The 144,179-nt window shown below is 42.9% G+C and overlaps 2 protein-coding genes and 1 long non-coding RNA gene across 3 annotated transcripts; 2 read left to right on the forward strand and 1 right to left on the reverse strand.

The window, feature by feature from the left end:
- Positions 1–3,069: 3,069 nt before the first annotated feature.
- LOC118563078 lies at positions 3,070–81,044 on the forward strand. The gene is made up of 12 exons (XM_036136707.1): positions 3,070–3,091; positions 28,950–29,042; positions 73,462–73,589; positions 73,828–73,964; positions 74,065–74,158; positions 74,364–74,699; positions 74,824–74,992; positions 76,012–76,133; positions 76,286–76,571; positions 78,006–78,561; positions 79,063–79,198; positions 79,291–81,044. The coding sequence occupies exons 2-10, from the start codon at positions 29,024–29,026 to the stop codon at positions 78,050–78,052; spliced, it is 1,338 nt and encodes a 445-aa protein (XP_035992600.1). The 5' UTR covers positions 3,070–3,091; positions 28,950–29,023; the 3' UTR covers positions 78,053–78,561; positions 79,063–79,198; positions 79,291–81,044.
- LOC118563079 lies at positions 13,596–21,689 on the forward strand. The gene is made up of 4 exons (XM_036136708.1): positions 13,596–13,787; positions 19,540–19,737; positions 20,170–20,266; positions 20,355–21,689. Exons 3-4 carry the CDS (start codon positions 20,197–20,199, stop codon positions 21,311–21,313), a joined length of 1,029 nt encoding a protein of 342 aa, XP_035992601.1. The 5' UTR covers positions 13,596–13,787; positions 19,540–19,737; positions 20,170–20,196; the 3' UTR covers positions 21,314–21,689.
- LOC110368049 lies at positions 24,417–26,758 on the reverse strand. The gene is made up of 3 exons (XR_002427884.2): positions 26,476–26,758; positions 24,649–24,939; positions 24,417–24,575 (listed from the first exon to the last, which is right to left on the reverse strand). It is a non-coding gene; the product is annotated as an uncharacterized LOC110368049 (long non-coding RNA).
- Positions 81,045–144,179: the final 63,135 nt, after the last annotated feature.

Raw genomic sequence — 144,179 nt, forward strand, 5'->3', positions numbered from 1 at the left:
ATTACCAAGCAAGCAAACTGATGGGGAAGGTGTATTTTTACAGCTCAAGCACTTTGATAAGTCCTTACATATCTGTGTCCAGAACCTCTGGACTGGTGTGCATAACCATAACGCATGAATATAATTATCAGGATGATTGCCTATGCAGTGTGGACAGATATTAGATTGTGCCAGACCCATCTTGAATAATCTTTGTCCTGTGTAGTGTACTCTGTGAAGGATTTTGTATTGTATTAGTTGTAAGTTGGTGTTTCTAGTCAATTTGAAAGTTCTTAGACATATCTGAGCCCAGAAGTTTTGTTCAAAGCTGACTGATAGATCCTCTTCCCATTTCATAATAGGAAAAGATATTGAATAATCTATTTTAGTCAGTGTCCTGTATGATTTAGACAGTAGTTTGGGGGGGGGGGGGGGGTGAAATCTAGGAACTCTAATATATTACTTGGAATTTGTAAACCACCTTTAATATGCTTAAATTTTTTTCTAATTATAGATTTAAGTTGTTCATATTCCAAAAATTTATTTTTACTAATGCCATATTGCATATTTAGTTTGGAAAAATTGATGAACTCGGTTCCATCAAGTAAATGTTCCAGATATTCAATACTTTATTCTTCCAGTATGTAAAGTTTATTCAATTCAATTTTATTTATATAGCGCCAAATCATGAAACATGTCATCTCAAGGCACTTTACAAAATCAAGTTCAATCATATTATACAGATTGGGTCAGATTATACAGATTGGTCAAAAATGTCCTATATAAGGAAACCAGTTGATTGCATCAAAGTCCCGACAAGCAGCATTCACTCCTGGGAGAGCCACAGGGAGAGTTGTCTGCATTGTACATGGCTTTGCTGCAATCCCTCATACTGAGCAAGCATGAAGCGACAGTGGGAAGAAAAACTCCCCATTAACGGGAAGGAAAACCTCCGGCAGAACCGGGCTCAGTATGAACGGTCATCTGCCTCGACCGACTGGGGTTACAGAAGACAGTGCAGAGACACAACAAGAGAGACAAAAAAGCACAGAAGCACACATTGATCTAGTAATCTGTTCTACATTAGATGGTAGTAGCGGGTGAGCCGTCTTCTCTGGATGATGTCACAGTTAACAGAACGCCAGACCAGGTGTACCTACTATGAAGATAAAAGAGAGAGAGCAAAAAGTTAAAAGCTGAAATGACGACAGTCATTTCAATGTAATACAATGCAAAACTGGAGAACAGTAGACTGAAGAACAGTAGAATTCAGTAGAGTGAGAAAATTAGACCCTGATGTCCTCCAGCAGCCTAGGCCTATCACAGCACAACTATAGAGATAGCTCAGGGTATGAGCCACTCTAACTATAAGCTTTGTCAAAAAGGAAAGTTTTAAGATTAGTCTTAAAAATAGATAGGGTGTCTGCCTCACGGACCAAAACTGGGAGTTGGTTCCACAGGAGAGGAGCCTGATAGCTAAAGGATCTGCCTCCCATTCTACTTTTAGAGACTCTAGGAACCACCAGCAGACCTGCAGTCTGAGAGAGAAGTGCTCTGTTAGGAACATACGGGGTAATCAGAGCTCTGATATATGATGGAGCTTGATTATTAAGGGCTTTATACGTTAGGAGAATTTTAAATTCTATTCTTGATTTAACAGGAAGCCAATGAAGCTAAAATTGGAGAAATATGATCCCTCTTGTTGATTTTCATCAGAACTCTTGCCGCAGCATTTTGAATCAGCTGAAGACTTCGAACTGCATTTTGTGGACTTCCTGATAGTAAAGAATTACAATAGTCCAGCCTTGAAGTAACAAATGCATGGACTAGTTTTTCAGCATCACTCCTGGACAGAATGTTTCTAATTTTGGCGATATTCCGGAGGTGCAAAAAGGAAACTCTGGAAATCTGTTTAATATGGGATTTAAATGACATGTCTTGGTCGAAAACAACACCAAGATTTTTAACTTTATTACCAGAGGCCAAGTTAATGCCATCCAGATTAAGTGATTGATTAAGAACTTTATTTTTTGAAGACTCTGGCCCAAAGATTACAACTTCTGTCTTGTCAGAATTTAAATGCAGGAAATTTAAAGTCATCCAGCTTTTGATGTCATCAAGACATGACTGCAGTCGAAGTAACTGATTGGATTCATCAGGATTTATGGATAAATATAGCTGAGTGTCATCAGCATAACAGAGGAAATTAATCCCATGCTGTCTGATAATTTTGCCAATCGGAAGCATATATATAGTAAATAGAATTGGTCCAAGAACTGAACCCTGTGGTACTCCACAAGTGACCCTAGAGTTTGAGGAAGATTTATTATTAACATGAACAAACTGGAATCTGTCCGACAGATAAGATTTAAACCAGCCTAATGCTTTTCCCTTAATCCCTACAGTATGCTCAAGTCTTTGTAGGAGAATATTGTGATCAACTGTATCAAATGCAACACTGAGATCTAACAGGACAAGTATAGACACAAGTCCATTATCTGAGGCCATGAGAATATCATCAGTGACCTTCACCAGAGCTGTTTCAGTGCTATGATGAGCTCTGAAGCCTGACTGAAACTCCTCAACTAGGTCATTACTTTGTAAATGTTCACATAGTTGATTAGCAACTACTTTCTCAAGAATTTTAGATAAGAAAAGAAGATTAGATATAGGTCTGTAATTTACTAACTCATCTTGATCAAGAGATGGTTTCTTAAGTAAAGTTTTAATAACAGCTACTTTAAAAGCCTGTGGTACATATCCATTTACCAAGGATAGATTAATCATGTCTAAAATAGGACCGCTGATCAGAGGGAATACTTCCTTAAACAACTTGGTTGGGATTGGGTCTAACATACAGGTAGAAGGTTTAGATGAAGCTAAAATTTTAGATAGCTCAGAAAGCTCTACTGCTTTTAAACAGTTCAGACACTGCGCAGGTTCTAAGGATTCCTCCAATGCTGCCTCACTTACTGAGGACGAGGTAATCATGTTTTGGAGGATGCCAATTATTTTATTTTTAATGGAATCAATTTTATTTATGAAGAATCCCATAAAATCATTACTGCTAAGAGCTAAGGGAATGGATGGATCAACAGAGCTGTGGCTCTGGGTAAGTTTGGCAACTGTACTGAAGAGAAATCTACAGTACAGTATCGACACATTTCCCCTTTTAAAACAACGCATGAACGCGCAGTTATCTCAGATTACTCAATCCAGCCATACTAATCGTAAACAACAGGTGTGTTCGAAGAACTCAATTAGCCGGATCATGATTAGCCGGACGAAATCATCTTGGATGTATCATTTGATCTTGGATGTTTTAAGCAACGTACGAAGAACGGGGCCCTGGTCTGGCGTTCTGTTAGCTCTGTGTGTGTGTGTGTGTGTGTGTGTGTGTGTGTGTGTGTGTGTGTGTGTGTGTGTGTGTGTGTGTGTGTGTGTGTGTGTGTGTGGGAGGGATCATCTGCCATTACCCTATAGCATAGAAAGGATTCCTGGATCAATGTGTGGTTCTGTGCATTTTTGAGTCTCTGCTCTCTTCTTTAACCCCCAATCGTTTGTGGCAAATTTCCGCACATGAGCCTGGTTCTGCTGGAGGTTTATCCTTCCCGTTTAAGGGGAGGTTTCCTCTCCACTGTAACTTCATGCATGTTCAGTATGAGGGATTGCTGCAAAGACATCAACAATGCAGACAACTGTCCACTGTGGCTCTCTGCTCTTTCAGGTGTGAATGCTGCTCGATGCAATCTGGTGGGTTTCCTTAGAAACATTTTGACCAATCTTACAGCCTGATTTGATTAAATTTCATTTTCTAAAGTGCCTTGAGATGACATGTGTTGTGCATTGGCACTATATGAACAAAATTTTATTTAATTGAACTCTCTGTGGCTAGCCTTCTACTATAACAGCTGTACCAACAGTGGGCATCTTAACATCAGTGGGAAGAGTGTGTTGTGTTATGGATGTAACTGGTAAGTGTCTAACCCTGTTTCAGTTAGTCCTCTTCAAATAACCCCCAGAAAGGCTGTTACAGTAGATTTCTGTCAGCCAATTTGTTTACTTTACTTAATTTCTTTCTACGTAATACCACTGACGCACCAAGTTTGTGTGTCTGTGTGTGTGCTAGAAAGAGACAGTATAGAGAGGCAGAGTTACAGCACCCCCTCCTCTGGTTATGAAAACATGCCAACTTCTAGCAATGGCATACACTTGGTATAGCTAATATAAAGCTCTTGAAAAACGCACATTATTCTGAATAAGGGCCGAACTTCCGACTCCTAAAACCTGAAATAGTTAAACACATGGGACACAAACTGCTTTATGAACACTAAATTTTATCATTTCAAGAATGTTTTCAGATGGGGCTGCTAGAGTTGATGGAATGTCCAAACCCAGCGAGGTTGTCGTATCACATTTGACATCCTAATTGTCACTTTCATTGATATGGGCTTTGTGGAGCGTTATAACTTTAAGTACAATCATGTCTTAAAGTTAAAAATTAACACAAATGCAGAACAATATGAAGACAATATTTGCAAATAATAAGATAACCTACTCAAGAAAGTAAAATACTTACTTTAATGAGACCAAAAGAAACATTCCAAAACAAAATACATACAAGTGAAAATACTAGACTTGCTTTGCTTTCAGCAAGGCTTTATCTCAAAGTCTTATTTCTAGACTGCCTAACCAGCCTAACCAGCTGTAATCAGGGTACACTATGCTAATGCCACAAAAAAAATCCTGATTTATAAAATTGTCATTTATCCTGAACACACACCCACATGCAGCATGTCTGTGCATGCAACATCTTTTGTCTGAAGACGTGTGACACAGACTTACAGCCATTGGGAATTGGTTAGCAGCTAGCATTAGCATTCTCAAATTTCCTTATTTATTATCGGTTTAACACTAGTGAAGCTAACATTTTTATTTGTTGTATATGACTTTGTGAAGCTAAACTTTTGTTTGGCTGGTGTTTAGTATATTCAAATTCAGACCAATTTAACACTAGAATTTATATTAATGAATGTTATATTTTCAAGTTAGACTGTTATAAAAAAGGATAATTTTATTTGGCATTATACATACAATGACATTTTGTAGATCAGATGGAGTGCGACTGAGTGCACTTCCCTAATGGCCGACCAGCATGTCTAGTAGGGAATACCAGACGACACCAACACAGACACAGGGAGAACATGCAAACTCTACACAGAAAGGCCCCGGTCAAGCCCAGTATCTTCTTGCTGTGTGGCAAGATTGCTAACCACTGTGGCACCGTAATGCCCTTTGCTTTATATCTGACAATGATATAGTGACATTCAACACAGTGGTTGAAAGTAAGGTCAATATTCATGTATTGTTTGTATGTCATAAATTGTTTTAGGATTGCTTCCGTAAAATATGTTCCACAATGTACAAAACATGAGTGTATCAATGTGTTAGCTAAAATGTGCAGAGAGTCTCACCTCACCATTACTTTCAATGAGATGTTTTGAGAAACTAGAAAGGTTTATAAAACCTTTATAACCCAGCGGAGAGGTCAGCAGGTTAATCTTAGTCGCCCTAGTGGAGCCCTTAGGAGGTCCTTGACATTTCCTGTAGGAACAATTGATAATGTGGTGGTTCCAGGTAACTGTAGACCCATCTACAAAGCAATGAAAGAGGTTTGAAAATCACATGATGGATTCAGATCCTAAAATGTCTCCAAACACCTCCATTGTCAAAACCTTTATTAATCTGGAATTAGTTTGACATGTTTTCATAATCTTTTTTTATGTTTTTATGAAGTGTTCAATAATCTGAATTTGAAGATAAACCACAACCTTGTAAGAATGATCATAGCATAAAGTTTTAGACTTTAAAAGTCACACATGTTAACATCTGCATGTGCACTTAAGTGTTGCATTGCTGTAATGTTATTCATATTTGGTATAACTAAATGGTTCCATCTTGTGGTCAAAGTCAAAAACTACAACACAGCTGGTTGAGAGGTTTGCTGTGATATTCTGTAGTTGGACCAAATGATTTGTGCATTTTTAATCACATGTTTTTTCCAACAATATTGATATATCAGTAACCCAATGACACAAACATCCTAATTTAAAATACCAACTTTTTCCAAGAGCCCCTAAACATCTTACCTTACCGTGTGCAAATAACAGTCTGTTTTAGCCAATAGTTTTTAAGGACTTAATGTTTAGGGCTGTGTTTTAACAGAGAGAGGGTTACTATGAACTAACTAAAAAGGGCTGGACACATTTTACTTGTTTTGCTTTCATTTATATATTCTACACGAGACATATTACGCAATTCTAATCACATCTGTGTCTACATTAGCCATGAAACATAAGCCAGTCTGAGGGCAATTTAAAAGTGATAGCAGGAACTTTTTTCTAATTAAAAATACAGTTAATACATCTACTCTCAAAGAAATAGACATTAAAAATACAGCCGTGGCTGTAAAAGCTTTGAAATAATAATTATAATCTTTATTTGTCCTTGCAACATACATTCCAATAATATACATCCTCTACAATTAACCTATCCCAGTGGGCTGCCACTGTGCAGTGCTCGAGGAGCATTCTGGGTCTAAGGGTCTTGCTCAGGGTCCCAGAGTTGGAGTCTCTGGGCTTCAAATCCAGAACCTTAAAGCCTCTCCAGGAGGCAAGCACCTTGCTCTCTAACCACTAGGCCACCCCTCTCCCTATTGTTTTAGATTTTTGGGAGGATTGTCATGGTATTAAAAAAAACTGTTAAAATTCATTGGCTTTGTTGTTATCAGCAAACATATCTAATTTATGCATAGATAAATTGTGCAGAGTGCTGACTCTGCCATGTCATAAATTCTGCAATTCTCAGGCCTGCTGTGTGCCAACCTCTGGCCCAAATCCTGACTTATGGCAAGCTAATCGTGCTTGAGTGCTTTGTAATAACAACAAACTATCAGCTCCCATTTGTCCAACTATGTTTTGAGACTTGAACACAAATACAGAACAAGGTTAAAGGTTTTTTACAACCTATTTTTACACCACAGCACGGCTACCGATACCGATACCCGATACCTGGCGGTGCAGTATTGGCCGATACTGATACAATACCGATACCATCTGTTTGAAATGTATGTGTGTGTGTATATGAAGAACTGCATACTACTTAGGGTAGTAGAACTTTTTATTGCCTACCTGGAATGGGTGACAATAGTTGAATAAACCTTTGGCTATGAAAGGCCAAAATAGTGCAACTTTCATGAACTTATATAACATGTATAATACTAGTCGGGAGAGAGAAGGCTGCGTTCAAGTGACATACAAACATCAAAATGGTATAGGTGCCCTATTTGTTGGTACTCGCTGATACCGATACCACCATTTTAGTGCTGGATCGGAGCCCCGTCCGATACTGGTATCAGTATCGGTGCAACACTAATATAAACCACAATAAAACAAATTCAATTAAATTTTATTTATATAGCGCCAATTCATGAAACATGTCATCTCAAGGCACTTTACAAAGTCAAATTTAATCATACAGATTGGGACAGATTATACAGATCAGTCAAAAATTTCCTATATAAGGGAACCCAGTTGATTGCACCAAAGTCCCGACAAGCAGCATTCGCTCCCGGAGAAGCGTAGAGCCACATGGAGAGTCGTCTGCATTGTCCATGGCTTTGCAGCAATCCCTCATACTGAGCAAGCATGAAGCGACAGTGGAAAGAAAAACTCCCCATTAACGGGAAGGAAAAACCTCCAGCAGAACCGGGCTCAGTATGAACGGTCATCTGCCTCGACCGACTGGGGGTTAGAAAAGACAGAGCAGAGACACAACAAGACAGAAAAAAAAGCACAGAAGTACACATTGATCCAGTAATCTGTCCTACATTAGATGGTAATAGCGGGTGATCTGTCTTCCCTGGATGATGTCACAGCTAACAGAATGCCAGACCAGGTATACCTACCATGAAGAAAAAAAAGAGAGAGAACAGAAAGTTAAAAGCTGAAATGACAACAGTCATTTCAAAGCAATGCAATGCAAAACAGTAGAACTCAGTAGAGTGAGAAAAAAAGGCCCTGATGTCCTCCAGTAGCCTAAGCCTATAGCAGCATAACTACAGAGGTAGCTCAGGGTAACATGAGCCACTCTAACTATAAGCTTTGTCAAAAAGGAACATTTTAAGATTAGTCTTAAAAGTAGACAGGGTGTCTGCCTCACAGACCAAAACTGGGAGTTGGTTCCACGGGAGAGGAGCCTGATAGCTAAAGGATCTGCCTCCCATTCTACTTTTAGAGACTCTAGGAACCACCAGCAGACCTGCAGTCTTAGAGCGAAGTGCTCTGTTAGGAACATACGGGGTAATCAGAGCTCTGATATATGATGGAGTTGGATTATTAAGGGCTTTATACGTTAGAAGAAGAATTTTAAATTCTATTCTTGATTTAACAGGAAGCCAATGAAGGGAAGCTAAAATTGGAGAAATATGATCCCTCTTGTTGATTTTCATCAGAACTCTTGCTGCAGCATTTTGGATCAGCTAAAGACTTTGAACTGCATTTTGTGGACTTCCTGACAGTAAAGAATTCCAATAGTCCAGCCTTGAAGTAACAAATGAATGGAGTAGTTTTTCAGCATCATCCCTGGACAGAATGTTTCTAATTTTGGCAATATTCCGGAGGTGAAAAAAGGAAACTCTGGAAACCTGTTTAATATGGGATTCAAATGACATGTCTTGGTCAAAAATAACACCAAGATTTTTTACTTTATTACCAGAGGCCAGGTTAATGCCATCCAGATTAAGTGATTGATTAAGAAGTTTATTTTTTGAGGACTCTGGCCCAAAGATGACAACTTCTGTCTTGTCAGAATTTAAATGCAGGAAATTTTAAGCCATCCAACTTATTATGTTATCAAGACATGCCTGTAGTCGAAGTAATTGAATGGATTCAACTGGATTTATGGATAAATATAGCTGAGTGTCATCAGCATAACAGTGGAAATTAATCCCATGCTGTTTGATAATTTTGCCAATCGGAAGCATATATATATATTAGGGCTGGGCAACGATTAAAATATTTAATCGCGATTAATCGCCCTGATTAATCGCATTGTATTTACAAACTCCAAGAATGAATTCAAAAGTAGTGTAAAGAGCACTTTTATTTTAATGTTCTGCTGCCATATGAACAAAAGTGTTGTAACATTTGTAGCACTTATTTTATACTGGATATTTTCAACCCATCTATTGAATTTAGTGCACTACTTGATCTTTTCTTCATAAGAGAACAGCAAGCACTGCAGCCAAAATATGGCCTTTTTTGACCTGCTGTATATTAGCCAGTCCCTAAGCTTGATGTATCATGAAATTGTTGACCTTTTGGGTTTTGTGGTTTTTATTTTATTATTACAATTAAATAATAATAATAATAATAATAATAATAATAATGTTATGTTCAGTGTTTTTTCGCTAATCCACCTCTTATATATTTCATTCCTTATGTAATTTTGTCTGTGTTGTGTGCACCTGCCTGTTGCTTTAATCCTATAAATTTCCCCGTCGTGGGATAAAAAAAGGATTAGCTAATGTTATCTTATCTTAAATAACACTTTTTAATATATGTACTGGGTTCTTTCAAGGTCTTAATTACATGTTATGTGTGGGCTCCAGTAACATCCATCCATCCATCCATCCATCCATCCATCCATCCATCCATCCATCCACTGATCTACCTGGATGTTCCCTGGAGGACTGAAACGCCTCAGTCAGAGACGTCTGTGGGTCTGTCGGGGCAATGAGAGAAGTTTCGTCTCCTCTCTCCGTTTCTGGGGCTCGACGTTTTCATGTTTTTTCACGTGCTTAGATAAATGTGTTGTGTTTCCACTGAAATGAACCGGCTTTTTACAAAACATACAGCTTGATTTCATTTACGGTATTAAAATAAAGCCAAACGGTGCTACTTCCTCTGTTCATGTATTTTCGCTGCTGCGGTCTCTCTCAGCTGTTTGTTTGTTAAGTTTGTGTGAGAGCTGAGTGGGCGGGCCAGGCTGAGCCTGCGTGCTGATTGGCTGGCGCCGCTGAGCCATGTACGAGAGGGGAGGGGGAGCGGGAGAGTGCTGCCGTGACAGCGCGCTGCAGTCAGCGCGCCTGCTGACTGACACTGACTGAAAGCATGTGAGCAACATGCGTTAATGCGTGATAAAATAAATATCGCCGTTAATAGTGTAATGAATTAACGCGAAATTAACGCGTTAACTTGCCCAGCCCTAATATATATATATATATATATATATATATATATATATATATATATATATATATATATATATATATATATATATATATATATATATATATATATATATATATATATATATATATATATATATATATATATAGTAAAGAGAACTGGTCCAAGGACTGAACCCTGTGCTACTCCACAAGTGACCCTAGAGTTTGAAGAAGATTTATTATTAACATGAACAAACTGGAATCTGTCTGATAGATGAGATTTAAACCAGCCTAATGCTTTCCCCCTTAATCCTACAGTATGTTCAAGTCTTTGGAGGAGAATATTGTGATCAACTGTATCAAATGCAGCACTGAGATCTAACAGGACAAGTACAGACACAAGTCCAGTATCTGAGGCCATGAGAATATCATTAGTGAAATTCACCAGAGCTGTTTCAGTGCTTTGATGAGCTCTGCAGCCTGGCTGAAACTCGTCAGGTTTTCTTTGTAAATGTTCACAAAGTTGGCTGGGATTGGGTCTAACATACAGGTAGAAGGTTTAGATGAAGCTGAAATTTTAGATAGCTCAGAAAGCTCTACTGCTTCTAAACAGTTCAAACACTGTGCAGGTTCTAAAGATTCCTCCAATGCTGCCTCACTTACTAAGGACAAGGTAATCATGTTTGGGAGGATGCCAATTAGTTTAATTTTAATGGAATAAATTTTATTTATGAAGAATCCCATAAAGTCATTACTGCTAAGAGCTAAGGGAATGGATGGATCAATGGAGCTGTGACTGAGTAAGTTGGGCAACTGTACTGAAAAGAAATCTAGGATTATTTTTATTCTCCTCAATTAATGATGAAAATATGCTGCTCTAACTCTGCGAAGGGTCTTTTTTATAAAACAATAGACTGTCTTTCCAGATTAGGTGGGATTCCTCTTGGTGTGTAGAGTGCCATTTTTTTCTCCAATTTCCTAACATTGTGCTTCAAGGAACACAGCTCTGAATTAAACCAGGGAGCCAGCTTCCTGTGAATAATCACCTTCTTTTTCAAGGGAGCTACATTGTGTAATGCAGAACGCAATGACGAAGTCACACCATTAACAAAGACATCTATTTATGAATGGGAAGAAACAACATTGCTGCTATCTGCAGGGTAATTCTGCAATACTGAAGATATTACAAGGGTGACAGACTATTTAAAGTTTGATGCAGCATTGTTCGATAAAGATCTACTATAATGGAACCCTCTTTTGGGGGCGGAGAACTCAGTTAGATTAAACTCAAATGTTATTAAAAAATTATCACATACGACAGGGTTGTAGGAAATACTGTTAATTCTTCACAATCAATGCCATATGTCAGCACAAGGTCTAAAGTATGGAGCCAAGAGTGCGTTGGTTTATGCACCTTTTGAGCACCTTTTTAAAGGCTACACTAAGGTTATCACATTCAGTGTCAACTTGAGCGTTGAATCCCCCACTATAATTACCTTGTCAGTGTTTATCACCAAATCAGTTAAGAAGTCTGACAACTGATCCAAAAATTCAGTGTAAGGGCCTGGTGGACGATACAAAACAACAAACAGAAGAGGTTTTATTGCTTTGCAATTTGGATGAGGGAAACTGAGAGTTAAATGTTCAAAAGAACTGTAGTCATTAATTGGCCTGGGACTAATTAATAAATCAGACTGAAAGATGGTTGCCACTCCTCCTCCTCTTCCCACAGATCTGGGAATGTGGAAATTTGAATAATTGGAGGGAGTTGACTCATTTATACTAACGTAGTCCTCTTGTAGCAAGGTTTCTGTGAGACAAAATGAATCAATCCGATTATCGGAAATCAATTCATTAACTAACAAAGTCTTTGGAGGGAGAAACCTTATAATTAATAGACCACGTTTAATTGTTTTGTTTTTTGGTTCAAGGTGAGCCGTATTGATTTTTATTAGATTTTTATGATTTATTCCTTTTAAATTAGTTTTTGATCTATTCAGTTTTGGCTGTGGGAAAGACACCGTCTTAATAGGGTAATGGGTGGGTAACAGTACAAAAGCTGCAGAGAGGTGTGTTAAACTACGGCTCGGCTTCCTGGTCTGGACCATGGGTTGTCAGTATTTAGGAGAACTAATAAATCTGTCCAGATTCCTAGAAAGAAGAGCTGCACCATCCAAAGTGGGATGGATGCCGTCTCTCCGGATCAGACCAGGTTTTCCCCAGAAAGTTCACCAGTTATCAATGTAGCCCATGTCGACCATAGTCAAATGCCTGCCAGGGGCCAGAACGGGCAACATCGAATCCTACCTGAAACTGCTGGCCTGGTTACCCGGCTGCTCGGATGCTGCTGCTGGAGGACCGCTACGTGAAGTTACTCTATGTGGCTCCTATGGGTCTCCAATTCTGACATCCTCGCCTCCAAAGCTACAAAAACACTACATTAATTACATGTACCATTATCACTAAAGGAGGCAGAGGAATAACTAAACATCTGACACAGAGAGCAGGAGATAGGGGGAGACATGGACAGAGACAGAGAAGCGGAGGACAGAGTAAGGGGGGAAGCCATTATGGAGCTAAAGCTAGGCTAGGCCAAAGCTAGGCTAGCGCCCTCTTACCACGCCAAAAAAGCAAACTGTGTGAAATAAGAGTTCCCAAGTACGATGTGCAGCAACAGGGAATGTTTTAAAAACAAGTGCTTATGTGTTAGAAACAGATTTTACAGCAAAGAGATTAAAGATAAAAGCGATGCACACCGTGGCAAACAGGAAGTGATGCCTCCACAATGAAATATACAGTATATCTAAAAAATTATTTGAACTAAGATATGTATTCTAAAAACACATTTTTTGCATTTTAACTGGGTAAGCAAAATTTGTATGCCTACAATATTTGGAAGGTTACTTAGCAAGTTGTAAATACCTTCTTTGCTAGTGCATAGCTACATTTTGGGGTATGTGATTTCTTTTTATCAGCATCCACCAAATATTGGTATTTTTTTCTTGCTTATTTGGAAATATGATAAAATGTTGCTGAGTTTTGAGATTTTGCCAATACACAAAAACCAAGCATTGTCAGTCACTTCTGATCCCAGAGCAGCACAACTCCACTTTCAGGACTGATCTGGGTGTACTTCAGAGGTGCCCCGCAAATCAATTTTACTCCGATAAACATGCTGCAGGCATACTTGCATCTGTCTGTTCTGTTCTCCTCCAACCAAACATTAAATTTGAAGGTAGCATGGAAAAGGTGAAACCAGCAGGAAAATGGGGTGATGTATGTGCTTTTAGCTGACCAAGCTAATGGCCATTTTATTTTGTAAATTTGTTTACAGTTGCTTACATTCAGCCTAATAGACCTTTTTCACGACAACCGGAAGCTGCGTCTGAAAGGGCTGGAGCACTTCCTGTTTTACTCTGAAAAATGTCTCTCCTCCAGTGCTTTTCGTCATCCTTACTTAGTTTGCCAACACTTTCTTTCGCGGATGCGCAGGAAATCGCTGCGGCGAATTCCCCCACCAACAAATCTGTGAAAGGATACAAGTTCTTCCACGAAGAATATATCCACAGCTATCAAGGTAAGAAAAGACGTAGCTTAGCGAGCTAACCGCTAGCTGCAAGATATGAGCTACACAAACATCGTAATGAAGCCTAACTTAGTATCTAAATTATGTGGAATATTGGAGACGGACATAGTTTAAACTTTTCAGTTATATTTTGACATTCTGAAATTTGTTTGCCACTACAGTTTGTGAAAAACAGCATGCTAGAATGTTATGTTAGTTCTGAGATTCTAGATGATGCTTGATGTTGAAACTATGCTTTACTTCTGCATGCCTGTAGTGTCAAATATTGTCGAGGGACAGGTAGTTGTCAGAGCTAGATGCTTCAGATCCATGAAGAAAAATGAGGAACCGCACAAGCTGCAGGTTTGAAACAGTCAGAAAGCCGGTTGGCTCTTGTTCGTTGGTTCGAGTTCCTGTTCATGTTTGACGGCTGAAGAACTTTCACGTACGACTACTGGACTACTTAGGGCTTATTCTAACATTTTCCTGTTCAGTTGTTACTATTTGTTTTATGTTTCTGTTGCGGTTGCAACATAATCTGTGTATTCTTTCTGCTGTTGTTGAACCTTACCTTCAAACTAGAATATATTACGTATTTAAAGCTGTCATGGTTGAGTTTGGGTTGGGCTTTGTTTTTCTGTTATTTTCATTTTTTCATCTTTTTTGAGTTAGGTTTAATTTTATTTGTTTTCAGTCATCAGTTATTTTCTGTCAATTTTTCACCTCACCTCCTCAGCAGTCAGTCACACCTGTTATCATTTGCTGGTTAATTAGTCAAACCCTGGTTTCACCTGTTAGTTCTCTATTTAAACCTCCCTCTGTCTTCAGTTCAGCACTGGGCCGTCATCATCCCACACCTCTCCATGCCAGTTCCCGGTTTGCCTTGGAAGCTTTGTTTTGCTCCTTTTGTTAAGGTTAGTCCTGTCAGTCACTCTAAAGACTGTTTGTTCACTGTTTGTTCCTGGAGAGGTTCTGCTCTGTGCCCTGGTGTCTCTCAAGTTCTGCTAACCTGACTAGCCGCCCTGGTGAAGCTCAGCTCTGTGCCCTGGTGTCTCTCAAGTTCTGCTAACCTGACTAGCCGCCCTGGTGAAGCTCAGCTCTTTGTCCTGGTGTCTCTCAAGTTCTGCTAACCTGACTAGCCGCCCTGGTGAAGCTCAGCTCTGTGCCCTGGTGTCTCCAAATGAACTGCTAACCTGAGTGCTATGAGGCCTGCTAGCCGAGCAGCACCTAGCAAGTGTGGACTCTCTGTCTCCGGGCCGTCAGCTCCTGCCATCACCTTCACTCAGTTTCGGTGCAACCAGCTCCTCATCAGACCTCCACCCATCAACCTTGCAATAAAGACTCTCAAACTTTTAGTCCCGTGTGTGTGTCCTGAAGTTCATCGGTAAACAAAATCCTGACAGTACGGCCCAGTCACAAGGTGAACTCAGGCGCCATGCGGGACTTACCTGCAGGAGTTGACGACCCGGAAATCATCGCATATTTAGAGATGTGCCAACGTCAGATGAGGGAAAGGTACGCCAGGATGGCTTCTGCCCGGAACCCTGCGCCACCGATCCGGGCCAACTCTACTCCCCTGGTGGTCCAAGTGGGTGTGGTAACGGCTACTTCAGAGCCCGGGAAAGGAAGCCGCTCAGCCTCTCGTCGTCTCGGTCATCATCTCCATGACTCACAGCTGGCCCCTCGAGTAAAGCACATCGTTCCACCTAGCAGACCCCCACGCATCAAGGAGAGCCAGCTGTGGGAGTTCTACTACGGAGACCGAGACGACCTTCTGCCCTGCTGGCCAGCTGCCACCCCCGAGATTGCCTCGGATTCCTCATCTGTCCCCTCCCGGCGAAGACAGCAGAACCACCGGCACGGAGGGTCCGTCAAGGTTCAAGAGGAGGATCCGCCTCCAACCTCGGCGCTCTCCGAAGCCTGTAGCCCGGCGCCGCTCTCCGAAGCCTGTAGCCCGGCGCCGCTCTCCGAAGCCTGTAGCCCGGCGCCGCTGCCCGCCGAAGCCTGTTGCCCGGCGCCGCTGCCCGCCAAAGCCTGTTGCCCGTCACAGCCCGAAGTAACCGAAGAGTTGGTTCAGTCTCCGCCCGAAAGCTCCGCTCTGCTTGCCGCCGAAAGCTCCGTGCCGCCTAAAACAGACCCGTCGGCCGACGAGGGAGTTGTTTTGCCTCAGCCCGAGGCCTCCGAGGGAGCCGCTTTGCCTCAGCCCGAGGCCTCCGAGGGAGCCGCTTTGCCTCAGCCCGAGGCCTCCGAGGGAGCCGCTTTGCCTCAGCCCGAGGCCTCCGAGGGAGCCGCTTTGCCTCAGCCCGAGGTCTCCGAGGGAGCCGCTTTGCCTCTGTCCAAGTCCCGTGAGGAGGTCCAGGAGGACCTGCCTCCGCCCAAGTCCCGTGAGGAGGTCCAGGAGGACCTGCCTCCGCCCAAGTCCCGTGAGGAGGTCCAGGAGGACCTGCCTCCGCCCAAGTCCCGTGAGGAGGTCCAGGAGGACCTGCCTCCACCCAAGCCTCGTGAGGAAGTCCAGGAGGACCCGCCTCTGGCCTCGGTTTCCACCGAGACCTGTAGCTTGGCACCGCCTCCAACTGATCTGTTCGGCCAGAGCCGCAGATTGCGGACTCCGAGCCGCTCGACTCTGCCTCGTCGGGGCCGTCCACCACGGCGCCCGCCTCTGACTTCTCTGTTTGGCCGGAGCCGCAGACTGCGGACTTCGAGCCATTTGACTTTGCCTCGTCGGGGCCGTCCACCACGGCGCCCACCTCTGATTTCTCTGTTTGGCCGGAGCCGCAGACTGCGGACTTCGAGCCGCTCGACCCTGCCTCGTCGGGGCCGTCCACCACGGCGCCCGTCTCTGACTTTCCTGTTCGGCCGGAGCCGCCGACTGCGGTCTCCGGGCCGCTTGACTTTGCCTCGTCGGGGCCGCCCTCCTCGAGGGTTTAGTCGGGCGATGCTGCTCCGCCGCCTGCCTCGTCCAGGACGACCTCCACGAAGACTTTTTCTTTTTTGCTTAGCAGCCGTTCTTGCCTGAGCCCTTAAGGCCAGTGCCTTCTGTTATTTTTTGGGCTCGATTTCAGTTTTTGATTTACTTAGGATTTTTGGGGTTTTAGAGTTATTTAGGGGTTCTTGTTTCCTCAGAATTCTTAGTCTCTGTTTTTGCTTTTGTTTGTCCTGCTCCGTTTAGGATTCTAGATTTTGCCTTAGTTTCCAAGCTTTGCTTTATTTCCTCACTTGCAGCCTTAGTTCTCTGGTTTTCTCGCTAGTTTACTTATTCATGTTCTAGTTTTCTTGTTTTGCCTTAATTTCTAGTTTAGCCTTAGTCTCCTAATTTTGCTTAAGTATTGTTTTTTTACCTTAGTTTTTCAGCTTCAGTTTTGTGTTACTTTAGCTATCTAGTTTTTACAGTAGTTTACCAGTTCGGGTCCTAGTTTCTCTGTTTAGTTTTAATTTTCTGGTATCGTTTTAGTTTTCTGCTTAGTGTTTTTTGTTTTGATTCAAGGGTTAGCTTTAGTTTTTTCTTTTGTGGTGCTATCCCTGTTCTAGTCTTGCCTTTATTTTTTAATTCTTAGTTTAAATTCTTTATTTTGTCCTGCGCTCTCCCAGTGCTCCTTAGTTCCTAGCGCTTGCTTAGGCTTCTGACCCCTGATATGAGCTGTTTCACGCTCCTTCGGTTTGGCTTAGTTAAGTTTTTGGCCTTCTTGTTCCTCGGCCTTCTCAAATTTAGACCCCTTGGATCCTCGGCGTGTTAGGACGCCCTTTGTTCTCGGTTCCCCGGCGTGTTTGGACGCCCTTTGTTCTCGGTTCCCCGGCGTATTTGGACGCCCTCTGACTCTTGGTTCCCCGGCGTGTTAGGACGCCCTCTGACTCTTGGTTCCCCGGTGTGTTAGGACGTCCTCTGACTCTTGGTTCCCCGGCGTGTTAGGACGTTCTCGGTTCCCCGGCGTGTAAGTACGTCCTCCGTTCTTGTTCCTAGGCGTTTTAGATGTTCCTGCTTCCCTCACATTCCGACGTTCTCTTCCCCAAGCCCCGGCGTTTACCTCACGCCCCGGCGGGTTTCTCTTTGGCGTTGTTGTGCGCCCGTTCCTTCCCTTTGGCGCTGTTGTGCGCCCGTTCCTTCCCTTTGGCGTTAAGTACGCCCGTTCCTTCCCTTTGGCGTTAAGTACGCCCGTTCCTTCCCTTTGGCGTTAAGTACGCCCGTTCCTTCCCTTTGGCGCTGTCGTGCGCCCGTTCCTTCCCTTTGGCGCTGTCGTGCGTCCGTTCCTTCCCTCTGGCGCTGTCGTGCGCCCGTTCTTCCCTCTGGCGCTGTCGTGCGCCCGTTCTTCCCTCTGGCGCTGTCGTGCGCCCGTTCTTCCCTCTGGCGCTGTCGTGCGCCCGTTCTTCCCTCTGGCGCTGTCGTACGCCCGTTCTTCCCTCTGGCGTTGTCGTACGCCCGTTCTTCCCTCTGGCGTTGTCGTACGCCTGTTCTTCCCTCTGGCGTTGTCGTACGCCTGTTCTTCCCTCTGGCGTTGTTCGCCTGTTCTGCCTTGTGGCGATGTTCGCCTGTTCTGCCCGTTTTTGCCTTGTGGCGATGTTCGCCTGTCAGCGTCGGTTAGATGCCCTTTGTTGGCCTACCAGGGGCTGTTAGTAACCCCTTTAGTCCGCTTTTGTTTTTCCTTGTTTCAGATCGCCCTGAGTGGGTAGTTTTTTGTTTTTGGCCCACCATCCGTACCACCCTCCACCCACCCTGCTTTGATCTGTTTGGTTTGACCCTAGCCCGCCATCCGTACCACCCTCCACCCACCCTGCTTTGATCTGTTTGGTCTGACCCTAGCCCGCCATCCGTACCACCCTCCTCCCACCCTGTTTCGGTCACCTTGTAGTTTGTTTTGTTTTTTGGTATGTTAGGCCGTCCGGAGACCGGCCTTGAGGGGGGGGTAGTGTCATGGTTGAGTTTGGGTTGGGCTTTGTTTTTCTGTTATTTTCATTTTTTCATCTTTTTTGAGTTAGGTTTAATTTTATTTGTTTTCAGTCATCAGTTATTTTCTGTCAATTTTTCACCTCACCTCCTCAGCAGTCAGTCACACCTGTTATCATTTGCTGGTTAATTAGTCAAACCCTGGTTTCACCTGTTAGTTCTCTATTTAAACCTCCCTCTGTCTTCAGTTCAGCACTGGGCCGTCATCATCCCACACCTCTCCATGCCAGTTCCCGGTTTGCCTTGGAAGCTTTGTTTTGCTCCTTTTGTTAAGGTTAGTCCTGTCAGTCACTCTAAAGACTGTTTGTTCACTGTTTGTTCCTGGAGAGGTTCTGCTCTGTGCCCTGGTGTCTCTCAAGTTCTGCTAACCTGACTAGCCGCCCTGGTGAAGCTCAGCTCTGTGCCCTGGTGTCTCTCAAGTTCTGCTAACCTGACTAGCCGCCCTGGTGAAGCTCAGCTCTTTGTCCTGGTGTCTCTCAAGTTCTGCTAACCTGACTAGCCGCCCTGGTGAAGCTCAGCTCTGTGCCCTGGTGTCTCCAAATGAACTGCTAACCTGAGTGCTATGAGGCCTGCTAGCCGAGCAGCACCTAGCAAGTGTGGACTCTCTGTCTCCGGGCCGTCAGCTCCTGCCATCACCTTCACTCAGTTTCGGTGCAACCAGCTCCTCATCAGACCTCCACCCATCAACCTTGCAATAAAGACTCTCAAACTTTTAGTCCCGTGTGTGTGTCCTGAAGTTCATCGGTAAACAAAATCCTGACAAAAGCTAAACATGCTAAATGTATTGATGTACAAATTTGTTGCTAAAACACTTCTCTGTTTTAGATATCACTGGGTGTTGGAAAAGAAAAGGCAGAATTGTTGGATTATTCCTGTAGCTGTGCAGCTGGTAAATGTTTTTGCAATCATGTAGTTGCACTTCTTTACCAGACTGCACACTACTCCCAACTCCAGCTGCCAAATGTTCCTGCTGCACTGGCCTGCACTAGTGAGTTACAAAGATGGCACAGACCAAGAACACAGGTAAAAGAAAAAAGAGTGGAACACATTGTCCTATGGTACGTCATATCCTACAATATGCTAAATATATTACATAAACTAAATTAAATATATTGATTTATTTATATATATATATATATATATATATATATATATATATATATATATATATATATATAGATATATATAGATATATATGTATATGTATTTTATAAGTACTATATAAAATTTGTTGTACTATTAATATTGTGTCAAATATAATTTATCATAATTTTTTGGAAATTTTTTTTTAGGTAGTGAAAAAAATACTGGCCCAACTGCAATCATTTAGTTTTATTTGCAAGTTGGGTAAAAGTCTAAACTGCCAAATCAGTCCCATTATGTCATAACAAATTGCTCACCCATCCCTTTATTTCTTCTTTAATTTGACATATCTTGTTCTCTATTTCTTGTAAGGGGATACATCCTGAACCTGTCAGCGACATGGTGGTGCGGAAGCCCAAAACTATGGGGAAAAGATATCTGCACTCCAGACTTTACAGAGCTTACACAGGTACAACTTTTGGTTTAGTTTTTTGTACCTATGTTTCCTTTGTCAAAAGTTAGTATGATTATTATTATTTTGTTTCTGATGTTTGCAGGACCGCTTCCAGATCCCGACATTCTGGCATCAGGAGAAATACTACGGCAGCTGGAGTCCCCACCACTTATCGCTGTTGTCCTAGATGGTCTTTCTAATTTGGAGCTGGTTCCATCCAAATTTGGGCCTGTGCCACAGGGCTCACCTATGTCTTATCAGTGCCCACCTGAGAAGTCCTCTGGTAGTATTATTCTGCACCACATGGCTCCAGACTTCCCTTCTCTTCCTTTGATGCTGCATAGATTTCCGAATATGTGTTTTGTGCCCACACTCGGTCAACTTATACATCTTCAGTCTCTGCAAGTGTCCCTGGAAATGTCTTATGAAATAGAGGCCAGAACAAGAGAGCAGTCCAAATGTCCTGCATGGGTACATCTTCGACAGCCAAGACTTACTGCTAGCCGTTTCCGTGATGCTTGCAGAGGAAGTGCAGAGGAGGAGTCTGCTGCCACGGCACTGGCATCTCGGATGATCAGGGGGTCAACTAGACAAACTGCAGCCATGAAGCGTGGTTTGCAGATGGAGTCTGAGGTGCTGGCAAACTATGCTGAGATGTTGAAGGTCAATGTGCTCCCTGTGGGATTCATTGTTCGCCCTGACACCTCATATATTGATGCAACTCCAGATGGCAAGGTGTATGATCCGTCAGAATCACCCCCGTTTGGACTGGTTGAGGTAAAAAGCAGCACAAAGAATGATGTGTGTCAGGTTGCTCACCTCAAGGTTCAAGATGGCCATGCTATCTTGAGGCGTTCACATGCATATTACTGGCAGGTACAGGGTCAGCTGGCAGTCACCGGATTAGAATGGTGCGACTTTGTCACGGACACGCTAACAACAATAACTGTTGAGCGGGTGTGGCGTGATGAGTCTTTCATTGATCAAATGAAATCTAAACTAGACTTATTTTACTTCAACACCTTCATTGATGTGTTCATGACAATGCAACAAGAATTATAAAATGTGTAATTGACCCTTTTGTTCCTTTGCATTTCAAATACTTAATCTCAGGGTGTGTGAATCACTGTAAATATATGGTATTAATGACACATCAACAGATGTGCAAATTCCTTTAAAAGGCAGTTGCATAATTAAAAAAAAATTGTTTTAACTGCAGTTGTCTTGTAACCTTTGTTTTAAAGTTGCTTCTTCTTAAGGTTGTCTTAAGTATTTGCAACTATTGTTTAGATTTGATAAATATTAATTTGCAGGATAATTTAAATCAGTATGGTGTACAATTATAAGATATGAAATAGTTAAGGGTTTTTTGTTTTTAGATATTGTAAATTGTACTTGATTTGTTTTCCTTGCAATTCCACTTAAACAAGAAAATACCAAAAAAAGTACAGTATGCTGCTCAAGTGTGTTTTATTGAATATCTTTTTTTAGTCTTGTCATTTAAATAACTTTTTACATAGCACTACAACAATTAACATACAGAAATAATTTAGTCAGCAACACAAAATGTGCCTTGATAATTACCCAAAACACAACAGTTGTGCCAGATTTGATTGACAGTTCCTATTAAAGTGAGAGGCACCGGAGAATTCCAGATGTGGTAGCACTTTACTCTAGCGATTGCTCGCTCTACAATGATCCGCAGGCGAGCAATGGTCTGGGTCTCCTCTGTCTCTTTCTTGCTGAACTGGCCAGGATGTCTGAATGGTGGAAGGATGAGTTTGGCTCCAACTTCTTGAAGGAGGTCTTCAATGAGGAATCCTTTATCTGCCATGACTTCATCTCCCAGCTCAAGCAGAGGAAGGATTCCACTGACCTTTGTTATTTCTTTGTCTGAGATGCAGCCTGTGTACAATGCTGAAATAAATGTCACCAACCCACAGGGAGCAACTCCAATCAGCCCTTTCGGTGTGGTTCTTGTAGGCTGAGAACGTTTCAGACTGTAAGGTGAGGGATGATGGTGTCTCCAGAGCAACTTCTGTGCAGTCCAAGATGACACGGACATTTGGAGAGAACTTCAGAAATCTGAGGCATACTGGCTTTTACCTTCTCACGACTAATCCACAGGTTGATGGAAGAGAACACAGTGAAGAGGTAGTTGGCCCAAGTGATGGTCACTCGGCTGACAGTAGCTATGCTGACTTGAAACATGTCAGCAATGAGCTGCTCCTTCATGCCCACTGCTACCCTGAATGAGTACATCAGGAACTCATCGATCAGAGGCATGCAGCGGGCAGGGCTGGCTTCAGCACAGGCTTCCTCTCCAAGCTTCTGTACTCTGGTCCAGTACACCAGGCGTGATGCAGAGGGTGCAATGGACTCCCAGAAGATCCGGAACACACAATCAGATGGAAATTTGGTGTAGAATCGGATATGGTCATCAGAGGCACAGTAGCGGCTAAAAAGTGTGGTAGACAAATCCACTTTTTGAAGTCTGGCCTCCAACTCCTTGATGTAATCCAGAGCTTCATCAAGTGCAGCTTTAAAACCATAAAATAAAATAAAAAAATGCGGTTGGCGAGAAGTTTTAATTATATAAATTTAACATTACTTATGTGAAGATCAATACATGTGAGTTGGAGCATGTATGTATACATAATCTACACAAAAAATGCTACATAACTACCACATTTTTGTGGTAGTTATTTAGCACAAAATACATAACTACCACATAATCAATTAGCAATTATTTCATTATGTAAACATAATAAAATTATAGCAATAGTTATATTTGACTGAAATTATCTTACATGCCAAATGTATACAACATAGTATCTTAATTTGATGTTTTCCTGCGGGTGGATGTGCCACATAATCATGGTCTACAGTAGCATTTTCAGCCTGGCTAGCTTTCTGAGAGAGGACAAACTGGCGTTTCTTAGCCCTCTCGAAAGCAGACTCTCTTGTTGCTGGTGCAGTAAAGTTATTCCAGGTGAAAAGGGAAGGAACAGCTCCACTTTTAAGGCGGCTGGTGGGGGATTCGCTAACAAAATCCTCCAGTGTGAAGTGTCGGCTACATACAAAAGTGCTCCCTGTCTTTATGCAAAAGTTGGGACCTTTATCTCTTCGGATCGCGTGGATCCACTCCCTCCGTTGGTCTGGGTCCGTCGGGAATGCATGATAGGACAGATATGGCTGTTTTCTTGCCCCACGTGAACAACCAGGTACAGAACAAAAACAACTGCGCCGAGACTGAGCCATTTTCTTAGACTTTTATGCTAACGCTATAGCCACCGGAAGTTGTCAAACCCCACATCTGCTTTAAAACCCGGAAGTGTGAAAAAGGTCTATTATAAGAAATAACTGAAGACAACAATCCTTTTTAGCCTAATGTTCTCCAATTTGGGATGACTAAGGACAGGGTTTCACACCATGCTGCATATACCACTGGTGATCTGTGATTCCCTATGCTGTCTGTTTACATGAGCATGTCTTAATAAAGAGTGATCAATTGCTAATAATGAAGTTCCAAAACTCCACACCACAAAAAATTGTCTGCTTTGCTAAGCAGAAAAACACCATGCTATCTGTGGATGGAATTCCAAACAATAATAACTGACTTCCCAGACTTACTGAATAAGGAGACAGTGGTAATGTAGTTCCAGCGCTTTTACTGAGAAACAGAGCAGAGATCACATAGATGGAAAGTAATCGCACTCCACAGTCCCGCTTGCAGTCTGTGTCTGCCTTGTCTCTGCCCCTCCTCACTTACGGCTCTCCCTAATACACAGTGTTCTTGGCATAAGACAAAACAAAGACAGTCTATCCTAGACTGTCATCATCCCAAACAGTAGCTACGCAGCATTTGGCCTTGGCAATCAGCAGGCCCGTGCTCACATGTTCGAGTGGCTTGAGGCCATAGTGACTTCAGAATAATACTCCTTTAACATTCCACCCTTTTGATCATCACAGATAACGTTTTATCTGTGTGATCACACACAAAACAAGATGACCCATCACATGAATATGTGAACAAAACACAAAGGAACCGTTTCAGTAAACTCGTAATGTGGGACCCCAAAAGGTTCCTGTGTTGGAACAGGGTAGTGCTGGAACTTTTAATAATGAAGCACCCTCCTGAGTGGGTCTGTGTGGCCAGAGTGTTCTTCTGTCATGGTTTTCAAATGTTTGACCCACATGCAGAGCACACACTCAGGAGAACGGTTTCAAGGGATTTATTCAGGTTTCTGAGTGGTATGACCGCAACAGGGCTGGAGTTAGAGCACAGGAGGCACCGGAGCCATGGAAGGCTGGGTCAGACGCACTATATGCGTAAGAAATTAAAGAGTTAGTGCGGGACAGAATAAAAACAGGTGATCGGCTGGTTGTGGTCTTACCATGTGCGTTGAGCGGACCCTGGCCTGGGGGAATGAGGAAAACAGGGGAACTGACAGGTGGAGGGTGGGTAGAGTCCAAACGGCATGACAGCGAGGAGCGACTGACAACTGGAGGAATCCAAGAGATACGGTGGGGTCCTCAGCTGGCTTGGTAACATCATGGAAGCCTCGGAGTGGAACTTTAGCACAAGGGAGCGCCTGGAATGGGATCCAGAGCGATGAAAGCCAGTAGGCATTGGGACGTCAGAGCACGAGAGAGCGCTTGGAGCGGGATCCAAAGTGTGAGGCAACCTGAGAGAGTCAGGAGACAAGGATTACGCAAGAATCGAGATAGCTGTCAGGACACAGTGGCCAACTGAGGTGTACCACACAAGGTTAATACTCTGCTGTTTTCCAGCTGTCAGCCCTCTGCTAAAGTACTTCTGTCATCACGCCGCTGAACGAGCCGCAGCTGTGCGCCACGCTCCCTGTTAAACTACAGCCACCTGTGGGAGAAAGGGAGAGGGGGAAAAAAAGGCAGCAGGCAGAGGCCTGACCAGCGCTGCCTGCTGTTATGCTATAATTACGCCATGATGAGTAATTGATCTCAGATCGAATTCTGAACATGTAGTATGGAAGGGGTCACAAAGGAATTCCACTCTGGCTGCAAAATGAGACCCTCACAGCTTGGACGGCCCTTCCTCTCAACAGGGGTCCTGCTACTATAAAACCTTCCTCCCACAGACACAGACTCTCTCTCTTCAGCTCTTCACTTCTACAGACCTCTTCAGCTCTACAGCAGCTCTCTCAGAGCAGACAAAGAAGGCATGGACGATGAGGGCCTGGTCGGCCCTGACCGACACACAAGCCAGCAGCTGAGGGAAGGTGCCTGGACCAGCCATGCTTGATCCAAGGTCTGCTAATGTCGTCTGCCGGCTTCAACAGAGGACCTGACTGAATCCGGATAAACAACACACGAAATACAAAGCTAAGTCTGCTGTTTAACATCGTCACCCTAGCAGGAGCAAAGATCCTTGGGTGTCACCCCTTTAAAAAGCCGACTTGTTCATTCAGAGGGGAGATAATGAGTTTGCGAGGATTGAATTGAATAAAAGTTGGAGTTGAGCATGTAGTATCACCTGCTGTTCTGTTCTGCTAATAGGTAACACCTTGATTGCTTAACCTCAATGCACTTTTTGACAGCACTTGCACTTGTGGGATTTTTGAGTTGTAAATAAGCGACACGGAATCATATGACCTCTAAGCTGCTTGACCTTTCGATTTGTTTGTACGTCTTTACCAACACTGTTTATTCCACCGCCAATGCCAGCCTGACCACCCTGAACCACAGCGTCGACAGGCTTATTACAAAAATTTGACTTCTTTTTAATCATCCTACTGTAATCAGACACAGATCCCACCTCACCTTCACACACACGCACGCAAACCCACCCACGGAAAAAAGAGTGCATTAGTTGCGCTGTCTCTCTGACAATTCGATCAATGCAAGAAAAAAAAAAAAATACCTTCACACAAAAAACACAACAGACAACATCATAAGCAGACATATTTCACGTTGGAGGTTTTCTGGGCGGGGCAGGGGCATCCAGGTCCAGTACTCCAAGTGAGCAGAGCTTACGCACACATCCAACCTAGGTTCCTGTCCCAGGGGGGAAAAACATCAGACACAGCTAATGCGGTGAGGCACAGGGGGGTGTATTTATCAACCCTAGCTGGCTTGTGATACTGTGCAAGTATGGCATCCAGCTTGCGGTGTTGTTCACTAAGCATCTGAGGCTGGGTGATTACGGCCCCGTTCAACCCCTCACAAACTCCCGGCGTCCTTACCATGACTGACATCGAGATCTTCCGCATTTCTTGATATATCAGGTAACCGCCAGCTCCAATAAGCAGAAATTCTGTTTTCATAAATCCAATTATGAAAGCATCTTCCACATCCTCTATGGACAAAATAGACAGACACATTTACTTCCAAGCTCCCCACGAATCCATGCTGTATCCGGCAGCATGTGTCCCCGCTGGGCAACTCAGCTCCCCCGCGCTGTCATGAATCAGAAACAGAGGACCCTGAATTCAGCCAGACAAGCAAAAGGTTGTAATAAAAAGGTGATTTATTAACAAAGCAAAAACCAAAAGAGGGCACCAAGCCAAAAAGCAAGGAGGCAGTGTCCAAAAAACTTAAACAGTCCACAGCCAACAACCTAAAATAAACTGGTCAGAAGTCAGGCTGGTCTATTAACAAAAACAGCAGAACAGGTCAAATAATCCAGGTAAAAACTAACAGAATCAGGTTGGGTACAGGCAAAACAGGATCAGACTTACCCCAGGCAGGAAAAAAACACAAACACAATGATCGGGCAGAGTGCAAGGAACAGAGGCAGGCATAAGTAGGGGAGTGAGCAGGTGAATGGAATCAAACTGATTAGACTAGGAGGAGCTGATCAGGGAAGTGGCTGAAGGTGGAACTGAACTACTGACATGTGAAAACAGGTTAAACTAAAAAACAGCTCAAGAACCAATCTAGAACACACAATAAATGACAAGGCCCAACCTAAGATGGAACCAAGACTAAAACAGGACACAAGCTAAAGTAGAAAAGAACCCAAAAACAGAAACTAAACTAAGGCAGGAACTCAAACTATGACACGCGCCTGATCTTCTCATTGACAAAACTTGATTAATTTCGTTGCGCAACCAGCTGATCAGATCCACAATTTTTGATTCGGATGATTTGCAGAAAAAGGCTAAGTGAGAGTTACACACCATGTAAACAGAGAGGCAAGCAAGAGAGGTCCAGGGAGGAGAGGTGCAAAAAAGTGTCCGCCTTCGCTCAGAGCAGGAAGAGAATATTGAGATTTATTTGGAATAATTCAAATCCAAGGATGGTGTTAGAAAATATAAATGTAATCATTTTATTTTTATTAAGTTACAAGCATTAATCTATTTAAGAGTTGTCTTGTAAGTGTGAATTCTTATGTACTTCTTGTGGGCAGTGGAAAACCACTGGGTGGGCTGCTTTGCTAGATAAAGAATATCTGACCCACTCAGCTGTATGGGTGCAGTAAAACTGAAAACCACAATGGTGTGTAATCTTGTACCCCTCCCTGTGTAAAGGCTGAAAGAAGGAAAATGCCGGTGAAGACAAGCACAGAAACTCACAGTGTTTAATTCGCTCAGTTTTGTCTCTATTCCCTTCTTTGCAAAAAAGTCTAACTGGTTTCTGTGTTGGTTCTTTTAGGTAATTAAGAGTGCTTAGCCGTAACAGATGGGAAAAAACATATCTGGAAGCATTAGGCTACATTGTTGTTACACTTGAAACGTATTTATAAAGAAATTGATGGTGAGATTTGGGCACGGATGGAGTTTCAGTCCAACTCAATGTCTCTGGTAACTACACCATTACCTTATGACCTTAAAAAGCAACAAAAAATATATCTAGTTGTCAAGAAAACTCTTTTGATATTGCTTATAATTCAGAAAACATTTCTCACTTCAGCAAAAGAGATGATTTTTCCCCTTATTTGATAATCAGTTGTTTTCCCGTCGATCTTAGCTAAAGAATTTCAGAAATGGCATAATGGAATGGAGGCCTGAATTATTTTCACAGGCTGTTCTCAAATTATGTTTTCAAAACTTTGATGTTTTGAAAACATCATTTGATCATATTGTTCATGTAAAGTTCATGTAAAGTTTCTTCTGTGATGCCTTTTCTCAGGCTTTTAATTGTTGCACTTCTGAAGCCACGCAGAGAAAAAACAATACTATTCCACCTCTTGTTACCATAATCCTGGAAACAATTTACCTTTCAGCACTTCTCTATTCTCCTCCAAGAGCTGTGCAGACAGAGACGCTGCTCCACTCAGTTTTTCCACTTTGATTCTCCATTTATTTTCCATGCTTTCCTTTCTGACATCTACCTATCTAAACCATTTATATTCTTTTTCCCAATTAACACTTGGCTTGAAACAAGTACAAGTTTGTTGGTCAGTGTTGCAGTTATTTTCTTTTCTCCAAACATCAAAATAATATTTCATGCCGGACTTTAACATGATTTTCTCTGCTGTTATGGTCTTTAGAGGATACTGGTCTCAAACGACTCCACATTTTTTATACGCTGAACTCTGCATTCCAAACAAGCCAGTAAACTACAATTCATTGAGAATATTCTCCTGACAATCGATATTTTAGAATATCATTAAATCTAACATTTTTGTGTTCATTCCACTGTCTACTCTGGTTTGTCAAACCTCTACCTTTTTGGGGTTTAATTTAATTTAAAATGTGATTATTGCTTTTTCAAGGTTGTTTTGCAATCTGGAAGACATCTTACATCAGTGTGCCGTCATGTTTTCCAAAGGCCTATCAGAGGGATGTGATGAAATCAGAAAAGGGAGGTAAGAAAGTGATGTGTGCTCCTGTCAAGAACTTCAAAGATTTACAAAATGAAAGAGAGACTGAGAAGGGTGGGGGAAAAGAGACAAGATTACTGAACTCCTCTCTGTGTGTTTGTCTGTGCAAAGAAGTGCATCTGTGGGTGGCTGGTAATGCGGGGCAACTAAATATTCTGCTGGGTATTCTCCCGTAGGGAAAAGATAAGTCTATGAATTGTGTAAGGTGTTCAGTGTGGGTTTCCATGTGAGCGTGGTGGTTGTGATTGACAGGCCATGACGAGGTGCTTCTCATTCATATCCGCACACTGAGCTTCCTCTATGACAGCCCTCCAGATCAATCAAAATCTTCCAGGATGGGAACGGTGAAGAAGCAAGAAAACATGACTTCTTTTCCTGGTTTTACACAAACCAAGACAGACGATTAGATCAATCCTTGGCCTCATCTTTACAGCCTAAAAAATGAATATCACCAGTCAATCGAACAATTCTCCAGGGCTGAATCTCAAACACTTTCTCAATCTCTTTGCACCATATATAGTTTAGTGCTCTGGTAACAGCATCTGATAAGGAGTGGCTGCTTTACTATTGTTTTCTCAGGTGCCAGTACAACAATCTTTTACAAAATAATATTTGTTTTAGAGCAGTTTCTACAATAAAAATAAGAGTGTTATTGTTATTGCATATTACTGCTCCACCAATCTGTTTAGTAACTGTATTTTTGCACTACAATTGACAAATCAAATTTTGCCATTGATAAAATGATTACTGGCAAACTCTTTCTTAGCAAAGAATCCTGAAATGCATTGGTTTGCACTACACTGGTTATTTGGGCTTTCGCTACAATTAGGCCTCTTCTCCTGCGGCTTTGTTGATGTATATTCACCACAGGTGTCTTGGTACTTCACTCTTTGACACCCTGAGGAAGGTTTCTATGAGGCTTGGAGGTTTTATTCATCTTTGTGACATTTTATCCAGTTATAAGAAAGAATCCTTTGGAGACTTTTGACATTCATGTAACCAAATTCTAAACATCCAAATAACCAAGAAGTTGGTTATTTTAAAGTGTCGCAGATATGATCAAAAGCATTACTTTATTTTTATAGTTTGCTCTACAGATGCTCTGTCTACAAGCCCTGGCGTAGGCAGCAGATTAGTGGTACACCAGCCCAGGACCCAGGCACTTTGGGGCCCCTGGAGCTTTGGCAGGCCAAGTAATATTTCATATATTCTTATAAATACATGGTGTGACAAAACCTTGATTTGATCTCCTACTGAAGGGAGTTAGACTGTGAGAATTGTTCTAATTTGTTGTAGCCAGTGTTAGTCATGATTGTATCCGGGATCTCGTTCTTTTGGTCACGACCCAAAGCTCGTGACCATAGATGAGGGTAGGAACGTAGATCGACCGGTAAATCGAGAGCTTCGCCTTTTGGCTCAGCTCTCTCTTCACCACAACGGATCGGTACAGCGCCGATCCGTTGTGCCAGAGAAGCTGGCTCTTGGGATCAATGGTGTCACTGCACAGAAATGAGTCGGGTCGCGGGGGTAGCAGCTTCAGTAGGGAGGCCTAGACTTCCCTTTACCCAGCCACTTGGGCCAACTCCTCTAGCCTGGGAACTCCAAGGCGTTCCCAGACTAGCCGAGAAACATAGTCCCTCCAGCGTGTCCTGGGTCTTCCCTTGGGTCTCCTCCCGGTGGAAGACCCAGGACACGCTGGATGAACTGTCCTGGGTCTTGATCCTTAAAAACACAAAGAATTGATCAGTTTTAGACTTTTGATAAGCTTATAATGGTTACAGTTTCCTTTTGTAACATATATTTGAAGAGATAATTTGCAAAAACATGTAACTCCATTTTTATAAATTTTCAAAAAAACATTAAGGTGATACCAGTCAAACTAAAGGTTGGTGAATTTGATCAACTAAGAGTGACATAACAAAATAAAGGACCCCCCCCTCACTTACATTTTAGTTTTTTTTTTGGCAAAACCAGATATCTCCAACATTTTTTTTCACAAAATCAGTTAACTCCAAAATTCATGTCTCACCACTGAATAAAGTTAAATAATGACTCAGTGCTTCTTCTCATGGCAACAGTCATTAATTAATCATAAAACAAGCGTGCCCAAAAGTGATAAAATAAACTTTAAGTTAAGTTTATCTGCAAGTAATCAGCAACCTCATGCACGTACGTACAAAGAACAGTATTCCACATTCAATAGTGAGTTCATAGTAAAACAAACAGTTCATCACAAAACAAACAGATGAGGTAATTTAAAACCATGAAATTAGTAAACTTTATAAAAAATCTCAAAACAAGTAACATTTGGATCGCACAAATCTGTTAAAACAGCCATTTTGCAGTATTTGATATTCATTGGTCAGTGCTAATAATCAGTATTTCAATCTGAAAAACTCACACAGAAAGAAAAGGCAATTAGAAGAATTTTATTGATATAATATTTTAAGAGTTTGCTCGCTGAGGAGAAGGTCGAGATGAGGATGTGGAGTTCTTTTTTTAAGATGAACCCAGGATGCTGATTGGCTTTGAGGAGGAGCAGTTCAAAGCTGATTGGCTTGCGTTGGAGGCGGATGAGTCCCTGATTGATGGAGGTAGGCAATAGAGTTTCTTCAGTCTGAATTTTCTCTTAAGCTGCATTTCAATCTGAAAAACTCACACAGAAAGAAAAGGCAATTAGAAGAATTTTATTGATACAAGGTCTGAGCTACTGACGTCACTTCCTGTTTGCGGTAAGGCGTATTGTATCACTTCCTGTTTTCACTGCGTGAGCAACGGTTTGTTGCTCCAGATTCTCTCGCTTTTATCTTTAATCTCTTTGCTGTAACATCTGTTTCTAACACATAAGCACTTTTAAAACATTTTCTGTTGCTGCACATCACGCTTGGGAACTCCTCGTGTTTCACGGTTTGCTCTCTTGGCGTGGTAGAAGGGCGCTAGCCTAGCTTTAGCCTAGCCTAGCTTTAGCTCCACAATGGCTTCCTCTCCTACTATTACTTCAGCTTCTCCGTCTCTGACTAAGTCTCCCCTTATCTCCTGCTCTCTGTGTCAGATGTTTAGCTATTCCTCTGCCTCCTTTAGTGATAATGGTACTTGTAATAAATGTAGTGTTTTTGTAGCTTTGGAGGCGAGGGTGTCAGAATTAGAGTCCCGGCTCCGTGCTTTGGAAAGACCAGCTGATAGCCGCCCCTCTGCTAGCGCGGAGCCACATAGACCTAGCGTTAGTTCACTTAGTGGTCCTCCAGAAGCACCCGAGCAGCCGGGTAAGCAGGCCGGCTGGGTGACAGTTCGTAGGAAGCATAGCTCTAGATTTCAGCCCCCAGTTCACCACCAACCCGTCTGCGTTTCAAACAAATTTTCCCCACTCAGCGACACACCCGCTGAGAAGCCGATCCTGGTTATTGGGAGCTCAATAGTCAGAAACGTGGCACTAGAGACACCAGGGACCATAGTTAAATGCCTGCCAGGGGCCAGAACGGGCGACATAGAATCTTACCTAAAACTGCTGGCTAAGGATAAGCGTAAATACAGTAAGATTGTTATTCACGCTGGCGGTAATGACACCCGATCACCCCGATCGGAGGTCACTAAAGTTGGTGTTGCTTCGGTGTGTGAGTTTGCTAAAGCAATGTCGGACTCCGTAATTTTCTCTGGTCCCCTGCCTGATTTGACCAGTGATGACATGTTTAGCCGCATGTCATCATTCAACCGCTGGTTGTCTAGGTGGTGTCCTGAAAACGACGTGGGCTACATTGATAACTGGAGAACTTTCTGGGGAAAACCTGGTCTGATCCGGAGAGACGGCATCCATCCTACTTTGGATGGTGCAGCTCTTCTTTCTAGAAATCTGGCCGGATTTATTAGTCCTCCTAAATGCTGACAACCCAGGGTCCAGACCAGGAAGCAGAGCCGTAGTTTAACACACCTCTCTGCAGCTTCTGTACTGTTACCCATCCATTATCCTATTGAGACGGTGTCTTTCCCACGGCCAAAACTTAACAGATCAAAAACTTATCTAAAAGGAACAAATCATAAAAACCTAATAAAAATCAATACGGTTCACCTTGAACCTAAAAATAAAACAATTAAATGTGGTCTATTAAATATAAGGTCTCTCCCTCCAAAGACTTTGTTAGTTAACGAATTGATTTCTGATAAACAGATTGATTTGTTTTGTCTCACAGAAACCTGGCTACAAGAGGACTACGTTAGTATAAATGAGTCAACTCCCTCCAATTATTCAAATTTCCACATTCCCAGATCTGTGGGAAGAGGAGGAGGAGTGGCAACTATCTTTCAGTCTGATTTATTAATTAGTCCCAGGCCAATTAATAACTACAGTTCTTTTGAACATTTAACCCTCAGTTTCCCTCATCCAAGCTGCAAAGCAATAAAACCTCTTCTGTTTGTTGTTTTGTATCGTCCACCAGGCCCTTACACTCAGTTTTTGGATGAGTTGTCAGATTTCTTATCTGATTTGGTGTTAAATACTGATAAGGCTATTATAGTGGGTGATTTTAACATCCATGTTGACACAGAATGTGATAACCTTAGTGTAGCCTTTAAAACTATCCTAGATTCAATTGGTTTTGCTCAAAATGTGCATGAACCGACGCAATCTCGGCTCCATACTTTAGACCTTGTTCTGACATATGGCATTGATTGTGAAGAATTAACAGTATTTCCTCACAACCCTGTCCTATCTGATCATTTTTTAATAACATTTGAGTTTAATCTAACTGAGTTCTCCACCCCCAAAAGAGGGTTCCATTATAGTAGATCTTTATCGGATAATGCTGTATCAAAACTTAAAGAGTCTGTCCCCTTTTTAATATCCTCCGTATTGCAGAAATGCCCTGTAGATGGCAGCAATGTTGTTTCTTCCAATTCACAAATAGATGTCTTTGTAAACAGTATGACTTCGTCATTGCGTTCTGCATTAGATAATGTAGCTCCCTTGAAAAAGAAGGTGATTATTCACAGGAAGCTGGCTCCTTGGTTTAATTCAGAGCTGCGTTCCTTGAAGCACAATGTTAGGAAATTGGAGAGAAAATGGCGCTCTACACACCAAGAGGAATCCTACTTAATCTGGAAGAACAGTCTATTGTTGTATAACAAGACCCTTCGCAGAGTTAGAGCAGCATATTTTTCATCATTAATTGAGGAGAATAAGAATAATCCTAGATTTCTCTTCAGTACAGTTGCCAAACTTACCCAGAGCCACAGCTCTGTTGATCCATCCATTCCCTTAGCTCTTAGCAGTAATGATTTTATGGGATTCTTCATAAATAAAATTGATTCCATTAAAAATAAAATAATTGGCATCCTCCCAAACATGATTACCTCATCCTCAGTAAGTGAGGCAGCATTGGAGGAATCCTTAGAACCTGCGCAGTGTCTGAACTGTTTAAAAGCAGTAGAGCTTTCTGAGCTATCTAAAATTTTAGCTTCATCTAAACCTTCTACCTGTATGTTAGACCCAATCCCAACCAAGTTGTTTAAGGAGGTATTCCCTCTGATCAGTGGTCCTATTTTGGACATGATTAATGTATCCTTGGTAAATGGATATGTACCACATGCTTTTAAAGTAGCTGTTATTAAACCTTTACTTAAGAAACCATCTCTTGATCAAGATGAGTTAGTAAATTACAGACCTATATCTAATCTTCTTTTCTTATCTAAAATTCTTGAGAAAGTAGTTGCTAATCAACTATGTGAACATTTACAAAGTAATGACCTACTTGAGGAGTTTCAGTCAGGCTTCAGAGCTCATCATAGCACTGAAACAGCTCTGGTGAAGGTCACTAATGATATTCTCATGGCCTCAGATAATGGACTTGTGTCTATACTTGTCCTGTTAGATCTCAGTGCTGCATTTGATACAGTTGATCACAATATTCTCCTACAAAGACTTGAGCATACTGTAGGGATTAAGGGAAAAGCATTAGGCTGGTTTAAATCTTATCTGTCGGACAGATTCCAGTTTGTTCATGTTAATAATAAATCTTCCTCAAACTCTAGGGTCACTTGTGGAGTACCACAGGGTTCAGTCCTTGGACCAATTCTATTTACTATATATATGCTTCAGATTGGCAAAATTATCAGACAGCATGGGATTAATTTCCACTGTTATGCTGATGACACTCAGCTATATTTATCCATAAATCCTGATGAATCCAATCAATTACTTCGACTGCAGTCATGTCTTGATGACATCAAAAGCTGGATGACTTTAAATTTCCTGCATTTAAATTCTGACAAGACAGAAGTTGTAATCTTTGGGCCAGAGTCTTCAAAAAATAAAGTTCTTAATCAATCCCTTAATCTGGATGGCATTAACTTGGCCTCTGGTAATAAAGTTAAAAATCTTGGTGTTGTTTTCGACCAAGACATGTCATTTAAATCCCATATTAAACAGGTTTCCAGAGTTTCCTTTTTTCACCTCCGGAATATCGCCAAAATTAGAAACATTCTGTCCAGGAGTGATGCTGAAAAACTAGTCCATGCATTTGTTACTTCAAGGCTGGACTATTGTAATTCTTTACTATCAGGAAGTCCACAAAATGCAGTTCGAAGTCTTCAGCTGATTCAAAATGCTGCGGCAAGAGTTCTGATGAAAATCAACAAGAGGGATCATATTTCTCCAATTTTAGCATCCCTTCATTGGCTTCCTGTTAAATCAAGAATAGAATTTAAAATTCTCCTTCTAACGTATAAAGCCCTTAATAATCAAGGTCCATCATATATCAGAGCTCTGATTACCCCGTATGTTCCTAACAGAGCACTTCGCTCTCAGACTGCAGGTCTGCTGGTGGTTCCTAGAGTCTCTAAAAGTAGAATGGGAGGCAGATCCTTTAGCTATCAGGCTCCTCTCCTGTGGAACCAACTCCCAGTTTTGGTCCGTGAGGCAGACACCCTATCTATTTTTAAGACTAATGTTAAAACTTTCCTTTTTGACAAAGCTTATAGTTAGAGTGGCTCATACCCTGAGCTATCTCTATAGTTGTGCTGTGATAGGCCTAGGCTGCTGGAGGACATCAGGGTCTAATTTTCTCACTCTACTGATTTCTACTGTTCTTCAGTCTACTGTTCTCCAGTTTTGCATTGTATTACATTGAAATGACTGTCGTCATTTCAGCTTTTAACTTTTTGCTCTCTCTCTTTTTCTTCATAGTAGGTACACCTGGTCTGGCGTTCTGTTAACTGTGACATCATCCAGAGAAGACGGCTCACCCGCTACTACCATCTAATGTAGAACAGATTACTAGATCAATGTGTGCTTCTGTGCTTGTTTGTCTGTCTTGTTGTGTCTCTGTTCTGTCTTCTGTAACCCCAGTCGGTCGAGGCAGATGACCGTTCATACTGAGCCCGGTTCTGCCGGAGGTTTTTCCTTCCCGTTAATGGGTGGTTTTTCTTCCCACTGTCGCTTCATGCTTGCTCAGTATGAGGGATTGCAGCAAAGCCATGTACAATGCAGATGACTCTCCCTGTGGCTCTACGGTTCCCCAGGAGTGACTGCTGCTTGTCGGGACTTTGATGCAATCAACTGGTTTCCTTATATAGGACATTTTTGACCAATCTGTATAATCTGACCCAATCTGTATAATATGATTGAACTTGACTTTGTAAAGTGCCTTGAGATGACATGTTTCATGATTTGGCGCTATATAAATAAAATTGAATTGAATTGAATTGACAATATTTTAAGAGTTTGGCGCTCAGACCTCGGCAGGAAAAATTCACGCTGAATTATACTTGAATATGCATAAGCAGGCGTATGAGAATAGGGATATTTCCCCCCAAAAATTGCCGAGGTCGAGGCCGGTGCGTCTGCATGGTTGAAAGACTATGAGACTTGGATTAAACTAAAAATAGAGACAAGTAGGATGAGCTATAGAGGAAAAGTGCTGCGAAGGCTTACCAAACAGGGCCGGTTGCTGCGAAGGCCTACCAAAGTTGAGTGAGATGAATGGGGAGATGAGGTGAGGTGTATGGTAAGGTGCATGAATAGAGATGGTCGGTCTCAGGATGATACTTGGAACTGAAAGGCTTGCAAAGGGGAATGTCTGAAGCGAAATACGACAGTGCAATGGTTCTTGCACTTGCCGAAAAGCAGGCTGAGAGATGATTTGGAGTTGCTGTTTAAGGTGAACACTGGAGAGGTGAAGGTGAACACTCGAGAGGTTTAAGGTGAACACTCGAGAACTTGTGATGATTGGGCTTCGAGGAGGTGTGGCTTGAAGCAAATGCTCCATCGGAGGCGGACAAGCCTCTGATTTAATGGAAGTAAGCAAGAGTTCTTCGGTTGTATTTCCGCTTTAGCATCATTTCAAACTAAAGACTCACAAAGAGAGAAAAGCGATAGGAATTTATTGATACAATAGTTTAAACTTTGGCGCTCGGACCTCGGCAGGAACATAAACGGTGATTTATACTTTAACATAGATAAGCAGATGTATGAGAATAGGGAAATTACCCCCCAAAAAATGCCGAGGTCCAGGCCAGAGCGTCAGCAAGTTCAGAAGAGAGAGAAGGATGAGTAATGAAGGAGAAAAGATGTGAAAGCTTAGCAAAGAGGGCCATTGCCGCAAAGGCTTACCAGAATTAAACAAGATGAATGGAAAGATGAGGTGAGGTTGATGGAGAGGTGGAAAGTGAGGTGAATGGTCAGTTTTGGGCTGATGCACGTGATGAATGAAGGCGGGCAGCATGCAAGGAAACACGGCAAGGAGCATAGAAGGAAACACGGCAAGGAGCATAGAAGGAAACATGGCAAAGAGTATGGCAGGGCAGGGAGCATGGCAGGGAACACACAGGGAGCACACTGGGAGCATGCAGGAAGCATGCAAGGAGTATGCAGGGAACGTAGTGGGGAACATGGCAGGGAACATGAATAAATGAATGACCATGAAAGAATGAACAGAATAACAGGACAACTGCATGGCGGGACGCCTGGATGACAGGATAAATAACAGAGGATGCTTAGGGATGATGCACATAAATGAATGAGTGACCAAGAGGGAATGAACAGGACAGGACGCGGGCTTAATGAGACTTGAATGAGATTTGAATCCACCACCAGTATTCGTAGTTAGATTACCTTTAAGATGAGCATTAGGCGGCTAAGATGAATGAAAAGTAAGAGCAGATATGTGAGGCATGCTGATGATAGCCATCACCTACGATTGGGCTCCACAAGCATCTGCTGTTGTGCAGCTCACATCCTGAATGCTGAAATAACTCTAGATGAAAGGCCACAAGATTAACGATTTCTTTGACAATTTCACGAATCTGCAAACCAACTGTTTTTAGAATCCTCCAAAACTTACGGATGCACATCCGTAAAATTTAACGCATCTACAGACAAAAGACATCATTATAGAAAGTATATTTCAAATCCGGACGAGAAGCAAGCCAGACCAGAAGGAAAGTTCAGAACGGCAACTCTTAACCAGAGTATCCTGTTCAAGGAGGGAAGGAAACGAAATTAGTGAGCTCAAGCTGCCTGGAAATAAAAACGTGACTCTTAAAATGATGCACCTGCGAGATTGAGGTGACCGAGCGAGGAGAGCAGCCGACGCTCAGAAATAACTGATATGAAACTGATATCTCGAGAATTCGAGAACTTGTCTGCAGGCAAAAGCCATCATGGAACTAGGCTAAGATCAATACGTAGAACTCAATGCAGGCTGACAGGTTTAGTTTGAGAAAACAACTGGGAATAGTGAAAAGAATATCTATAAGAAGAAAACATCCAGAAAATGAAGGACCATTAAACACGGGTAACACTTCTTAAGACATAATCAATAATGTTTGTTTAGCTCATAAATACGTAGAATGCCAAACGCATACCAAATGCTGTTATGAATCGATTAGCTTATTTAGCTTATTCCATGTCGTTTGGATGAATTTAATAATTTAATTCAGATTCTGCACTGCATCCTGCTAACTGATGATCTCGTTGCTTAGTAGCTTTAGTTAGCCTCACAGCTGCAGAGAGGATCCGTAATTGAAAATAGTATCAACCAGACAACAGCACCTTCAGTGATGCTCTCCGGTTATTCATCTTGAATGAATTCTTGAACCTAAAAGAAGAAATAGACAATCCCTAAATACATGAGCAAGTTGCTGTTAAAGATCGCCCAATACTCAAACCATCCCCACAGCCATCCGTACGTAGGGTCCCAGCTGACATTCAGATAATACCTACTAACAAAACCTTAAATAACTTTAACATGTATAATTTCACAACACCTGAAGAATTGATTGACAAAACATTGAAATGACAAGAGTGACAGAAGTGGCCTGGTCAGCATAAATGAGAAGTCTGAACCCAATACAGACCAGTCCAAGCGGATGCCAAATTGCACCAGAGTTGCAGTGGTTTAATAACGATTGGTATCAATTGCTGAATTTAAAATGCACTTCATACTCCAACCAGTAGGTGGCAGCAATGCCACCACAAGCCCGGTGGCTACCGGCAACACCAGAAGAAGAAGAAAACGAAAACAAACAGTAAAATGAAATACGTTCGCCTGAATAGAGGACGAACATGGGTGAATACATATTACCTGAGCTGGCTCCGAACGCATTAGCAAGTGAATGAGAGAGTAGATCCGTCTGAAAAGTTGCGGCCGGGACAAGCGGCAAGGTGGCGCCGCAAAGCCGATGAAAACCAGAGGACGTCCCGGATGAGTCGGCGGATCCGCGAACCAAGAGCCAGCCCCACGGGATCAGTTTGAGAAAGACCCCGGCGCGCTATGAAGCGAAGCTGACCGGAACTTAGGCAGAGTTGGGACGCGTCTGCGAGCAGATCAAAGCTGGTTGGCTTGCGTCAGAGGCGGATGAGTCCCTGATTGATGGAGGTAGGCAATAGAGTTTCTTCAGTCTGAATTTTCGCTTAAGCTGCATTACACAGGATCCTGTGTCACAAAACACAAAAACAAAATACAAGGTTTAAACTGCACAGCATTTTGCATCATATTCAAAATTCATTAGTTAAATTAACATTGCTTTTAAGTGGTACTCTATGTTTAGAGTTAAACATTTTACCTGTGATTTGCGTTTAACTGAATGTTGCCCAGTATTTAGTGCTTCATAATATTCAGTAAGGCTGCTCAATAACTTAGACATTAAGTAAATAATTCAAAATTCCACTATGTGGGGTAAGGCATTCAAGCTCTAGCTTATATTAGGTTAAAATCATCTTATTCTTCATCACTGCTTTCCTCCAAGTCCTGTCTGCTGACATCACGCCCTGCCTCAGCCAAGGCATCCTCATAAATTCTGCGCACTGTTTCACTAACGCCTAGCTCACACAGAAGTTTAAGGACATCATCCTTTTTTGCCTTCTTGACACAGCTTATGTGTGGAGCTAGTACTGGTTGAAAAGTTTCCCACTTCCTACCACGTTTCAACAGAGGATGATAACAGAAAACACCAGTGACGTGCAGTCAGGGGAGGCAAGTGAGGCCAGGCCTCACTTGTCATCATGGAAAGAAAGAAAATATATAATAATGATAACATAATATATATTGTGATTCAATCAGTCATTTGTCATATAAGCTCTTTTTTTATTTAATTTCCTTATTTTTTATCATATTCTCTTTAAAATCAAATACTTTTAGCTATTTTTCACGTAAATCCTTGGTGGCACTTCATAGCGAAGCCGGTGAGGCCGCAGCGAGCTTGGCCTCCCCTGGGATTGTGCAATCCCATTTTAAATGCGCTAGCTTCCATTCCGTGAATGCATCTTCCTGTCACTAGATCATAAATTCAATTGTTCAAACAGTTATGAACTGATTTTCCACAATTTAATATATGTTGATTACGAATTGTGTTTTGGTCATTAAACTGTGTGTTTTCGTGTGCTGCCGGGCGATCATAACCGGCAAAGAACTGGTTGTACGTGAGGCCGGCGGTTCCTTGGCCTCTAGGCAGGGGGCGCTCAAGGGGCACCGCTCATGATCCCTAAATAGTAGAGTCAAAGCAAGTTATGGCTGTATTATTAGCGAGTTTTGCTAAACAAGTAAAGCACTAAAAAGACTCAAAACACACAGCCGGAACGGGACTGGTCAAGAAAGTCTTTCCTCCATGGCAGTGATCTCCAGTTAGACTGAAAGACTTTTAAAACTGAAAAAGATAAAGAGAACTTTTACCGGAAAATGACGATATTTTTGTGCAGAAAGAGTGCAGCTGGACTTAATTTATAGGCCTAAGTAGAGGTAAGACAGCAATAATTATTCATGTTTTGTTTTTGTAATGAAATGTGCATAGTGTGGGTATATGGTTTTTGAATGTGTTACACATGCAGAAATCCATCATAACTCATAAATTGTTACCAATCAAATGACAAATAATTTAGTTTTATCTATTTTTTTTAAACAAAGAATCAATATTTTTTCCATGTCTCTTGGTGAATTGATTTGGCTCAATCAGTCTCCTTCAGCACTTTTCAATGAGTCTACTCTAGAGTATATATATTTGTAAATCTGACTCTGATGACGTCAGTGCCTCACCAGCTATGAACCCGTCACTGGAAAACACCACTGTAGAGCTGCTTGAAGCCAACTTTGTCCCCACTGTTTTTGAGTACCTTGGCCTCACTAATTTTAAATGACTAAGTAGAGGAACAGTGTTTAGCTGCAGCAGCTTTAAAGTCATAACATTGCCAGTGTTGCCCATAAATATAGATATTTCATAATGTCCACATATTCAGATGGTAGTAGTATAGTGTCTTTCTTTCTTATCTCCTGCTCTAAACAGCCAAAGATGCTGTCAGGGGGCATGAAACTATGGCCATGGACAGGAAAGATATATTCCATTCGTAGCTCTTTGAACTTGCACTTTATGAGGCCAAAAAGCATTGCTAACACATTAACATTTTTTTTGCCCATAGCAGGAATCTGAGAAAAGCCTTAGCTCTTTATACTCACATAGTTCATTGCTAGCAACACTACCTAAATAATGGTGTAAAGCAGATACCACCATGTTGCTGTCTTTCTTGTTCTGATTCTCTAACCATGTGTAAAGGTGAATGTCCTCTTTCCACGTCCACGATGACGAACAACAGCAAAAACGTATTGGTACTGTCTTGAATAGTAGGTCTGGCCAATTGGTGACTTTGGCAGCACCATATTTTGGATCATGTCATCATGAAAAATATTAACCCACAGCTTTTAGAAGATCGTAAAATCTGCGTCCCCTGCGTCTATGTAACATAAACAGGGCAGATTCTTTGGGCTTGTCTTCATCTGAGATTTCTGGATCTTTTAGTCTAAGTCTGAACTTAATACTTAATACAGGTGCTACACATCTTTAGATAGATGTCCAAAGCCAAGGTTTAAGTCATAAATAAATATACTATAATATAAAGCATAGGAAATCTGCTCCTCATTCTGTCTGCGGAATAGTTCATACATCTTTATATCATTCAAATGTACAAATGAGGAAGGTATTTTCTGCCAGGTGCACCACGATGAGCATAATGGCTGGCTTTGCAGGTGAATTTCTTTATGTGATCTCTCACGGCCGCACTCTTGGCTGCTCTTTCTTTTGATCACCGAGCATCACCACGACGCCCTGGCATTGGTGCCCCATTCTACATCCAGTACCTTGCAATGTTGCAGAGACGATCTTTCTTAATGCCTGCAATCACAGAGCAAATGAGGCTATATCAAACAAGGCAAACTGAAAAACAGAGACAGGAATCTAAACTATACAAAACATAGCTAAATGCTATACTGTTGAAAACTATTACATAATAAAATAAACAATAATAACAAAGTGGAAAATAATCAAAAATAGAATTGTAATCGCAATATTGCTTTGAAAAATCGCAATTAGATTTTTCCCAAAATCCCAAAAACACAATAACTCAAGTCTAGTATATCTATATAAAAATAAAATAAAATTGGCCTTTTATTGGGCAGTAACCAGATTGAAATTCACTACTTTCAATAAAAAATACAAAAACCTTAACAAAATAAAAAAGATACTATATTATTTATTTCAAAAAGTCACACTTACATTTCAGTGTGAAACATTAAAGCATTAGTAAAAAATAAGTAGCATACAACAGTACATATAGTAGTAGCATTCTAAAATTTTAGACTTACTGCTAAATACTACTACTCCTTTGACTCTATTGACGTACCTTTATCATAAAAATAAAAACTGGTATTAAATTAATTGAAAACTCATACAAAATACGCTCATAAACAAGGCTTTACAGACTGGAATTTTCTCCCACGTCTCGGTCAGGACTGTCAGGATTTGTTTACGGATGAACTCAAAACCACAGCACACAGGACTTAAAATGAAAAGTCTTTATTGAAGGGTTGATGGGAAGATGGATGGTTTGACTGGAGAGGCAGGACTGTACAGGAACAGGGGTGTAGGTGATGGCAGGAGCTGACGGCCCGGAGAGAGAGTTTTTGGAGCCAGAGACAGGCAGCAGAGTCCTTAGTTCGGCAGAGAGCTAGTCAGAGCACAGCAGCAGGCCCCTTCAGTATGGCAGAGAGCTAGTCAGAGCACAGCAGCAGGCCCCTTCAGTATGGAAGAGAGCTAGTCAGAGCACAGCAGCAGGCCCCTTCAGTATGGCAGAGAGTAACCAGAGCAAGGCAGCAGGACAAACCTTTAAGGAGAAGCAGAGGTAGCAGGGTTCCGAAGACTAGCAGGCAAACAAGCATGGAGAAGGTGTATGTTGATGACGGACTGGCAGGGAAATGAGAACAGAGGGAGACTTAAATAGGTAGACTGGCAGGTCAAATGACTCTAATTAACTACTAACAGGTGTGACTAGCTGCAAGGGGAGTGAAGTGAAGGCTGAGTGAGAAGGGGAGGAGGAAACTGAAAACTAACATAAATAAAGTAAAATCATAACTAAAACCCAAACAAGGTGGAAAAACTGAAAACTAATGGTAAACAAAAGCTAAGTCAAAACTAAACTATGACAAGGTCAAAGTACTTCACAGTGACCTCCTTTGACTTTTGTTGTGCTGGGTCGTCCACTTTTGGTCTTCTGCGTTTAACAGTCATTATGTCCATATAAGACAACAGCGTAGCATCTTGTTTCACCTTATTTGTAGTAGAATACAAAACCCGATTTATGAGGGAAATCTAATCTGAAGACAACACTGCTGCCCGACAGCTGTTGTGGGTACAGGCTACGCAGGGTGCTAGGTCTCCACCGCTGTGCCGCGCCGTTTTCGCCACGTTACTGGCATGCTTGTCAGCTTTTCTCTTCCTTTTTCGTCCGTGTGTGGATAACACAACAGCCTCCTCTGTTTCATCAAACGTCTCCATTGTGATCTGTCCAAAAGTCTGTGGTTTTAGCGGGAAACATCCCATTCTCCTCACTCGGTGCTGTAGACGCATCTTAGTCACTTGATGTAAAAGCGCTGCACTGATTGGCTCAATGGATTTATAGGCTTTTACTAAGAAACAGCAGGGCGTATTCTGGCTTCTGCCACAAAACAGGAACTTTGACTGATTTCCTAATAGGAGATATTGGGTGCTGCATTAAAATGGATTTAAGCTTTAAAATCAGTGCCATGCAAAGTAAATTACACGCCTCAGCTTATTTAAAAAAAAAATGGTGTTTATCTGTTTTTGCAAATTAACTCTTCATTTTTTCTCTGCATTGGGCCTGGCCTCAACAAACCCATGTAATTTTAGCAAATTAACTTACTATTATTCTAAAAATATGTTGTCTTCAAAAACTCATTAACTCATTAACCAGCCATGCACAGGGTCTCTGTGTGATGATCTCGGCACTGGCTCTTCTTCTTCTTCTTTTCCTGTTATTGGCGGATCGCAAACAACTTATAGGTGCATACCGCCAACTACTGTACATGAGTGTGTAGCTCTATGGTTCCACCTACTATATTCTATTTTTTATTTTGTGTTATGTAAAAATAAAAACAATGCTTTATTAATTACCATATTTTCCTCTCTATCTCCACCTTGCCCTAATATTCCTTTAATACTCCATTCTCTCCCATTTTCCATAATTACTTTCCTCATCTTCTCTCTTTCTGTTGCATATTTAATGCATTTCATCAGAACATGATCCACATTTTCTTTTCCTCCACAACCCTCACATATATCATTATTTCTCTTCCCTAGTATATACAAAAACTCATTCAGATATGTGCGTCCAGTTCTTAATCTAGTACAAATGATATCTTCCCTTCTGCTTCTTTCTCCATAATTTTTAATTATTACAGATTTTTGAATCCCATATAATCTTCTTCCTTTCTCATCTTCATCCCATATTTTTTGCCACATTTCTGTTTCTTTCTTTTTAATTATTGATTTCCCTTCCTCTTTCCCAAATGTAATCTCAACTACATTCTGCTTTCCTAAAGCTTTTTTAGCTAGCTTGTCTGCTTTTTCATTTCCTTTCACTCCTTCATGTGTCGGTACCCAACAGAACTGAACATCTATTCCATACCTATATAACCTAAACAAACTCTGATAAATTTCTAAAACAAGGTCTTTCCTATTATTTCCTCCTGAGTGAATACTTTCTATTGCAGCTTTCTCTATCCGATCTAACCTCCTCCACCCACTGTAAACTTAGAATAATTGCAACCATTTCTGCTGTGTATATCGATAACAGGTCTGTTAATCTTTTACATATACATTTATTAAACTCCGGAATGAATATCCCGATTCCCACATTTCCCTTTTTTGAACCATCTGTGTATATTTTTAAATAACTATAATAGCATTGTCTAATATATATGCTAGTTTTAACCCCGACTTCATTATGTTTCCATTCTCTTTTTATTTCATGTATTTTAAGGTCAACTTTGGTTTCTGGAAACAACCATGGTGGCACAGCACTAATTGGGTTATTTTTTAAAAATGTCTTATTATCTAACTCATATATTTTTGCCCATTTATTCACAGTCCAGCCAAAACCCTTTCTTGTAAATTTGGAATATTCCCAACAGTTCTATTTCATATAGGCTCCGCCCTTTAAGGCCGTCGCTAGTGGGTTTATCACTTCGCGCGCGCGAGCACTGAAAACTTTAGTCCACGCCCACCTGCTGTGTGGGCCCCACTCCGGTCAGTATAAATAACGGTCAGACCGGACAATCGGCTCCCATTTTTTCTTCAGCGACTAAAGAGCACTGATCAAGATCAAGATGTCCAGCAGCAGAGGCAGCAGCATCCGTCTGTGCCTCTCCTGCCAGAACAGCTACATCATGGGGTTCGACCTCCATGCCGTGTGCGAGCGCTGCCTCGGTCCGCGGCATGCAGGGCGAGCCCTCACGCCCCGTTCCTCCTGCCCCTTCTGTGAGCTCCTCCCGCTGGAGGACAAACAGAGGAGGGTAGCTAGCTTCACGGCGGCCGCTGAGGAGGCTTTTCCCGCCATGGACAGCTACCCGCTGGACGCGTTCTTTAACGCTGGGCAGGAATGGAACGATTCCCGCCTCAACAACGATGGCAGCAGCGGCCCCGCTGCCGCTTCTCAGCCGCGGAGCTGGGCCGAGGAGGAGGAGCAGCTGGGCGGACGTTCAGCCGCTCCTCGTCTCCCGCCATCAGCTACCGCCCCGCTCCCGGCCGTTAGCGCGCTCCTCCTGGAGCTGCCAGCGATGATCCGGAGGGCAGCGCACTGTAAAGGTCTGGCTGTGCCGTTACCCCAAACCCCGCCTCGATCAGACGATCTAGCGGGACGGTTCGGTTCGGCTCACGTTCGCCGCCCGGACCCGATCTGGCCTCAGTATCCTACTGTCACGGCATATCTGTCTGATTCAGCAGCTGAGCCCGCCAAATTAAAGGCGCCGGTCTCCACATACGCGCCTTTAACACGGGTGGAAGGGTTCACCAAACGGTGCTTTCCTCCCGTCCCTCCTCTGGAGGCCAGCCTCGCCTCCGTGTTTGGGGTTGAGACCAACAGCCTCGCTGGACAGCGGCCTGTTCCCCCCGAGAAACACGATCAGCTGACCGTGGGGTTTTCCGACAGATCCCATCAGTGTGCCGTCCAGCTTGCTGCGGCCACTAATAACATCGTCCAGTATGAACCATCGATCTCTCGAAGACGGCAGAGGAGCTGGATCTGCCGGCCGAGGCGAAGAACCAGCTCTGCAGCTCCGCTGACGCCCTCCTGAGCCTCTGCGCGGCTTCAGCTGTCTGCTCTGCCCGCATCGCTGCCTGGCAAACGATGATCCAGCGGAACGTCTGGCTGCATCTTTTCTCCTCCATCCCGGAGGATCTGAAAAAGGAGATGCTGGGGAGCCCCATCAGCCAGGATGCCCTGTTCGGGCCTCATTTTAAGTCGGCGCTGGAAAAGCTCCAGAAAACCACCGAGGAGTCAGAGACGCTTCGGGACCTGGTGCGGCCTCGCTCCGGCACCCGCGTCCCTCACTCCTCTGATGGCTGGCGGGACCGCCGTAACCAGCGGCAGGAGTCCAGACGCTCCACGGCTCCTGGACTCTCCCGCTCCGCTCCTCCAGCAGCCTCTGCCTCCTCCCGGCACCTGCAGCTCTGCCCAGCGCGGCAGCCTGCGGCCCAGAGAGGCCGTCATCAGCCGAGAGGGCAGAGGAGACAGGAGGCAGGAAATGTGTGTCATTTGGAATCTATGAAATGTTTTGATATAAAACATAAACCTTCCTCAGAAGGCAAAATCCCAGCAAATTCCAGCCTTGCAGTGAGATCGGACGATCCCACAGCGGCTTCACACACATTCTCCACCCACGGTGAGCCGGTAGCCTCTAAACTTTCGTTTCAGACGCACCGTTACCTCAAGAGTCCTGAGCGGAGTGTCCCCCCCACTCCAGCCGAGACAATCCCTGAGCGGCCTGAGCCCAGAGAAACTCTCTGCGGTCAGCCTAGGCTCACTGAAACTGCTGCTGCGCCTCTTCCTCACTCCTCACACCGTGGGAGCAGAGGAAAATCAGCACAGCGGCAGCCAGCTGGTAAACGTAGACGTTTTACCCACGCTGACGTCTCTGGTGGTGTAACGTCAGGTGGAGCTGCTCTTTTAGAGCAACATGTTCACAGAGAACCTCCCTGCGCTCAGCCAGAGCCCACCGGGTTCTCTGCTGATGTCTCCTTCTCTCCTCCTCACTCATCGCGCAGTAGGAGCGGAGCAGAGACCTCGCTGTCATCACAGCAGCCGGCTGTGAAGCGACGTGTTATCCACACCTCCTCACAGCTCGGCCCTGCTGCCCCTCAAAACCCTGAGGCGGGTCTGCAGGTTAAAGCCGTGGTTCGGGTTGACCCACAGCCCTTTCTGCTCGGGCCCCCATGGGTTCCCCCCGGAGAATCTCCGAGGAGGACGGCGGCAGGGGCCCTAGCCTGGCTCGTAGCCACGAGCGCCACGGCGCAGCAGATCAATGCGCGTCCGCTCTCAGAGCGCTGCTCAGAGTGGCGGCGCGTATGTTCCCTGGACAGGTGGATGGACAGACTGATCAGCAGAGGCTACACGCTGCAGTTCCTGTCTCACCCTCCACGGTTCACCGGCATCGTGGAGACGGTTCTGGCCTCTCCAGAGCAGAGCGCTGCTCTCCTGTCGGAACTGCGGGAACTCCTGGAAAAAGACGTCATTTCCAGGGTTCCCCACGGGGAGGAAAACACGAGGTTCTACTCCCGTTATTTCCTGGTCCCGAAAAGAACTGGAGGAATGAGACCCATTCTCGATCTGTCCCTGTTCAACAAGACGATCGTGGAGAGACGGTTCCACATGCTGACAATCAGACAGCTGCTGGAGAACGTTCACCAGAACGACTGGTTCACCTCCATAGATCTGAAGAACGCATACTTCCATGTTCCCATCATCCCGAAACACAGGAAGTATTTGCGCTTCTCCTTCCAGGGGATTCCCTATCAGTACAACCGCCTGCCGTTCGGATACTCTCTGGCCCCACGCACGTTCTCCAAATGCATGGAAACGGCGCTGCAGCCGCTGCGCTCCGCAGGAATGAGAATCCTCTTTTATCTGGACGACCTGCTCTTGCTGGCTCGATCCAGAGAGGAAGCGGCGGTGCAGACCAGAGCTCTGGCCACACACCTGACAGAACTGGGCTTCTCCATAAACTGGGAGAAAAGTTCTGTTCTCCCGTCCCAGCTAATAGTGTATCTGGGCGTGGAGCTAAACTCGGCCCCCATGAGAGCCCGACTCTCACAGCCCAGAGCAGACGCGCTGTCCGCGCTGCTCCGCCGGGTCAGACCTCACAGCACAGTGACAGCTCTGACCGTCATGCGGCTGCTGGGGATGATGTCAGCGGCCCACGTGGTGGTTCCGCTGGGTCTGCTTCACATGAGGCGCCTGCAGAGATGGTTCACGCGCCTGCGCATAGACCCTGTGCGCCACAAGAGGCGGATGATTGCAGTAACCCTCCGTCAGTGGCAGCCGACCTGGCCCACTGGGGAAACCCGCCCACTCTGTCAGAAGGGGTTCCCCTCAGCAGACCTACGTCACACGTCCCGGTGTTCACAGACGCGTCGCTGTCAGGCTGGGGAGGGACGTGTCTGTCCCAGGTAGTGGGAGAGAAGTGGCCAGACCACACGTCTCTCCACATAAACGTGCTGGAGCTCCTCACGGTGCTGAAGGTGACTCAGCATTTCGCTCCTCTGCTGCGGGATCAGCATGTTCTGATCCACACCGACAACAGGGTCGCAGCGGCATACATAAACCGGCAAGGCGGCGTGCGCTCAGCTCAGCTGCTGAACGTGGCCAGATGGCTGCTGTGCTGGGCACGCACCAACCTGCTCTCCATCAGAGCAGTTTACATCCCCGGTGTCCTGAACAGAGGAGCGGACATGATGTCCGCTCCTCTGTTCAGGACAGAGGGGGTCCTCGTCACGGAGACTGGACCATCCACCACGACCTGATCTCTCAGATCTGGAGCAGGTTCGGCAGGCCAGCAGTGGACCTGTTCTCCACACGAGAGAACGCACAGTGTCAGCTGTAGTTCTCCCTGAGCCCGAAGGAGGATCCTCCTCTAGGAGTGGACGCCTTCGCTCATCCGTGGCCACAGACGCTCCTTTACGCCTTCCCTCCGGTTCCGCTGATACCGCGGCTCCTGGACCGGGTTCGCGGCGAACAGCATCGGGTGATTCTCATAGCCCCCGAGCGCACAGGAGCTCCGTGGTTCCCCAACCTGCAGCAGTTGCTGTCAGGCCGCCCGTGGCAGCTGCAGTGGAGGGAGGATGCGCTCCTCCAGGCAGGAGGAGCGATCAGGAGCTACCCGGAAATAGGCCAGCGTCTCTGGGCCTGGCCGCTGAGCGGGAGCGCTTAGAGAGGCTCGGTCTTCCACAAGAAGTCGTGCGCACCATTCAGGGCGCACGGGCCGCCTCTACAACAGCGCTATATGCGTCAAAATGGAAAGCTTTTGAGCGCTGGTGTGCGGAGAAAGGCGTGGATCCCATTTCATGTCCTCTAGCCTTCATATTGACGTTTCTCCAGCTGCTCATGGACAGGAATTTAGCCCTCAGCACAATTAAGACTTATACTGCGGCTATTTCCTCTTGTCATGAAGGGTTTGGTGACAGAACTGTCTTTAACCATCCTCTGACTAAGCGCTTCCTGAGAGGTGTACGCAGACACAGACCCGTGTCACGTCCACTGGTTCCTCAGTGGGATTTAGCGCTGGTTTTGCGCGCTTTGGTTAAAGCGCCTTTTGAGCCTTTAGATCAGGCTCCAATGAAACTGCTGTCATTGAAAACAGCTCTGCTGTTAGCGCTGACGTCTGCAAAGAGAGTGAGCGATCTGTCCACCCTCTCTGTTTCTCCTTCCTGTCTCAGCGTACAGGGGGACGGCAGCTCAGCGGTGCTGCGTCCTAATCCTGCGTTCACACCCAAGAGCATTACAAGCTCTTTCAGATTGAGGGTGATAACTTTGAATGGCTTCTATCCTCCTCCTCACAGATCTGAGGAGGAAGTCACGCGCCATCTCCTCTGTCCCGTGCGCGCGCTCTCATGTTACATGGCGCGCACGGCTGCACTGCGCCGCACAGAGCGCCTGTTTGTGCATTACAGAGACAATTCTGCAGGACAGCCTTTATCTGCGCAGCGCCTCTCACACTGGCTGTGTGAGGCTATTTCTCAGGCTTATGTTTCCTCTGGGTTGGAGCCTCCAGAGAAGCTCAGAGCTCACTCCACCAGAGTGATCTCCTCCTCCACAGCACTGCATGGAGGAATGACAGTGGAAGACATCTGCACGGCAGCTTCCTGGTCATCTCCGTGCTCATTTATCAGGTTTTACCTGCGCGATGTCTCAGCTTTCTCCATGACTCATTCTGTTCTCAGAGTTCTGACAGAATGATCATTACGCTCATCTGGACAACCTCCTCCCACCTGCAGTGGGAAAGGTTTATTCTCCAGTCCCATTTGGCGACCTCTGCTGTTTGCTGTTGATCTTCTCTCTCTGTGACCAGAGATGATGAAGACAGAAACGAGCGGGCATGTTTATGTTGCAGCATTATGGTTCAGCTGCTAATTGTTTCCTGCCCCTCTCAGGGGTTGTTCACCTGCTCCGTTCATTGTTTGACGGTTACAGTTTGTAACTTGTCCTCTTCGTCATTGGCAGCAGGTTTGGTTTCAACCTCTGCCCAGACATCTGCGCTGTGGTGTGCACCACTACAGAGAGGATGACATCTTAATGACTGAAGAGTTATCACTGCGAGCCTTTGGCTAGTTCTACACAGCGTTAATGTTACAGTTCATAACCTTCGTTATCACTGTTCACAGATTCTGGTCTGTCATTTAGCCTCCGTCCTGAACAGAGAGGTTCCTCCTCTCGGTGGTTCAGCTGCGCATTGCGCTTCTGAGTGCGTAATTATGCACACTGGAGGCTGAGGTGAAGTTCCTTGTGAGAACATGTGGTTTAGGCTTGTGGTTCGGTTGGACCCAGTGAGGCATGGACCACATCCTGCTTCGCCTTTAAACCCACTAGCGACGGCCTTAAAGGGTGGAGCCTATATGAAATAGAACGTTGGTTACGTACCGTAACCCAAGATTCTATGAATATAGGCGTAGCCCTTTAAGTTCTGGGCCTCACTGGTTCCTGAATGGCTGAAGAAAAATAGCTATTCGGGAGCCGATTGTCCGGTCTGACCGTTATCTATACTGACCGGAGTGGGGCCCACACAGCAGGTGGGCGTGGACTAAAGTTTTCAGTGCTCGCGCACGCACGAAGGGATAAACCCACTAGCGACGGCCTTAAAGGGCTACGCCTATATTCATAGAATCTTGGTTACGGTACGTAACCAACGTTCTTTATAATGCTTGTTGCTAAGTTTTCTTGACTACTACTTTTAATTCTGATCCAGTATGAAAGTGATATTTTGACCCGTCTCATTTCCAAAGGAGTTTCTCCAGCCTCTACTAAAAGAGCATTAATAGGGGTAGTCTTAGTTACTCCAGTAACTATTCGTAATGCCCTATATTGTAATTTGTCTACTATTTGTAATGATGATTTTGCTGCTGCTCCATATACCATACATCCATAATCTATTGCTGATCTCATAAGTACCCTGTAAATATTCAATAGTGACTGCTTATCAGCGCCCCAATCATTCCCAGCCACAGCTTTCATGAGATTTATTACTTTATTGCATTTTGTTTCTAATTGCTTAATATGTATTTTCCATGTATATGAACTATCTAACCATAATCCTAAATATTTGAATTCTGCTACTCTTTTTATAGGTTGATCATATAATTTTATTTCTCTTATATCAATATTTCTTTTATTACTGAAAATCATATAACAAGATTTACTTACTGACAATTTAAATCCCTATTGATATGACCATTTTTCTATTTTATTAACAACTCTCTTTATATTTACAACGTGCGAGACATCCTTCCCCTCATCCATATGGCTCCATCATCTGCATATAGTGCTGATTTAATGCACTCATCTAGATTTAAGAATATATCATTAATCATAATATTAAAAAGAACAGGACTAATTACACTCCCTTGAGGAGTGCCGTTTTCTACTTTAAAATCTCTTGAATAATTATCCCCAACTTTGACTCTAATTTTCCTATCTGCAAAGAAACTTGCTATCCAATTATGCATTCTTCCACCTATTCCCATATTTTCCAACTTAATCAGTAAACCTTCCCTCCACATTAAATCGTATGCTTTTTCTATATCAAAGAATACTGCTATTATCAATTCCTTAATTTTTAATCCTTTTTCTATATCATTAGTAATTCTCACTAGTGCATCCATTGTAGACCTTCCGGTACTAAATCCACATTGATAATTACTGAATATCTGCCTCTGCTCTAAAATAAACCCTAATCTCTTTACTAATATTTTCTCCTTCCATTTACATAAATGAGATGTCAATGCTATTGGTCTGTAATTATTTGGGTCTGTGGAATCCTGTGAATTCCTGGTTTATTAAATGGGAGGATTATTGCAGTTTTCCATTTCTTTGGAACTTCACCTTCTCGCCTTGTCTTTATTTAACACCACTACATCTTGACCGCTAACCAATGCTGGAATTCTAACTTGATTTCTTTTCCCACCCATCTTCTTGAACATTGACCAAACATTTTGTAGTTTAACAAATGTAGAATAACATCCAAGAGAAACTGTTGATGTCCTTCTACAAGTGCTGCATAGAGAGCATATTGACTTATTGTATCTGCGCATGGCATAACAGCAGCACTGCGGCTCAAAAGAAAGCTCTACAAAGGATTGTGAATACAGCCCAAAAAATCATTGACTAACCTCTCCCCTCATTGGAGGACTTGCACAGCGACCGCTGTCTAAAAAAGGCACAACCCATCACAAAGGACACTTCTCATCCTGGACATTCTCTGTTTACACTGTTGCCTTCAGGCAGACGATACAGAGCAATCAGAACAAGAACCAACCGTTTTAGAGACAGTTTTTACCCGACAGCAATAACAAAACTAAATGCAACCAAAAATAACTATTAATTATCATGGATGATGTGTGTGAGAATGTGCTATTTTTAATTTTTTAGTTGTTTTTATCAGTTATTTGTTATTTATTTCTTATATTGTGTGTAAATTGAGGGACAGAGATTTATTTATTATTTATTTATTATTGTTTTTTTTTTTAAACATATGCACGGATCGATGGCACTTTTTAAATTTCGTTGTTCTTGTGACAATGACAATAAAGTTTTCATTTTCATTTTTTTTTTCATTAACTTCTGCTCCTATAGATGAACAATAATTTCTCCATGTTTCCTTCTTAGCCTCTTTAATTATTTTACGAGCCTCTGCCCTTTTCTTCTTATATTTAATAAGATTTTCTCCTGTCAAATTTTTCTGTAGAGTTTTAAAAGCTTTATTTCGTTCTTGTCATACTCCGTGGTCTAGGTGCGGGCCTGTTTTCCTTGATCTCTCTTCTCTGCAGTGTTGGACGGGCAGGTGTGATTCATCAGAGCTAATTGCCACCCTTATAACACTGCTGCCCGCGTCCTCACTAAGACTAAGAAAGTAGAGCACAGCACCCCAGTTCTAAAGTCCTTACACTGGCTCCCTGTATCTCAGAGAATAGACTTTAAAATACTTCTGTTAGTCTATAAATCCTTAAATGGCTTAGCACCTAAATACATCACAGACTTGTTATCAGCGTATAAACCATCCAGACCACTCAGGTCTTCTGACTCCAGCCTGCTCTGCATACCTAGAACCAGAACCAAACATGGAGAAGCAGCATTTAGTTCCTATGCTCCAATTATCTGGAACAAACTTCCAGAAAACTGTAAAAGTGCGGAAAGCCTGAGTTCTTTTAAATCAAGATTAAAAACACATTTGTTTAAAATTGCCTTCAACTGTCCTAGTTAACTGAATCACCACTTTTTTGTTCTATTTTCTATCTATATTTTATTCCTACTTGCTTTTATTCTGTTTTATTTTGCTATATTTTAATCATGTAAAGCACTTTGCATTGTCTTTGTACTGAATTGTGCTATATAAATAAATTTGCCTTGCCTTATAAGGAGCTGGAACCAGGAGGAGGGCGTCAGTTCGTTTGCGCTCTTGCGTGGTACAGACCAACCCTATGATCTCTTGTTATTTCCTGAAGTCCGTTACTAACCTTGTTCTTGTTGCCTTCTTGCTCCAGAAACCCGTTCATCTGACCTCAGCCTGGAAACCTTGTCACATTATCAGAAGCCAACCTGGATCAGTCCTCAAGAACCGAGCTGAACCTACGGAACCCTGTTTGCCGTCCTGCCTGCGCTCACCTGCCTGTCCACCCTCCAGCCAGTCACAACACCGAGAAGTACCCAGGACTTGCACCGACAACCCGGATGTATGCTCAGTACCTCTCCTCTGCACCAAACCCAAGCTGCCGCCTAAGTGAGTTCCACCTTCACCATCTTTCTGGCAGAACCCCTGAGACCTTCAAACCACAAAGAAAGAACCATCCATTTCCAACCATACAATAAATCTTTTTAAAATCTACCTTTTTGTCAGTCATTGCGTACTTCAGAGTCACATTTACATAAATATGACAGTTCTTTAATCACTCTGCTACAATCCTTATTCCACCATGGCACATTTTTTGTCTTTCCTTTAATAATTGCTTTTGGAATACTTATTTCTGCAGCATTTAGTATATGATCCGTTACCTGTTTAGTGCCCGTCCGTCTGTCCGTCTTCTTCCGCTTATCCGGGGTCGGGTCGTGGGGGTAGCAGCTTCAGTAGGGAGGCCTAGACGTCCCTCTCCCCGGCCACTTGGGCCAGCTCCTCAGGAGGAATCCCAAGGCGTTCCCAGGCCAGCCGGGAGACATAGTCCCTCCAGCGTGTCCTGGGTCTTCCCCTGGGCCTCCTCCCGGTGGGACGTGCCCAGAACACCTCATCAGGGAGGCGTCCAGGGGGCATCCTGACCAGATTCCCGAGCCACCTCAACTGGCTCCTCTCGACGTGGAGGAGCAGTGGCTCTACTCTGAGTCCTCCCCGGATGGCTGAGCTCCTCACCCTATCTCTAAGGGAGAGCCCAGACACACTATGGAGAAAACTCATTTCAGCCGCTTGTATCCGGGATCTCGTTCTTTCGGTCACGACCCAAAGCTCGTGACCATAGGTGAGGGTAGGAACGTAGATCGACCGGTAAATCGAGAGCTTCGCCTTTTGGCTCAGCTCTCTCTTCACCACAACGGATCGGTACAGTGCCCGCTTCACAGCAGACGCTGCACCAATCCGCCTGTCGATCTCCCGCTCCATCTTCCCCTCATTTGTGAACAAGACCCCAAGATACTTGAACTCCTCCACTAGGGGCAGCACATCCTCCCCAACCCGGAGAAGGCACTCTACCCTTTTCCGGTTCAAGACCATGGTATCGGATTTGGAGGCACTGATTTTCATCCCGGCCGCTTCGCACTCGGCTGCGAACCGCTCCAGTGAGAGCTGTAGATTACGCCCTGATGAAGCCAATAGGACCACATCATCCGCGAATAGCAGAGACGCAATCCTAAGGCCACCAAAACGGATCCCCTCAACACCTTGGCTGCGCATAGAAATTCTGTCCATAAAAGTTATGAACAGAATCGGTGACAAAGGGCAACCTTGGCGGAGTCCAACTCTCACCGGAAATGAGTCCGACTTACTGCCGGCTATGCGGACCAGACTCTGACACCGGTCGTACAGAGACCTGACAGCCCTTATTAAAGGGCCCGGTACTCCATACTCCCGGAGTACCCCCCACAGGATCCCTCGGGGGACACGGTCGAATGCCTTCTCCAGATCCACAAAGCACATGTAGACTGGTTGGGCAAACTCCCATGCCCCCTCCAGAATCCTGCTGAGGGTATAGAGCTGGTCCAGTGTTCCATGGCCAGGACGAAAACCACACTGCTCTTCCTGAATCCGAGATTCGACTATCCGACGGACCCTCCTTTCCAGAACCCCTGAATAGACCTTACCTGTTTAGTGCACTCATCTATATTTCCTTTTAATGTCACTAATTGACTAGTTTGCTCACATACTGTTCTAAACATTTGCCATTTTGCTTTACTGAAGCACCATCTTGTTATTTTGATTTCATCTTGTCTAAATAAATTGTCTTTAATGATTGTGCTAACAGGAAAGTGATCACTTATTGTAGACTCTCCCCTCACACCCCACTCACAAGAACTTACTATCAAACTGGATACTAATGTTAGGTCATGACATGACATAGTTCCTTTATATATATCAATTCTTGTTCCCTGTCCATTATTAAGACACACCAGTGACCTTTCATCCATCCACACCAGTGACCTTTCATCCATCATTTCTTCCACTATTTTACCATTATTGTCCGTCTGTCTGCTTCCCCATAGGCTATTATGTGCATTAAAATCCCCACACCAAACTTCTCTTCTTGTTATTGATCCTAAAATGTTATTAAATACTCCACTTTCTAACCTTTTACATGGATTATAATAGTTGAGAATCCTAATATTACCAATTTTTTGTAAATTATATAATTCTACACTTACACATTCATACTGACCAGCAGTGTGCGATTTGCAAAAAAAACAGAGGGGGGGATGATTTCCTCGATTAATCACATAATGTCGATAGGTAACTCGAGAATATATGCAAATTAATTGTATGTTTTATCCTTTTATTTCTGAAAGTGTAATAGCCTGTTTGGGCATTTTAATATGCAATTTTGCAATAAATGACACTAATAAAATACATGCTTGTACAAAAAATATTGTTATTTTGTTGTTTTTCAAGCACTTTTGAGAATTGGAATGAAAACATCCTAGTGACAAATGTTAAACTCTGGACTATAATGGCTAAATGACTAATCATGACGCCCTGATGTTTACAGAATGTGTTAATAAATTTGTAAATAAATACCATGCCGATATATTTTTTTGCCTCTTAAACAAAGATAGACATGGTATTAGGCATTAATAAAAAATTTACATTTCAATAAAGTCATAAGTTTTATTGTTAGTTTTTTCACTCTCTCACACACATCTAATTCTGAGCTTTCACACCAACAATATTAGAATATTTTTGCTTGCTGTTTATATCCATATTCATGCAGTTTAAGCCTGGAAAAAGGTTTTAAAGTACTGAATACAACAATGCTAGCGGCTAACCGTTAGCATGTTGCAAACGGAAATAGCTTTAGGAAGGTCCTACCAACTGCTGCTTAGCCAGAGTTCTTCTGCCTTTACAGACAGAGAGGGCTGCAGCTGTCAGTGAGTCTCCATGACAACGTTGCTAGCAAGAGGCTCCTAGGAGGTCCATTGACTTAACATGGCACCTTTCAACGGCCGCTGCGAGGGCTGTGAAGACCGTAGGAACCTGAAATTCGCAGTGTTACTTCCTGTTAGTATTTTTGACGGTACGGTACGCACCAAGAGGCAGGCGCCTTGCTAAATTTCTTCAGAAATATTTCTAGTTTAATATGCTCTCTCTCTATCATAAAACAAAGCAAAATTATACATTCAATGGACTGCATATAAATCTATTGTATTTACATGTGCACATGAACTAGAAGAGGAACTGACACTGAGCATTTAAAATATTAACTTCAATATACAAGTTGTACAACTAGGCTGTAGTTACGTTGTGTAGCCCATTTTACGTACTTTATCGTAACATTCCAAACACGTTTTTTACATAATATATACTGTATGAAGTGTAGATAACACCCAAAACATGAACATTCATTTGAACCTAACTTGATCTCCACACATTGAAGCTGGACTGTAAACACTGTATTCACTGTATTCTATTTCATCTAAACATTTTGAAGATGTGCCTACGTCTGTCATTAACAGAGACAAACTGCTGACAAAGATCTTTTAGATCAAGCAGGTCCAGAACGGTTTGATGAATATGACAGACTGCTATGTTATTGAGGCGCTGTTGAGTCATGGTTGACCTTAACCATGTTTTTAACCTTCTTAGTGCACTAAAGCTTCATTCTGCCTCTGCTGATGCCACAGGGACAACCAACAACAGTCTGATCAGTTTTTCCACGTCATCAAACAAGCCTCTGACTTCACCGGACATCCCCTTCAGAATATTTGCAGCTTCTCTAACAGATGTAAATTTATGCTTAGAGTGAAACATTGCCAGCTGGACCCTCAAACTCCCTGTGTCTATTTCTGAATACTGCCATATACCATCATCCATTTGTCCAGTAAGGAGAACATTTTCAACCTGTTTCAGTTTTTGCAAATCTGGCTGGTTAAACCGTTCCATAAACTGACTCTCCAAAGTGTCCAACACCTTAAAATATTCAGCCCTAAAGTGTTCCTCAGGTGATTTTGCCCTATGAGGAGAAGCCCCACCACTGAACTGAACCACCGCTTGGGTGGTTTTCTCTGATGGGGTATTTCAATAGGGTCAAGGTGCAGGGTATGTGTCATTTCTGCAGCCTTTGCAAATAACCCTGCAAACTTCTCCTCAGTTCTTTTTTCTTTGATTGTGGATTGGACATAATCAACAGCAGTCTGCATCCCCTCTATTGTTTGTGATCGATTCTGTGAAGATCGATTTAAACACTCCAGCTCTCCCAACACATCTGAAGCTACCAGCAGTCCAAGAACGGTTTTACCTTTAAGAAATCTTTCTTAAGGGTAAAACTCTTAAGAGTCCATTGGCCCGAGTGCCAGTGTCAGAGCTAACTGAGGCCATTTCCTCCAAACTAGACAACACAGCTTCATATTGACAAAGTACTTTGTCAACGGCCTTGCCACCTACTGTCCACCTGGTGGGACACAGAGGCTTGATCCCCCTTATATGACCCCCAGTCACAGCCTGTCCAGCCAACAGCCCCTTAAACTTCTCAGACTGGTTGCTTAGAGTTCCCAGTTCATGCACCCACTGCAACGCATCACGCAGTATGGGACAACAAGCAGACTGTGTAATAAGATTCACACAGTGGGCACCACAGTGCACATACACCACAGTGCACACACAGTGCACATACAATGCCAATGGCTGCTCTTTTTTCAGCACTGCCTGCACCCCAAAAAACTTCCCAGCCATATTAGCTGCTCTATCATAGGTTTGACCTCGCAGTGCAGTGATTGGAATGTACAGCCTCAGTAGTACATCAACTGCTAGCTTGGCCATTTGTTCAACTGTTGTCCCTGGCACCTCATATAGTCCCACAAATGCTTCATTTGGCTCTAAGTCCTCGTCCACATATCTGAAACATAAAGAAACTTGCTCTTTCTAGCTTTTTCTCCAGTGTGGTCTTTTTGATGGTGTATGCTTTGACACATTCAAAAGACAGAACTTTTTTTAGTGTAGGGCTATAATGCAGCCATGTAAACTGACTGTACCACTTTGCCTGGAATCTTAATGTCTTGTTTTTAAGTTGTTGCACTTCAACAAACTTTGGATCTGGCTGGTATGGCTTATTGCCAATGTCCAGGACACTATACTGACTTGCTTGAGGTCTACCTTCACTCAAACTGGCTGTCCCCTAAAGAGCAAAGAAAATCATACAACTCTGTATTCACACTAGCTGACAAATTAACAACAAGCTCTAATAAAAGACCATTCCTTCATTATTAAAGCAGTCACATTAACAACCTCACCTGAAGCCCTGATGGTCCAGGAACATCTCCCTCAGCCTGCTCTATACTGTCCTGCCTTGACATTTGAGTTTCATATGTATAATTAATCAACCAAATAAACATGTAAGTCAAGCAAACTATCCTAAAATCAATGTGTCATTGGGAGCTCCAAAAGAGATAATAGAACATTATTCATACTAACAAAAATAAACTCTCATATGTTTGAGTTCCCTAAATTCAGCCACATCAAATACAAATGGATATTTATATTGTATATAAATAAAAAGCTGCTCCTTAATTTGTAATTAAAATCAATTAGACATCACCTGAAGCACTGAAGGGCCAGCTGCTTCACCTTCAAGCTGCCCTGCATCATTATTACTGGATATCTGTGTTTGCTATAATTATATAATGTTACTCTTATACAAGTGTGTTTTTAGTATTAAAGGATTAAATGTAACACAACCTTTTTCTTTTTTGGTCTACTAAGCACAACACTTAGCATGAGCCTAAGTTTATTCAAATATAAAATCGCTTTTAACAATTATTAAAAGAAAATATAACACTATCTTATCCATAATGTAATAATATCCTAAATAAACAGCCAGATTTAAGCATTTTTACCAGACACTAATGTTTGTACTAATTTACTAATGGACTGTGTGGAAATCTATGTAAAATAAAACCTATGTGTTCCTCTGTTTGTACTTTATCTTATTTCCAAAAGTAGAAATAGTCAATTAAATAGCACTATTATTATGTGGAACCCTAATTATGCTTTCTAAACAAAAAATAGCAACGTTTAGGCACCATCTCGTGTGGTTAAAACGAATAACACCTGCTCTTTATATCTGAACCGCCTTAAAGGGAATTTTTGAAAGCTTACATTCTTTGCTTGTCGATTTTTCCAGCAGTCTTCAGAACTCCTGCCTGACACAGAATATTTAGTTTTATAAAAGCATTATGTAAAATGTATTATACTTCAGAATTAAATATTATTTTGAGATGCTAACGTTGGTTACTTACATTTCTTAAGTTCTACAAATCAAAACTACTCTCTCCTGCTTCTTCTTTCGCCTGTTATAGCGTGGATAATATAATTTTTTTTAATTGGGACTAGTTTCGTAGTCTAATACAGGACTTAAGGCAAAACAACCAATGAGAGTGGAGTTAAACAGCACACAGCACAGTTACGTGCGCTGCTAAGTTAAAGCGACAGGAAAGACCGGCACGCAGGCTGGCAGACGGAACTGCAGCAGCAGCCGCCGCCAAGCAGCGGAGCTGTGAGAGGAAAATAAGCGACTGCTGTAACAATGCTGTATTGTAAATTATAAACATGTTATTCACATCGAATTATTGGTAGGGACAATTAGGTCAGTCCACAATTTTGATAGGGACATGTCCCTATGGTCCCTATACAATCCTAGGCCCATGACCAAATCCGATTTGTGACTTGTTAGACCTCTGTCTCTCAACCACATGTTTCAAGTACAAAACTTTTACTGACAGAAACATGGGTATGCCATGGGCTTCCCAATGTCACCCATTGTGGCCATTTTGTACATGGAGGCGGTGGAGAGCAGGGCATTCAGTGCGTACAAGGGAACACCACCAACTCACTGATTTTGATAAGTGAATGACACTTGGGTCAAAATCCAAACCAAAGAAGTTGAGGCATTTACCAACCACATCAACTCACTGTACAGCAACATAAGGTTTACTAGAGAGGATGCCAAGAACAACATGTCCTTTTCTGGACTTTTTATTACACATTGAGGAAGATGGGAGTCTCAAAACTGAGGTTTACCAGAAGCCCACACACAGGCCAATATCTGCATTTTGATTCATATCACCCACTGGAGCACAAACTCTCTGTTATCAGAACTCTGAATTTCTGGGCTGACAACATTCCCTCTGCCACAGAGGAGAAACAAAAAGAACACAAGCCAGTCAGGAAATCACTGCAAGCTTGTGGTTACCCAAAATGGGCCTTTGTCAAATCAGCCAACAAAGCTGGCAGAGATAAAAACACAGCATCGAACACAGAGGAGGGAACAGAGAGACGCAAGAACATTGTCATGCCATATGTGTCAGGAGTCTCTGAGTAACTTAGGAGAATTTTCTCCAAACACAACATACCAGTAAATTTCAAACCTAATAAAAGTCTCAGACAAAAAGTGGTTAATCCCAAAGACAGAACAGCCAAACCACAGCTGAGATGCATTGTGTATGTGGTCCAATGCAGCAAGAACTGCTCAGACTCCTACATTGGAGAAACTAAACAACTACATAAACGCATAGCACCGCACAGGAGGGCCAGCAGCTCAGGGCAAGATTCAGCAGTTCACTTGCACCTCAAGAACAAAGGACACTCTTTTGACGACAATGGTGTCCATATTTTGGACAGCGAGAACAGATGGTTAGAAAGATGGTTGAAAGAAGCCTTCTTGGTCAAAAGAGAGAAGCCATCACTAAACAGAGGGAGAGGATTGCGCTTCCAACTCCCATGTTTTTTACAGCTGGGTCTTCCAACACATTCTAAAGAGATTATGTGGTGGCCGAGTAGTATTTATATTATTTTATGTTACAGAAGACTAATGAGTCCAACAACGGCACCTAGTTAAACTAGGAATAAGAAACAGGTTCAATAGCGCATGGGTGAGCAGTGTATTTAAAACCAACAAGATTAAAAGTTTAACAACTTTATTCCGATAAAAATAAATCCTAAAAACTGTACTGTAGAGCATGATGCCTAAAACCTTTACTGAAAGTGCAACCGCCTGTTAAATAAGCTAAAAGGTCCAGCACCAAAACTAAGATATCCAGCGGTCTCAGCAGTCAGAGGGCAGTGAGGATCAGCCGCTCCCACTTGGTGTTCATCTGCAGTCCACCCCCGAGCTATCCCTGGCTTGGATGGGTCCGCCTCAGGACTGTGTATGAACGTGGATATAAACAACATGCAAAAATATACAAAGAAATTATTGTTGTTGGTGTGAAAGCTCAGAATTAGATGTGTGTGAGCAAGATTGACAAAATGAACAATAAAACCTGTGACCTTATTGACATGTACAATTAGTATTAATTTATAAATATATGCTTAATACCATGTCTATTTTTGCTTAAGAGGCGAAAAAATATTTCTGCATGAAAACATATATTTATTTACACATTTGCTTATTTTTTGTACAAGCATGTTTTTTATTAATGTCATTTATTGCAAATTTTCGTATTAAAATGCCCGAATAGGCTTTTACACTTTCAGACATAAAAGGATAAAATATATGATTAATCTTAAGTTAACTATTGACATTATGCGATTAATCGCGATTAAAATCTTTAATCATTTGACAGCTCTGGTTACTTGACATCAATTTTAGGTTCATTTGTTATGGTTGATCACAATGGTCCTGACATTCACTGTTTCATTTCAAGCTAAATAAATACATGTGGACTAAAAGGTCCTATTATGAACATATTTCAGGAATTAATCATCACAATGTCTGAGTCACCCAATGATGTCCAGTGGTTGGAGGAAGCTGCCTTTGAACAGCTTTTGCAAATGTTGTTTTGTAATCCACTGTGGATTGGTTAAACATGTCACAAAACTACATTTAAAGAAAGTGGTTGCACATTAAAAAAGAGAACGTTAACATTTGGATTCATTTTTCTTTGATACCAATTTTATTTATTTGCAAAATATCAGTACATTTTCATTGCAAATAGTACCTACAAAATGGCTTTAGATAATTGAATTATCTTTAACTTAAATTAAAGTTAAACTTTAACTTGTGTTTCTGTGCTTCAATCCAAAATAATTGTCTCAAACACTAAATACAGCAAATAGACAATTTCTACATGCCCAAGCTGTAGATTTGACAGACATTTCCAGTAACAAAACAAAAATAATTCATAGATATGCCTCAAAAGATACCAAAAATCCTCAGTACTTCCTCTGTGCTACAGACAATAGTTCTGTTATGTTTTGAAATGTTGTCATCAGCTCCCAGATAACAGACCAAAGTTATTCATTTAGTATCAGGGTGTGAAGTTACAAAGTGTGATTGAATGTCTGTCACAGCAAAAACACTTCAAGCAAAGCTTTAAATGTCTTGTAGTTAAATGGCCTTCTGGTTTGCACTTCTTTTTTCCCACCACTTTGAAATCTGATTGGACATCACATCAGAGACTCCGGACTTATTCAGCTGTTACACTCCTGCTAGGATAGCCACTTATCCTGTCAACCACCCCCACCCGGCGGCCATGGCAGGACCCTTATTAACAGCTAAAGCTCCAGTGGGTCGTACCAAAATCCCCATGGGGGGTGGTGGTGGGGGGTGGTAGTCATCAACACCGTACCACTGCTTTGCTGAGTGACAGCTAAACGGCTTAAAATGTCACTTTGAATAAGAAGCAGGCTACACTCAGAGGCTTCAAAATAGTTCATACAGGGATTCACATACATATGCACATACTGAAACACACCAACAGACTGAATTTTGGTGTCTTCTTAGGTATTTTTCCCATAGATGAAAAGCATCTGTAGGGATTGCTTTTTTTGGTCAACCATGGTTTTAATTATTCATTCATGTATGCAAAGGTGTGCCTGAAAATGTTACAAAAACTAAATTTTAAACTTTCATTTCATGTCGTTATCCTTCCTCCCAGGTGATTGGCCCATTTGAAGGGCTGGGATCAGCCAAGCTTCACAACCAAAGTTCACCCAGCAGACAATTGGTGATGGGTTCTCCAAGGCCAGAATCCAGTTGTGTGCCTTAGTCTATCACTGAGATATTTGTACTGCTCTTTCACTGACCTTCGTCTGGGACCAATTCACCCTAGGAGACCTTAGGTTTCAAAATCCTGAAAAACAGTATCCAGGATTTTAGTGGTATCCAAACCCCTCCGTGTATTTAAGATGGGAATCTGCAGAGGGGAGAAAACACATTATTAGCTGAAGTATTGAGTCAAATTACAAAGGAAGCTGGTTAGTTTTAGTCAAACCCAGTGGTGTCTAAAGTCAGTCCTCAAAGGTCAGTGTCCTGCATGTTATAATTGTTGTCCTGATTTAACACAGCTGAACCTCAATAGTGCTTAAGTAGTTGGCCTCTGCAGACCTTGATAACAAACTGAGAAAGTGAATCATTTATTTCAATCAGATGTGTAGGAACAGGGACACTCCTTGTGTGCTCTGTCCGTTCACTGCAAAATGTGCCATGCAGCAATCCAAACTGGATCCGTTCATGCATCCAGACAGCCCAGCCCTCCCTGCTTTATTTTGAAATATTACTGGATCCACTCTACGTACACTTCCTACATCTAACTTCCTGTTTGGCTCATCTGGTTTTCAGAAATTGACAGATTTCTCTCTGTCATCCGTCACAAATAGACTTTATCCGTATTTCTGATGGAAACCCGGGGAGGGTTCTTAGTCATGCCGTGCGTAATTTCCATTAAATAAATAAATGCACAGTTAAATGATAAAACTCGCCATTTATGTATTCAATACATCAATGAAGAATTAAATGTACCATTAAATTATGACACGGGCAATTAAATCATGATGTGCAAATCAACACAACTTCCTTCAAGTTTTCTGTGACTCTGAGGCTAAAATCTCTGCTGGAAAATGCAGACATAATTTCACGCTGGACCACAGTGAACTCTTTCAGGAGCTAAGATATATTTCAAACCAAACTAGGGATATAAAGGCTGGAGTTGCTCAGCCAGAGTTTTTGGTAAATAAATTGCAGCAAGTTATTGAAGTCATGTTTGCATTTTCTGGTAGATATGAGAGTCAGAATAAATTTTAAGGTTAGTCCGACTTGCTGTGTGAACTCGCAAATCAGCCGTCATGGTCTCTATGGGGCTAGAATGGGGAATGTAACAACCACACTGCATTGTGGAATACCTGGGGATCTGAAAACAAGCTTCTCTTTGTTTACACCACCTTTACCTACAACAATGTATATGTTTTCTGGTTTTTGCCTTTAAAAAGTGACAGTTTCTCCATTGAAGCAGGCTGAAATGACGATCCTGGGACGTTGTGATCTTCCAGAATGATTAGTATTGCGGTTATTGCGATTTAATTTGCACTCTTCCTCTCCGACCATCTGAGAAACCAGCTGTCTCTTGCAAAATGAGATGTAATTTGAGAACTGCCCCATTTGCGAATTGATAATAGTTTAAACAGAACTAAACATTTAACTTTATTTATTCCTTTATTTATTTATTTCAGACAGTATATGTCCATATAACATAAATTAAAACTTGTGAGCCCAACAATATTTATTGCCCAATAAATAAATAAAAAACAAATAGCATACAAACATTGCTGAATCACACCCCTTACTGTTAAATCAAAGTACCCAGGATTTTTAGTTCTTTATCACGAGGTGGTGGTACCACTTTGTTGGCGTGCTTGTTGGAGCTCAGGAGTGTGGTTTCCCTTGTGCACTCTCAATTAACTTAGAAACCCACACTCAAGATAGGATAATCCGATGGAAACCCCTTTCTCTCCAGATTGATAATGCTTCAGGCTCCTTCTAGTTCATTGTCTGTTTGTGGAATGGTGTTGAACCTCAGGCAGTGCAGAGACAAGTCCCTGAGCTTTTCTGGTGCTGCAGTTTCAGTGGCAGCTCATCAAAGCCCACTATTTGGACATTTCACAAATCCCAAATTAGCTTGTTACAAAAAAATACAAACACTAACTTCTAATACAATTCAATTTATATAGCGCCAATTCATGAAACATGTCATCTCAAGGCACTTTACAAGGTCAAAATCAATCAGATTATACAGATTGGGTCAAATTATACAGATTGGTCAAAAAAAATTCCTATATAAAGGGAACCAGTTAATTGCATCACAGTCTTGACAAGCAGCATTCCAGACTGAAGAAGCGTAGAGCCACAGGGAGAGTCGTCTGCATTGTCGATGGCTTTGCAGCAATCCCTCATACTGAGCAAGCATGAAGCGACAGCGGAAAGAAAAACTCCCCATTAACAGGAAGTAAAAACCTCCAGCAGAACTGGGCTCAGTATGAACGGTCATCTGCCTCGACCGACTGGGGGTTACAAGAGACAGAGCAGAGACACAACAAGACAGACAAACAAGCACAGAAGCACACATTGATCCAGTAATCTGTTCTACATTAGATGGTAGTAGCAGGTGATCTGTCTTCCCTGGATGATGCCACAGCTAACAGAATGCCAGACCAGGTGTACCTACTATGAAGAAAAAAGAGAGAGAACAAAAAGTTAAAAGCTGAAATGACAACAGTCATTTCAATGCAATGCAATGCAAAACTAGAGACCAGTAGACTGGAGAACAGTAGAACTCAGTAGAGTGAGAAAAATGGGCCCTGATGTCCTCTAGTACACAGCAAAATTGGAAGAGTTGTTTTGTGTTGATTTTACTGGTGTTAATTGTTCTGGTGTTAACAGGAGTCACTGTGTGTTAATTGTGGTGTTACATTAACACTGAGAGTGCTTAAAAAGCTCTGTGCACTGTGTTGTTTCAAAGAGTTAACTGCCTAACACTGACTGAGAGTGACATTCCATATCCGGTTCTTTCATCGTGTTGCACACTCGAACAAATTAATGTTGAGACATGCGGTGGTTGTGAATTTTCTTTTACTTTACTTCTCTCTGAAAATGCCAACAACATTCATACATAAGACGTGCGTCACACTATGGCTGTTCTTTTTCTAATGAGTTTACGTTCTCCAACAGAAATTTAGGACCCAGGGCTGCCCTAAGCGCCTGTTCAAAACTGATCCATTTTTTCACTCATTTCACTCTCAGCCAGAATCGTTACCTAGATAGTATATATGAACGTTCAGCTTAACATAACACAGTTTTTTTAATAACAAAACAAAATATTTATAGGAGAGGTAACAGAATAGAATTGTATTTTAATGGAGGAGGGGGTCCTTGATCTAAAGTCCCCATCAACTGGTCCCCCACAATCATTCTTCCTTTTGGACGACGGACATCTTGCTGCTCTTTTCCACCTGTGAAATAGATGATTGCTTAAAAAGGTAAGAATCTTAATATATTAATGTGACGTTAGTTGTGTTTCCAAGAAAGTTTTAAATGCACATCAGCCTGCTGTGTGTGTAAACTGGCCAACTACAAACTTTGTGTTTCGGCTAGGCTATGTAGTCTAACAACTAGTTGGTAGACGAACCAAGAATTTGCATAGCATAAATAAATACGTAATATATAGTAACCTAAGCCCAATCTCCCAAATGTTTTCTTTTCTGTGACAAATGAAATGTATTTTGTGGAATCGAACGGGTGGCCAGGAAGCTGTTAGGATATCGCGCGCACGTTGTATAGCCTATGCTAGTTTGACAAGGACATTTCATTCTGTTTCCGTTCTCCAAAATAACCTAGAACTAATTTAGTTATATAATTTAACTAGGCACTTAGTTCTAGCAGACACCAGCAAATCTGTATTGCTCCTTAAACCGCCTCTGGCATTAATATCTGCCAACAGTGCCTTAACTTTGCTAACTGTGGGCGGCAGTGTAGGCTAGGCGGGGAAAGCAATCCCATTCGTGAAAGTGCACTAATTGTTAGCAGCGAACATCAAGGCATTTGAAAATGCACCCGTTACCTCCGCCAATTTCTTTTTGCATGTGTCTATGTATCGAACAATGCACGCATCTGTATATATCTTGACATACTTAGTAGAAGTCAGCAATAGTGTGTGTGTAGCAGACTACTACTGTAAATCGGAATTCTTGTGCAAAATTCTGTTTCCCTGTGAAAATCTGTTCCCCGTGTCGGGAGCGCGCATTGCAGCCAGAGAGGCGGATCTGACCATTTTCAAGGCGCTCCTGATCATTTTTCGGTAAAAACAGCTCATATAATCATGTCAACTTTATAACATTCAGTTTAATCGGTTTCTCTTTTTACAAATTTATAAAATTAATACATTAACAAGGTCTTCTTGCGCTGTTTTGTGTTGTTTTTTTAAACGCCGAGAGAATCGGTATTTCTCCAACTTTTGTCCCTTCAGCCTAACAGAAATAAACGTCACCAAACAGATTTCCAACACGTAGTGTATTTTTAATTTTTCATTGCTGATATAAGAGGATGGAAACTGGCTGATAGCAGGGCACACAAATTAGAATTTCTGGTTAATCCCCTTCTAATGTAAAATATGAAATATTACTGGATTAAGGACATTTCTAGTATAACATATCACACATATCAATTTTAGAGAAATTGGAAACAGTTGCTCTTTATTTCCCAAAGATGTGAGAGGAGGAGATGAGAGAATGGATGTTTCAGCTCCCTGAAATAATTTGTTCCTCCTCCATAACATGGGAAGAAGTAAAAGTACCTGCAGGTCTTTAAATGTGCTTATTCCTCTCACCATCAACAACAAATCCTGTTGATTTGGTCATATTTACTCTTTATTTGCAAAAATTAAACGGGGGTAACAGTTTCTTTCTGTAAACTGAAATAATCTGTTCCTCCTCCATAACATGGGAAGAAGTAAATGTACCTGCAGGTCTTTAAATGTGCTTATTCCCCTCACCACCAACAACAAATCCTGGGCATTTGGTCATATTTACTCTTTATTTGCAAAAATTAAAAAGGGGGGGGGGGGGCATGTATTTCAGCTGTTTTAGCTGCCTGATATAATCCATTCTCCCAAAAACATGGGAATAAATTACCAGCAAGTCTTTAACTGTGATTCAAAAACATTTGCTCTTCATTTCACAAAAGCAAGAGGCCTTGGAATTTATATCTTTCTCATTTCAAAAAGAAATGAGAAAGATATAAATTCATATAAAATTTCAAAATAAGCTTTCTGAAAAAAAAAATTCCAGTGGTTTGTTTTTAATTATTTTCGTTATATTTGTAAATAGTTAGATAAACCTTTAAACCGAAAATACATTTCTTAAAGGTCATCAAGCAAACAGTGATATTTATAATAATATAGTATCATATAATAAATGTTGCAAAAATGACTGTACTTGGGCCGTACTAGAAAATATTTGTTTATTACTTGGTAAACTTTCATGGAAAGATCAAATTTGGCAATGGGCAGCCCAGTTTCAATGCAGCAGCATAGTTGCAGTAGCTTTTTTGACCATTTCCTGCACAACGTACCTTTAAAATTGTGGTATGTTGATATGGCATTTATAAATATATTCCAGGTTTTTCCATTCGAGGACGGCATGTTGCTGAAAGTTAAATATCGGAATGTGAAGAAGTACATCACTTGGCACTCAGCCGTGACCTATGTGGAATTCATCAGTAAAGGCAAGGACTTTGATTAATGTCTGAAGACATATGCCACGATTCCACTACTGCCAATAAGTGTTTTTCTGTCAATCCCCCTTACATGTATTTCCAAAGACATTATTGTTGCACATCTGTTTTTTTTTATGGCACAGATCTCTTAATAAGACACATTTGCCATCGACTGCAAAGTACAACAGTAATACTGTATACAAGAATGGCCATATATGGCCATTGGTCAGATTTCAGCTTGTCATTGTTTCTCTTCTTTTACAGTGAAAGAAAAGTTTGGGCTTCCTGATGCCACTGAGCTTGAGGTGTTCGATGATGCGGACACAGCAGTTGAGGAAGACATTATTCCAGAACTATTGGAGTCCAATCCAGGTCTTTGCTTGAAAGTTCGTGAAAAAACTTCTGATGAAGGTATGGGTCTTATGCTGTCAATGAAGAGTATGTAACATATACGGTGCCTAAAAACATCTACACCCCCCTGTTCAAATGCTAGGTTCTTGTTATGCAAAAAAATGACAGAAAGACAAATCATTTCACAACTTTTCCCACTTAAAGCTAAACTATTATTGTATGCAATGTAAGTGAAAAACAAACTTAAAGCTTTAAATGGAGAGGATGCACACCCTGAAACTTAATACTTTGTTGCAGCACCTTTGGTTTCTATTACAGCACTTGATCTTTTTTGGGCAAGAGTCTATCAGTATAGCACATAAGCATTCCAAATCTGCCTCTACTGTGTACAATCCTCCTCAGATTGTCCGACAGATGTTCAGTGGGATACAGGTCTGAACTCTCTCTGGGCCATTCCAAAACCTCAACCTTATTCTGGTGAAGCCATTCTTTTGATGATTTAGTCATGTGCCAAAGACGGTTATTGTTCTGAAAGATGAAGTTCCTCCGCATCTTCACCTGTCTAACAAGGGGGCACTGTTCCACGGCCCCTGTGGAACTGGTCATAATTCCCTCCTCCCTGACTACAGTGCCAGTTCCAGCTGAAGAACAACAATTATATAGCATGATGCTGCCACCACCATTCTTCACTTTATGTATGGTTTTACCTTGGTGATGTGTAGTTGTTTTTGTGCCAAATATACCTTTTGGAATTATGTTAAAGAATAAAAAAAAAAAGCTAAACCAGGGTTTCATCAGATCATAACACATGTTCCCACATGCATCTGGGCGATTACAGTTGTCTTTCTGTAAAATGTACTCCACAGGTTGAACTTTTTGGACATAATTCCAAAGGGTATGTTTGGGGCAAAACGTCACCCTAATAACACCATACCTAAAGTGAAGTATGGTGGTGGCAGTATTGTGCTTTTGTGCTGTTTTTATTCAGCTATAACTTGGGCCTTAATTGGGGAGGATGGAATAATGAATATTTTGACAAAGGCCATGGTAGTGGCACAGAACTTTTGACCCTCTGTTAGGAAGGTGAAGATGCAGATGAACTGCATTGTTCAGGTTAATAGTTCAGATTAAAGGTGGAAAAATCTGTGAATTTATTTGTTTTTCTGTCATTTTCTTTACATAACAAAAACCTGGAATTTGAAGAGGGGTGTAGACTTTTAAGACCTACTGTACATATGTACGCAATGTTTTCGCTCTTTGGTGCACCTGGCAGTGTGACAGTGTGAAAGTAAGCTATATATGCTGTACTCCTTTGCATTGTGATCGATGCACACAATTAAAATTGGTTATAGGTATGGAATGTATAAATGCCAGAGTCAGCTTTGCATTTATTCTGACATACTTGTGTCATGATTGGTTCCAGTTTACGAACCCACATGCATGAACACAATCAGGAGACGCGTATGCAAACAATAATAAAGTTTATTGAACAGAGGGGACAGGGTTGGGGAGAAAGCACGGAGCAGGAGTCAGGAAGGGATAACCAGTTCAGCCACTGTCAACGAGAGGAAGCGTTTAGACACAGTGAATCCAGGGAGGTGGATGAACATATAAATATATCTATATATATATGTAGAGGGGGAAAAAGGCTTACTAGGAGCATATGGAGGTCCTCTTGGAAGCGGAGGCAGACCCAGGGCGGCGTGGGGAGGTAGTGAACCGTTGGAGGGCGGACAGGTAAGACAGGCTGAATGGGGAGCGAGCTGGCAGCTGGTCGTGATCCGAAACAAAACGATCCACAAAACTTTTCTCTTGAGAAAACTCCAAAGGAATCCAGGTAGACCTGACGAGAAGGGACAAACACAGGAGGCGATTATCTCGGGAAGATGTGCAGAGGCCCTTACTCTGGGACGATAGTTACCAAGGTAAACAAACACTCAGGCAAGGAAGTGTCAGCTCGCCGCTTCTTAAATATCCCCAGCCTCAGTCAGCAAATGCACCACAGATGTGTCCCCGGGTTCCACCACACGCTTCTCCAGGGGCTCTGCTCCTAGGCGGCATCTGGTGGAGGAAGTGGAAAGCGGCAGGCTTCCAAAACAACAACAACAAAAACAAAAAAAAACACCGATCCTGACAACTTGTCTTTCACAACATTACATGTTACCACAATAGCCCATGTCAAAACGGATACTACCACAGTCATATATTAATCAAAGGATGTGCTGTACAGATTTCTTTCCTTTAGACCACTCAACGCCTTCTACTTCTGATACTGCATCTTCTGTCACAGATACCTTGTCCTTATCATCAAGCGACAGCGACGTAAGAGAAAAGAGCATTTCTACAGGTTGTAGTAGACTGAACAAAGAAGGAAGCCCATCTGTGGAGAAAGCTCCCCTGTCAGAGACCGCAAAAGAGGTAACATTTTAAGGAAAAAGTCATGTGTTGTTTGTAAACATACCTCATTTCTGTGGCACAGACACAGGCAAAGTTTCTATCCATACTAATACTCCCCAATAGTATGATCAAGCATTTGTTTCTCACCTACAAATGGAGCAGGAAAACCCCTCAAATGTATCGTGTGATGCATGACACTTACATGCTTAATTATGTTTAATAATGATGATAATTACTTTTGTGTGTTTTGTGTAAGCAGATGGTGAAAAATGCCTTGCTTCGGAAATCTGGAGGACAGGACATTCTTGAAGAGTATAAATCCGAAAACACGCTAAAGCACCGCACTAGGAGGCAGCTTGTCAACATACTGGCAAGTGATATGACTGAGAGACATGGGTAAGACCTAGCAATTGAACTTTGACATGAGTTTAGATTTGTGCAAAATATATTCTCCTGCCTGTCAGAACTAAGTGAATTTTTTGTCTTGTCGCTACAGCCGGATTCCCTCCCGTCAACAGAAGGAGAAGTATGCGCTGGGAATCATTTCACTTTTTCCTGCACTTAAGGATCCCTTCTCACCAAAAGGATATGTAAGTTTTGCATTGATTTTTAGGAGTCAGTAGAAAAAATTACATTGGAAGGTGGCTAATGTGACCGCTAGGATGGTTATTATTGCATATATTTCATATTTTAGTCATAGCTATAATAGCCTGACTTATATAGGTGATTTTTACTTTTGTTTCCATTTGCTGTGCGAGATGTAACACTATTTTGATGTTCTTTCATTTGTTGTAGGAGCATTTTTATGATGCACAGAAAGGTACTGGATATTTGGCGTGGCATCTGAAGACAATGAGCAGGACTACAGCGAAGAGGCCAGCAAAGGAGCCATCATTGCCTAAAGACCAAGGACGGCCAAAACGGAGAAAACAAGTGACAACACTGCCTGAGCAGCTTGATGGTGACGACTGCAGAGAAGCCATTTCGTTTCTTGTTCACACCCCTGAAGAGGCAAGTGTGCTGGAGAAAATGAAGATGACGTTTCAATATCGTCAGGACTTGGTGCATGACCCAGAAAGAAGCGCTGATGTCTTCAAAACATTCCCACGTTTCCTGGATGTCAAAGGACTTGTGAGTAGAACATTACTTTCCTTATAATACAGCCCCTTTCAGCCACCAAAGACTTTTAGAATTAAAAGTTCAAATTGTCAGAGTTTTAACACTGGTTCAATGTTGTCATATATGTGATTAACAGGTAAATCAAGACTTCAACTTGCTGTTTGGTGCTGAAAAAAGTTCCAAGTTGTTGAACAAGTGGGACACAACATTCAAGCCGAAGATCATCAAGAAGGCCACCCAGCTGACTCAATCAACTGATCTGCGTCGTCTGTTAAAAGCGGCTGAGAGTCACCCAGAGAGTGATGGTATGCTGGCACACAGTGTTTTACAGTATAAATCAGGGTTGGGGAACCTTTTTTATTCGGGGGGCGACTGTGGCTTGAGTAGTTGTCTGGCAACCAGAAGGTTGTGGGTTCGATTCCAGCTTCTCCTTGCCACATGTCGATGTGCCCTTGGGCAAGGCACTTAACCCCAAGTTGCCTACCGAGCTGTGTCTCGGTGTATAAATGTGTGAGCGTTAGTGAGAGCGACTGGGTGAATGTGGCTATAGTGTACAGCGCTTTGGGTGGTCAGCATGACTGGAAAAGCGCTATATAAGTTCAGTCCATTTACCGTTTAAATTAATTTGATGGCCGTAAAAGTCCTCAGAGGGCCGTACTATGAACCCAAACCATGATTTTCCCCTGCATTTTAGGTCTGTATTGAAGGAAGCCACATTTAAAACAGACCCCACCTTCTCTAAGTCCCCTGAATATAACTTCACTGTATTGGAAATGCATTTTCTGAGATTCACAAATTATGTCATATTTCATTTGAAGCTGCACAACATTACAATCATATCAGGGGCCAGATAAAGGTTCCCCACCCCATACTATAAATTATACCAGTTTAACCCATTGATGGTGGATGCTGCGTAGAGCAACGTTGACCCAGATGCCTTAAAGGTGCACTGTATAATATTTTTAGTAGTTCATTTCATGCTGTCCATTCACATGTGTTACCTTTTTAGCAAATACTTACCACCACATTTACATTCTAAGTATTTATAATGATTGGGAAAATTGGACTTTTCATACATGAAAAGTCCCTGATGCAAGATGAGGGTCTTGGCTTTTAAAAGCGTCGCATTTCATGTTTTGATGTGCTTCGAAGGCTGATAAAGTAAGGTTTTTCTAGGCTGAGGACCCCCTCTGAGGACTTGGGGCATTCAGCAGGGTTTTTGTAGTTGGTTTTGGCAGAAATGGGTTGTAATGTTTTCTGTTCCTATGTTAATCACTGACTCTCTCTGTCTCTCTCTGTCTCTCTCTGTCTCTCTCTCTTATAGATTGGGACAGTGACATGGCCACTCTGCTGCTGCTACTTCATCTTTTGCCTCCCACAGCTGGACGCAAGAAGACCAAGATCAGCCCAACTGATGCAGCTGATAGAATGGTGCTCTTCAACAAGGTACATTCATCGTAAAATTTACACAACATACTAGTTTTTACTTGGTTTCTGAGAAACACCCTATTATGGAACATGATGTAAAACCAACTGTAATGTCTGAAACAAATAAGTCACTAGGAATGTTTTTTTCTTTTTTATCATGTGTTTTGCAGTCATGCAGCAGCATAGATGAATGTCTAAAAGAAAGAGAGGGAAAGCAGCCATTCATCCTTGCGGTTGGCCGTACCCGTAACAAGATTGACACCTACTATGTTGCCGTTGACAAACAGCTCATTCCATGCCACCATACCAGCTCACTGAGTGCATTTGACGAACTTTTCAAATGTCACTATGTCTTTAACCTCTCGTATGATGAGTCCCTGGTCCATCTGTACACGTTTGTACAGACTACTGTATTCAACATCGATGTTTACTCCACAGATGAGTCACCGCGTGTTTGTGAGTTGCGTGCCAAGATGTTGAATGACAATGTTTAAATGTTTTATCTGTCAAGCCATGCATACCACCAGTTAGGCCTTAATAAGCCACTTACGTTATTTATGTAAGTGTTTTGTGGTGTGATTTGCAACTGCCATTTGTAACTTTTTTTGGTGCTTGGTGTATTAAAAATTATAAATGTATTATTTGCTTGTCTGTCTTCCCCGTTTTGTATAAGACAACTTAACACTAGTAGAACAGCGACATGAGTGTATTTCATGTATGTAAATGTGCACTGCACACTGCTGCACACAGTCCACATGAACGTTTAGTTTTAGAAAAAGCAGTATCTATTTCACAAAATAACACAAATTAGTGTTACATGGTAACCCCTATAGTGAGTTAAGCTAAGTCAATTCAACACTCAAATGTGTTAAAAATATAACACTTTAGGTGTCAAGATGTTACACTTAAAGTGAAGTTTTAACACTAATCCGTGAAGAATCAGCACTCAAATGTGTTAAAAATTTAACACTGTAGGTGTTAACATGTTACCCTTTGAGTGAAAAGTATAACACTGATCGGTGTGAAAAATACACAAAAGTAGTAGTCAAATGTAACACTGTGGGTGTTAAAGTATCCATCCATCCATCCATTTTCCAAACCGCTTCTCCCTCATGGGGTCGCAGGGGGTGCTGGTGCCTATCTCCAGCGTTCACTGGGCGAGAGGCGGGGTACACCCTGGACAGGTCGCCAGTCTGTCGCAGGGCAACACAGAGAGACAAACAGGACAAACAACCATTCACACACACACTTACACCTAAGGACAATTTGGAGAAGCCAATTAACCTAACAGTCATGTTTTTGGTCTGTGGGAGGAAGCTGGAGTACCCAGAGAGAACCCACGCATGCACAGGGAGAACATGCAAACTCCATGCAGAAAGACCCAGGGGTGTACTCGAACCCAGGACCTTCTTGCTGCAAGGCAACTGTGGGTGTTAAAGTAATAACACTGAAATAGAGTTAAACTATCAACACTATGCATAGTGCATAGGAACCAGTGAGAATTATATAAACTCAGGAAAAGTGTTAAATTTAACACTATGGGAGTTGATTTAATACTGGCCGATTTGCTGTGTAGCCTAAGCCTATAGCAGCATAATTATAGAGGTAGCTCAGGGTAACATGAGCCACTCTAACTATTGTTGTGATATTACCACCATGAGGAATAATTGATGTCAGATTGAATTCTGAACAGTAGGGAAGAGGTGACCAAAAGAATTCTATCCTGCTGCAAACATAAGGAGACACAGCCACAGAGGAGAGGGAGCCAGTAGGGACGGCCTCTCTTTCAGCAGGATGCTAGTTGTGGACCACTCCCCACAGATAAAGGTCAGGACACCTCAGAAATCTCTCTCTTCTGACCAGACACTCTCTTCTGCGACTTCTCTCCAGGGGCTCCCAAGGAGAGGGGGGGGTCTCCTTCCTCAGCAGCCATGTAACTGAAGACCCAAAAGCCACATCCTCCCCAGAACAGCCGTTCTGTTTAACTCACCTCCCTGGACCTTCCTTACTGCTGAGACAAAGGAGAAGGCATGAACAATGAGTCCCTGGCCGGGCCTGACTGACGCACCTCCAGCACATGGGGGAAAACTCGTCGTCCGGGGAACATGTCTGGTCAAATCAGAGTTAAGTCTGCTGTCTTAACCTCATAATCAGATGCAGAAGGATGGATCCTGCATGCCAAAACAGCTTTGTTGTGTTTCTCCTCAGCCTTTACAGGGAAGCGAAACCCAGACGGAGCTCAAAAGCCGGCAGAATGACCTGCTTTCGAATGTGAGGAGAATCTGCTTAAATCGCAGTGCATCAAGGCCAGAGACCAGGCATTCGATCCCTCCACATGGTGCTGCTGTTCTTGCTTTCCCGCCAAGAACAGCCAATAACTTCCCTGCTTTCAGTGCTCCTTCCTGGAATGGCCAAAGTGGACAAAACTCACACGAGGCAAAAACAGGTTTGGGCAGCGAGCTGAGGGAGAAGTTAAATGGTTCATTTGGAAATGTTTTGTAAATCGTTGTGCACATGGAGCCCTTTAACACTAGAATTACCAGGGTTATCGACCTCCCCCCTGAAGTCCCAAAAGAGGGCCAAAAGACCCTGAGTCCAAACTGACGACTCTGGTGGCTCAAATTAGCATCCCTTGTTCAATTGTAAATAGGGCCATTGCCTGACGAATCAGCAGGGGGGGGAGGAGAGCCGAACTCACAAAAGCATTCCACACTTCTGTACTGTCAGGCCAGAAGGTACGTGTGAATAGTCCATGTTGGGGGTGGGTGCGATCTATGATGGAGGTGGCTCTACAGTAGAAAACTGACCAAATTAATTGTGTTGATCCACCTCAAAAAAATCATGCAAAAGGTGTAGCAAAAGAGATCTGGGAGACTTTGCACATGCAAATTTGCATGCAACCTTTTGTGCTGTGGAGGATAAATAGGTGACTGCTTCATCTATTTAGTTCACAAGAAACAAAATGCAGAAGAGGTTCACCGCTCAGGAGGCATTGGAACTGATTCTGAGCAGTGCCAGCCCTTGTGATTCAGATGGAGAAGATATAGACCTTCAACCGGATTCGGACTCTGAGCTGTCTTCAGGTTAGATTTCTCAACCTACCTATTTTATTTTCCTGACTATTTTTTTATTTAGAACCAAACAAAAAGTTAATTTGAAATTGTTTATCTTGCAGATGAGGAGACTCTCCCTCTACCAAAAAAGAGAGCTCGTTTGGGGAGTGAGCCGTCAGAGACCGCGAAAGATGGCACACTGTGGCGTGAAGAACAAGTGGGGACACATCTCCATTTCACTCCGATAGAACCGTACGCCACAGATGGAGAGCCAAGCGCTAAGGCCAGTCGAAGTATCCGGAGTCGCCTTCAGAGCTTCCTCTGTTTTATCACTCTTGACATGCTTCGTAGCATTCGAGAATGGACTACTCAACATGCACGTCACACGGAGCAGCTGGATTGGTTCATGGATCTCCCGGAACTAATGGCATTTATTTCAGTCATTATCTTGTGGGGGTGACCAAGGTTCCATCACTATGTGACAGCTGGTCAGCAAACCTGGGAAACCCAAGGATCATTGAAACTATGGCCCGAAACCGCCTCCAAGACATCATGCAACACCTACGCTTTGATGACATGTTTACACGCAGTGAGCGAGCGGAGACCGATAAGTTTGCTGCAATCTCCGATGTTTGGGGATCGTTTGTCACCAACTGCATCGCATCCTACAACCCTGGTCGACACATCACTATTGATGAACAACTTTTTCCATCAAAGACTCGCTGCTGTTTCCTGCAATACATTGCAACAAAACCGGACAAGTTTGGCATCAAGTTTTGGGTGGCTTGCGACTTGAAATCAAAGTACATCTGTAATTTCTTCCCATATCTTGGCAAGGACCCCAGTCGTCCCAGTGGGGAGAGACTGTCCAAGACTGTAGTGAGGAGGCTGATGGAACCGTTCATGGACAAGGGCAGTACTGTAACCACGGACAATTTCTTTACATCACTGTCACTTGCACAACGACTGCTTAGCCAGAAAACCACTATCCTCGGCACAGGCAACAAGAGATGACGGGAAATTCCTCAATCCGCTAGACAGATGGATCGCACTGAATTCACCACTCAGGTGTTTTCAACCACTGGTGCCATGCTGACGGTGTATGTGCCCAAACGGATGAAGGCCGTTTACGTTCTCAGCAGCATGCACAGCGTGGTCGAGACTGAGGATACCACCAAAAGGAAGCCAAACACGGTCACACAATACAACAAAACAAAGTGCGGTGTGGATGTGATGGACGAAATGGTGCGGGAGTACAGCGTGCGTGCAGGAACACGGAGATGGCCAGTCTCCGTGTTCTACAACATGATTGACATGGCAGCACTGAATGCACATGTGCTTTATCAGGCATGCATTGGGGTGCAGGAGAGACGGGTGGACTTCCTGGTTGAGCTCGCCAAAGAGTTGGGTAACTCTCATGTGAGTGAGAAGAAGGCACACAAGGAGAAACTGCTTCGGCAACAACCTTCCACACCCAGCTCAGGCAAAAGGGCAAAGTGTCAGGTCAACCATCGATGCAGGAACAATTGTGCAACTGTGAGATGCGTTGACTGCTACAAATACACATGTGACAAATGCACCAGGGTCATACCCTGGCAGTGCCAGGTGTGTTCCGACAGTGCAGACAGACTGCTGAGTGAGTGCTGAAATGCCGGTCACACAAGGACATGCCACTCACACACACGCAGCGTGTGTGTGAGTGGCTAGTGTAAATATGTGCCTAGTGTAAATATGTGTGGAATTGTTTTATTTCTTGTATTTTTTTGTATCGTTTTTAATGACAAAAATAAAAAGCATTCAAACAAATAACTGTTGTTCTTTTGTATATTTCTCATGCTGGAATTTCAGTCCTCTTGACTTAGACACAAATACTTCTGGTCATTGCTCACAGCTGTACCTGGCAGTTAGTAGGGATTTAAGCTTCCCCCTTCCTTTGGTGCACCAGTAATGGCCTTATTTACAAAATCCCTCATCCAGTTCGCCTCAACAGCCATGCTTCATCGCAACTGTCGTTCCCACGCCCAACCCTGAGGATCAGCCCTGCACGAGTCAGTCTCAGGCAGCTGTTAACCCCTGTATTCAGCGTAAACATTACAATGTTACAGAAATAAGACGTCCTTTCAGCGTGACAGCTTCGCGACCCAGTGAAATTCCTAACCCCGCCGAATTTTACACACAGGTTTATCATCTTCTCACCGAGCTGGCCAACTCTGTTACACATTTAACGTCACTCAACGATATTATACAGCTAGAATTAAGCGGGGAAGGATTTTCTCGTCATGCAATCGTTCAAGTAAATGATGAAGGTGATTAAATTCTGCCTGCATTTCTGGAATTTTTAGACGAGTTAACACAGTCTAATGAAGAATTGCCAGGACCCGAAAACTTGAAAATAGTGCTTCAGATTGTACGAAGCCCTCACGGTGGTGCAAAACGTAAGGCAATAAAAAACGTTGTCATCTCTATATTGTTGAAAATGTTTCTAATCAGCTTTGTTTTGCAGCCAGTCTAGCACATCTTTGTAACCCTGCTTTTACAGACGCCCAACCCATGCATCAAGCTTTACTGTGGCAACGCACAGCCAGACTTACTGAGCAAACTCCCGTGACTTTCAGCAATGTGCAAAGATTTGAAGAGAGTCAACAGGAAAATTGTCGTTTTCTTTAAAGACGGCAACGGGCGATGCTTTGTATATTCCAGACCGGCTTTTCAGATCGTTCAAATCCTCTTTTTCTGTTTCTGTTCAAAGACCATTATTACGGAATAAAAAGTCTCACAGGTCATAGGCTCGAGGCACATTTGCGGCTACTGCTTTAACGGTTTCGATAACATTGGCACACATAACTGTAAGGGTCGCTGTTCCGTATGCCTCGACCCAAATTGTACTCTCCAACAATACAGCCCTGTACAGTGCACAGATTGTAAACGAATCTGTCGTAATTCCATCTGCATTGCTAAACACAGAGACCCCACATTGAGACCTAAACTCAGGAAGCCCGTAAGTAACTGCGACACAACAAAGTTCTGCCCTGTGTGTAAAAAGCTATAATATCTAGCCACAGGTGGAGACAGCAAGCCCCACGATTGTTCGGTAAAATGCACGGTCTGTCGCCAGAAAGTGCCTCACAGTGCTGATGGAACGTTAAACGAGCATCAGTGCTACATTCAACCGACCCTGACTGATCCGCAACTCCGCGATAAGCTGTATTTTTATGATTTTGAAACTTTTACAGATCAAACCGGAAAGCACATACCGTATCTTGTGTGCACAAAAACTTTGAGGGGGGATGTTTGGTATTCTAATGGCTTGAACTGCGTCAGGGAACTTCTGCTCCATTTCAGAAAACCTTGTTACAGAGGTTACACTTTATTAGCTCACAACAGTCTTGGATTTGACTCTTACTTGGTTCTGATTGTGATGGTTCAGCTGGGCATTAAACCGTTCCTGATCACCCAGAGGAGTAAAATCCTTTGTTTTACTGAGCCTGATTACGGTCTGAAATTAATTGACAGTCTTTCGTTCCTTACTATGAAACTCTGTCAAATGCCAAAAGCATTAGGCTTCACTGATCACTGTAAAGGTTTTTTCCCTCACTTGTTCTCCTCTGAGAACACATTAAACTACGTGGGCCCGCTTCCTCCCCCTAGCTTCTTTGCGGTGAAGCACATGAATCCCACCAAAAAGGAAAGTTTTTGAATGAAGCTCTTTATTATTGTCAAAATGATGTGGAGATTCTTTTCAGGGCTTGTGTGAAATTCAGAGAAGAGTTCTTTAAAGAGACAAATGTGGATCCTTTAAAGTTCATTACCATAGCTTCAGCTTGCATGAATGTTTTCACATCAAATTTCCTGACCCCTAACACACTAGCCATTCCCTCCCCAGTAACGGCAAGAATTTTTCGGATGCGTCCTTTCAATGGTTGGTGTGGGTAGCTGTTAAACGGGGTATTTTCATTCATGGATACGCAGAAGTTCAAGGGGTCAAAATTATGTTTGAGTTCAACAGATACTTCTACTATGGCTGTCCTCTCAGAGGAGTTTGCTTTGAAGCGTTCCACTCAGCTACCATGGAGAGAGCCAGGCTATTGGAATTGGTTTACGGAGTGCAATTACAGGTTATGTGGGAACACGATTGGATTCTGATGAAGGCATCAAACTCGGGTCTCAAAAGGTTTCTGGACTGTTTCAGTGCACCCTAGCCTCTTTCTCCGTGAGATGCTCTGTTTGGTGGGAGGACTTGTGCTCTCAGGCTGAGGTACACGGCTGGGTGGAGAAATCAGTGCATTATGTTGACTTTACTTCCCTGTACCCCCACGTGAATGCAAACTGCAGGTATCCACTAGGCCATCCCAAAATCATTTGCAAAGATTTTGACGATCCTTGTAGTTACTTTGGGTTTATCAGGGCGACATTGTTTCCTTCGCGTGGTCTGTTTTTCCCCGTTTTGCCATACAAGACCTCTACCGGTAAACTCGTGTTCACTCTGTGCCGGGCTTGCGCCGAAATGAACTACCAGACAGATCCCTGCACCCACTCTGACCAAGAGAGAGCGTTAACAGGTGTATGGGTAAGTGTGGAATTCTGCAAAGCTTTAGATCAAGGTTATCGCCTCGCTGAAATCACAGAGGGCTGGCATTTTGAAAAACAAAGCAGTTCAATCTTAAACCGTATATCCACACCTTTCTCAAGGGTAAGCAGGAGGCTTCAGGTTTCCCGGCTGAAGCGACGGATGAGGAAAGTCGATTGAAATATGTGGCAGACTACAACCGTGAGCAAGGTATCCAGCTGGATGTGGAGAACATCGAGGTGAATCCGGCTGAAAGGCAGGTGGCTAAATTGTGTCTGAACAGTTTTTGGGGCAAATTTGCACAGAGAAATGATTTGGCTCAGACAAGTGAAACTGTCAGGAAACTGTCGGCAAAATGCTAGCTCTTGGCGATTTAAAAGCTGTTTTTGCACAGTGCCTGGTAACACCTGCTATGGACAACGTCTTAAAGGAACGTTTCGCGTGGATGCTCAAACAGAGAGCTGATGGAATCGGCTTCAATTTATTTCGCACAGCACTGTGGGAAGCGCTGCGAAAAGAATATCCCACTAAGATTGACCCAAAGGCATTAAGAGGAGATCCAATCGATAATGCAGAAAATCCAGCGTCTTATATTGCAAAGCAGCTAAAAAGATGGAAACAGGAAACAGAAGAGGAAGTTGATAAGAGCCCTGTGCTGACAACTCTGTTCCGGAACTCCATCATTGAAGCAATGCCTGGTCCTGTGAGTAGCAGGCTCGAGGATGTGGTGGCTCTGACGTCAATGCCTCACAGAGAGTTCCGTGATCATGAGATATATGCAGTGGACAAGTACAGAAGAGAACAAATGAACATTGCAGAACAAGATAAAAATGTACAAAGAAAACTGGCACAAATGCAGCTTGGAGAACTATCAGGAAAAACAAAGCTAAAACCCAAGCTACAATGATTAAAGTGACTGATAATGTAACCCCACCTCAAGGTTTTTCAGAACCTGTACCTAATGTGACAAATCTAGCACAAAGGAGATTTCCGGCTCCTCAACTTACCTAGCTGCAACAACCGGTGGTTAACGTCTATCCTCAAGCATTTAACTCACAGCCATATGGGCCTCGTGGACGACAGCAAAGAGGTCCTGCCTGGACTAACAGAGGCAGACCTGGTGCACCTGGAATAATGGGAGCATTTTGGACATGCAATGAACTTGGATATCGTGCCGAGCATTGCCCAAGAGGCAACAACACCTACCGAAGGTAATTGCGTGGCCGGTTTCGTCCAGGTCCAACAAGACGTCCTGTAAACCCACCAAATTTACTAGGGGGCCCAGAGAACCTTACAGGGGAGAGCCAGTGCCCGATCGTCAGCAAGGGTGCTAAAAATTAACCTATGTTAAAAATTCTAATTGAAGACAAAGAAACACCAATGCTGGTCGATACAGGAGCAGCTTACACGTGTGTAAGTTCAAATTATGCAAAGCACCTCCCCATGTCTAATAAATTCATTTCAACAGTAGGGTTCTCGGGAACAAGACAGCTAATACAAATGACAGCTCCTGTACGACTGGCAACTGATGATGATGAGATAAGAATACCAATCCTTGTCTCTGACCAAACACCAATTAACCTGTTGGGAAGAGATGCATTGTGCAGGATGAAATTAAAAATTTGGTGTTCACCTCAGGGTTTGTATGTTCACAAAACAGGTCTGGATTTTCAAATGTACATGCAAACACATGAAGCTAATGTTTATTGGCTAGGAGACATTTCGGGCCCAGTTGAAGATGTAGTCACTAACTGGGGCCGGTACATTAAAGCTCAAATTCCAGAAGCCAGAAAACCTTTTCTAAATGACCACTGCACCATGTTCTATGACATTTCAAAGAGCATGGAGTTTGAAGAAAAATGGGACAGTTCTACAAAAGACAGAACTTTTAATCTTGAAACACAATGTATTGTTATTGGAAACCGAGGTGCAGCTTTAAATGTGAAACAAAATGATTTCATTTCAGTGGTACAATGTTCCAGACTCAGTACCACACATAACATTGTTTGTAAATAAAGGATTTCATGCAAAAGATCTGGGACCAATTATGAAACTTGCAACCGAAGCAACATGGGAAGACACAGATAACCCATTTATTTTTCAATCAAGTGATGGAACAATGATCAAGATCCTATGTGAAACAACAATGACAGCAAAACCACAAGTTGTGACAGTGCCTGTTGATCTAAAAAATCAGTCTGAGGAAAATGGTTCCTCTGAAGATCAACCATTAATGCAGGACATGCTAAAAAATGTCTCTGAGCACTTATGGTCCAAACATGATACAGATGTGGGTTTAGTAAAATCTGCAGAACCAGTCTCAGTTGAAATTAAACCAAATGCAAGGTTTCCTTTTCGCCAGCAATACCCATTAAAACCAGAAGCAGAACAAGGCATTCAGGAAACCATTGACGGATTGATGCAAGTAGGTGTGCTGGTGGAAGTAGAAAGTCAATGTAACACTCCAATTTTTCCAGTTCTGAAAGCAGACAAAAACAAATGCCGTCTTGTTCATGACTTAAGAGAAATAAACAAGATAACAGTAGACGCAGAATCAGACGTGCCAAATCCAAATACTCTTTTAAATTCAATACCATCTGAAGCACGTTTTTTCACCGTCAATGATCTCTGCTCTGCATTTTTCAGCATTCCGTTAGCGAAAGAGTCACAACACTTATTCGCAGCTCAGTTATACCCGATTGCCTCAAGGGTTTAAACTCAGCCCGCACATATTTAATCAGGTGCTAAAAAATGATTTGGAAGGACTCAATTTAACTGGAACTGCGTTACAGTATGTGGATGATTTGGTAATCTGCGGAGACACACTAAATGACTGTCATCGGGATTCAATCAAAGTTCCACAAAGATTAGCAGAGGGAGGACACAAGGTCTCCAAACAAAAACTACAGTATTGTCAACCACACGTAGATTACCTAGGAAGACAAATATCGCAAGGAACAGTTGGCATTTCACCTTCTCAACTGGAAGGTGTCAGCAAAGCTCCAAGTCCATGAACAGTCGGTGAAATGATGACGTTTTTGGGAATGACAGGTTTCAATGCAGACTGGATTAAAAACTATGCGGAAAAAACAGCACCACTTAGAGAACTAATAAAAAGAAACAGGAAACCAGTTGTTAAAAGCAGTGTTGAAATGGACAAAGGAAGCTAAAATAGCTTTTGATACACTAAAACAGAAAATGCAAATGGCACCAACTTTGGCATTGCCAAACTATGACAAACAATTTTACCTGTATGTAGCCAACAGTAAAAACATGTACGCATCAGCTGTACTAATGCAAGAAACCTGTGTAGGACGACGAAAGCAAGCCATTGCTTATTACAGCACTAAACTAGACAATGTGGCCCAAGGCTGGCCACCATGTTATCAAGGTCTAGCAGCAGTCTACTACGCTTATGAAAAAGCATCAACCATAACAATGGGTTACCCAGTAACAATACAGACCCACCACAAAATCACAGAACTGATAAAGCAAGGAAAGGTTGTGATGACTCAGGCAAGATGTTTACGGTACATGCCACTTTTGACATATCCAGATGTAACTGTACAAAGGTGTACAACGAACAACCCTGCTGACATGGTACTTCTGGAATGTGAAGGAGAACCACATGAGTGTCTTGCAGAAACAATGAAATTCACAAGACTAAGACCTGACTTAGAGTCAACTCCGATAATGAACGCGGAAGCCACTTATTTTGTTGACGGGTCATATTTCAGAGATCATCTTGGAAACCACGCAGGTTATGCCGTGGTTGAACAAGTAGGAGACACTTTTGTAACAGTCAAAGCAGAAAAATGTGAGCAATCATGCTCTGCCCAAAAGGTAGAACTAAAAGTTTTGACAGAAGCATGCAAACTAGCAAAAGGAAAAGTTGCCAACATATTCACAGACTCGACTTATGCCCATGGGGTGTGTTATCTGTTTGCTGCTGTTTGGAAACAAAGAGGTTTCAAAAGAGCAGACGGCAGTCCAGTACTACATCAAGAACAGCTAAAAGAGCTGATTGCATCGATGATGCTGCCATCAAGGCTGGCAGTGATCAAATGCAACGCCCATCGTAAAGGTAATGATTTAGTCATTAAAGGGAACAACGCCACAGATGAGGCAGCAAAACTAGCATCTAAGTGCCAGATGGCTATCTTGGCACCAGTGGTCACCTTGAAACCAATGGTGACACCAGAAGACATCATTCTAATGCAGCAGGAGGCAGGTGCAAGTGAGCACGCTCTCTGGGCGCAGAGAGGTGCGACAATGAGTGCAAGTGGTTTGTGGAGATCACAAAGTGGACATTTAGTTGCACCAGTAGCATTGTTGACAATGTTAGTCTCAGAAGCACATGGTCTGGATCACTGTGGAAGAGGGAAAGTGATGAAGAAGTTGAATATATGCAAGCAATGGTGGATGAAATCTTGAGCCAATGTGAAATATTTGCAGAAAACAATGTACGAAAAATCACCGATTGGACACATTCCGGTCCCTGAGGGACCCTTTAAACATCTTGTGATAGATTATGTTGACATGATAAAGCCAGTACAAGGGAAAAGGTACATGCTGGTTATGATCAATCGGTTAAGCCGATGGGTTGAAGCAGTCCCATCAGAGACATTGGGAGCTGATACAGTGATTAAGTTTCTGACAAGAGAGGTGATTCCGAGATTTGGCATCCCATCAGAAATCAGCTCAGATAATGGTTCAGCATTTGTCCAAAAGGTGTTGAAAGGTGTTTTGTCAAAGCTAGGAATTAAACAACGTTTTGGAGCAGTCTACCACCCACAGAGTCAGGGTATTGTAGAAAGAATCAATGGGACTTTGAAAGCTAAGCTGAATAAAATCTGTGCTTTTACTAACCTAAACTGGGTTGATGCTTTGCCGCTTGCGCTAATGAGCTACTGCATGCAGTTGCACCGCAGCACACATTTAACCCCGCATGAAATGCTAACAGGCAGAACAATGCCAGTGCCTGAATGGAGGCTTCCATTCAAAGGCCCAGCACTTGAACAGCTACAAACAGAGTTTAAAGCAAATATGGATCAACTAACTGCTATCCATAGAGCTATCTATCTGCAGGAAAAAGCCAGAAGTTCCTGTCCAGAGTCGGTGGTGAAGAGACCAGTCGAACCAGGAGACCTGGTGTACGTGAAGGTGTTCAGACGAAAATTGAACAGCTCGAGATGGGACGGACCATTTCAGGTCAAACGAGCAACCGCAACCGCCGTCCAAGTAAAGGGGAGTGATACGTGGTATCATTTGACTCATTGTATTAAAGTACACGCCAGAGACACTGTGAAGACAGACATTGTGAAGCCAGACAATGGAAAAGAGTGTGTACAGAAAGCAATGAGACTGGTATTAATGACATTTCACCTGTGGATGTTGGCAGAAGTGGTGAGCCTAACAACAGCGAGGCCCAAGATGAACTCTCACAGCCTGCAGCCGGCACCACAGCATCAGCCAACCTCAGCTCAACCACGAGTGGAGAGAGCAACGAGTAATGTGGGTCGAGACGATCGACATGCAACCAAGAAATGTGGGACTTCTGTCTATAAAGGGAAATCCAACTTTGCAGAACAAGATAAGTACAACACAACTTTAATGGGTTTGACAAAGTACACACCAGTGTTTTTGCCAGCTGAACTGAAGTTAATGACTCATGTAGGTCTTAAGAAACAGTTAAGAGAAAAAACAAAAAGGCTGCGTAAGAAAAGAGAGACCCATGCTGAATTCAAATGGAAAGCAACGGTAACTGATACAGGATTTTGTACAAAATTAGATACAGAGTTTGAGATGAACATTTATTACCATGATCAAAAATTGTGTGGAAAAAGTGTCAAAAAGGAATATATAGAATATGGGATAAATCAGTGCTCACTTATTCTGTACATAAAGGATGATGATTTTGAGGTAGAAATAAAAATAGAATCCCACAGGGATCCCGAGGACAATTACAAATATAACTTAACAATGAAGAATCTACAAAACCCCAATGTAGTATCAGGAAATGGTGATTTTAGAACGAATAGGAAACAAGGAGTTAAATGCTACAGTTCAAATGTTTAATGACCGAATTAGGATATATGTGGAGCCAGACAGTGATAAATATGACTTGGTTGAAAGAAAGGTGATTATCTCTGGATTACTGCAAAAAGGTGACAGACGAAGGATGTGTAATTCGCATACTAATGTAAGTCATCAATTATCAAGTCAAAATCAAGAAAACAATAATTGTAATATGACTGTTTGGAATGCGGATTGTGGATGGATTATTGAAGCAAATGTAATAGCTTTCCGGATTGACAAAACATACGAGTTGAAATTCGAAGACGTCACCTCGGGTGGAAAAGTAGATTCAACTATATTATGGAACTTACCACGTAAAAAGGCGTTACCAGAAGAAGTAAATTGTTTCCCCCCAACAACTATGGCTACTACAACTACAGTAGAAGTGAAGAAAATGACTGTCCCTAGTGGAAATGTGACTTTACCTACTTCAGTCACCAAATCAGGACTAAATAAATCGACAACTTTAACGGAAAAGACATTAACGGTCACATCAGCGTCTAAAATTTTAAATAGCACAATACAAATTTCAACAAATAATGGTGATATTACAAAGGTAAATACAAGTAAAAAGGAAGTGCAACCTACAGAGGTTGTTAGGGACTTAGAAAACGCAAAACCTACGGTGATTCGACCTGAGAACATTATAACTGAACCTCCAACAACCGTTATAACTAAAAGAAATCTGCAGACAACAGTTTCAAATACAATTAAATCCACAAAGGAAGTTTTAAATACTACTAAACCCTCACTAATAGGATTAATTACAACGGCACCTCCTCCGGTTGAGGTAACATCAGACCAGGACAATGACCTAATATTAGAATTCACAGAACCACATTCGAAACAGTATGGATGCTCTAAAAAGGAAGGATGTGAAGATTTCTCTGAAGGTTTAGATCAATTTTATGAAAAACAGCATCCAAAAGTAGCTACGCCAAAAGCAATAAACAAATTACAGGATATTAAATGGCATGGAATCAGACCAAGGGGTGATTCTTTATGGCAAAGAGCCATACGTAATACATGGTATAGCTGGTCATGGTACACAGCAAAAGAGGTAACCAAAAATGATTGCTTAATGTGTACTGTTGCTCCGGGAGCAGTTCCTATGGTTATTCCAGAAAAATACACGTCAAAAGAATGTGCAGTTGTACAACGTGAAAATGTAGGAATGGTGAGTTCACTTCAAGCAGTGTAATTTTTTAAATTACCTATGTCTGGTTTGAGTTGTGGACTCTTATATGGTTCAAGAAACTCTCATCAATACTTAGAAAAATGGAAAGGGTATAAATTAGAATCATTGTGTAAAGAATTTAACATTAGTACTACAGCTAATGTTCCACCCATGAAATAGATTATGACGCAGACTACAAATGTTTCGTCAGTGGAGGTTTTGAGGACAACGAAGGAATTAATGTAGGAAATACCACTGTAAAATGTAATGTAACTTGGGTGTTATCTTGGTTTAAGCATGCAAATGTAACACCAGTGTTTGCTACAAAGCCCGTTTGGTGTGAAAACCCAGATTTTATAGAAGAGGACTGTAAAAATATAACTATGACGATTCCCAAACTTTTCTTTTTAGGAGATCAAACGTATCCAGTGGCAGACAGTTACTGGATGTGTGGTGATGTCATGCTAATGAACACCTTACCTCTTAAGTGGGTAGGGCTCTGTGCATTAGTACGTATGAAAGTACCGATAACTTTAGTGTACCAAGGGGTAAAAGAATTAGCTCAGATTGAAATAAGTAAAACTAGGTCTCAACGGAGTCTAGATGATTACGGACTAAATGAAGGAGTTTATTTAGTTCTTATTGGTCAACCAAGAGGAATTCCAGATGAATTTAAAGCACAACATGAAATTAAAGCAGGTTTTGAGTCTATTTTACCTCAAATTACTATTAATAAAAATGTTGAATGGATAAATTACATTTACTATAATCAGCAAAGGAAGATAAATTTCACGGTTGAAGGATTTATGGCAATAGGAGATCAACTGCATGAAACAAGTAGAATGGTAATGCAGAACAGACAAGCTTTAGATTGGCTTTTAGCAAGTAAGTGTAGCACCCCACTGCCCTGTCATGGAATAACTGGGACCCAAACGTAAATAAACTGGTGGGGTGCCTATTTTTTTGGGTTCTTTAATTTCTGGTAGATACCCTTCAGGTTTACCTAAATCAAATTAAAATGTATTCCTCTGATCACCACTCACTCGACTTATAAAGGAAATAACTTAAACAATTTCAGACAACCTACAGAAAACAGTTCCGTTTAATGAAAACTCAAAAATAATATAAAAATCAAATGCTCAGCCTTGACTCAGGTTACCCACTCTGTTAAATGCCACAAATAATATTATTAACCACTTAGGCTTCTACTGCCTAAACTTAAATATCCCTCAAACCAATACAAAATAAAGTTTAAGCACTTTATCAACCCTTTTTTTTTTCAAAAACTATTTCAACACTTTTTTTTCCAACACTGGAATCCAACTATTTCTTCTTCACTAACAGTATTCCATTATTTTACAAAGAATTACACATTACGAAATCTTACACGTGGGCCCACACTCACACACACACAGTTCGGTACCGGTTTAAGTTTTCGTTGCAGGCCTGTTGAAGCTAGGGTGCGATGCCACACACGAAAATCCTCTTCCTCCAGTTCAGAAACCACGCCAAAGGACCCACTCACCCAACAGATGCAAGCTCCGCCAGCGCAAGGAAATCTCTGTTGTTTCTTCTCCCCTTTAACTCCGGAGAACCTTCTCAGCGACGTCGGAACTGGTGTCGCCAGGTTGACACGGTCACCTCGCCTCTCATGATCAGCCGCACTTTTCCTCAGAACAGCCGCGGTTCTCGTCCCGGTCTCGTCACCTCCGTCGCATCTCAACACACACCTCAGAAGTCATACACTGCGATGGTTGAGTCAACTTGTGAAAAAAACCTGGAACAGTTCTGTACTTTCTCCAAACTTGTTCTCTGCTCTCCTAAACGGGGTCTCCATCAGCGTTCACCTTTCTCTTTCTTTTTTCGCTGCCCCACCTTCTTCTTCCCATCATTCCACGGTCCGTTTTTTTTTTCTTCTTCTTCTCCACGTTGAGTTCACTTGTCCCTCAGTTTTTTTAACTACTTTCACAAATGGTAGTCAGTTTGCAGTCTTAAGACTAATAAAAATTCAGTCAAATAAGCAATAATACACATATGTAAATACACATGTCATGTTCAGTAATGCTTTGTCTTACTTCCTTTTTTTTCACATTATGAACAAAAATTCAATCCCGCAGAGTAGATACACATTGAAAACAAACAACAAGAAACAATGATACAAGGTTCTCACTTGTATTTATTATTATTTTTTTTTTAAATAAAGAATATCAACCAGTTATCATCTTGTAAAAATCCAAATGTTTTTGGTGCATGGTGTTTTTTTTTGTTGTTGTTGTTTTTTAGCCAGGGCTACATAAGGGAGGTGTTTGTCACATGTTTGGTAATCAGTGCTGTACATATATTCCCATGAACACAGCTCCTAAAAGTTTGTTTAGGGCAGTAATGGTTAAACTTATGAAACTTAGAGAATAAGTAAAAAAGAATGCCATCGAAAGGGCTGACATCCCGGCCGCCTGGACACGTCCATGGACTCACACGTATGCTACAGATTCATTCCAAATGGAAAGGAGTACCCGTGATCGAGACGGACTCTTTTTGTTTTGCTACGTGTCCATGGACTCATTCAAACCAAGCACACGAACTGAAGATGACTAACCCTATTAAACCTTGTTTAAGTTACTCAATCGAAGAAAAAATAAATAAAATATAATTAGGGCTGGGCAACGATTAAAATATTTAATCGCGATTAATCGCATAATTTGCCTGATTAATCGCGACTAATCGCATTGTATTTACAAACTCCAAGAATGAATTCAAAAGTAGTGTAAAGAGCACTTTTATTTTAATGTTCTGCTGCCATATGAACAAAAGTGTTATAACATTTGTAGCACTTATCAGTAACACATATTTAGTGTAAAGCTCAACTTAAACATGTAAAACAAAAAAATAGCAATAATAATAAATTAAAGCTTATTGCCACTGACAGGGAATTCTCTTTCTGAGGAAAAAATCTACTAAAAACAGGCAATTTCTGAGGTAATAGCAGGGAGCAGCATTACCATTTTATGTTCAATACCAAAGTTTAACTTGGCAGTGGTTACAACTAACTTGTTTCTGTCATATTCGATGCTGGAAGAACTTTAAACTGAAATGCTTGCTAACTCGATATGCTTGCATTGCTTGCGTTTATTTGACGTTAACACGCGTTTTTTTTGTTGTTGCTTTCTCGCGTGCATATAGTGAATGGCAGGGAAAAACAGGCAAAAACACATGGATACTTTGAAACGAGAAGCGACTTCACCGACGGCGTAGATGCAGACCTCGCTCCGCACAAAACTTGTTCCGTTCGGCAACTCACCGCCTCGCCTAAGCAAATTCCTGCGGGAAACACCGCCTTCCGCTTTGTTTTTTTCCGGTCAGCACCTTTGTTCCTCTTTGAATCCGAGGCTTGGCTGACAGCGAGGTTATTGGCGCATTATCGCCACCTACTGTTCTGATTCAAACCCCTACACCGCAGCAACAGACCTTCACAAAATAAAAGCATGTGAGCAACATGCGTTAATGCGTGTTAAAGAAAATATCGCCGTTAATAGTCTAATGAGTTAATGCGAAATTAACGCGTTAACTTGCCCCGCCCTAAATATAATACAATATTGCATTAGTAGATAAGGTAGCACAGGCGGCCGGTTACTTTAAACTGTCATAACATTATATTTTAACATTCGTTTCTATTTAACCCTCCGTATCAGTATTATTAGCAAGATAAATTGCATATATATAATCCATGTATTTCATATGTTGTTTGTTGTTGGTTGTATATGTTACATTCTATTATGTTATGTTATGGTCATGTACTCTATTTGAATGACAAGTGCTGGATTTCATTGCGAGTAGCATGGCTGATTTCCAATTGATGCCGGTCGACCTGGCTGGCGGATGCTCAATGGAGAACCAAGATCCATGGGAGAGTGTTTTCCCCTGAGAACAGTACATGAATAAGTGCCAACAACGGGGTTTTCGCTTCCATATCTGTTGTGAAAGCAATGACTGTCTCTCTCTCTCTCTCTCTCTTCCTCTTAGTCTCTCTCTCTCTTATTGAAATGTGTTATTGATTGTAATCTGCAATTATTATACGTCGTTGTTGATCAACACTTATGTGGACACCGTGATTACATTAGTATATTATCCATTGGTTGTGTAAGCAATTACATTTTTTGGATGTTTGTTATTATTACAGCTAAAGCTTGATTAGTGTGGAGTCAGATTTTCTCTTTATACGTTGTTTAGTCTATGTACTTTAGTATATAGAGGGTTCCTTCGGAGTGTTACGTAATATGCAGAGGTTTGGAAAACATCTGAAGTCTGTGTGTCCTGGCAGCGAGGCGAAGGGAGCAGAAGTCAAGAATATGACCAGGACATGACATCCTGTGTGACCCAAACAGAGGTCAACTGACAAGATAAGGTTGTCTGTTTTTCAACGTTTGTGGAGCTGTTCCCAGAAATAAGACCATGTCTGCCAGAGAAGGCTGGAAGCACATGGACGCTGCTGGGTCACGGCGCAGACCAATGGATGCACACACATTCTTATTTGTAACACACACCCATCTGTGAGATATAAAATGCATGTGAACTGTGTTGTAATCAGAACTCTTAGCTCACACCCGTTGTACATGCGAGTTTCGGAAATAAATGGGTTCTCCAGTTGGCAAGCAGAGAGACCTCGTTTCCCCGTGTCTTCTTTCTTTTTTACGGTTTAATAGTTAACCACACAAGCATAGTGAGCGAGCCTGATGAGTTTTTTAACTTCCTGCTTTCAGGTAAATACACAGTGAGCTACTTTCACTTCCTGAATGGTTCAGTGGAAATACAACAAGCACTGCATCTCTCTACCCAACACGGTGAATAATGCCTTCATCGCTGCCTTTACAACTGGGCATCTGAAATTGTACACCTGTCTCGAATGACTTCACCAGCGTGTTTTGTACATTAACACGGACAGCTTGATCTACGTGGTTAAACAGGGTCAGACCTCCCTCGAGCTGGGACATTTTTGGGGGGATTTAACTGACGAACTAGCAGGTGATACCATACAGGAATTTGTTTCAGCAGGTCCCAAAAGCTATGTTTACCAGACAAGAAGCCAGAAAAAAGTTGTGATGAAATTTAAAGGTATCATTCAGACACACAAATGTAGTGAGATGGTGAATTTTGACAGCGTGAACGACCTGGTAGAAGGTTATTTGCAAGATTCTACAGGGGAAGTTTTACAGGCTCCACAGCATACCATCAGGAGAGATAAAAGAAGCTTCCAGCTTCAAAATGGCACATTTATGAAAAAGCTCCAGGTGGTGTATGATAAAAAAAGGCTTTTTCCTGACGGAACAACCCTTCCATTTGGCTACTAAAGGTTAACTGAGGGGGGGGGGGGAAATGTTGCTCTTCCGTGAAACACAGGAGGTTGAATTTGATCCAAGATTCAAAACCCCTTTTTCACTTCTAATAGCAGGGCCAAGTGGTTGTGCTAATTCTTTTTTTGTTAAAAGTGTTTTGCAAAATTGTAACCATGTTATGGATGTTGTTCCTGTAAATATAGTCTGGATTTACACCTGTTTCCAAAGTATGTATTCTGAATTGCAAAAAATGAATAAAGATTAAATTCATCGAAGAACTACCTGATTCTTTTTTTGATGAAAATCTGCTTTCTCCTGATCAAAATCATTTGGTTATTTCAGACAATGTAATTTTCCAGGCTTCGAAGCATCCAGAAGTGGTCAAGATTTTTACCCAATGCCGGCATCAAAAAGTATGACTTAGAATGTGTTTCATCAAGGCAACTACAGCCGTACCATCAGTTTAAACACTAATTATATGGTGTTGTTTAAGAACCCCAGAGATAAACTGCAACTGAATATATTAGCCCGCCAAATATTACTGCCAGACAAAACTTTTTTTATGGAGAGTTTTCAAGACGCCACCAAATAACCTCGTGGGTATTTAATCGTCGATCTAACTACCACTTGCCCGTATCGTTTCAGACTGAGACCTGGAATGCTCCCAGGTCAGTGGCCGGCTATCTATGTACCTAAATTAAATTAATTCATCATGTTGGCGCGCACAGGGAGGACTTTCTCAAAGCCTTGCTTGACTTTCTCAAAGCCTTGTTTGAGATAGCCCTGGATATCTTAAAAGGTAACGTTAAAGTATCTCCTTCTCAACATAAAAATCTGGAAAAGCGGAAAAAGATCATCAGACTGCTGGCTGATAAAAGAACCGGTTTAAAACGCAAGCAGTCGGTTCTGAAAAATCAAACAGGCGGGTTTATTCTTCTCTTGCTAAGCGTCGTGGCCTCTTTATTAGGAAAGGTGCTGGGTGGTGTTATCAGGAGATGAGAAAAAATGTCCCTTAGGATGGCGCAAAAGATTTCACCGCATCACCGCATCAGTTCAAACGTTTGACCCCGTCAGAGCCTTGTATGAGACAGACGGCTGAAGAGGATTTGGATTCTAAAATGAGAGAGATTCTGAATGAACCGGGACTGAGTTCTTATGAAAACATTTAAAGGTACAATGCTCTGTTGCAGAGATATCTCACTCTAATGAAGCAGGGTCAGCTGGACGAACCCCGGGTGACTTTAACTATGCAGCGTGACCCTATGCCTGAAAATAATGAGGCTGACTCTATTCAATTCAATTTTATTTATATAGCGCCAATTCATGAAACATGTCAGCTCGAGGCACTTTACAAAGTCAAAATCAGTCAGATTATACAGATTGGTCAAAAATTTCCTATATAAGGGAACCAGTTGATTGCTTCAAAGTCCCGACAAGCAGCATTCACTCCTGAAGAAGCGTAGAGCTACAGGAAGAGTCGTCTGCATTGTCCATGGCTTTGCAGCAATCCCTCATACTGAGCAAGCATGAAGCGACAGTGGAAAGAAAAACCACAAATTAGTGGGAAGGAAAAACCTCCAGCAGAACCGGGCTCAGTATGAACGGTCATCTGCCTCGACCGACTGGGGGTTACAGAACAGAGCAGAGACACAACAAGACAGACAAACAAGCACAAAGCAAACATTGATCCAGTAATCTGTTCTACATTAGATGATAATAGCGGGTGATCGGTCTTCCTTGGATGATGTCACAGTTAACAGAACGTCAGACCAGGTGTGCCTACTATGAAGAAAAAGAGAGAGAGCAAAAAGTTAAAAGCTGAAATGATGACAGTCATTTCAATGTAATACAATGCAAAACTGGAGAACAGTAGACTGGAGAACGGTAGAAATCAGTAGAGTGAGAAAATTAGACCCTGATGTCCTCCAGTAGCCTATGCCTATCACAGCACAACTATAGAGGTAGCTCAGGGCAACAATAATTAAAAAATATATCTTAGTTGGGGTTACTGAGGAAAGCAGAGTGGTGTCTGTCTCCCCCTGCTCCAGCGTAAGATAAACATAGAGTTTTATGGCCCCCAAGGGAGGCGGTCAGGCCAGAAGAGTTTCTTTGTTCAAACCAGATTACCCCTCCCTCCCTAACTTAGAGGAGGGCAGACACTGTAGTAAAAAGGATGTTCTTCCAAATTTAATTTAGAAAGACTTCTCCACCGCGCGGTAAAAAATCATCTTGTATGGTAATGTATACTCTGTCTCCATATTTAATTTCTAAGAATTAAATATGCATTTAAACTGTTCTACCTCTCGATTAATGTCTTTTCACTTGCGGCCAAATCCGGAACTGGGAAAGATGGGTTTTTAATAGACATGTAACAGCAGCCCGGTAAAACCCAATCTTGTCACACTCTAACTATAAGCTTTGTCAAAAAGGAAAGTTTTAAGATTAGTCTTAAAAATAGACAGAGTGTCTACCTCACGGACCAAAACTCTACCGGTTTTACAGCCTCTCATTCAGAATTGGACCAAACCGCTAACGAGGTTTTAAAAGCTCTACCTAACAGAGATCACAAAAAATAATACTGAAATACTGAAAAGGTTATCCGAAGTACATACTGAAAAGGTTATCTGAAGTTGGCAGGAGTTGGACCTTGAAAGGCAAATTTGTTTACCGGGATCGCGTGATGGGGGGCTCACATCTGGTCGATTTGCTGAAAAACCTTCTGCTTCCGTTTAAGAGGAAAACACAGACCCTGGAACCTGTAGGTTAGCCCAGTTCATGGCTGCCTTGAAGAAACTAAACATCTCCGTGTCATCAGTCAGTAACCCGCAAGCCCCGCACAGTTGAAATGTTCACCCTAAAAGTCTGTATGAAATAAAAACTGGAGAAAAGAATTTATAATAAAGATACTTTAATGTTTCAAATTATTCATGCGTACAGTGTTTTTTTAGACAAGTTACAGCTTGTAACAATCTTTAAACATTTGTAAAGAACAAGTTTCATGAATAAATGAGCACGAGGCCCTATTTTTGATACAATGCTGATATTTTTTCACAAAATCATATACCATGACATCATTTTTGTAAACATCATCGTGGTAGGTAGCCAATATGTCATGTACCGAAAGCCCACAGGCTTTATGACACAGATAATAAACACAATGGTGACCGCACACAGCAGACAGAGTGTCTTAAAGTTGACGATTATGATGCAATATTTTCGAGGATATCTCTTTGCTTGATGGATAAAATTCAAAATCAGAACTGAATCCGTAAGAGTCGAAAAAGGTGGCTCGATCATTCTCTTCCAAAGTCAAAGCTAGCCAGTGTTCTCCAGGCATGTGTGAAGGGTGAGTGTTAACGACAAAAAAAGCGGGTCCTTTGTACGTGCGTTTCATTAGCGGGAGCTGATCGGATGCCCAGACGCCGTAAAATAAGTCCCCCAGCAGATGATGCATCAGACTCTCTATCTCGTGGTTATTCATGTTTTAATAAAAATCCTCCAGGACCTGCCTTTTTGAGTAGATTTCCAAAATTGAGTTGTAACACACGTACACAATCAGGGTGGTCGTGTGAGGCAGAGGAGCTCTAAATCTCATTTCCAGCCTCAAATTCCCGTTACACGCCGGTGACAAAGCGTCTGCGTCCTTGCTCGGATTGAGATTAAAGACAAACAGGGAATAACTGTTGTTAAATTCCTCACGAGCGATGCTTAAAGGAAAGTCTTTTAAATGACGACCTGTAGCAGTGAACATGTTGTAATATTCCCTGACTGAAATACCGTCGTTGAATTGAGGTTGAAATTATTTGGCAGGGACCTGTCTGCCGTCTTTGCAGAGTGCTAAATATTCCACATCTATATGCTTAAAGTTGAAAGGGGACATGCTTCTCCTTCCAGTGAATGTATATTTAGGCATGGTTCCTAAAAACAGATTCTGTACATATCCTGGAATTTTCTGGGATAGAATATTCTTTCACATTCACGCACGAAAGAGGATAGAGTGCATTTCCTCTCATTGATGCTGAAGCGTGCCCGAGCCAGATAGCAGGGGTGTCATGAACCAGAGACAGATGGACCCAGTATTCAACCAGACAAGATAGGTTTAAAGCAAAAACAGGATTTAATGATAAACTGGGACAGGCAATGCACAGTGGTCAAAAAGGCAGTCCAAAATCCGTTACACAAAATGGCAATCCAAAAAGGCAGAAGTACAGACAAGGCTAAGGCAAAACTCAAAATATCCCAAGGCAGGTCCAGGTCAGAAAAACAGGTAAGCAATCATACAGGGCAAGAAAATCAGGTTCAGGGATCAGGCTGGCTCAGAATCAAAAAGGCAATCGGGTCAATATCAAACAGGGCTATCAGAAATACAACGCTGGATAAGTAACTAAGTAAGTAATAACTCACCAAGTGGCTCGAAATAAACTGGCACTGTTGTCTTGTCTAGGAGCTGGTTACATACTGGTGAGGACAGGTGGAACAGATCTGAAGTAATGAGGAATGGGTGGAGCTAAACAGGTGTGTGACATGAAAAAGACTAGACAACAGTGCCAAAATCTTGACAAGGGGAGAATGAAACTTTTTTCACAAAAATAGAAGCCCCTAGAATTTTCAGTCGAAAGGTTGAATCACGAGGCCCCATCAGAGAGAATGCGTCGCTGACTCTGGTTAACTTAACCCTCATGTCGACAGAATTCTTCTTTCGAAGAAGAAAATATCAGCGTCGAGCGGCCCCATCAGGTATAATTCCCTTGAATTAACTGTGATAGAGGCTCTGCGGTCCCCCAGTTAGGACCATCTATCATAACGATCGAGTCGATAGCTCCCGCAGTGTCTTTGTAAAAGAGACCTGTGCTAAATTGACTCTTTAAAGTGTCTTCTGAATAGTTGAGCAAAGTTTCTATCATTGCTCTGTACGGGTGAGTCGCGCTACTCTGTGAAATTACCACAGAATAACGTCGCATTGACTGAGCATTGTATTCAGTGGGTAATTTATGAGTCCGACGGCCACATCATTAGCCAGGTTGCTTCCATCAGGGTTGGTTATCTTTAGACGAACGTGCAGTAAGGTGTCATTCAAATCCAGATATTTTTCTCCATCTCCGGGAATAAAGAAATCAATAGGGCCCGTGTCTGTAATAGCTGACACGGGTAATATTTCTGTGTAAACTTTATCTTTGACAGATAGTTGAGTCATGGGGACGGTGAACAGGTCAAGTTTAGCCAGGGTGCAATTTTTTTGTATTAATATCTTTATTTCGAACATGCAGGAGAAAGTAAATACAAATAAAACTAAAAAAAACAAAAACACCAAAAAAAAAAACACAATAAAACAGTCCATGCATTCTGATGATTTCTGATGTAAAAGAGCCATGATTGATTTTTACTTAAAAATACTAATTCAGTTAAATATATTCTTGCTTGCAGCAGGCTTCCTCCTCCTCCTAGGTTTGCTCTTGCGAACTGGCTTGTTCTTTTTATGCGGCATGAGTATTTGTGAACGCCAGACATGTTTCCCAGGAGGTCTCTTTCTAGCTCTTCTTGACAAAACCATAACCCCTGACCCCTCCTGGTTATTCACACCCCCGTGCGAACCGGTTATTTTGGTCATAGCTTTACCTATGACGTCCGAGGCGATGTTTCTGCCGGCCTTTTTCAGATGCGGTTTTGCTATAGTGAAGCCGGATTTAACTAAGGCTGATACAAAACGAAATAATTCCTCGACCGTACATAACAGCTGCGCCATAGAAACCGGTTAAAGCCATGCCCACCTGGCTTTGGTAATAGGAGATGAAACGGTGTGTGTCCTCTCTCAGGAAAACCATGTTTTCTTGATTCTTTTCTCCTTCTCACGTTTTACCACTTCAGCGTTGCTGGTGCGACTGGTTGCACAGCTATGAATGATTCCAGCCACAGTCCTGTGTATTTGTATGCATAATCTGTTTTCATCTAAACGTTTGGTGTGAGGCCGCAGGTCTGAAATGCAGCTTCACAATTCACTTTCCGTATGTAAATTTCACCGCGGTGTTCTGATCTGTTTTTATTTCAACTTGTATGTAACCAGGTGAAAAATGGGTACATGTCAAAGATATATTTCGTAAACCATGTTTTGCTTTTGTTTCACAGACTGGTTGTATTTCTTGTTTTGGTCAGCATGTGGTGCTGTTGGTACAGAGAGGTCTAAAGTTACCAGAAGTAGAAAAAACCTCTTGTTCATGTACCGTGGTACTCTAACTGGTAAAACGGAAGAGAAGGACATTCTTTTCTTTTCTTGAGCTGAGAATTGGTGGAGAAGACGTCACTATGGCCATATGAGCAAAGAATCCAAGTATTTGGTAAACAAATGTTTGAACTGAGATATCTTCCGTTGATAAAACTACAGATATGATGCTTATCTTGTGTTTTTTTGTTTGTCCTCTTTTAGAGGTGCCACTGCCGTTTGTTATATGCAGTTATGTTTCAACTTTTATGTGAAGCGGTGTTGCTGCTTTGAGTGCTAATAGCGTTATTAGCCCGCCATTTCACTGAAGTTAAGGCTTTCTACTGATAGAATACGGTTCATTTATTTTTCCAAACACTGAACCTCATTCATTTCATTTTTTTTAAAATAAAGAACCCCTGTTATTTGAAGCTCTGTGTGCTGTATTACTCCCAGCTTCATGTACATTTTCAATGTGTTTCTTGGCAACAGGAAGATAGTAGGGATTATGAAAGGTTTCCGTGATAATATCTCCAAACACACCCTGAACATGAACCGTTCGCAATAGCGGTACATGAACGTCGCCCACCATCTGTGAGGCAACAACGTCGCTGTAGAAATAGAGGCGGTAGAAGCCCGCCTTAAAATCTATAGGTGAGGGGCGTGCCAGTGGTCGAATTTGACCCATTTTCTGGGTTCCATACCTAGCATGTAGTCTATTGGATCGGAAAAACGTAGGTGATTCTGAGCGCCGGCTTGGTAGGTGAGTACGTTTGCGGTGCAGTTAACTTTGAAATGAATATCTGAATCTATCTTTCTCTGATGGACTTCAAGCTATGTGATAGGCTGATTCAAATTAGTGTTGTATCGACTTCCAATCTGTACGTGCTGGACTTTTTCCTCGCCCGCTTTCCGCCATTCAAAATAAGCCTTTTCTGAGGGGATGTTATGCCATGTGTGAGGGTATGAAACCTCCGTCAAAGCCACTTGCCGCTGACCTTGTGAATTAATAGGCTTGGCTAAATCCACGCGGAAACTAGATATGTTATTATCCTTAAAAACATTGAGGCTAGCGTTGGACGGTAGCGTCACATAAAATCCCTGTCCTCGGTTATGCGACCCATGTTGCACTGTCAGCGCCCCGGTGAGAAGAGCTTTATTTTATACATCACACAGGTCATCGGCTTCCATCCAGCTGTTGAATTTCTCCGGCCAATTTTTCCATCATACTAAAACCTGTCTGACCCCCCTGAACGGTGCGTTTGCCCAATATTTAACCCATCTGATACATTTTTTTTTTTTTTTTTGTCAATTTCACCTTTTGAAGCTCTTCAGCATAAAAAGAACCTCGGATGGGCTCTCCGTCTAAATCTTTCAGCTTGAATACGGGAGGCGATTGCTACACTTCTGTAACTGTAAAGATTTCGTCTGTGAAACTCTGTTCATATTTCTTGTCAAACACTCCGCGTACCTTGCAGATTCTGACATGGTCGCCTTGCTTAAACGGCATCTTGAGTTTTGTGCAGCGTTTGGTATTAGTCACGTAGAGATTCTGAAACACCTGAAAAACGTTAATGGTGGTGACTACGACAGGGGCCATTATAATACTTGAATGATGGCTGTGGTTGTAACTTTTTACCAGATCCTGAAGCACATTTACATATCGGAGAGTGTTGTTTGCGGTGAAATATCTCCACATTCCTGATTTTAACATACGGTTAAACCTCTCAATCACCGATGCTTTTATTTCACCAGCCGTGGAAAAATTTTCAATACTGTTTTTATCCATTAACGCTTTGAATGATTTGTTTAAAAATTCTTTACCGCCGTCAGTTTAAAGTTTCTTTGGAATCTGACTCTCCGTTAAAACGGACTCGAAAGCTTTTACGACATCGGATGCAGTTTTCCTTTTTGAAACCCTGACGTAGGCTCTTTTGGAAAATACGTCGATTCCTGCCCGTTTCACTTTCCATAGCTCTCTGTAATCTATCTACTCCGCCGAACGAACCGGGATGAACAGGTGTGTAATATACCCGTTTCATTACCTTTTCTTCAGCTATACCTTTCCACACACGTAGTGATGCTAAATGAAGGAAAAGACGCCTGTATTCAGGTTTTTTTTTAATATATTTTATTAACATAATCAGGAAAGAAATTACATTCATTTATTATAACACAAAAATTGTAAAAAAAAAAAATCATTTCATATATAAAAAGATGTAAAAATAAAACAGATACATTGAAAAGACATTCTTTTAATCTGATGTCACAAACTGTCATGGTTTAAGTTGTCTCGCTTCTGGTTATTTTGTAGTTCACCCAGCTCTCCCTCCCACAGCCATTAGTCACACCTACTCTAATTAGTCTTCATTCCCGTCACCTGTCAGGCTCCCTTTATAAACTCACCTCAGTTGTCTCCTCATCGCTGGCTCGTAGTGTTTGTTGCTCTCCTTCGTGTCTGCCTGCACCTGTTCCCCCGTCTTGGTTCCCGGTCCGTCAAGTTTTGGTTTTGTGTGGCTGTGCTGCTGGCTTCAGTTTCTCCGTCTTCGTCCTGGTCTCGTCCCTGGTCCTGCAGCAGCCCAGCTCCTCTCTGTCTCGTGGACTCTGTACCTGCCAGTCAGCTCCTGCATCATTCACCTCCATCTGGTAACAACTCTGGTTCCTCATGTCACCACCATCCACCTGCAATAAACTCTCTTAAATCCTACTCTGTGTGTGCGTGCTGTGTCCGGGTTCACCCTCGACAAAATCCTGACAGTACGAGCCAGCCACAGGGTGAATCCGAGCACACACAGAGTCACGATGCAGGAGCTGGCAGGATCTGCTCCGCCTCAGTTAAATGTCTCCGTGGGTGCCTTCGCCGCTGGATGCGTTCCGCTGGAGGGATCGTTCTCCGCTGAGCCCACCTCCGACGCAGCCCAGCGTTCTCAAGTTCCTGTGTGCGTCTCAGTTCCTGTCTGTGTTCTCAAGTTCCTGTCCGCGTCTGAAGATCCTCGTTCTCAAGTTCCTGTCAGCGTCTCAGTTCCAGTCTGCGTTCTCAAGTTCCTGCCTTAGATCTTTAGTTTCCTAGTTTAGCTTTTATTTTCTAGATTTGCTTTAGTTTTCTGGTTCTCTTGTTTTCTAGTTAGTCTTCTAGTTCTCTAGTTTCTGTTGTTGTTTTAAGTATTTTGGCCCTGGGGTTTTGAGTTATTTTACATTCTTTGGTTTTAGAGTTTTTTTTCAGTGTTCCTTAGATTTCTTAGAGTTCTTTAGTTTTGGTTTGTTGTTCTGCTTAGATTACTTGAGTTTCTGTCTTGCTTTGGGTTTTATTTCTTTTTAGCTCAGTTTTATTGTTCTAGGTTTGCCTTTAGTCTCTCGCGTTTTGCTTCTGAATTCTAGTTTTTAACCTTAGATTTTCTGTTGTTTGTGTTCTATTTTCTAGCTTTAGTTATCTAGTTTTTCATTAGTTTAGCTACACCTGCCCTCGTCTCCCTGTTTGCTTAGTTTCATAGTTTTTCTTTAGGTTTTGGTCCCCTTCCTAGTGTTCTGGTTTGTTTTGGTTTTCTAGCTTTAGCCACTGTAGTTCCTGTTTGGCCCAGTAGTTTTCTGTTTAGCCCTGTGGATCCCTGTCAAGTTTGTCAATTCAGGACTTAGTTCCGTATTTGTTCTAAGTTTTGTTGTTTATCCCCTCAATGTCTGTGTGTCCTAGTTCCTGTGCTGTCTGGGTTCCTGCGCTCTCTTGGTTCCTGCGCTGTCTGGGTTCCTGCGCTCTCTGGGTTCCTGCACTGGATAGGTTGCAGCGCTTTAAAAAGAACCCTGCGCTTTAAAAAAGACCCTGCGCTTTAAAAAGGACCCTGCGCTTTAAAGAGGTCCCTGCGCTTTAAAAAGGTCCCTGCACTCTTAAAGGTTCCCTGCGCTTTGAAAGGTCCCAGCGCTCTTAAAAGGTCCCTGCGTTTTGAAAGGTCCCTGCGCTCTTTTAGGTCCCTGCGCTCTTTTAGGTCCCTACGCTTCACTCCACCTGTTTACTTATCTTAGTTTTGCCCAGTTAGGTTAGTCTAGTCCTCACTAGCCCTCCGTGGTTTTCGTTTCGCTTGTTTTCTCCAGGTGTCGCTGTTCTGTTCCCCTGTCTCCTAGTTTTCAGGTTTCGTGTTCCCAGCGTGTTAGGACGCCCTCTGACTCCTAGTGCTTTGATTTCGTGTTCCCAGCGTGTTAGGACGCCCTCTGACTCCTAGTCTTTAGATTTCTTGTTCCCGGCGTGTTAGGACGCCCTCTGATTCCTAGTCGTTAGATTTCTTGTTCCCGGCGTGTTAGGACGCCCTCTGGTCCCTGGTATTTTAGAAATTCCCCTCAAGCCCCGGCAATTTCTTCCCTAACACCCCAGCGTTTCCCTCACGCCCCGGCGAACTTCTCCCTTGCGCCCCGGCGGTTCCCTCACTTTCCGGCGATCTTGTCCCTTGGGTCCCAGCGTTTCCCTCACGCTCCGGCGGTGTTTTCCCTTTGGCGTTTCCGTACACCCGTTCCTTCCCTTGGCGTTTCCGTACGCCCGTTCCTTCCCCTTGGCGTTTCTGTACGCTAGTTGTGCCCCAGCGTTTCCGTACGCTGTTGAGCCCTAGCGTATCAGTCCGCCCGTTCCTTCCTCTGGCATTTCCACATACCCGTTCCTTGCCCTTGTTGTTTCTGTACGTTAGTTGTGCCCCAGCGTTTCCTTACGCTGTTGAGCCCTAAAGTATCAGTCCGCCTGTCCTTCCCCCTGGTGTTTCCATACGCCCGTTCCTTCCCCTTGCGTTTACATACGCCCGTTCCTTCCCTTGGCGTTTCCGTACGCCCGCTCTTTTCCCCTTGGCGTTTCCATACGCCCGTTCCTTCCTCTGGCGTTTCCGTACGCCCGGTCTTTTTCCTTTGGCGTTTCCATACGCCCGGTCTTTTTCCTTTGGCGTTTCCATACGCCCGTTCCTTCCCTTGGCGTTTCCATATGCCCGTTCCTTCCTCTGGCGTTTCCATACGCCCGTTCCTTCCCTTGGCGTTTCCGTACGCCCGTTCCTTCCCTTAGCGTTTCTGTAAGCCCGGTCCTTTCCCCCGGCGTTTCTGTACACTAGTTGTGCCCCAGCGTTTCCGTACGCTGTTGAGCCCTAGCGTATCAGTCCGCCTGTCCTTCCCCCTGGCGTTTCCGTACGCCCATTCCTTCCCTTTGGCGCTGTGTTGCGCCCCTTCCTTCCCTTTGGCGCTGTCAAGCGCCCGTACCTTTCCCAGATGTGCCGCGCCCTGGTTGTGCTCTGGCACGTCAGTGTTCTCTAGCTCCTTGGTTCCCCAGTGTTCTCTAACCCCTTGGTTCCCCAGTGTTCTCTAGCCCCTTGGTTCCCCAGTGTTCTTGAACTTTTGGTTCCTTAGTTTCCTGTTTTTGGTCTCTAAATTCAGAGCTTTCTTGAACCACCTGACCATACATCTCGTTGATGGGGTCATACACCTGTTTGACCATTGTCAATTCGTACAAGTAAGCTTCTGCGACCACGCTGACTGCATCGCTGTCTTGATGAATGTTGCGTGCGGCTAGAAAGTGTTGAATGGCACTGATGAAACGTGCATTACAAAGCACTGGCGTTACACGATAGTAATTGCTTTCAAAGAATCTGTCCTCAACATGGTCGAAGCATTCATGCAAGCATTCAATCTCAAGGTAGGACGGTCCATATTAAAGCTGTAACATTTATCGTGCACATACTTGTTGATGCCGTGGTACAAAAGATGGTGGACCACAGTTCTCACAGCTCTGATGAAGCCGAAGCGAATCCACCCGTCAAATTCATTGGCCCCAATGTCAGCCTCTACAGGCTGAGAAGGTTTCGGGGAGGGCGGATCTCCCTGGCCTGAGGGTAGCTGTGAATCATCGAGCTGTGAAAGCGCTGGGGAGGCTGGATGTCCTTGGCTGTCAGGGAGCTGCGTGTCCTCAGGCTGACAAAGAAGGACACAGGCAGGAAGATTCACAGCTTGTGAATCTTCGTCCAGGGCCGCCGTCTGAGGTGGCATGGTAGGAAGCTTGGAATTCTTATCCCATAAAACAAAGTACTCGTGGCGTCGCTCCACACCTCCGGGGGGCTTGGACCGAACGGCGGTATGCCTCTGCAGCAATGTGAGTAGACTCTCGCTGTCGTCGTTGCTTTGGGGAGACAATTCAGGAGTTGGCGAGGATGCGGGTGAAGGAGGGTGGTACAGCTCCGGGGAGAATTTGTCACCCTCCAGGGACCCGTGCTGCATTGATGATGAAGCGTTTGAATCGTTTGAAGGAGATGGCGGTGGAGTAGGTGAGCTAACCCGCCCGCAGAATGTCAGACTGCTGCCTGCGTCCTTCTTCATGGTTTCAGATGTTAGAAGTCCGGTCAGTGAAGTTGCATGGAGTCCCGATCAGCCTGCCTGGTTGTTTTTATATACTGAGAAGGGCGTGGTTAACGTTGAAGGGGCGGTATTGACTGTTGTGAGAGGTGGGTCTAAAAAACGAGCACTTTCTTGACCCCCAAAATGTCTTTCCAGTTGCGACAGTCGCGAAACAGCGTTGAAATCCTGTCTGATATTCCGATCATCTTATCACGCCACACATCAAAGGGGATGGCTACCAATGTCCTGAACACACCACAGTCAGAATTATAATCGTCAAGCATGAAAATAACCGTCTGTGTTTTATCTTGAGCCTTTCTGAGACTTGCACGGAAAAACCATCGGCCGGTAACCCCTGTCTTTGACTGCCAAGTAGCTGAGAAGATCCTATTTCCAGAATCCTTGTCAATTTCGTTCAGGTTGGTCAGCACCCACTTGCAACGCTTAGTGGCGGGTGAATCCTTGATTCCGTCCCCGGTTTCTTAACGTGCGCGCTTGGAGCGCCTAGAGACGGGTGAATCCATGATTGCTTCCTCGGTTTCTTGAGGCCCGCGCTTGCATCGCTTAGCGAAGGGTGAATCCGTGATTCCGTCCTCGGTTTCTTGAGGCCCGTGCTTGCATCGATTAATGACGGGTGAATCCGTGATTTGGTCCTCGGCTTCTTGTCTCACAGAGGGGCCTGCTGCTGCATTCACTTCTTCAGGGCCTAGTCTGCGAAGCATGATGAGTTTCAGAAGAGCCCAATCATTTGATGTCAGCATGCCCAAGGAGTGGATAGTTTGCAGCTCGTCACCTTCATGATCCAATTGATAGAGGTACATCTCCCCGGATTCATATTTGAAGATGTACCTCCATTTACCGCGGGCTCCATAGGGTTCTAAAGACCATTGTTCTTGCAGAGGCAGGCTCGGAGGCATCTGAGTTCTGCATAAAAACAGCATAGCCTTATGAGGGGTATGCTGAGCTCGCCTAAAATCGCTCTGATCATGGAAAATCGTGACGGGTGTCTCAGCAATGACGGGTTCAAAGTTGGTTATTCCAGATGCCATGTTGAAAAGGATTGAATCAGTATCGAGGCTTGAGAAAGGGCCTTATAAGGTGGGCAGGACCTTCGGCTAGTAGTGGGGATGGGTCTCAAATCCGGATAATGGGGGATGGGTGTGAATTCCGGATGTGGGGGATGGGTGTGAATTCTGGATGTGGGGGCTGGGTGTGAATTCAGGGGGGGGGGGGAGGGGGCGTGTAAGGCGGGACTTCCAGCTGTCACTTTTGAAATGTGTTGATTTCGAGTTTGATTGGAGGCTACTCCATAGTTTTTTAATGTTGACCAAGAAAGCAACCATATCCATCTTGTGTGCTTCTTGCAGAAAAAGTGAAAACTGTGTTGCTCTCTGACTCATGGCCAGCTTTAAAAAAGCTACTATTTCTTTTGGAATAGACCACAAACGTCCTAGTGCTCAGCCACTGCACATTGTTGTTAAGTAACAGGTCATTGGCGTTTGCCTCAACATCCTCCAGGAACTCTCTCAGGAGGCGATACTGAAGGGATGAGGATGCCCTGGGGAAGTTGATGAGCTTCAACACTGTGTACATTACTTCAGCAAAATGCTCTTATAGAGTGGCACACAGAACAGTCTGATGAATAAGACAGTGGTAAGCAATGAGAAATGGTTTGTCCTCCTTCTTTCGGGGCACAGCCCCTTGCTCTTTTTTCACCATGGCAGGGTGTGGTGACAGAGACAACCAGCTTCAGCTCTATGTGCCTTATTCTCAGCACCTGTTTTATTGCTGCATATATATCCTGTCCTCTAGTGTGTGTCCAGTGTTGTTACACCCAGCATGTCCTCGCAGAGCTCCTTCCTGTCTTAGTGATAAAATCTCACAGATACTAAAAACTGTAACATCTGTAGACTCATCAAAAGCCAAAGATATGAATGGTGCTGTTCTGCTATTACACACTGTTTAAAGTTATTATACTTATTTATGTTTAAGAAATAACTCTCTGTCTGTTAGGTATTGTCCGGTGAATATCAGCTCAAGAGCTGATATCAGGACAATAGTTGAAATGGATGATTCGAGCACTGGTGTTCTTTTAACAGCAAACTCTGCACACATATAGAATAAATGAGTGACAACCTCTCTTTAAGTTGAAGAATGTATTAACAGAGACAAATTTAACATCCAGAGAACATCACTATAAAATGCCTTTTATCCGAATTAGCACTATATTTAAATCAACAAATCCTCTCTATGAGGCTAGTGAAACTTAACTAAACTACTAAGCAAAAGATAAGTTGTAAGTTTGCTAATTCATTTAAAATAAGTAATTTTTCACCCCATCATTTTGATCCTACAGCCTCACGTAACATGACAGAAGAACCTGACCAAAAAAAGGACCAAGCAGACAGTCTTTCTAGGGACAAGCTCGGCAAAGCATGCAAGGAAAAGAAGGTTATGTCAGATATGTTGCAACAGCTAACAAATAACTAGGAGGTTGAATCTGGTCTCATGGGTGGAAGAAAGGGGGATGTTCCTCTTTCTTTATATGCCGGAGAAATTGCTGGAAAGTATGTAGATTGTATGCCAGCGAGTGTTAGAAGAAATCTTCGGTTGAGGGATGGTGTGAATGAGTTTTTTTTCTTTCTCTGGTTTGGGTCTGGTCCGCTCCCTCTCCCAAGAACATCTTAAGTCTTCGCTAGGTGCGGAGCCCATCCCCCCATGTCCTGCCCCCCTCCGCTGCGCTGGCAGGCGCCTTGGCCCGCTGGCTAAGTGGTTTTGAAGAACCACTATTGCCTTCCCCGATCACCGAGGCAGGTGTCAGGGGACCCATAACCCCAGACCCCCAAAGGGGCCCCCAAAGCAGGGCGCCCAAGAGGGGCCAACACAGAAAATCTGCCCCCCTCCAAGGAAAGAGACGACCCCGAGGAAATCCCCAAGCCACTGCAATGGCGAAGCCCCCAGGAGCCGCGGGGGTGAGCCCAAGAAGGACCAAGAAGCTGCCAAATCCAGCAACCTCCTCCAGGTGCCAGGGGACCCATAACCCCAGACCCCCAAAGGGGCCCCCAAAGCAGAGTGCCCAAGAGGGGCCAACACAGGAAATCTGCCCCCCTCCAAGGAAAGAGACGACCCAGAAGAATCCCCAAGCCACCGCAATGCCGAAGCCCCCAGGAGCCGCGGGGGCGAGCCCGTGGGCTCCGCCGGGAGCCAGCTACACTAAAGTGGCACCGGCCATGAGCCCCAGGGCCCAGAGGTGCCCCGCCCGGCCCCGTGGCGGGAGCCCCGGGGGGCCAGGCAACTGCCAGGAATGGGCCGGCACCCACCTGGGAACCCGCCCCGAACCCGAGGGCCGCCAATGCACCAGCGGGCCAAGGCGCCAGCCAGTGGAGGGGGGCAGGATGGGGGGGATTGGCTCCGCACCTAGCGGAGACTTGAGATATTCTTGGGAGAGGGAGTGGTTTGGACCCGAACCTGGCAAAAAATATATATATATATAAATAAATAAATCTCATTTACATGGAATCCCTTCCACCGCTCCAAAGGTGACAGAACTCTGATGGACTGATCTTTCACCAATTCATTCTGCACACCTGACTGCATGTGTGCATATGCTCTGCGTGTGAGACTCTCAATGTCATTAGCCAATTTATCACGTAGTAACTGGAAAAAGTTCTGAAGGCCATGCACACACTCTTCCATAATACACCTGCGAGAAGGGAGGACTTTACAGTTCTTACCAAAACCACACAATTTCCACAGCCATTCTGTGGCCAAATGATGGAGATAGGCACCAGCACCCCTCGCAAACCCCATAAAGGATAAGTGTGCATAGAGGGTGGATGGATGGATGGATTCTGTGGCCACCAGTGGCTTGAAAACATGCCAGCTGTGTAGAGAGCGTTAAAGGTGTGGCATTCATTGTCCATATACATGGATGTAGTCAGGACCAAGAAGCTGCCAAATCCAGCAACCTCCTCCTATGACACCCTTGAAGCAGCACAAAAAGATCTTCTCATCATGGGAAAACTTTACTTCTACATGTCTGTCATCATGACCTTCAGCAGCTTCCTGACCACATACTAGACAGATGAGCCAATGATGACGTTCCTTGTGAGCGACTTGGCAAATTAATGATGTTAATTATTTTGCACCACTGAACATTGATTGATTTGATTTAAAAAATACATGATGTGACAATTACATCATGTTGAAATGGAAAGGAAACCAAACAGTTTGATCACTGTTGTATTTATTTGTGTTACATTTTGAACTTTTCTCTTCACAGTGTATTTTAAGACGTTTCATCAAGTGGGATGTGCTTCAAGACATCAGTCCACGGCAGTTAGCCCGATTGGATGTTGTTGACAAAAAGAATTGGGTCCAACCTCAAGAAGTGAACATTGGCTTGGGTGCAGAATCAACCCTAAATATAGTGTTTCAAGTCATTCTTAAAAATAATATCAGGATGCAGAAAATATATTTACGTGTTCTTACATGAGTCACTCCCTGACAGTGTCCCTGTCAGGAACTCCAAAGACAAACTCCAAAGACAAACAAAGATAGGGGTCATTGATGCAGTCCCTCTAGAGTTTAAGAGGGACTGCATCAATGTGATGTCAACCATCCTTCAGAAAGTGCAGTACAAGAGCCCCTTAAAATATCCCACGTGAGGCAGCTGACCTGTTTGGATCCCAGAAAGATGTTCTCTGATCCAGGAAGGTGGCAGGGCACGATGAGAAAGCTTTCTCAGAGGTTTCTACGCGATAAGCAGTTGTCAGGTGGTGTTTTAGCTGGTATGAGAAAGTAGAGCAGTTTAAGTTTCCTTTCTGCATTCATTACAATAAATGAATGAGTGACCTTAAACTCCCTTGTTGCTGAAATGTGCTCTAGTCTACAAATCAACTTGACTTGAAAATATCTGTCTCTAAAGGCATAAGAGAACAAATTATGATGAATTTACCTATTTCTTGTATAGGACCTGGTGTGACCATAAAATAAAGTATTAGCTTTTATTGATTTTTGCCTATCTTTGTATTTGTTTCTTGCAGGTGACATGGTTATACAGCAGTTCTCTGATTATTTTATCTGCTAAGGCTAGAAACGACACCTTCATCTCCTACCAACCCTCCGACACAAGGGTGGATGTCTTCCTTCATCATGCTTTCCAGAGCAAGAGCTACACTGAGCTGTGGGGGTTTTGTAAGAAGCTTCTTTTCCTATTGCATGGCCACGCAACAGTGGAGAGAGGCTTCTCAATAAACCAAGAAGTTGAAGTGTGTAAGAAGAAACAATAGTCACTCAGCGCATGATCTGTGACTATGTCACAGTTTGTGGGGGTGTCCTCAAGGTCCCCATCACTAAGGAGTTGCTGTCCTGCTATTGAAAAAGAAAAAGAAACTGACTGAAATTGCAACCCACAACCAAAGGGCACCTGCAGTACATATTGAGGAGTTTAAGATGAAGAAAAAGGTTCTGTCTGAAGTGGCAAAAGTTCTCCTAAATGATGCTGATCGGTTCGCTACACCAGCCGAGAGAACAGTTGGCACGGTGATGGCACAAGTTATCCCCAAATCAAACAAGCTAAGAAAAGACAAAGACAAAATGGTAGAATTGCAACAGGTGGACGAGGAACTCAAGAAATCCTGCAGTACCATGCCATAGCTGCGAAAAATAATTAGTACTGGTTATGTTGTGTTTTTTATGGTTTATTTTAGTGGAGAACAAAACAAAATTCATGAATTTAGTTCAATAGTTGTCATTTGGGTGTTTTTAGCTTTCTTCCTATATGGAAAGTTTTTCAAAATGTGAAACATTTCTACTGGATCAGAAAGTAATGGTTTATGTTATAATAGACATTTGGGTAAATTTGTCGCAAGCAGGTTTTTTTTAATCTTGTGTTTATTGTAAAGTTGGTCTTCACTTTTTATTTCAAGTGGCATTAAAACATCTTAAAAAGTCTTGAATTAAACTTGCCTTATGCTGTAGGAACCCTGAGCTGGCTTCCTAGGAGGGGCAGGTTGCTCCCCATGCATTCGTCCCCTTCCCTTAACGCCTCCCTCTGCCTACTCAGTCACACTGCCACACAGGACTGTAGGGGGTGGGGACATCACTGGGAAGCAGGAAGATTTCCTGTCTTGTGACATCCTTGCCTCCAATTTTATTATACATCTTAAGCACTTTTATTTATAACATTCTCACAACACGTATATGTAGGGCATTAATTGGGGGACGGGTAAGGCATCTGGGGTGCTGATTATGTAGGCTTCCTCTGCCCCCATTCACATTTAGACATCAAGGCTTCTGAGTGGGGTGCATGGGGGTGGGTTGCACTGGCCCCTTTTACCTTTCGGAGAGGGGTGGGCTGTGCCGGATGCCCCGTTTTGGCCCTTCCAGTTTTAAATGCACTTGAGAACAACATGCAACAGCTCCGCATTTGAGCAGATGGAGGCAGAGTTGGGTCTTTATCTGGAGCTCGGGGCCTAGAGGAGGAGCAGGCCACCTGGTAGGGGTCTGGACAGGGGATGAGCGTTGGATCCAAGGGGTCAGCTGGGGCTCAGGCTGGCACTTCTGCTCTCCCCCGGACTATGGGGGTAGGGCTTAAGTATGGAGGGCAGGGTGTGTGGGAGATAGTACCTAAATGTTCGTGGGGTATGGCTCTGGTTTTGCTGGTCCGTTCGGTTCATGTTTGGCCATCTCTGGGTGGATGGGCCCGTGGGTCATCTGGGTTGAGATCAGGTGGGGGGTTAGGACCAGGGGTGAAAGTAAGCCAGTATGGTCAGGCAATGCATAGCGCTAAAAGAACCGACAAGTACTGACAAGAGGGGCGACTACCAGCTATAAAACATTAAAAAAAGCCTTTAAGACTATTAGCAGGCTGAAAGTGAAGCAGAAGGTAATCATTTTGTCCCCTCGGAGATGGACCACAAACAAAATCTCTGCTCAGAGAACAACTTCAAACTCATCCTTTGACTTGCATAATTACTTGCTAGAGCGCCCTACATCATAGAGGAGATATAATGCGGGGTCAGATGACGGCAATGTTATGATCGGAACAGATGGACCCAGTGTTCAAATCAGACAAACAGAATTATGAAACAGTTTATTTAAAACTGAAATGTAGCAAGTGGCGTCGGCGTCTACAGCAAGAACCTCTGGGGACAGACACAGTTGGTTAGTGACCACATTTTACTGGGAGTGGTTAATCACAAACGTGATGATCACTAACCTCTTCTCAATGTTCTGTCTAGGACCGATGATGAGAGACGGTTCCAGCCGGCTGGCTGCCAACGCGGTGTGGCGGTCGCCGCTCAGTGAGTCCCAGGGCAGAACTTCTCCAGATGATCAGTGGTCGCAGGACAGGCAGAGGGTCAGAGGTGTAATGTTGATTGTGGGCAGGAAGATCAGGAGGATGAATCAAAAACCGATGTCGGGTACTAGATCCGAGGTCAGAGCCAGGTAGTCAGATGTCAGATGAGGCGCCAGAGGGAGACCCATGATGAGGTTGGGACACAGTTCAGGCATCGGTACACAGTCAGGTTTACGGGCTAGACGAGGTCACGCAGGCTCGGTGGTTAGGTACCAGGTCCGGTTCGGTACACACACAGGCAGGGATCAGGCAGGCGGTAAGGCAGAGGTCAGAAAGACAGGTCAAGCAATCAGGTCAGGTGGGATCAGGCAGGCTCAGAGGTTGAGAGGCAAAACAGGTCAGGATCAGGTGATCGGACCAAAGAACACTGGAATAGATCTCACCACTGGCTTGAAATGAACTGATACTGAAGTCTGGTCAAAAAGCTGGTTATATACTAGTGGGAGCAGGTGGAACACATCTGAGGTGATGATAAATGTGCAGAACGAAGCAGGTGTGTGACATGAGAAATTAGACCAGGCTTCAGTGCCGAGATCTTGACAGGCAAAGGTTATTAAATGTAACAGTCTAGAAGTCCATGAAGCTGAAAAGAGGGAAAATCAGCAGCTGGATCATGCATAAATACACAGCATGTATGCTGTGTAGCAGCTGAGGGTAAAATGTTATTTATAATCAACTACAATATTTTCTTATTAAAGTCAGGAAAAAAAGATTGTTATGTTGTTGAGCTGATTTGGAAGAACTTTTGCCTCTTTAAAAACTTATATTCTCAACTCAGTGCAACTGAGTTTTATTATACTGTGCTATATAAATATTGCTGAGTGGTTTATACACTCTAAAACAAATAATTCAAAACACAATAAAAAGTTAAAGCTGACAAAAACAATAAAATGTACCATAAAATGCTGAGACACAAAAACAAACACTAAAAACATCAAAAGTTAACATCTCGAACTGGGTGAAAAGCCAAAGAATCTGTCATGGTTTAGTTTCGACTCGGCTTTTGTTTACTATTAGTTTTCACTTTTTCCTCTTTGTTTGGGTTCTAGTTATGATTTGACTTTATTTATTGTTAGTTTTTGTTTCCTCCTCCCCTTCTCACTCAGCCTTCACTTCACTCCCCTTGCAGTCCGTCACACCTGTTGGTAGTTAGTCAATCAGTCAGACTCATTTCTCAAATGAGTCTGACTGATTGACTGCCCTCAAGACACCTGTGGGCCACTTTAAGTACCTGGTTATGCCCTTCAGCCTCTGCAATGCCCGTCAGTCTTCCAGGCCCTGGTCAATGATGTCCTGCAAGATTATCTCAATGTCTTTGTTTTCTTCTATCTAGACGAAATTCTCATCTACACCAGAAATCTCTCTGAACACCAATGTCATGTGTGTCTGGTCCTCAAGTGCCTACTCGAGAACAACATCTTCGTCAAAGTAGAGAAACGCGAATTTCACAAGTCGTCCATCTCCTTGGGCCTTATTCTCTAGGGTGGACACGTCCGGTCAGACCCGGAGAAGATAAGGGCCATGCTGGAATGGCCCTAGCCCAATTCCAGACGTCAGCGCCAACAGTTCCTAGGGCTTGCAAATTTCTACCGCCGGTTCATCCACAATTACAGTCCCGTCACTGCCCCACTGCATGCCCTTACATCTGTTAGGTCCATGCTTACCTGGAACAAGGTGGCTGACTCTGCCTTCCGTAAGCTGAAGAGGAGGTTCTCACAGGCTCCGGTGCTTATCCATCTGGACCCTTGCCGACAGTTTATTCTAAAGATTGATGCCTCGGACACCAGCGTCGAAGCGGTCCTCTCCCAACATTCTGAGACTGATCATATGTTGCCTTCTTCTCCCGGCGCCTCTCTCCCGCTGAATGCAACTATGATGTGGGCAATCGCGAGCTCCTTGCAATCAAGATGGCCTTGGAAGAGTGACATCACTGGCTGAAGGGCACCGAGCAACCTCTCCTGGTATGGACTGACCATAAGAACTTGGCCTATCTCCAGTCAGCTAAACGTCTGAAACCCAGACAGGCCCGTATGTCCCTGTTCTTTTCCAGATTCAACCTCTCGATCTCCTTCAGGCCTGGTTCTAACAACATCAAACCTGATGCCCTCTCCCGCCAATATTCCCCCGAAGAGACAGAAGAAGAGTCCGCAGCTATTCTCTCTCCGACCTGCACGTTCAGAGCCCTCCATTGGAAGATCGAGGTTCTCGTCTCGTACGCCTCTTAGAACAAACCCGAACCCTGTCCCAAGCACCGTCCGCCCCCAGGTGATCCAATGGTTCCACACTGCAAAGATCTTCACACACCCCGACGTCCACTGAACTATCAACCAGCTCACACGCCACTTCTGGTGGCCGTCCCTCCATCGCGTCATACGGGAGTACGTCTTAGCCTGTCCAACCTGCGCGAAGAACAAGACCTCCAACCGAACAGTCAGGCCTGCTCCAGCCACTACCCGTCCCCGAACGCCCCTGGTCCTATATTGTCCTGGACTTCGTCACGGGGCTTCCCTTGTCCCAGGGCATGACAGTAATCTTAACTATCGTGGACCGCTTTTCCAAAGCCTGCCATCTGGTCCCCCTCTGCAAACTCCCCTCCACTTTGCAGATGGCCCAGCTGCTGGTCAAGCATGTTTTCAGGACACACGGGATACCCTGGGACATCCTCTCGGATCGTGGGCCTAAGTTCACCTCTCGGGTGTGAAAAGAATTTTCCACCTCCCTGGGCACCACCTACACCCTCTCCTCCAGTTACCACCCCCAGACTAAGCTATACCTCCACCTCCACAGGCAATAAAATAAAATTAAAAGAGATAATAGCTATTAAGAATTTTAAAGAGCATCCCTTTAACCTCTGGTGCAACTGGCCATGCGCAATGCTCTGACCACTAGGCCACCATTTTTTATCATAATCATGGTAAATAAGTCCTTAAAAATGTTATGTAAATATTTATAATTTTTTTGTAATCTACAAGGTTCTTATCATCAGGTTTGGAAGGTTAGTTTGAACGTTAGAAAAGATAATTGCGTTTTTTATTAGTTGTATCAGGGCCAGAAGGGCAGTTTTTCTTCTAATCCCTTTGAGAGCATTGAATACTAGACTTACGTCCGAATTCTTGGAGCTGTAAAACTTCACTGTTGGTATTTAAATTATCATGTACAAAAGGGAACTTTTTGTTGATTACAATTGCTCTATTATTCCATAAGGTGGTGCTTCAAGGGGTGAAATTATGGGTAAACACCATCTTCCATTAACTCAAAAGTTGTTTATGGAACTTAGATATTTTAAAAGGCAGTTTTGAAATTTCAAAATCACATTTCAATAGAAAGTTAAATCCACCAAACACTTTAAAAACATTTTTAGGGATCTGAAACCATATTGAATCTGGCTTCAACATTATATCTTCCAACCATTTCAATTTAAATGTCCCTACCATTGCCTCAAAGTCCACTGTTTTAATACCCCCCCCCCCCCCCCCGCGCCCCATATTGTAATCTTCACCCAGCTGTGATTTTCTGACATAGTCAGTCTTATTTCTCCAAATGAACTTATATGTTATAGAGTTCACCTTTCTAACATTCTTTGGTGTGATGTATAGAGACTGGCATGGATATGTTAATTTGAATATACCCTCAGCATTGGACAGTAGATTTCGTCCAAAAATGACAGATCTCTGCTAAGCCAATGGTTGAAGGATATTTGTACTTGCTAATGCAGGGTGATCTAGAATTTTAGTTTTACTATGTACAGGTCTAAGAAAATGATTATCCCAGAACATCTCTTGGAAATTAATGTCAATTGATGAGATGTCAGTTTTGATGGCATGCATTTGACAGCTAGAGGCCATGTCCACTGATATTAGTTAGACCCACTCTACACAGAAAGAGTAAGCTGCTCACACTACTATGCTGTATACTGATGGATAATCCTTCCACCTACGTAGAGGTCTTTATATTATGTTGGACGTCATCAAATGTACAAAATAACATAGTGATTTTCTGCACCACGTCTCATGACTCATAAGAGTTTTAATTGCTAAAAATGACTTGTTAAGATCTGATATCCACTTATTGCTGTTCTATCATAATTACATCTTGGCATTATTCAGTTTAGTTTCTGTCCACTTCTTATGCTTATCACATCATCAGCATCACTGACAATGTAATTAGTATCACCAGCATCATTATCCCCATAGTTAACTTTTTCCAATACTCACAGATGTGTGGGCCAGGGCGCGCGCGCGGGCGCGCACACACACACACACACACACACACACACACACACACACACACACACACACACACACACACACAATATTACATGCCAGCCCACTAAGTGAAAAGAGTGGAACTTACCTATCACCACCATTATTACCCCTTCCATGCTGTCCCCTCTGGGGAATGGACCAGTGTCTTGTCACATACTGACATCTCTCCCATGGGTCCCTAATGGTCCACACAGACAGAAAGACACACACATGCACCTACTCCCTAAAGTCAATTCATGTGGAGCTGTCAGAAAATCCTGAGCCAAAAAACAGAGGTATCTGTGAGTGAATGTTAACATTTGTGCATGTGTGTCTAAATGTTGTCTCGTAGTGAGACAGGACCAGTTTTGACATTTCTTCATCCCTCAGACAATTGTTAGGGCTTTAGGTGTCTTTTTATGTTAGAAGGAAAATAAATAAAGAATAAAGCAACACATTTTCTATGCTATTTTGACCTGCTGGTCAAGGAACTGGCAGACATTCTCATGGGGAGAAAAAAAATCTGTTCATGTTTTGTTCCATTATTGGCTATACGAGTAAGATACATTAAAAAAAATTAAAAGCATAGTACACCAAGTTAGTTTTAGTTACTATTATGGTCATTAAGAAGTTCCTTTTATAAAATAATGTCAATATTACAAAGTGGAAGTGGCAACCTAGGGGTTAATGCAGGTTGCTTGCATTCTGGGAAGGCTGAAAGTTCCCTGGTTCGAATCGAACTGACTGTCACTCTGAGTCCTTGAGCAAGACCCTTAGCCTAAAAATGCTCTCCAGGCACTGGACACTGACTGCCCAGTGTGCCTTTAGGCAGGAGTTAAAGGCAGAGGATAACTTTCACTGGAATGTGAAAATTGCAATGACAAAGATGATTGATTATGATTTTTTATATGATTTTTTTAAAATAAAATTGTCACATTCACGATTCAAGGAATCTTTATTGTCCCTTTAGGGCAATTTGTTTTTACAGCTTGCAGTAACAGGCAAACAATTAAACAACAATCACTCAGACACAAACACAAAAAAAGGTTAATCACTTGTTCAGGAGAGCAGTTGCTGCGGGGGCAAAGAAATATTGTAACCTCTTAGTCCTACATTTTGGCAGAGCGTACCTATGGCCCAAAGGATAAAGCAGGAATTTACCAGCCAAGGGGTGGCTCTGTTCCCCAAGGATGAAGCATTAGACAGGTATTTGTGAAGCACAAGCAAATGCCTCACATAAGTTGCATCAAGATTATTAGATGTAGAATTCAATTGTGTAAAATAGAAAATTGAGTGCATGAACTAAATAAAATTAGTGTATAGTGTGAATATTTTTTTATTATCTCACTATGTGACTAAATCACACAAAAATCTCCTCAATTAAAGTTACAAAATTAGTTCAGTCTTCTAAATGCCAGAAAAAAAATAAAGACTTATTTTTTATTACAGCTGCTCCCTTATTCAGAGGTCTCCATATCAAGTCAGTACAACTTATACACAGACTTGGCAGACCTTTTACACGCCTTTCCTGACACAACTGGGACTCAAATCCAGGTGCCCCATATCAAAGATGCAGACTTAGCCCACCACACCACCACAGAGGGACTCAGAAGTTCGAATGTATTTTCTTAATATTTGATAGAATTTTTTTAAACCATGCAACCTAGGTCAAAGATTTTGGTACACTTCTACAAGTTTCTCAGAAAGTTGGCCCATTGTCAGACAGACTGGTGCGAGTGAATAAGTTTACACAGACACACCATTTCAACTCAACATGCCTTTGTGATAGCAACCCCAAACATTTACTTCATAAAAATGTGGTGGTTTCCTTACAGTTATTGTCCATTTGAAATACTCATTTGTTCCAAAGCTTTACCTTCCTGGATGATGACTGGAGATTTTGCTTTCATATTTTCACAAAATGTTATTTCTTTATGATTTTTTTCTTTTTTCTAAGGTGCACTAGTACCTTACAAAAATTGTACTTGCAAAGAAGAAAACCACCCCAAAGCAGGGTGCTACCTCACATTTGGGATGGTGTTTCCATTCTTGCTAGCTTCTCCCTTTGTTTTTCCCAATCTAATGATGGTCAATATTGCTGAGCACTTCTCCAAATATTATGGTCTCTCTCCTTGAGTGCAAACTATAATCTTGCTTTTTATGTTGCTTTTGAAGTATTGGCTCCTTCCTTACTGAGGGGCTTTTCGGCCCATGATTGAATAAGACTTGCTTTGCTGTTTAAATTAAACATTCTTTTACCACATTCAGCCACCATCTTCACAAGGTCTGTGCTTTTCTGTGCAACATTGCTTTCTTACAGGTTTTTACAAAAAAGAAAAAAAAAAGAAGAAAAAAAGAAATGACAACAAAGATGCTTTCTAGCATTGGTCTTCCCTTTGTCTTGGTGGTGTTTCCAAGTGCTATACTTTGTCCTGGGACAGTTATGACTTTGACTGTGTCAGTGTGTTTTTGCCTGGAGCTACCTGGTATTTTGGGTGCCTTATTCTGTCAAAATCTTGACATGTGCTTCAAGCTAAGCTCAACAATGTACTGTGTTCTGTGACAGCTCTCTGCAGAGTCATATTCATTCATGCAGTGCTAAAAGTTAAAATTTCTGGGTTCCAAAAAACATGAAAAACAGAATTTTAAGGAAACACTGAATCCATTTTAAAGGCTTGTTACAATGAAAATTGAATCCTGACATAATAGTAATTTAGTTTGTAGTTTTAAAGACACACAAATTGTGTTAAAACTTTCTTTCCCATCAGATCCTTGCAAAAATATAAAAATACAATGATGTAACACTAAGCAAATATCATAAGTCTCATTAAGACTAAGTGTAGTGTAAACAGGCCATTTAGTACAGTGGAAATTTACCCCTTTTTAAAAAACATGGCTAATCACTGAAAATGGAATGATCATAGCGGAGATTTAGGTTGAGCAGCTAAGAGTGACTACATAATAGGACTTTAGGGTAAATTTTAGTAGTGGTGACAATGACACCACATACTATTAATTGCATGGTGTTACAAAATATACAAGTTGTGTAACAACCTCAAATAAAAACGTAAAATAGATATTTTACAGTTCCCAGCACAGCACAGATGCTGTGCCATTACGCATGTTTTAGATTATCTAATGTTTATTAAATAATTCTTGGTCTCTAGGTTTGGTCCGGTGAATATCAGACAAAACAGCTGGTATTAGGATAATAGTTGAAAAGGGTGATTTGAGCAGTTGCATTCTTTTAACAGCAAACTCTGCACACATATAGAATAAAGGAGTGACAACTTCTGGTCAAAATCTGTGTATCATTCGTTCTTTTCTATATCCAATTAAAATAGAAAAATCAGAAAATGAAAAAAAATGTTAATTTTTTTGTTTATAAATCTGGTACCAAAAAACAAGTAATGGGTATTTTTCAGTCAGTGTAGGGTATGGTCCGTGTATCTTTTGGTCATTGGATTTTCGTTTCAGACACAGGAATTGAAAAAACAAAAAACAAATGGCTGTTTGATTTTTGTTTTAAAATACGAAAAAGGAAATCGAAATACAAAGCGTTTCTCTTTTTCATTGTCAATAAGGGCAAAGTGAAATTTTAAAAATTATTTGAATTTAATTTTCTATTTCGGGTAAGAAAAAACAAAAATGGTTTAAAACATAAACGAAAAATAGGCTCATTTGTTCATATTCCGAGACTGGAAGTGGTCACTTATGCGTTGCAAAAGCACCACATTTTTCAGAATAAAATGTCTTAAGAACCTAACGCAGATATGATTTTAGACACGACAAAACAAGGCTTGTCATCCATACAAATCTCAGTGCAGATGTCCCAGGTGAGAGGGGGAGTAAGAGGATATTCTCTAAGAAAAGTGAGGCGATTTTCCAATGAACATGGCTGAGTTTACTGCGGTCAAGCCAGCCGCCACTGGGGACACTGCAGTCACGCCAGCCCTCCCTTGGATTTGAAGGTCATGCGAACACCATGCATTACGGTAGCAATGCCTGAGAATACTTTCCAAAATAAAAGCAATGTGTTTGACGTGTATCAACCTATTCTATTCTTTGTTTTGTTGCACATATGGACTTCAGTTAGTTGAAATAAATTCTTACCGCTTTATGTAATATTTCTTTATTTTTCAGGCCTGCTGGTGAATATGGAAATATATATTTTGGTCATAGTCACTGTTTAGCCTGATTAAATACTGAAAAAAAATAGCAAACAGCCTTAAACAGGCTTGCTGTTGCGATGACTCGGATAACTGAGAATTTGTACATATTATTATATATTATATTATATTAAAACAATTGTTTTTTCCAAGTGACTACTTTCACTTACAGACGACAGATTAAGATCTTCAGATGAATCCATATACATGATGTGGAATTTCTAAATTAAAGCCCTCCAAAATCGCTACATTAAGTCAATTTCACATAAGTTGCTGACAATGTTGCTACTAAACGGTACATTTTCAGGGGATACTGTCACTTCAGCCTGACAGTAGAACACCTCCAGATGTTGCTCAACAAATTTCATCTACATCTGATGTGGAATTTCAAAATAAAAGCCCTTCAAAATCTTCATAAGTAGTCACCTTGAGTTGCTGTCAATGTTTGCTTCAACACTGTAAGTTGTAGAGTGACTACTTTCATTTACAGACGACACATTATCTGTAATAGCCTGCCTTCTGCCCAATGTTTAGTTTTCTCTGTTTTGAGTTATTTTCCTGTTTAGTCCAGTTATTGTTTATGTTCTGTCTCTGGTCTGCTCCTGAGTTTCTTTGGGTCTCAGCACTGATGCCTGGTCTGATTAATCATTCCTCACTCCTGCCCAGCTCTACTCCCTTTGTAATCAACTTTCACCGGTTTCACCTGTTCTCACCACCATATAAACTGCGTTCAGACCAGACATCAGTGCCAGGTCGTCTTGTTGATATTGCGGGTTAGTCTTCTCCAGCAAATGTTCTATTTCTGTTTTTGCTTATGGATTTTGACCCTGTTCCCTCCAGTGATCTGAGCCATCCTGTTCTGCCGGTTATCTGATTTTTCCTGCCCTGTTGGATTGTTTGTTTTTCTGACGTCTTTTTGGTGTGACGGTCATGTTTGCTTTTTGCTGGTTTTGGTTTTTGTTAATAAATAGCCTGTACTGAACCTCTGCTGGTCTGGTTGAATTGTGGGTCTCCTGCCTCTGATCGTTACAATCTTGAGATGTTACTCATCAAAGTTCATCTACATGATGTGCAATTTATAAATTAAAGCCCTCCAAAACTTCTACGTTAAGTCAATTTGACCGAAGTCACTGTCAATGTTGGTACTAAATGGTATATTTTCAGTGGATATTGTCATGCAGACTGTTTTCACAAACATTTGTGAAAGAATGGGTCGCTCTCAGCAGCTCAATTAATTCCAGCGTGGAACTGTGATACGATGAAGAAATCCAAGAAATCCAGTCATGAAAAATATCCTCGGTCCTACATATTCCCCAGTCAACTGTCAGCTGTATCATTAAAAAAAGGAAGCGTTTGAGATGACAGCAACTCAGCCACGAAGTCTTAGGCCACGTAAACTGATGGAGCAGGGTCAGTGGATGCTGAAGCGCATAGTCTGAATAGGTTGCCAACTTTCTGCAGAGTCAATCTGTTCAAAAGACCCTTAAATGGTTCAAGTTTGATGTTGTGTAATACAGTTTGTAATCTGTAAGTTCTGCTCAGCGTTATTTTGGCACTTATGGCATGCCGTAGTTAGAGTAGTGATGACGTCATTGCTTTGCCGTAACTAACGCTGCTGCTGCTGCCTGGTGGGGAAGTTCGGTAGCTGAGACATTGTGCTAACTGGCAAGACGTGTGTTATTCAAAGAAGTGTGCGTCATTGATGAGTAAGTTGTGATATATGAATGTTTACTGCAGCCAAATGAGTGCTTTTAAGTTCATTTGTTTATTATCTCACCTGTGGATAAGCCTGAGTTAGCAACTATGTGTGTGTATTGGAGAGTGTTGTGTTGAACCTACACATCTATTTGAGAGCCCAGAGGCATGGTTGTTAGCTAACTTTTGTAGTTTGCTGATTAATAGTGAATTAATGTTGAGCTTGTTTGAAGTTTAACTATTTTCTCCTTAGCTTATCTAAGGTGTAATGTGTAATGGTAGGAATCTTAGACTTATTTTCCTTATCTTCTTGTTTAGGAAACCACACAGACACACATACTTGCTCACACACGAACCCTCAAGCCTACCTCACACGCATTCACTTGGAAATACCCTGCACCTTATGTTAATTTGTGTTCAATGGGACCGGAATGTGTAACACAGTTTGGAATACAGACCAGTCGAAAGGATCCTGTCTCATGTCTTTATTCTCCACCCGCCGCACCTCCTCCTAACATCTAGTCCTGACTGAAATCCTGGCCTGAGTAGTGTTCTGGCCGACACTCCAGGTTGAGAGCAGTGATAAACGCGAACAGTGCCTTACAGTCCCTTTATATCCGAGCAAACTCACCTACACAATCACTACACACCTCCAAACTTCATGTGGCCTTCAGATTAGCTCAAGAACAGCGCAACACACTTTTTGCCAATGCAAAGTGTTGCATTGGCGAAAAGTGTGTTGCCACTGGACTCCAAAGCAGTTGAGACACGTTCTTTGGAGTGACAAATCACACTTCACCATCTGGAAATCTGATTGACGAGTCTGGGTTTGCCGGTTGCCAGGAGAACTGTACTTGTCTGACTGCATTGTGCCAGGTCTAAAGATTGGATGAGGGGGGATTATGGTGTGGGGCTGTTTTTCAGGAGCAGGGCTTGGCCCCTTAATTCCAATGAGGACAATTCCATGATCCCAACTTTGTAGGAACAGTTTGGAGCTGGCCCCTGCCTCTTCCAACATGAATGAGCGCCAGAGCACAAAGCAAGGTGCATAAAGACATGGATGGCAGAGTTTTATTTGGATGAATTTCACTGTCCCATACAGAGCCCAGACCTCAACCAAATAGAACATCTTTGGGATGAATTAGAGTGGAGACTAAGAGGCAGGCCGTCTCATCCAACATCAGTAAGTGACCTCACAAATGCGATTCTGGAAAAATGGTCAAAAATTCCCATAAACACACTCCTAAACCTTGTGGACTGCCTTCCCAGAAGAATTGAAAGCTTGTGACTGAATACCTTTGGCAATAAAGTGTATAGTAGGTTTCTCAATGTATTGGAAGCTAAATATTTTTTGTTATTCACAGAGAAATATAATCAATAGTATGAACAAAAAAAATTATAGCTAGACTAAGAAGAAAGCACACATAACATATTTGTTATTGTTGTGATCTTTTCTATAATTTGGACAATAAGGACTTTCAGTGGAACTTGCCTTATTTGTTATTAGCTGAATTAATGTATTAATATATAAAAAACTGAAAAAAAACTGCTCTGTCACCCACCCCTCATACTCAGGTATGAGGGGAGCAGGTGGATGGTTCTCAAGCTCGGGTCCTCTGCCAGAGGCCTGGGAGCTTGAGGGTCCTTCTTAGGATTTTAGCTGTTCCTAAGATCTTCTGGACTGAGATGTCTGAATTTTCTCCAGGTATATGTTGGAGCCACTTCTCCACAGTGGGGGTTACTGTTCTGAGTGACACTGTTGTCTTCACCTTCTAGGCTCTTTGTCGTTTTTCCCTGTGAAGGGCACCTTGATGACAAATGGGCTACTGGAACACGAAGGCAATGGACTCGAGAAGACAATAAATTTTTATATATATATATATATATATATATATATATATATATATATATGTGTGTGTGTGTGTGTGTGTGTGTCACTGTGGTCTAATTTGTTATTACATATCAAAGTGCACATACACCACATGTGATTTTGCATTTGGAACAAAAAGCATTGCCACAGAACAATGTATTGTTACTACTAAAACACATCACCATTGGAATCTCGTTATTCTGTATGATGCATTAATGTGGTGCACACCGCCATTTGTGGGATGGACATAAAAACAGGCACTTCCCGGGTGACTGTGAGGGAAGCGCTTAAAGCCTTGTTTTCCAGGAAAGAAGGATGACTAAAAAATAGAGAGGGTAAGTAGGCCTTTACTATACAACCGTTAGATTATGTGTCTTATTTTCAATATGAGAAGCCATTTTATAAAGGATGGCCAAAATTTTATGAATACCGGGCTTGTTGAACTGCAAGATAAGAGCATTATCAAGCCTTTTTATATATTTGTGCTAACCCCCTCTCCCCCGTGCATCTTTTGGTCATTTCACCAAAAGCTACACGAACGGTCCGTGTATCTTTTGGTCATTGGATTTTCGTTTCAGAAACAGGAATTAAAAAAACAAATTCCAATGGCGATTAGATTTTTGTTTTAAAATACAAAAAAGAAAATTGAAACACAAAGCGTTTCTCTTTTTCATTGTCAAAAAGGGAATAGTAAAATTTGAAAAATTATTTGAATTTCATTTTCCATTTCGGGAAACAACAAACAAAAATGCTTTTGAACAGGAAAGAAAAAGGCTTGTTTGCAGTTGTTTGTTCATATTCCGAGACCAGATGTGGTTACTTATTTGTGGCAAAAGCGCCAGTGAAGTAAGAGTTGCCCAGGGGAAAAGAAGTACTTGCTGCTGTGTAATTGAGCTTGAGCAAGGACATGGAGCCATACGTTGTTTTCCGAAACAATAAAAGAGTCTCTCTCAGGGAAGAAGACATGACTTTAGAAAAACAAAGCCGGATTTTTCAGGTAAAAAATATTTTCAGATATTGCTAGCTATGAGCTATCGCTAATGTTAGCTAACTTGTGGATCAGTTCTATATTAAGACCAGCTTTGTTGTTCGGCTTGGGTGTTACCTATACTTCAACCGTAAAAAGCAAACATGCTACATGCTCAGAAATCCTACAAATTATTTGGTGAGGCTAGCCTAATGTTAACCCCATTAAACTTAAATTAAACTAACAACTCATAGTCTTTACATGACTGACAATGCTAATGTGGCAGTTTTTCCTGGAGCTTCTGGTGCATTCAGCATATTGGACCTTAGTTCAAGAGATCACTATGACGTGAGGAGGACACCTTATGTGCTTCACTATCCACAGCTCAACGCTTTACATTCATGCAAACACCTGCAACTACTCCTGGTCCAGCTTTGTGTATTATTTGTGCCTAATCCAAGGAAGAGATGATTACCTTGTCACATCAATCAACCCAAAGATACTATATTCAATTCAATTCAATTCAATTTTATTTATATAGCGCCAAATCATGAAACATGTCATCTCAAGGCACTTTACAAAATCAAGTTCAATCATATTATACAATATGTATCATATTATACAAGAATAAGAATAAGATACTATAAAAAATGAGTGCATTTTATATTTATTGTTTTAATACATAAGACCATCACTGTTAACTAGGATTACAAATGTTACTTATGTCATAACACGCATATTCTAATATTTCATATTTTATTCTTCCAGATCAATTTTTCTTGCTGAGGTAGTTGGTGGGAGGTTAAGTCTGAGCAGAATGGTAGTGGTCCAGTTTTTGGAATGTGAGGCTACCCTTCAGGGGATCATCAGAAAAGTACAAGATGCCATTGGAAGTCATGACCCCATCGTATTGACTGATGCACAGGGAAATGCAATTCTGGAGTACGGAGCCCTCTAGGGGACATGGGCAATTTTTTTTTTGCGTTCCCTTGCAAAAGTATTTGCATTCCCTCGCAAATACTTTCAGGCAGCGTTCCGGAACCAGCCAACAATGGAAAGACGGTACACTCGTGTGTGAGTTTTGTTGACTTATTTTGAAATTGGCCTTCAAAATAAGGATATTCAGTCTCTGCTTGCCAAAAAGCACGGGTGCCACATCAGTGTGCAACATTTAAAAAGAATACTTAGTGCAAGAGGACACACTCGTCGCAAGTATTATGATGACTTGGCAAGTCTGGTGGAATTTGTCAGGAGAGAACTTCAATCCTCTGGACAGCTTCACGGATATCGTTGGATGTATGCTAAATGCAGGCAACATGGACTTCGTGTAAGAAAGGAGGATGTCCGTCTTATTATGAGATAATTAGATCCAGCTGGAGTGTCCTCAAGGCAAGCCAGACGTCTTCAAAGAAGAAACTACTTCTCAAAGGGTCCAAACTTCATTTGGCACATTGACTCTTATAAACTGAAGCCATTGGGCTTTTGTATTAACGGAAGCATAGATGGATTTTCACGAAAGATTATCTGGCTCAATGCATACACCACAAATAGTGATCCCAAGTTGACAGGAGGATAATACACTGAAACAGTAAAGCAATTGGGAGGGTGTCCGAGAGTTGTTAGAGGGGATCTAGGTACAGAAAATGTTTATGTCAGAGACTTCCAGAGACTCCTCATTCCCACTCAGCCCAACGACCCTCTTGAAAGTTACCTCGAACGAGCAAGCACTGCAAATCAAAGGATTGAATATTGGTGGCGCTTCCTGCGTACGGAGTGTATGGAGTTCTGGCTGTCCTTGTTTGCTGACATCAGAGACAATGGATTCTTTGATGGATTTCTGGACAAAAGCATTCTACAATTTTGCTGCATGGGACTCATACAGGTGAGTTAATTTAATCAAATTCAATATTTATATGATGGATAAGATATGACACAGGGGAGTCTGAAAGGCATTAACATTAAAATCATTAATTGTATCGGGCGAGGTGCCACTGGTTATTTGGGGCATTCATTGTCTAGTATTCTGTTTTTCTACAGAGAGGAGTAGTGTTAAGTTCTGTTCCGTTTTATGCCTCTTTCCTTTTAAATTTGAAATGTCCCATGCTCCTGAATGCACCATAGCTTTCTGAAGCTCGAGAATGCATCACACTGGTCTGAACGCTGTGCTGTGTAGATGCACGTTTAATATTCCGCTTAATACACTAACTGCAACAAGGGATCATTTTGACAGCTGCATTTAAACCTCTTATAATTAAGATTCAATTTAATTGGCTATTTTTTAAACAACAAATGTTAACTATTTTTAACTCAGTAGTAGGCATCAAGTTTCTAACTATCAAAAGTCAAACTAAGATAAAGTCATTTTTACAATGAATTCGTCTAAAATGTCACATTTTCTATAACTACTAACTGTATGAATGACACTTCTAAACAGCAAGTCTGAAATTCCATAAAACATTTAAAAGAACACCAAGTGGATATAAAACAAATCATTAAAAAAAAGGAAAGAATGCAAGAATATAGTATTTTATTTGCAATGTTTATAAGAAAATTTCATATTTGTTGCCAGCACATTTCACCTCTCTTCTCCTGGTGCAAGTCCCGCACAAAGCATTGTGGACAGGGTAGCGCGTTTCATTGAGAGATTGTGATCCTACACCATAAATCAAATCACTGAAATCACTCTATTTGCATTTAACCTTAAAAATGCAATAATTTTCCTCCACTTTTCCTCTTTGATACTTCATTGCTACATTATACAGCAAATAAGGACTAACTGTTAAGGACAATGACTACGCCTAGTCTTTTTTTTTCCAGCTGAGGTTAACAAAAGTGTACTCAATTTTTCTTTTATCTGTTGCAGGATGAGCTGGATGACACAGCACAAGTATGGAACACACACCACATCAGGCCATCCAAAAACTTGCAAGTTCCCGGCGGTCTGCCCAATGTGATGTATGCGCTACCTGAACTGTACAGCACTACATACTTCCTCACCCCTGTTCAAGTTGAACATATTCAACTGTGTAGAGATGCATGCACCTTTCGGCAGACCATACTATGTGATTCAGCTGTGTATGACATTTGCAATGTTTTAATGGCAGAGTATCAGGGTGCGATTTGCTGGGGGGGGATTTCCCCCCCCCTGGTTGTGATGTCCCCCCCTCTGGTCATTCATGTTTTATCCCTGGGGGGGATACATTCCTCCCCCCTCTGATCTGAATGAGTAATATCATCAGGGGTTAAAGTTCTCCGTCGCTGCGACAGATTTCCGTCATTTGGAAAATGAGCGCAAAATGTTCTGTGTAGACTTTTTATTCAAGATTTTAAACAGAAGCTCCGCTCAACCAATGAAATCTGGCAGAGCCAGGACATTAGCCAATCAGAAAGAGAGTAGGGCGGGTCTTTGCAACTGGAGGTCTCCCATCTGAGTTTTATCGGTGTTTAATCATTTTAACTTTTGGAAGAACATCTCAAACTGACCACAGATGCTATGAATGAAAGTAGCGATGGTCAAAGATCTTCTTTGGATTTATGTGAACCAGCAGGTCAGAAAGTTCAGCGAACAGAACATCCGACAACAACTTCCCTCGGTAAGTATGTCTGTTGCTGCTCCTGCAGCTAATTAATGGATTATTTTCACCTGTGGCCATGTCGCCTGTCAGCGTTTATTCCCTCGCTTCCAGTACTTTAGCTGATAAACGCAGCGACTAACCAGGGATCTCCTCATGATTCACTGTTATGTTTTATTTAAAACTGAAAGAGTAACGCTCTAGCTCGGCTAATTTAGCATGACGCGCTTTTCTGTAACAGAGAAGGCAGAGCTGCAGTCAGAGCGGTTGTCAGTCAATAAGCAGCAGCCACACCTCATGAGGAGCTGAACCAGGACACTCGTTAAATAAAATGACAAGGATTTTGATGCATACAGATTTTTAAAGAAACTACATCAAAAATAAACAAACAGCTACAACATGGACTGGAGAACGGGTTCTAACTGGGTGAGGCCAGAGAAAGGCGATTCTCAGAGTTTTTGTAGTTATTTGTTATTTTTACAGTGGAGCGGAGCGTGATGTGAAGCAAGTCGCACCAGAAACATGTTAAATCGACTCCTGTGAATCTATGGACTCATTTTACTCCAACCCAAAACACCTGCCAGACAGACAAGCTAAACCAGCCAAGATATCCTTAAACAATATTTAACTTAGCAGAAGTTTAATAAAATTTTTTTAATGTTCTTTGAAAGCAAGTTACGTTTTTTTCTAATAAACTTTAAGCAATTTTATTAAACTTTTTAAAAATGGAACCTCCCATCCATGGATTTTCTATACCTGCTTTTCCGTACAGGTGCTATGTCATGCCGTATCTGATTGGAAACACGGCTTGACTGACACAGGGTGGTGGAGGAGCTGGTGACCATCTCCAGCAGTCAACGAGCGAGAGGTGGGGACACAGAGTCCATCCAGGACATGTCACTGGGCTAAAATATAACCGTTTTTTTAAACTTCAAAAAAAAGTTAATGCCTTTTATAAACTCATGAGTTGTGATAATTAATTGGTGAGCAATAACGGGCAAAGCAGAGACTGATTATTGTAATGTGCGATCTGTGTCGTGTTGGTTTTGTGTCCCTCTTTGTCCATGGCTGTTGTTGGCCTTGTATGATCATAGGATTGATTTATATTGAATGTGACAGTGGAGTTAATGTACAGGTGTGAAGAAGATGATGTAATGATGCAAGCTGCTGTCTTTTGATTTAGCTGCAGTTTATGGAGGGTTTTCCGGGAGACAAGGAGGGAAGGGTTTTGAAATTGTAAAGGGGAAAGGTGAGTGGACTGTGGACCAGTTTGGCAAAAGTGCGAAGGAAGAACTTGCTTGATGCTGTAAATATGAAAGTTAACCAGGTGATGTTATGGATGTGGAAAGTGAAGAAGATTATGGAGAGGGCTGTCCAGGATGGCGCCAAGGCTCTGAAGCTGGAAGGTGGGAGAGATACAGGAATTGTCAATGGAACTACCAGATTTGTTTAAAGAGGACTTTGCACAATAAGCAAATGAGGTTATTAAGGTGGCATGACGTCCACGGCCCAGGAATATATGGGCTGACTTGAAAATGTTTTCAGTCAAATTGATTATTTTTGCTTTAACCCCTGAATATTATGGATTTATATTAATACATGTCTTGTGTCCTTCACATTTGTAAATTAATTTTGTTGTTTGTTTTTAAAGAGTATTATTACATTTTCTGCTCAAAGCGGTTAAAGTAAACTAATACCCACTCCCGAGTCCTGACAGTAGATGCATATGATTCTGTGAAACTGTACATGTTATTGAGAGATGCCATTAGAGCATTACTGTGAGTATTGACTGGAAAGAACCTGCTATGTTAGCAGGGTTCCAAATGTCTGAAAGTAAGCTGTTTATCAGATAACATGATTCTAATTGTTATACTTGAAAATCCTACATTTTTTTGCCTAGTGTATTAAAATTGAATCAGAAATAAATGTCTCCATTTAAGTCCAGATGTGTTGGATTTATTTAGCAAAATGCAGAAATCAGTTAAATTACATTTCACAGCTGTGGCTAAATCAAATTACTGAGTCCTAAAAATACAGTTCATAATTTACACAAAGCACTGGAAACCAATTGCATCATTGTATAAACATTTATTGTGAACATTCACAGAAAATCCAAACACATAAAGATAAAAAAAACTTTGCAAGACAAATGTTACAAATATTACTACATTTTTAATAGCTTAAAAATTTTGGCCCCTCCAATACATAAAAAAAAAACACAGGTCACCAGAAAATTGAAATTGCCGGATGTTACAAACCCTCTGTATTTTGGTGTATTTTAAGTATTGTTTTTTTTTTTACTTCATTGCAGTATCCAACCATCTAAATAAACTTTCCTAATTTCTAAACCTACTTGGATAAAGAAAAATAAAGCAATTGTACTGCTCAAATATTAGCAGGAACTATTAGGTGAAATTGTCAAAATTACAAAAATGAAAATTGTTTGCTCTTTTAATTTGTTAATTCCTAAACACACCCTTTAACATTGGATCGCTTTATAACATTTTAAAAGCAACACATCTTTTTAACCAGTGTTAAAAAAGCGGGAGCTTGGTTCTTTGGGATGTTCTACACCTCCAGTAGAAGACGGTAATGCATCATCTTCTGTTGAAGAGATCATGTGTAATACAGCTGTTCGTGGAGCCTGGAACATAACATGAACAACAGTACATGTTAGTTAGATATTCTTCATAACATAACCAAGAGTTTGAAAATACACTTATACAGTATAATTAATTTTTTTTGTTTCATTATCCAAAGAACTTCACATTTTATGGAAAATTGTCAAAACACTCAAAAGCCTTATAAAACTAATTTAGGAACTTCATGACATTACATAGGTGTAATCTTATTTTTAAATAAAACAAACAAATCATATACAGAAGCAAATAAAACCTTAACACAAAACACTTACTTCTGAAAATTTTCCAGTGTTATGCCAGAAGCTGTGTGAATATGCTTATTATTATTATTAATTATAATTAGGTATTATAATTTAAATAATAAATCATTCAAAATAACAAAATATAGTTCAAATGGTGGTGATGTTAGCTATAAGCTTGTAAGTATTTATACCTCTAATGCATTAGTTAATTTGCTGTTATGAACTCATTTATACTGGAATAAATGATCTGGTCGGACTTGTAACCGTTGGTTACGTACCATAACCCAAGATTCTATGAATATAGGCGTAGCCCTTTAAGGCCGTCGCTAGTGGGTTTATCCCTTCGCGCGCGCGCGAGCACTGAAAACTTTAGTCCACGCCCACCTGCTGTGTGGGCCCCACTCCGGTCAGTATAAATAACGGTCAGACCGGACAATTGGCTCCGAAATAGCTATTTTTCTTCAGCCATTCAGGAACCAGTGAGGCCCAGCACTTAAAGGGCTACGCCTATATTCATAGAATCTTGGGTTACGGTACGTAACCAACGTTCTATTTCATATAGGCTCCGCCCTTTAAGGCCGTCGCTAGTGGGTTTAAAGGCGAAGCAGGATGTGGTCCATGCCTCACTGGGTCCAACCGAACCACAAGCCTAAACCACATGTTCTCACAACGAACTTCACCTCAGCCTCCAGTGTGCGTAATTACGCACTCAGAAGCGCAATGCGCAGCTGAACCACCGAGAGGAGGAACCTCTCTGTTCAGGACGGAGGCTGAATGACAGACCAGAGTCTGTGAACAGTGATAACGAAGGTTATGAACTGTAACATTAACGCTGCGTAGAACTAGCCAAAGGCTCGCAGAGATAACACTCTTCAGTCATTAAGATGTCATCCTCTCTGTAGTGGTGCACACCACAGCGCAGAGGTCTGGGCAGAGGTTGAAACCAAACCTGCTGCCAATGACGAAGAGGACAAGTTACAAACTGTAACCGTCTAACAATGAACAGAGCAGGTGAACAACCCCTGAGAGGGGCAGGAAACAATTAGCAGCTGAACCATAATGCTGCAACATAAACATGCCTGCTCGTTTTTGTCTTCATCATCTCTGGTCACAGAGAGAGAAGATCAACAGCAAACAGCAGAGGTCGTCAAATGGGACTGGAGAATAAACCTTTCCCACTGCAGGTGGGAGGAGGTTGTCCAGATGAGCGTAATGATCATTCTGTCAGAACTCTGAGAACAGAATGAGTCATGGAGAAAGCTGAGACATCGCGCAGGTAAAACCTGATAAATGAGCACGGAGATGACCAGGAAGCTGCCGTGCAGATGTCTTCCACTGTCATTCCTCCATGCAGTGCTGTGGAGGAGGAGATCCCTCTGGTGGAGTGAGCTCTGAGCTTCTCTGGAGGCTCCAACCCAGAGGAAACATAAGCCTGAGAAATAGCCTCACACAGCCAGTGTGAGAGGCGCTGCGCAGATAAAGGCTGTCCTGCAGAATTGTCTCTGTAATGCACAAACAGGCGCTCTGTGCGAAGAAGCCATTCAAAGTTATCACCCTCGATCTGAAAGAGCTTGTGATGCTCTTGGGTGTGAACGCAGGATTAGGACGCAGCACAGCTGAGCTGCCGTCCCCCTGTACGCTGAGACAGGAAGGAGCAACAGAGAGGGCGGACAGATCGCTCACTCTCTTTGCAGACGTCAGCGCTAACAGCAGAGCTGTTTTCAATGACAGCAGTTTCATTGGAGCCTGATCTAAAGGCTCAAAAGGCGCTTTAACCAAAGCGTGCAAAATTCCTGTCCATGAGCAGCTGGAGAAACGTCAATATGCAGGCTAGAGGACATGAAATGGGATCCACGCCTTTCTCCGCACACCAGCGCTCAAAAGCTTTCCATTTTGACGCATATAGCGCTGTTGTAGAGGCGGCCCGTGCGCCCTGAATGGTGCGCATGACTTCTTGTGGAAGACCGAGCCTCTCTAAGCGCTCCCGTTCAGCGGCCAGGCCCAGAGACGCTGGCCTATCTCCGGGTAGATCCTGATCGCTCCTCCTGCCTGGAGGAGCGCATCCTCCCTCCACGGCAGCTGCCACGGGCGGCCTGACAGCGACTGCTGCAGGTTGGGGAACCACGGAGCTCCTGTGCGCTCGGGGGCTATGAGAATCACCCGATTCTGTTCGCCGCGAACCCGGTCCAGGAGCCGCGGTATCAGCGGAACCGGAGGGAAGGCGTAAAGGAGCGTCTGTGGCCACGGATGAGCGAAGGCGTCCACTCCTAGAGGAGGATCCTCCTTCGGGCTCAGGGAGAACCACAGCTGACACTGTGCGTTCTCTCGTGTAGAGAACAGGTCCACTGCTGGCCTGCCGAACCTGCTCCAGATCTGAGAGATCAGGTCGTGGTGGAGGGTCCAGTCTCCGTGACGAGGACCCCCTCTGGACATGATGTCCGCTCCTCTGTTCAGGACACCGGGGATGTAAACTGCTCTGATGGAGAGCAGGTTGGTGCGTGCCCAGCACAGCAGCCGTCTGGCCACGTTCAGCAGCTGAGCTGAGCGCACGCCGCCTTGCCGGTTTATGTATGCCGCTGCGACCCTGTTGTCGGTGTGGATCAGAACATGCTGATCCCGCAGCAGGGGAGCGAAATGCTGAGTCACCTTCAGCACCGTGAGGAGCTCCAGCACGTTTATGTGGAGAGACGTGTGGTCTGGCCACTTGTCTCCCACTACCTGGGACAGACACGTCCCTCCCCAGCCCGACAGCGACGCGTCTGTGAACACCGGGACGTGTGACGTAGGTCTGCTGAGGGGAACCCCTTCTGACAGAGTGGGCGGGTTTCCCCAGTGGGCCAGGTCGGCTGCCACTGACGGAGGGTTACTGCAATCATCCGCCTCTTGTGGCGCACAGGGTCTATGCGCAGGCGCGTGAACCATCTCTGCAGGCGCCTCATGTGAAGCAGACCCAGCGGAACCCCCACGTGGGCCGCTGACATCATCCCCAGCAGCCGCATGACGGTCAGAGCTGTCACTGTGCTGTGAGGTCTGGGGGGCCCGAGCAGAAAGGGCTGTGGGTCAGCCCGAACCACGGCTTTAACCTGCAGACCCGCCTCAGGGTTCTGAGGGGCAGCCGGGCTGTGAGGAGGTGTGGATAACACGTCGCTTCACAGCCGGCTGCTGTGATGACAGCGAGGTCTCTGCTCCGCTCCTACTGCGCGATGAGTGAGGAGGAGAGAAGGAGACATCAGCAGAGAACCCGGTGGGCTCTGGCTGAGCACAGGGAGGTTCTCTGGGAACATGTTGCTCTAAAAGAGCGGTTCCACCTGACGTTACACCACCAGAGACGTCAGCATGGGTAAAACGTCGTTTACCAGCTGGCTGCCGCTGTGCTGATTTTCGTCTGCTCCTACGGTGTGAGGAGTGAGGAAGAGGAGCAGCAGCAGCGTCAGTGAGCCTAGGCTGACCGCAGAGAGTTTCTCTGGGCTCAGGCCGCTCAGGGATTGTCTCGGCTGGAGTGGGAGGCTCAGGACTCGTGAAGCAACGGTGCGTCTGAAACGAAAGTTTAGAGGCTACCGGCTCACCGTGGGTGGAGAATGTGCGTGAAGCCGCTGTGGGATCGTCCGATCTCACTGCAAGGCTGGAATCTGCTGGGATTTTGCCTTCTGAGGAAGGTTTATGTTTTATATCAAAACATTTCATAGATTCCAAATGACACACATTTCCTGCCTCCTGTCTCCTCTGCCCTCTCGGCTGATGACGGCCTCTCTGGGCGGCAGGCTGCCGCGCTGGGCAGGGCTGCTGGTGCCGGGAGGAGGCGGAGGCTGCTGGAGGATCGGAGCGGGAGAGTCCAGGAGCCGTGGAGCGCCTGAACTCCTGCCGCTGGTTAGGGCGATCCCGCCAACCACCAGGGGAGCGAGGGACGCGGGTGCCGGAGCGAGGCCGCACCAGGTCCCGAAGCGTCTCCGACTCATCGGTGGTTTTCTGGAGCTTTTCCAGCGCCGACTTAAAATGAGGCCCGAACAGGGCATCCTGGCTGATGGGGCTCCCCAGCATCTCCTTTTTCAGATCCTCCGGGATGGAGGAGAAAAGATGCAGCCAGACGTTCCGCTGGATCATCGTTTGCCAGGCAGCGATGCGGGCAGAGCAGACAGCTGAAGCCGCGCAGAGGCTCAGGATGGCGTCAGCGGAGCTGCAGAGCTGGTTCTTCGCCTCGGCCGGCAGATCCAGCTCTTCTGCCGTCTTCGAGAGATAGAAGGCCAGGAGGGCGATATTATTAGTGGCCGCAGCAAGCTGGACGGCACACTGATGGGATCTGTCAGAAAACCCCACGGTCAGCTGGTCGTGTTTCTCGGGGGGAACAGGCCGCTGTCCAGCGAGGCTGTTGGTCTCAACCCCAAACACGGAGGCGAGACTGGCCTCCAGAGGAGGGACGGGAGGAAAACACCGTTCGGTGAATCCTTCCACCCGTGTTAAAGGCGCGTATGTGGAGACCGGCGCCTTTAATTTGGCGGGCTCAGCTGCTGAATCAGACAGATATGCCGTGACAGCAGGATACTGAGGCCAGATCGGGTCCGGGCGGCGGACGTGAGCCGAACCGAACCGTCCCGCTAGATCGTCTGATCGAGGCGGGGTTTGGGGTAACGGCACAGCCAGACCTTTACGGTGCGCTGCCCTGCGGATCATCGCTGACAGCTCCAGGAGGAGCGCGCTAACGGCCGGGAGCGGGGCGGTAGCTGATGGCGGGAGACGAGGAGCGGCTGAACGTCCGCCCAGCTGCTCCTCCTCCTCGGCCCAGCTCCGCGGCTGAGAAGCGGCAGCGGGGCCGCGGCTGCCATCGTTGTTGAGGCGGGAATCGTTCCATTCCTGCCCAGCGTTAAAGAACGCGTCCAGCGGGTAGCTGTCCATGGCGGGAAAAGCCTCCTCGGCGGCCGCCGTGAAGCTAGCTACCCTCCTCTGTTTGTCCTCCAGCGGGAGGAGCTCACAGAAGGGGCAGGAGGAACGGGGCGTGAGGGCTCGCCCTGCATGCCGCGGATCGAGGCAGCGCTCGCACACGGCATGGAGGTCGAACCCCATGATGTAGCTGTTCTGGCAGGAGAGGCACAGACGGATGCTGCTGCCTCTGCTGCTGGACATCTTGATCTTGATCAGTGCTCTTCAGTCGCTGAAGAAAAAATGGGAGCCGATTGTCCGGTCTGACCGTTATTTATACTGACCGGAGTGGGGCCCACACAGCAGGTGGGCGTGGACTAAAGTTTTCAGTGCTCGCGCGCGCGCGAAGGGATAAACCCACTAGCGACTGCCTTAAAGGGCGGAGCCTATATGAAATAGAACGACGAGGTTTATTTGGCAGGCTGTTGAGAACCCCACTGTACCTGCAATTAGAGTTTAAATCCTTATTCCTTATCACCATCCAATGATATTGTCTCTTTATTAATGTCAGATGTTAACTCCAAAGGAGGTTAGCTCTGATTTCTGAATAACCATGCAACTGTGAATTGGATTGAACACAAAACAATGTCTAATCCGCAGTTGTTGGTTTTATTGAACCAAAAGCAATTTCCTGTTACAGTAATTCTCTGATTCAACAACTTTGGAATTACTACTAAAAACTAAACATGCAAAACATATATGTGGAAATAAAAGAACAAAACAAAAATAAACAATGGATTAAAATGAGCGGTTAGCAGATCTTAACTCAACTCACAGTTGTTTAACACCGCCCTCAAAACACCGGCATTTGACATATCAGCATTGACAGACAGAACAGCTTCGAGAGTCCCACTGAACGCCTTGATGTCTTACAAAAGCTAGTTCAGCTAAGCTCCCTACAGTTCAGTCGTACGACACCCTCCCAAGATGGCTGCTGATGGTAGACCATCACGTAAATGGTCTACCAATTTACGTGATGCGTGAGGGGAGGTCCTAATGACGCAACCACGCTTACGCTGATGGGGTAATGCCTCGCTTCGAGAGGGCGCGGCTAACTGGGAGTTTAAGCAAAGACCGCAAATTGAGCTCGGACAAAAAGATTGCACTGATAAGGAGAAGCGAAAAGAGAGGGGGTAAAAGCAGGGAAGAAGATGGAAAAGAACTGAATCAGTGACCCACGGCGGGGTTATTGATAAACCACAATCAACACAGCAAAATCAATTGTAAAATGCATGCACAATGCACATACAAAGAAAATATTCAGCAAAATAAACCCAAACTCCGTCTTGGAGTAACAAAAGCATTAACCTACACCTACAAAGTTCCTACATCTGCCCAGGCATTTCTAAACACCTTGTGGATGAAAAAGAAATAAAAGGGAGAACCCCGTTACTTTGAGGTGATTCCGAGTGAAGTCCCGGTTGGATCCGTGAGCGCTCCGGATCACGCGGCGTCCTGAATGCACCGGAGCGGGCAGCAGCAGGGACGGGCGAGGAGGCTCTTTCGTTTCTTCCTCCGGGCTCACAGTCGCTTTGCTCGGCCCAGCAAAAGCGTAGTCCTCTTTCGATCACTGGGAGATAAGGCGGCTTCCAGTATTTGATCAGAGGGAATTAAAAGTACCTTTTAGAGTCGACCTCCTGCTATGATTAATGCAGGGAGCAGCTTGCTTCGAAAAATCTCGGTCCAGCGAGAAACTCGAGCACGTGGCGTGTGGGTAATTAATCCACGGAGTACAGCTGTGTGTCTTCTCAGGTTGGCGGTGTGCCAGAGAAAGAAGGCAGATTTTCGTGCGTGAACGAGTTTTATCAACTTTGCCTAGCAACGTTATCTCTCCGCTCCATTGTTAGGGCGGCGGCCATTTTGGCCCGTGTTGCATGATGGGAGTTGGTGGCCATTTTGACCACATTGCATCATGGGAAACGCAGTCCGTCATGTCCCGAATTAATGCAGTCTCGTCACGTTTGAACTGGCATTACACCAGCTTCTATCTCAGGATGACTGTCTATCAGGGGAAGAGTAGAAGCAAGCTCATCATCACCATCTTCTGACCTTGACCCTATTTGAACTACTCCAGAATCCTCCGTCTCATCCAGACCATTAATGATGTTGAAGCTGGCCATCACTGTTTCGGTTTCTTGCATTACCACTGAGTTTCCATATTATCAACTCCATAGAAATACTGTTTCCTGGTTTGAGGGACCAGGTGTTGAATGTAAGGCAGGTTATAAAGGTTCCACATCGTCATCAATGACATACGCGTGATCATGACCTTCAGTTCCATCTTGTAAAGCTTTGTGTTGTGGACTCAGCGATGCTTCTTCATCTGTGAAAAGGTACTGGCTTGAGTGGCCTGCTTCTCCTGGCGTATAGCCTTGCAAAGACTTCATTGATCCCAGATCTGTGGGAAGAGGAGGAGGAGTGGCAACTATCTTTCAGTCTGATTTATTAATTAGTCCCAGGCCAACTAATAATTACAGTTCTTTTGAACATTTAACCCTCAGTTTCCCTCATCCAAACTGCAAAGCAATAAAACCTCTTCTGTTTGTTGTTTTGTATCGTCCACCAGGCCCTTACACTCAGTTTTTGGATGAGTTGTCAGATTTCTTATCTGATTTGGTGTTAAATACTGATAAGGTTATTATAGTGGGTGATTTTAACATCCATGTTGACACTGAATGTGATAACCTTAGTGTAGCCTTTAAAACTATCCTAGATTCAATTGGTTTTGCTCAAAATGTGCATGAACCGACGCACTCTTGGCTCCATACTTTAGACCTTGTTCTGACATATGGCATTGATTGTGAAGAATTAACAGTATTCTCTCACAACCCTGTCCTGTCTGATCATTTTTTAATAACATTTGAGTTTAATCTAACTGAGTTCTCCACCCCCAAAAGAGGGTTCCATTATAGTAGATTTTTATCGGATAATGCTGTATCAAAACTTAAAGAGTCTGTCCCCTTTTTAATATCCTCAGTATTGCAGAAATGCCCTGTAGATGGCAGCATTGCTGTTTCTTCCCATTCACAAATCGATACCTTTGCTAACAATGTGACTTCCTCATTGCGTTCTGCATTAGACAATGTAGCTCCCTTGAAAAAGAAGGTGATTATTCACAGGAAGCTGGCTCCTTGGTTTAATTCAGAGCTGCGTTCCTTGAAGCACAATGTTAGGAAATGGGAGAGAAAATGGCGCTCTACACACCAAGAGGAATCCTACTTAATCTGGAGGGACAGACTATTGTTGTATAACAAGACCCTCCGCAGAGTTAGAGCAGCATATTTTTCATCATTAATTGAAGAGAATAAAAATAATCCTAGATTTCTCTTTAGTACAGTTGCCAAACTTACCCAGAGCCACAGCTCTGTTGATCCATCCATTCCCTTAGCTCTTAGTAGTAATGGTTTTATGGGATTCTTCATAAATAAAATTGATGCCATTAAAAATAAAATAATTGGCATCCTCCCAAACATGATTACCTCGTCCTCAGTAAGTGAGGCAGCATTGGAGGAATCCTTAGAACCTGCGCAGTGTCTGAACTGTTTAAAAGCAGTAGAGCTTTCTGAGCTATCTAAAATTTTAGCTTCATCTAAACCTTCTACCTGTATGTTAGACCCAATCCCAACCAAGTTGTTTA

This window comes from Fundulus heteroclitus, chromosome 5 (genome assembly GCF_011125445.2).
Source record: "Fundulus heteroclitus isolate FHET01 chromosome 5, MU-UCD_Fhet_4.1, whole genome shotgun sequence".
Taxonomy (NCBI): Eukaryota; Metazoa; Chordata; class Actinopteri; order Cyprinodontiformes; family Fundulidae; genus Fundulus; species Fundulus heteroclitus.

Excerpts from the sequence above, each read along its gene's own strand:
- LOC118563079 (XM_036136708.1), top strand. The coding sequence starts at position 20,197 with ATGGTGGTGCGGAAGCCCAAAACTATGGGGAAAAGATATCTGCACTCC. Across the intron at positions 20,267-20,354 it reads ACTTTACAGAGCTTACACAG|GACCGCTTCCAGATCCCGAC; the intron begins GTACAACTTTTG and ends TGATGTTTGCAG.
- LOC118563078 (XM_036136707.1), top strand. Across the intron at positions 73,590-73,827 it reads TGTCAGAGACCGCAAAAGAG|ATGGTGAAAAATGCCTTGCT; the intron begins GTAACATTTTAA and ends TTGTGTAAGCAG. Across the intron at positions 73,965-74,064 it reads GATATGACTGAGAGACATGG|CCGGATTCCCTCCCGTCAAC; the intron begins GTAAGACCTAGC and ends TTGTCGCTACAG.